At 40.0% G+C, this 107,037-nt stretch overlaps 1 protein-coding gene across 2 annotated transcripts; it reads right to left on the minus strand.

Annotated features, from left to right (window-relative positions):
• Positions 1-37,239: 37,239 nt before the first annotated feature.
• vegfc (vascular endothelial growth factor c) lies at positions 37,240-102,138 on the minus strand. 2 transcript variants are annotated; one of them, XM_037115337.1, is made up of 7 exons: positions 101,700-102,138; positions 81,681-81,924; positions 77,931-78,121; positions 55,676-55,815; positions 50,507-50,649; positions 41,922-42,246; positions 37,240-37,781 (listed from the first exon to the last, which is right to left on the minus strand). In XM_037115337.1, the coding sequence occupies exons 1-7, from the start codon at positions 101,814-101,816 to the stop codon at positions 37,673-37,675; spliced, it is 1,269 nt and encodes a 422-aa protein (XP_036971232.1). In that variant the 5' UTR covers positions 101,817-102,138; the 3' UTR covers positions 37,240-37,672. The 2 variants fall into 2 exon arrangements, with proteins under 2 accessions (XP_036971232.1, XP_036971241.1); XM_037115346.1 differs by lacking the exons at positions 37,240-37,781; positions 41,922-42,246 and adding an exon at positions 51,442-51,521 and having other exon boundaries at positions 50,513-50,649.
• Positions 102,139-107,037: the final 4,899 nt, after the last annotated feature.

Genomic DNA, 107,037 nt, shown 5'->3' on the forward strand with positions numbered 1-107,037 from the left:
TCACCATTGCTTTCAATGAAGATTCACTGTCCACCTTCACCTCCACACATACAGGAAAGTCATCAAATATACAATACCCCAAACAGGTGAAGAGTGGGGTGTCTCTTGATGACAAAATCGGTTTGACACTCTGGCGTTTAAATACAAAGCTGCAGAGGGGATGAACTGTGCGAATCCCTTTTGACATGACATTTGTCCACTGAGATGTCTTGAACTGGTGTCTGTGTTGTCTCTTGCAAGGATATACCGAGTCCTCTGCAGAAACGAAAAAAAGGCATGGCTGCTGTGGCAACTTCTTGATTTAAAAAGATTTTTAAAAAAGAATCCAAATCTTCTGCACTACCTGAAGAGGGTGTGTGATTGTCTGAATTGTCTGATTGACTGAATGTGCTTTGGTCCTCTGGAGGAGGACAAGGAGGACTGAAGGTGGTTCATTTGAAATGGGGTGGGCACTCAAAGTGCTCCTCTAGAGGAGGAGAATGACTGAAAGTGCTTTTGTCAAATGGAAGAGGGGGAGAACCCAAAGTGCTACTGACAACTTTAGGAGGAGGAGAAGGTGGACTGAATGTGCTACTGCCCAGTAGAGGAAGAGAGGAGGACTGAATGTGCTCCTGTCCATTTGAGGAGGAGGAGTGTTACTGCTGTCAAATGGTGGAGGAGGATGAGGAGGAGGAGGAGGACCCAAGGTGCTGCTTTCCACCAGAAGAGGGGGAGGACCCAAAGTGCTGCTGTCAAATGACGGAGGAGAAAGACTCAAGGTGCTGCCGCTATCAAGTGGAGTCTTTCCTGTTAGACTCTTGTTCAGCAAATTACAAGGCCAAAGATTAATATCTTCAGTAAAGCAAATTCTTCAAACGTGGTCATGCATGAGGCTGTCAGTGGTGTCAGTGGTGGCCATTTTAAAAATGTATACATGTACACATGATTCAATTATTTAATAACTAAAGCTACTCCACTGCTGGTATTATCCCTCACAACTGACAAAAATTGGGCAGACGGAGTCATTGGGGAGCTTGTGGTAATAAAGTAACTATCAGAAAAGTAACTCTATGAAAGAAGTATGGAAAGTAAGTAGTGCTTGTGCTTGTTTTTCCATGATTTTGAGACCTAATTTTATATACTTAAAGATTTTTTTTAATCTTTCAAATTTGGCTCAGTGGTCAATGACACACATTTCTGTGGTGTGACAAACTCAACACAAATTTATTTCTGCTTTACACGGACTTTAAACTTCAAAAATACCTAAGTCTCAAAAATGGTGACATGCTGATGTCACCTTAAAGTCCTTCCATTTGTTGGAATGATCAGATGTGACTTGACAATTGCAACGTTCCTTGGGTTCATATTTGTCATATGCTCGGCTCAAGGTAGGCTTACAACTAGATAAATAAAACTTATTTAAGAAAAAGCCTCATTTTTCCCCCATTGACACCCTGTTCCACATTAATAATGTGCTAATATCACGTTTCAAATGGTGGATTGCTGTTAATATAAGACTACTTCATAGGAAGATACTGCAGAACCATATCTCCTTTATTTAGGCCTGAAAATAGATGATGAAACTTATTTTAGAAAAAAATTATTTTCCCATTAACACCCTGTTCCACATAAATAGTTAACATGCTAACGTGCTCTTAAAAAAGTAAATAAACGTAGCTAACTCTGTGATCAATATCATATTATAATCAATCAATTATAATCATACAGGATATCACCCATTGCCAGGATATATTGAGCAATGTGTTTTAACAGCACCTGAAATATGGTCAAATAGGTATAAATATGGGACATTTACTCTTGAATTTCTCCACATTGGTGCAGTAATAATGCTTGATATTAAGTACACTTGCAGTCTTATATGTGTAGAAGTCAGATGTATCACCCATAGCCAGGAATTATTAAGCAATGCGCTTTTACAGTATGTCAAATATATGAAAATATGGAATCTGCAGGTATCAATATGGGACATTTATATTTATTTATAAGAATTTCTCCACACTGGTGCAGTAAAATTGCTTGATATCAAGTATACTTGTAGTCTTCTAGGTGTGAGAAAATATGGAATCTGCAGGTACAGTGCCTTGCAAAAGTATTCACTCCCCTTGGCTTTTTACCTAGTTTGTTAAATTACAGCCTTTAGTTCAGTGTTTTTTTAATCTGAATTTGGTGGATCAGAACACAGTAGTCTAAGTTGGCAAAGTGAAATGAGAAAAATACATACATAAAACTATTTTTTTAGAAATAAAAAAATGAAAATTGGCACCTGCATATGTATTCACCCCCTTTGTTATGAAGCCCATAAAAAGCTCTTGTGCAACCAATTACCTTTGAGAAGTCTCATAATTAGTGAAATGATGTTCACCTGTGTGCAGTCTAAGTGTCACATGATCTGTCAGCACATATACACATCTTTTTCAAAAGGCCCCAGAGGCTGCAACACCTAAGCAAAAGGCACCGCTAATCAAACACTGCCATGAAGACCAAGGAGCTCTCCAAACAAGTAAGGGACAATGTTGTTGAGAAGTACAAGTCAGGGTTAGCTTATTAAAAAATATCCAAATCTTTGATGATACCCAGGAGGACCATCAAATCTATCATAACCAAATGGAAAGAAGATGGCACGACAGCAAACCTGCCAAATGACGGCCGTCCACCAAAACTCATGGACCGGGAGAGGAGAGCATTAATCAGAGAGGCAGCACAGAGACCTAAGGTAACCCTGGAGGAGCTGCAGAGTTCCACAGCAGAGACTGGAGTATCTGTACATAGGACGACAACAAGCCGTACGCACCATAGTGTTGGGCTTCATGGCAGAGTGGCCAGAAGAAAGCCATTACTTTCAGCAAAAAACAAAATGGCACGTTTTTAGTTTTCATAAAAGGCATGTGGGAGACTCCCAAAATGTATGGAGGAAGGTGCTCTGGTCTGATGGGACTAAAATTGAACTTTTCAGCCACCAAAGAAAACGCTATGTCTGGCGCAAACCCAACACATTACATCACCCAAAGAACACCATCCCCATAGTGAAACATGGTGGTGTCAGCATCATGCTGTGGGGATGTTTTTCAGCAGCCGGGACTGGGAAACATGTCAGAGTTGAGGGAAAGACGGATGGTGACGGAAGGGACATTCTTGAGCAAAACCTGCACCACTTTGTGCGTGATTGGAGGCTAGGACAGGGGTTCACCTTCCAGCAGGACAATGACCCCAAACACACTGCTAAAGCTACACTTGAGTGTTGAAGGGGAATCATATAAATGTGTTGGAATGGCCTAGTCAAAGCCCAGACCTCAATCCAATAGAAAATCTGTGGTCAGACCTAAAGATTGCTGTTCACAAGTGCAAACCATACAACTTGAAGGAGTTGTTGCAGTTTTTCAAGGAGGAATGGGCAAAAATCCTCGAGACTTATCCAAAGTGACATGTGTGGTAATGTTTTTACAACATGTCGAATGTCTAAAGAAAAGATGCAAGTTGCAGGTATAAATATGGGACTTTTTATGTTGGCATTTCTCCACATTATTTATATATATATATATATAAAAATTGTTTTTTATTCATCACGGGCGCATGAAACACTTTAATGTAACATTTTATTTTAAAGGTTGGTTCGATATATAGCTTACTTAATGCCTGTATTTAAAAAAAAAAAAAAAACTGAAGTAAATATGCTATTTCTCCACATTTACCATAATGCTGAGAATACAAGTTTTGTCCAAGAGCACGTCATTTTAAATTTAAAAAAAAAAAAAAAAAAACTTTTGAATTCAGTTCAACTTTGTTTTAAATTTGTTTGTCATTACCTTTAATATATTAGCATTCTGTAATGTTTTCAATAATGGTTAATGGTTTTACAGTCATAAAAAGGCTCTGAATGTTTTCCAGTGTCCAGAAGTCAGTAAAGGTAATTACCATATTTTGGCCACTTGATGGCACCAGTGAAACAACAAACTAAAAATACTGCCCTCAAAATTGGCCTTAGATGTTCCAAATTACACACAGGTGTATATGGAAGGCATCTGGTGATGTGGCATAGCGCTTGCATTATTAAGCATGTCCTAGTTATTGTTATTCAAATATGACTTATATTAGATGAGAACAAAAAGATGTTTTTGAGCTATGTGTTTTAGCCATATGCCGAACAAGCGCATTTCCAATGAGTTATTATCTTTCCAATGAAGTATCACACTTGCATTTTGACCTCACAGTTCTTCTTTTATAAGCTTCTCTATTTGGTTATGCAAAGCAGGTAGAAAATTGCTTTTAAAAAGGGTGGGTATTATTAACCAAGATGTTTAGTTTGGCCTGTAGATCACCAAACCGAGCCCAAATTGGGTTATTTGTGCATGTTATGATGGAAAATTGGATACAATTTTGTGCACAAACACAAATACATTTAAATGTGAATGCCAAACCTCAGTCCGGCTAGTGTAATGTAATGTTTTAATCAGGACTGTCAAAGTTAACGCATTAACAACACGATAATGCAACATCCTCTTAACGCAGTTAATTTTTGTGCGATTAAAAAAAAAAAAGAAACGCGCATTGCATGATTTACAGCCATCAATGGTACCTGTAGCCTTGATCCAGAGGGTGGCAGAAGAATAAGAAAAAATGAACGGCAAAAATTCACTTTCACTGCCAGATGGTTCGGTCGATAGGACAAAAGTTACGCACGTACTATAGACATGAAATGACTTATCATTGTAGTACATCGAGTCTTAAATATCATTTTCAAGTCTAACACATGGCAGATTCAGAGAGCCCACCGCCCCCCGCCAAAAGCAGACATCACCATGTTTTTATCCCATAAGGGGATATTTTTTGAGCCTTTTATTATCCTGCATGATTGGAAATGTTGCACAAACATTTTCATAAACCAAGCATATTTGCCTATCCCTAACCCTTTCTTATGTTGTTAAAAGTATTTTAAGAACATGAAAAAATACATAAAAGTACATTTAGAACAGAAAAAAATATGGCAAAAAAAAATTGCGACTAATTTGTGATTAATCGTTGATTAATTAAAGTTGACTATGGACAAAATACGATTAATCACGATTTAAAAAATTAATCGCTTGACAGCCCTAGTTTTAATATGTCCTGATATGTTCGCCAGAAGAGTAATAATTATACCGTGGCAGAGTTTTGACATGTTCTTATGTTGGAAAATAGACTTAAGATAATGGTTGAAAATAGACTAGGAAAAAATATCCTTTCCAATGATTTAGTTTCAACAGTATTCATTATTAATTAGCTCCTGACTGTGTCAACCTGACAATACCGTTTACTTTTAAATTGTTTGAACTCCACTCCACTACCTAAGAAGACTGAATTTAAAATGCCTGTCATCTTTCTTTTTTCCCTTTCAGACATGGCCATAGCTTTCTATCGTTGTTTGGTTAGCTGGAGACATCTTACATCAGTGTGCCATCATGTTTTCAAAGCGTGATCAGGGGGATGGTGATGAAACTGGGAAAAAAAACAAAGAAAAACTACTTGTGTTCCTGTCAAAAATCTCAAAGATTTATCACATGACAGAAGAGAGAGACAAGGAGGGTTGGGGGAAAAGGAGGCCAGATGACTGAGCTTTACTGTGTGTGTGTGTGTGTGTGTGTGTGTGTGTGTGTGTGTGTGTGTGGGCGCACACACGCGTCCACACAGAATTGTGTCTGTGAGTGGGTGGTAATGTGGGGGAACTAAATATTCTTGTGGTTATTCTCCCGTAGGGAAAAGGCAAGTCTATGAAGTATGTAAGCTGCTCAGAGTGTGTGTGTGTGTGTGTGTGTGTGTGTGTGTGTGTGTGTGTGTGTGTGTGTGTGAATCTGTGGATGGGTGGCTGGTGGTTGTGATTGACAAGCCGTGACGAGTTGCTTCTCATTCCCATCTGCACGCTGAGCTTCCAATTCGACAGTGCTCTGGATCAATCAAAACTTCCGGGATGGGAATGTTGAGGAAGCAGGAAAACACGACTCGCTTCCGTGGTTTTACACAAACCTAGACAGACAGAAAGATCGATCCACAAGCCCATCTCCGCTTTTGCTTTTAAACGACCAGACAACTGCTCAGTGCTGAATCTCAAACAGTCGTGAGATGAACTGTAACTTTACCATAACTAAAGTTTGCACTGATAAATGTTGAAGCACAAGAGTCTTGAAACTGTACTTGCAATTGCAAATATCCATTACTTAAAACGAAGTGTGAAGCAGTTGCTTCATAGAACTAAATATAGGGTTAGTTCATTTTAATAGTAATATTGTTGTATCTATTGTATCTGTTTGTTGAAATTTTTTGGCGGCCTAAACATCACAAAACTCTGGTGAAAATGTTTTTATGATTAAACATGATTGGGTGTGGGTGTGGCCAGGGGACTCCATAGGGCCAGGACCTTCTTTGATCTTCATGAAATTTGCAGAACTCATAGGTCAGGGCGATATAGCTCAATTTTTGAGGAATTCTTTGCCCCAACAGTAAGGTGGACATCTTGAGTGGCATGCACCGCTTTTAAGTTTTTCCAACACTGTTTAGAGGACTTCAGGATTTTCACAGACTCACCAAATTTGGCACGTGGGTTCAAACTCGTACTTTAATTTGATACCACAGCTGATTTCAGGTGCGACACAACAGCTTTGTAGTGCTCCCAATGGCTTTTCCCATTTTGTATTTTAAGACGAACTTTTACACATGTCAAGGTTTGCACATTCATCACTAATCATGAACATTGACATCTGCTAGTGTCTGGGCCTTTTAAGTGACAAGATGGCTCCACAGTGCTCCTTGGAAGATTTCAGGCTTGAAGCCCTGCCTCCTACATGCACATACACTTTATCAAAATCAAGCGGTTGATTTCAGCGCTTTGCCATGGAGCAGTAAGTCCTTAGAACTTTAGGTTAAGAAATTATCCCCGGTTCTCTGAAACACGAGTCAGGTTTAACATGCTCCCTGTGCTTGTCCCTTGAAGCTGTTTTCCACTATGGCAGTCTTGACTGGCAGACAGATCACATCCGCTCCCTGGAGAAAGGACCTCCTTCACCTTATAAAAAAGCCGGGTGTAATGTCATCTATTCAGGCAAGGAGGGTGGTCTGGTGAGGTACCTCACTCATGTTTCAGAGAACCGGGGTTAATTTCTTAAACTAAAGTTCTCCATCAACATTTGTTTTGATATCTCATTATGGGATATAAAGACTCCTGTATTGCCAGATCAGCTCCAGGACCAGTCACTAATACACAACCAATTAGACAGGCATATTCGCTGCTGAACCCACGCGCAACACTGTGTGAGACAGTGTGGGTGCAGCAACGTCCAATTTGTAGAATCTAGAGAAAGTGTGAGGCATAGCCCAGCTGGCAGCTGCACATATCTCTTCAATAGAAACACTCTGAAACAGTGCCCATGATGCAGCCATACCACGAGTGGAATCAGCGTGCAGCCCCGCAGGGGGTTGCAACCCTTTGCTATCATAGGTCAAGGTAAGAGCCTCCACAATCCAGTGTGAAAAATGCTGTTTCGTAAGATGCTACCCCAAGTGTGACGTAGCACATGACACAAACAGCTTAATGCATAATGCGCACACCGGGCAGAGGGCATTCAGGCATTCATGCTCCTGTGAGGAGAAAGAGGATAGAACACTGACAGTTCATTAGGGTGGTATGACAGTGCCAGGTTGAAAACCTTGTGCCAAAACACAGGGTTGAGCCTCAGTAAAACCTTAGAGTCCCCCATTAAAAACTGCATTCATGCCAAGTTCACCAACAACGCATGAATGTCACTCACGCAAATGCCAAACCTTTGTCCAGCAGCTCCTGCAAAAATGTCAGAATTACAGGGATGGGGCTCTGGAAGGCTATCACCCCTGTTTTCACACACCAATCCTCCAACGTGCGCCAATTTCTGTCTTATGTGTAGTGTGTCGAGGAGGCTCTGGCACCCTAATTAGTGGCAATGACACTCTGTGGGAGCCCAGTAGTAGGCTGACTCAACCTTTCACAGGCCAGGTCCATAGAGCCGTGCACTCTGGATAAGGATGAAAGATCTCTCCACATGCCTGCGTCAGGAGATCCCTGCAGAGGGGCAGAGGTTAGGGTGTCCGTGCAACAGCTGAGATATCTCCACTAGCCAGTGTTCCCCCGCCAGCGGGGAGCTATCAGGATGAGAGTCAGACCCCTCTCCCATACTGTGGTGAGAATAGGAGTGATCAGCTCTAATGGGGAAAAGCATACAGGAGGAGACAGGGCCACTCATGTGTCAAGTCAACCAACCTCATGGCCTGTGAGGGAGTAAAACAGAGGGCACTGAGCACTCTCTTCTGACGCAAAGAGATCTACCTTCGCTTGGCTGTATTGCTCCCAAGTCTGAGCCACCATCTCACTGTGGAGTTTCCAATCCTTGTAATAAGGGTTGCCCCTGGACAGTAAGTCGTCCCCCAGGTTCAATACTCCTGGTATGTGTGTGGCTCTCAGCGATCAGCGCCTGCTGTCTGTTGATATATGCCACTACCATGGTATTTTTTGTTCTGACCAGAACATGCTGCCCTCTCAAAAAGGGCAGAAAATGTTTCAGAGCCAGTGACACAGCAGTTTATGCGAAACAACTGCATCTATTAGCTCCATGTCATTAGCCTCATAGTATAATTGCCTAAGTCATATTCCATTGGTTTTGGAAAACAAGAAAAAAAACAGTTTTTAGAGAACATATTGATATTCTTTTATTGATATTGTAACAGTACATTCAACCAGATGTGTGATCAAGTATGCAAAAAGAAAAAGACCCATCATCAATTGCCTGACTTAGGCAGAATATGCCATGACTTGGGCATTTTTTCTCGTGCATATAAATGCAAACATCACATGACCAAAGTTGTTTTACTCTCCTAAATATAACCAAGATGTGTAACTTGTCAACCTTAACCAAGATGTTTCTTAATGTCTAACCCTAACCACTGTTTTCCTTTCCCACCCTTAATCGAAGTTCCACTCAGGTGCTGTGCAAACTCATTTTCACACTGTCTATTGATGAGGGAGGTTGTCATAGCGCTGGTGGGCCACTCTTGGTAGTACTGGTTTCATTGCCTGCAAGTCATTGAATTTCCTGAGAGTAACTGGCAATTGGGCAGAGTGAGACCCATTGGAATGGTTCTTCGGGGATGCTGATTCACTGAAAATTTGCTTAAAAATGTCTAAAATTGCCTAAATGCCTTTTTATGGTGGTGTTTCTTAAGTGTAAAAATGTGTTCTGACCAGAAATTAGGTAATATGTTGTTAGTGTTAGCTAGCTACTTCATCATACCTTGTAGCAAAAAATGTTATTTAAAGTTTAAATACACAGTTCGTAATCCCTTTCAGTCCCAAAATGTATAAAATATGAACTCTTGCCAGATGAAAACAAATCAAAGAGAAGCGCTAATGCTTCACTAGTGGACAGTTGAGCCCTCTTGCTCATGCTTTCTGCCATTTTTGTTGTATCATCAAAGAGATGACTAAGGCAGATAGTGTTTTGGGGTTCTAATAAGTGTTGTGATTGGCCAAGGACATAGGCAGACAGGCAAGATGATGCAGCAGTGGTAGAAGAGTTAAGTTAGGCAGATATCACAATTTCGCCAAAAAATGACAATTATCCTATGAGGCTAACGATGTGCCATTTATTATCCTGATGTCTTAAGTGGGTCCCCAGCCCACTCGAGATGCATCTGTAGTAATGACTTTTCTGGCCAGGATCATTCCCATTGTAACTCCTGCCATCAGAAAAGTTGTTAACCAAGGGCACGAAGCCAGGACACACACCATGGGAACTGAGACCTTGCAATGTCTGTGATGCCTCGGGTTTAGATTGAGATTGACCGATGCCAACCACTGCTGAAAATGGCCAATGCTATTAGCCCTTGTAGTCTGAGACATATTTTGAACTTTAATCTTGTCCCTCGGCGAAAAACTGTCAGTATATGATCCCTGAAATCCTAAAAGGCTTTCACCCTCTCCGCTCTGAATGTAGCGAAGTCCAGAGAAACACGGATGAATGGTATGTTCTGAGTTGGGAGCAAATCCCTCTTTCCCCAGCTGACTGTGAAACCTGGGCTGGCTGGATGTGACCTGACTGCTCTGGTGTGATCCTGAATTTGTTCTGGAGATTGGCTAGAAGCCAATCGTTTATGTATGACGCTAAGCGCAATCCGCTGTCTTTGAGGGATGCAATGGCAGCTTTGGTGCATTTTACAAACACACGTGAACCTAATGAAAGGCCAACAGGAGCACCATATCTTCGTATGTTATGCCCTGGAAGGCAAACCAGGGATATTTTTTTGTGCGGGGGATATATAGGGATGTGAAAATATGGATATGAACTAATCGCCTGTGTGCACAAATGATATTAGAGCTGTGTGTGTCAATGTCCTGAACTTGTACTGTCTCATGTATTTATGCAGAGCATGCAGATCCAATATGGGTCTCAACACCCAGTTCAATTTAATGCATGCACGCCACTGTTGAGCACACTCTCCTAGCAGACCTAACAGCAGTCTCGCTGCTTCGCTGGGCTGGGCAGCGGGTTGTGCAGCCATGGCACTCAGTCTGTGTTGTCCAGCAGACAGACTGGCCCACTGCACCATGAGTGGGGTTATGTTTCTCCACTTCACACCCTGCACACATCCCAGTCATCACAAACAACAGACCACTACACATCCACCATCCCGTTACACCTCCCTGCCCTTCCAGTCATAACCTGAAACATGTCAACATCAGCAAGGTCTCACAGTCAACCAGCCCACATGCAGCCCTCCACATGGCACTTTTTAACATCTTTTATCATCAATGACATGATTTAAGAGAACAAACTTGACTGTTTATTTTTAACTGAAAGATGGCTCAGCACTGATGCACCATCTGTTCTCACTGAGACTTCATGGTGCAGGGAGTAGGGATGTTAAGGGGGTTTGTTTCATTTTCTTTTCTTTTACTCTAAAGCACTTTGGGCTGCATTTTTACATGTATAAAAGGTGCTATATAAATAAAGTTGATTTGATTTTGATTTTGATTAATAAAGTTGGCTGCGCCCTTGGTGTTGAACCTGGAGTGGCAGGGCGGGCCTCTTGGTTGCCCTGTGTCACATTGGCAGCAATGGACTTCTTACCACATCCACCCTGAATTTGAGGTGGCTTGCTCTAGACAGCCATCTGGGCTTGGGTCTGGTGTTTGGGGATGCAGTAACCCGGCCAGGTTGCAATTTGGGCAAACATCTGCCAAGGTGCTGCAGGGAAGGAGGCGGCATATTCTTAGTGAGACATGGCACTTCACCTTCCTTTGTCTTTTCCTCACATCTCTCTGCATGGTGTAAACCAAAGGGCTGAATGGGCCTTCCGAGTCCACGGGGACATTGAGGAGCTGAGCTTTCTCCTTCTGAGAGAGACTTGAGAGGTTCAGCCACCTTGGTCTCTCTTGAGCAACCATCAGGGCCACGGTTCTTCAGGGGACTTGTGCAGAAGCAGGCAGAGGTCCATGACCACGCACTCTTCATTCCACAGGGCTTAGGTGGGTCAGGCTGGCATGTCATCCTGCAGTTCAGCCTGGTAGGCAGTAACAGTCAGTGAAGACTGAAAACACTCAACTTTTGATGGGAGAGCAGATGAGGGTTGGTTCCCCCATCATAGGATCTGCTGTCCACAGGCTAGCTTGGCATGCTAGGCTTTCTCTGTGAACCTTAATGGACAGGCATGCACAATGCTCACAAGAAGCAGAGGATGCTAAAGCAGCCACGGCATGTTTCAGCCTGAGGTCGCTGAGTGGCCGCTCCCGACATCTTGTTGCGACACACACACGTCCTTGCTAGCTTGATGCGTTCCATGGTGAGGTAAGGTACAACCTCTGACATTCTGTAAGCTCCATAAAGGATAGAAGTAGCCACTGTTTGGAGACAGTCTAGCTGTTGCTCTCAGATAGCTCTGCAGCTTCAGGTAATGTAACGTTCAGCAACCGAAAGGTTAGCATGCTCTGCGAACTATATTGCTAGTACAGCTACACCTGCTGCCTGAGAGCTTGCCTTTTGGAGCCATAAGAGGTTGAAGACTGAATAGATGACATAACACCCTTTTATACTAACGTGACTTTTATAAGGAGGAGGAAGTCCCTGAAGGAGTCTATGAAGGCAGAGTGTTGTGACGTTAAGTCTGAATCCACTGTGAGGAATAGTTTGCTGCCTGCCACAGTGGAGATGTTGTGGTTCTCAGAAGTGGAAAACTTACCACTGCATCCCGTTTCAGCTGCTCCTCTCATGTGTGCCAACTTCGTGGAAAACCAAACAAGGTTATTCCTCCCAGTTCATGTAATTCCATTCTGGTACTCGGAGAACCTTTTGAGCACATTTTAGCATTATTTTAGATTGTGTGGGTCCGCTTCGTAAGACGAAGTCCGGCCATCAGTGTTTGCTGATGTTGATGTGCACAGCTCACCGTTATCCTGAAGCCACCCCGATATGCACATTGAAAGCGATGGCAGTGGTAAAAGTCCTAGTTCTTTTCCACTTTTGGTTTACCCAAGTACATCAAGACAGATCAGGGATCAAACTTCATGTCCAAACTTTTCACACAGGTAATAGCATCACTGTCCACCACACACAGAAAGGCCAGCACATGCCATCCTCAGCCCCAGGGCACGCTGGAGCGCTGTCATCAGACGCTATAATCGATGCTAAAGAAATACTACCTAGAAAGTGGAAAAGATTTGGATGAGGGTCTGCCTTTCCTGATGTTAGCAGTGAGAGAAAGGGTGCAGGAATCTACTGGTTTCAACCCGGCTGAGTGAGTGTTTGAACATACCATACGCAGTCCTCTTTGGCTGCTCCAGGGGCAGTTTCTGTCCGAGACCGCAAGTCCAGTTACAAATGTGTTAGACTATGTTAGCAGTTTCAGAATGAGGTTGCATAATAACCCTTTGTCACCCTGATAGTTTCCTACAGTATACAGTCATGTCTTCTGGTCTTTGAAACGCACCTGCCACTTTCCAGCAGTTGATGCACCTTGTGTTAACAGAGGTAGAAATTTGTGAAGTCTACCTTGGTGATGCTGTTGCCTACACAGCTACTTGGTCCCAGCACCTGAAAACCCAGAGGAAAATATTTTAGAGGTTAAAGGAGGCCAACCTCACCCTGAATTTGACAAAGTGTGAGTTTGGTAGAGCCACCATCACATACCTTGGGAAGCAAATAGGCCAGGGTCAGGTGTGTCCGGTCAAAAATACAGGCCATAGTTGACTATCTTGTGCCCCGTCAACAATGGCCTGGATTTTTGCATTTTCTGGGTATGGTGGGTTATTACTGCAGTTTCTGCCGTAACTTCGCAAACATGGCTGCTCCCCTCACTAGCCTCACCAGTGAGAAGACCCTTTTCTCCTGGTCCTCTGTTTGCCAGAAAGCCTTTCAATCATGCACAGTGCTGCTCTGCAGTACACCAACATTTAAATTTATGTTTGGAAATATTAACACATTAGATTACTCATTACTGAAAAAGTGGTCAGCTCATAATTATAGTTCATGTGTCTGGCCGGCCCAGGCTGGGCTAGGACTCAATGTGCATGGGCTCAGGTCAGGTCGGATCAGGCTTGATGTTTTGGGCCCGATCTAAGCAACAGAGTTACACGTAAATTTAATATCATATATTAAAGATTGGAGGTTTTTTCCACCCGACAGCGACCATATGCTCCAAACCCCTACAAAACAAGTAGGCTACAGCTATATCTCACTGATAAGTAAGACAAATGACTTATCAGTTAAACTCGTGAACTTACCTGTCTGGCGTACATGCCACCACAGCTCCTGGGTGCTTCCGTTTAAGGTGCTCATGCATGGCTGTAGTGCTGCCATGAAAGGACAGCTGTGTTTCACACAGTTTGCACTTCACATGTTTCGCAGTTTTGTCAAAATGTTAGGCTTAGCTCCACCCTGCAATCAAGCCTATTGGTCACAGCTGACTTGGGCAAAACTGCCTAGTCACGCTCAGTTTCAACAGTTTCACAGCAATTTACCCCAAAAGTAGTGAGACAAGATTAAATATTACAGCTACCCCTTCTCTGCTTCTTTGTTCAAGCTGGTCATCCTGTGTTAGAGCCATGGCAGCAACCCAGACAAAATCTCTATGCTTGCCTGCCCCACAGCCTTTCCATGTAGCAATGAAAGCTTCTCCAAGGCGTTTCTTTGTGCACTCAGTGATATATCTGTCGGCATCGAGTCAGTACCGTCATCAAATCTAAAATCTGGCATCTCTCCCACACACCTGAAACACGGCAATATACAGTTGCATGTTGTCAGCATAACTATGAAAGCTGATGCTGTGCCTCCTGATGACGTCCCCAAGTGGAAGCATGTAAAGATTAAAAAGAGTTGGACCTAAAATTGACTCTTGGGGAACCCCACACTTTATTTTGTGGGATTTTGAGGAATATGTATCCATACTTACAAAGAAGTGGTGATCTGTGAGGTAAGAGACAAACCAGTTGAGAACAGAACCAGAGAGACCGACGATAATCTTCAGTCTATTTAATAAAATGTGATGGTCTACTGTATCGAAGGCAGCGGTTAGATCCAGTAGTACCAAGACTGTGAGTTTATGGTTATCTGAGTTGTACCTGGGGGCAGCTGTAGCTCAGCGGCTGGAGCAGGTCGACTAGTTATAAAGGACGTTCTCAAGCTCCATGTTGCACTTACACTACACAATCAGTGATGCCGGTAACGCCTTACTCTAATCTGACCACTTTTTTCAGTGAGGAGTAATCTAACGCGTAATATTTCCAAACCACTGATAAGATTAAAGTTACTTATTCAAATCACTGTGCGTTACTATTATTTTTGCCATTTTCCTTAGTAAAAAATATACTTTTTTTTCCTTGCATCTCGGGGAGTGACGTCACGTGCGCGAGAAGTCATGTTTTATGCACGAGTACCCTCACACCACGCAGCGGCACAAACACCGTGGAGGGAGGAGAGAGATGCGCCTTTTGTAGCTGGAAGTACCGTCATTATTTTGAGTTATTACAAACACACACACACACACACAAATGCTTGATCAAGTGCCGGCCCGTCCCATCCCAGAGCAGAGAATCTAAAGTCTGGCCGGTGGCGGGGATGAGAGCACCTGTTGTCGGCGGGACGGTCGCAGGCAGGCACATAATGCTGCCGGCACAGATGAGAGCATGCGCTGTCGGCGGGACGGGAGGATGCAAGCTGGGTACAGAGAGGGTCGAATCAACAGACTCTTCAGATATCCAGACTTTACCCAGTGACAGTCGCTGTAACTATCAGGGGTAAAGTGGAAACTGCAGAGACAGGTGTTGGCGGTGATTTTTAACCCTCCATCGTAGCTCCTTTTAACAAAATCGATCCATCGTTTCCTTACATTGTCGTCTTTAGGAAACTTAAATAAGCTAACGGTGTCATTACTCTGCACACTGTGGCATCCAGGAAAGATGCAGCAGTGATGTGGAGGAGACATGACTGTCTAGCTGACTGGTTGACTGGCTAGCTAACTGCAAACTCCATAGCCATAAAGGAGCAAGCTTTGAGCAGTAAAGTTTTCCTCTGGGGTGTGATGTCTGGCATGCCAGCCGTTCTCACAAAGTTAAGTTGCAGCCAGGGGCGTCGCCAGGGATTTGGCCATGAAAAGAAATCTAATTGGGCCCTGGTATAAGACGGCAAAAAAAAATGTATGCTGTTTTATATAAAACTATGCATTTTAATGATATTTTTGACCATCATTCCTATATTTGTGAAAAGAACAATATGACAATTTACTTAGTTACTGCTCACTGTCTCCCCTGTAGTCCTGCATGCAGGTCTAATTTATCTCCACAACTGTAGACTCACAGGTGGTGGCTTTGGATTTGGGGTGTGAAAATACATATATGAGGCTATATGGTCGTTGCGATTTAATCTTCTGATTTCCAGAAAATATAACCATTTCTCTGATTGTACTGAGAGTTATACTGAGTCACACAGTCTGCATGCAGCAGAAATGTTCTCCTCTGTTCCTACTGCAAAGCAGGAATGTGAGAGTCCCAAACTACTGACCAAACACTCTATTGTAGTGATAGCTGAATTTGAACTATATTATATATACACATACATATTCTCTTTTTTATTTCAGAACTGTTTTTAATACATGAAAATCATTCTGAAATAAATATGGATTATAAGCTATTTTTATTTCATAACTCTCTTTTAACCCTCTGAAAATGACATTACTGTCTTCTGAATGCCGTCATAGACTCAGTTTTTAAGATTTATTTAAGCCATAAGCATCATGGAAATCTGAAAATTGAAATAAATCTGCTGACACCAAACATGTCATGCTAGCTTACTGGGAAAGGAGCTAAATATTGCTCCAAATTTGACCTGTTTTTACCGCGAGGTCATCGACCTCAATGTGAAATGATGACTTGTAATAATAACTTTCAGTCACCACTTAATGAGGGATGAGATGAGGACGAGGAACCTGCTGCTGCTCAAACTGAGAAACTAGACTCATGACTGTCTGACTGCCTTCAATCTTTACAGCTGCTGACACTAGCTTTCACTGTTCTTAAACTGTGTTGGCTGTGAACTGTGCTCACCTTTCTTCTGAAAGAAATTTGTGAGGAGTTGCCCTCCCTCTACTTTCTTTCTCTCCCTTTCTGCCTTCTCATTTTGGTTAAGGCTCCCTGATTTTGATTTCTTGGGGAAAGACATGTCTTGATAGGCAGCTGCCACTCCGCTCGTTAAGCTGTTTAAAGAGGCATGTTCATACACCTGCAGCTGCAGGGGTGGACTGAACCATTATTCTGCCAATTTTAAGTTAGTTATGACACTAATTACTTAGAAATTAGAAATAAAGTAAAAACAACATTTTTATTTCAGGCCTTTCGAGGGCCCCCTCCCCCATTGGGGCCCTAGTAATCAGTCTCCCCCCCCCCCCCCCCCCCCCCCCCCCCCCCCCGTTTCACGCCCCTGGTTGCAGCAACTCACTTCACTTCACTATTGCCTCCTGGCCAGGCAGGCAGAGATGATATCCAGGTAAAACAGGTGAAGTAGCAAAAACAGCGATATGACACAAAAAAGATCCTGGTCGCACAGTTAAAGTCACTTGGGATCTTGTTATGACAGGCACAAAACAGATGTTGAACAGATAAAAACACTGACAGCCAAGCTTTTCCTGCCAGTCGCAGCATGCGCATGTGCTCACAAGAGCATAATAAAAAACGTTCCTACTCCACCATCTTCCAGTTATTTCACACATTTTTGTTTACCGCGTAATTCCATATGTGTTCATTCATAGTTTTGATGCCTTCAGTGAGAATCTACAATGTAAATAGTCATGAAATTAAAGAAAAAACATACAGTGAGAAGGTCTGTCCAAACTTTTGACTGGTAGTGTATCTACAAATCTGCTTCCATACAGAAATACTAGTTACCAAATCATACCACTGTAAAGTTTAAATATTTCATCTGACTTACATTGAATTACCACTGCTTACCAGCTTTGAAATGTACAGTAGCTTTAACATTGTAATTAAGCCTACATCACAGTTTTGCTGCTTCCATAAACACAGAAAACACGATGGTATACCGTCTCACACTAAATACCGGTCCATATTTTTGTCACAATCAGTGGTGTAGTGGGGATTTTATAACTTAGCTCAAAAACTTAACTCTTTTACAGGAGGATGATCTGAACAGCTGTTCCAGTCACACTTAAAATGTTTTTTTTTTGTCTTTTCAGTGTAATTTTCAATCTATGAAATCAAACTGTACCATTTTGTTTTTTGCCAAGCTTCTCTCAAGTTTTACTCTTTCAAATAATCAACCATCTACAGAACTTTTCAGTAAGCTATTTTGATACTTCTTCTTCTTCTTCTTCTTCTTCTTCTCATCATCATTATCATTAATTATTAATATTATTACTATATTGTTTAAAGTGAGCCTCTTATCATTTAACAGAAAAATACATCATACAATCAACAACTTTTGCAGCCTTGTCAGTCTGATGGCAAGTTATCACCTTGCTATCATCACTAACATTCTGTTAATAATCAAAGAAGCTCTGAGGCTTTACATTTGTTCTATATGTTATAATACAAGATTTCATCATTGAGCAACAATCAGGCTACATTCATGATTTTGTACAGTCAAACCAACCAAAAACTTCAACCTACATTGATCTCATAAGTTGGAAATCCATCATAGCTATGGAGAACTTTACTCCATGCAGACGGTGCTGCTTGCCTCACACACACACACACACACACACACACACACACACACACACACACACACACACACACACACACACACACACACACAATGTGCTGCTTCTCTCCTCTCTCATATAGGCACTGCCCCTCACATATATGGAGGACTAAAAGTGCCACAATTAAATAAATAAATACACCATTAAATCATTAATTAAATGTGTCATTAATTAATCAAATGTGTCATAATTGATTAAAATTGTAATTAAATGTCATTAATTCATTAAAATATCAATTCATTTGATGTAAAAAATAAAAAATAAATAAATAAATAAATAAATAAATAAATAAATAAATATATATATATATATATATATATATATATATATATATATATATATATATATATATATATATATATATATATATATACATATAAAATTGTTTCACTATTTAATTCATTATTTCATGGTCCTGTGTTGCAGTGCTTCATGAATTTATTTTGTATTTGTATTTTTTGAATTCTGTCAAACTCACCCATCAAGTCAATGGGCAGTTCCTAACATCTGATTGGTTACCCTGCACATCAAGTCAATTGATTCCAGATAATGGACTGCTGCAATCAAACAAAACTTTATCGGCAACTGCTGTGGAAGGCTCGGTCCCCTGCCAGCCCCACTGACAGCGTGCGAGGTGCAGGATGTAGCATCCCTGGCTGAATGATGGTCAGACTCTCTAACTGATGGTCCAAAGTGTTTATTACAGGAACCATGTACACTCTCGAACACACCTTCGAACACCTCATTTCCAAAAAAAAAAAAATCTTGCTAAAAAGACTGATGCTCCCCCGCGTCCCCCGGCCACTACACCCCTGGTCACGATATGAATTTTTAATTACACAATGTTCGGAGCGCTACGCTGTGCTGTGCAACACTGTTTCAGACCGGATTCTTGTCAATGTTGTGCTTCTAAACAGGCATGGTGCGACTGCTAGGCTTTGGTGTTACATTATGGTGAAGATGGCTGGGATAGACATTGCAGTTCATGACTTAATCTGTGGACGTCAAGATGACCAACTGGAAAGCCACTGAGATCAGTCTCTGTAGCTGTCAGCTTGTTGTTGTAGTGGCAAGCTACCAATGGTCACTACTTTCAAATTTAAAGCCCCCGCTAGGAACCCAGTTCTAAACTCCAATGGGGTGTAAAGCTCTTACTTTGAAGACAAATTCGACCTGCTTCCTGTTAGCTATCTGTTGTTTGAGTCAGCTAATGTGAGGTGCTCACACTTCCTTTAATAGCGGGGGTTTAACATCAGCATGTGTTCGACTGATGAGGCGAGAATATGGGCCATGGGTCTATAATTAAGTAAATCTATCTATCTATCTAAGTGTTGCCACATTTCTTACGATGCATGTTGTACGTTACTGTTAACACCTCACTTCGTGCTTCACGTCACATCACATATTTATGCCTACCCCAGTGGCGGCTTTTTGGGAAAGAAGGAATATTAACCCTCCCTTTTGGATAGATAGGTAAAGGGTAAAGGCTGCACTCTGCCACCCTATCTAAAAGGGGCTTGTAATCCCTCTCTAAACCAGTAGAAAAGGCTGTGAACACCTGATTATGCATGAAAAAAAATACCATCATATACAGTGAAACCGTTTTTTTTTTTTTAAAATACCATGATTTTTGGTCATACCGCCCAGCACTACACCACACCATACTTTTATAAACACATTTGGCAATCCTAAATTAGTAAAATATCCCTAAAACATATTCACAGCTTTAATGGCATTTGGATATTCAAAGTAAAAAAAAAAAATGCAGAGGTTAGAATACTTTTGTGCAGCTGGGAGAAATCTGAGGGTTTTTGGACCTTTCAGCTGATGTTTTTTTAGCACTGGCGAGGTGATTAATGATCAGTGTTCTCTGACCCTACCATCCATTTTGGTAAGTCCTCCTATCACTGTAAAGTGTTCCTCTACAAAACCCTCAGCAACCTATTCAGGAGGGAAGCATTTGTGATGACCCTGTTGTCAGGGCTCTAGGCTCTCTGCTTGATGTAATATTGAGGAAAAGCAGGCTTGGAACACATGCTGTTTAGACATTTTATGGGAAAGTATTTTGCAGCTACTTCAGTGATTCTGTGTGACTGCCAATCTTGGGACATTATGTGAATTTAACTTCAGTAAATCCTTCCCATGTAGCACCTAGTCCCTGTAGCTTAAAACAAACAGCAAAAATGGTTTGCAGCTGCTAATTAACCCAGCAGGTCGGATGAAAAAGTGTTAGCAAAAGAAGTGCATTCTGGGATACCACCTGCTGCTTAACAGCAGGTACAGTCCCAGAGGGCTGTGCCCTCCTACAGTGCATTAACTTTCATCAATCTACCATAGGAGAGGTCAATGAAGAGGGTTAGCCAAACAACGCAATGGTCTTGATCTACAAACTGTTAGTCAGATCAGTCAGTCTTGGCAGTGAGTGGATGTGAGTGCTAAATTCTCCAAATTGTGCCAATAACATTATAACATATCACAGAATGCTTTGACCACTAGAATTTGGACAAATGGACAAAACATTCTAAGTCAAGCAGTCAATTAACAATCAGTCAAATTAGGTAACCAAGTATTAGTTTGTCTGCATGGCAATTACTTGAAATAGATGCACCTTTAGAGGTTAGAGGTCAAAAATGTAGTTTTAATTCCTTTAGTATTTTTGGTTGATTTTATGATTAAACTGTGTGTATCCTTAAATAATTCACTAACAAGCTGAATCTGGGACAGGGTGGAGTATTATTACAGGGTATCAATTTATCCAACTCTAATTAGAATTAGATTAGGAATTTATGAGGATTTTATTTGATAAGAAGCTACAGTTCTACATTCATAGTATAATTTACACAAAAGGCAAAGATCCAAATGTACATAGTTACATTCATGAATGTCACCAGTAGCCCAAGTGACTGGTGGGTTTATTGCTACTCCAGAAGGGGACAGACTTTGTTGTGTGCTCTTGGTGAATTTGAGAATGAGGTACATTTTTTTCACTTTGTGTACATGACACAAAAATAAAGGAAATCAAATCAATGAGTTGTGGGGATCAGCCCCCCAGCGAATTGTTCCAAATTATTAATTATTTTCCAATATGAATGTATCATCCTGTGTCTAGTATTCAAACCTTAAATGAGTAATTGCAAATTGGAAATGAAAACTATCTTACTATCAATGGCTGACCTCATGTAACACCTCTGGATCCAAAGATCATTTACTTTTCTGTTTTCATATAGATTCAGATTCACATGAATCAAAAGATCCTGACGGTTAATCCATTTAATTTTGTTTTATAAATGCATCCTGCTCCTCCATCGTAATTTTTTCAAAGTTACCACAAGATGGCAGCATTTAGCTGTTTTTAACAGAATGACAACATTGCTGCATTTGGTGGCAACAGAGCAGAAAAATATGGACCAGTGCCACTGTTACACCTCTGAGGGTACTTGTTCAAATTAAAAGATGGTATTTAGTCACATTTGACAGAGATAAACATCAAGTATAACAGACTACTGGTGTCTTCTGTAAAGACTTTGGAATGACCAGTCACACTCTGTTGGCCACAGTTTTTTGTACAGTGTGTCTAATCTGGAACTATTAAAGTAGTGTCCCAGAGGGGGCCTGGGACATATTCAGACCCATCAAAGTGAATGCTGGTTGATAACAACATAGTACTTTTACATCTTTTTTTAACACTATAGTATATGGTGGCACAACATTTGTGTCTAGAGTTTGTGAGTCATGAGTTGAAAAACATTGAAAATTGACCCAAGTGAACACATGAAAACACAAGGACTCAACATCTCTGAAGCTACATCGGGTCTCAGGTCCAGTGACCAGTGATACTTATTGTGGTTCTGTCATGTCAAGTGTAAGTTTTGACGTAGAACAACACCCTGAGATTTTAGACACTTTACATTTAATGGATTATTGCACGTTATTACAACTTTTATATAGTAGTTTTAAATAGCAGTTTCTATCAATTTTAAGATTGGTATCACAAATCACATCTCTTGCTCTCACCTGACAGAATAACATAACAGGCAGGCTGCAAACAAACCAAAATTCTCCAGTCACTTGGCTGTGAACTGAAATTTCAATGTGATATGCAATTCCCTTTACCTTAACAAGAGTTCACAAGACCTGTCTTTTGGAATAGAGAATGTGCAACACAGAAAAAATCCACAAAGTTGCTGCTTTATGAGAGGTCACAGACTGCATGCTACTTTGTATTATACCTGTGTAACTATAGTTTAACCACAACCTAACTAAATCTAAGCCCTTACACTCGTTAAAATAAGTTATACTATTTGGTTCCCATGAATCAACATCACAGAGAACCTATCATGGTCATTGTACATTGTGAAAATAACAAAACAACAAAAAATGCTCTAAAAAGTGGCGATGTGGAGCAATAGAAAGCCTCCTGATTGGAAACATGAATAACTGGCATGGTTCATCATGGCCCAGGACAGGAAGGCTCTACAGCAGGCGAATAAAACCACAGAACATCACTGGTACCATCCACAGAGCATCAGTGACACCAGTGAAGTGAGATGTCTGCACAGAGCCCAAAGATATTAAAGACAACACCCACTTAGACACAGTCTGTTCACCCAAAGATATAGACGTATCTGCTGCCATCCCACCAGACTACAGAGCTGCTTCTGTCTCCAGGCTGTGAGACTCTTCAATTTATCTTCAACACTCAACCATAAATAGTAATAGTTTGTGTCTTGATTCTTTATTTTATTAGTCTGTGTGTGTGTGTGTGTGTGTGTGTGTGTGTATGTGTGTAAAAACATGTTTTGCTACAACTTTCCCTGGTTGTACTTCACTATTACAGTTGGTTTTGAGTTACAACCTCTTTTTGATCTTCTTAAATGTTGTCCTAAACTGTTTTGTTACAGATAAAAGATGCGTATAGGCTTAGACTAGCCACCATTTAGTTGTTTTTGTTCCCAAAAGTTACTAAGGAAGGCATGCTGGGAAATTTATTTGACCGATGGCCCTGCTTGCCCCCGTTGCAATAATAATGTTGAGACATGCATCAGCAATCAGTGAGATCAGATGAAAATGTAAAAAAATAAAGGAGGCGTTGAAAAGGAGGCTTAGGTGTACGAATACAAAAAATCTAACATTGTTTGTCCGTCATGATCCTCAAGTGGCAAGCAGTGTTAATTTGAGGACCACACAGAAGCGGTAAGACCAACATTTGATTAATTATGGGCTATAGCAGCTTTTAGTTTGGTTCAAATTAGCTTGAGCTTACAAAATGATCCCACTAACACTATTTAATACATATTGATGCATTTTACAAGCTTCCCTCTTCAGTGCCTAATGAACTATGTCCTGGAATACAGACAGAATCACACGTCATTATGAGACCAGCAGCCAGCAAGTACTACAGTGCTGAAGCTAGCGGGCTATGCTACATCATTTCGAGTGTTCATTTTAAAAAGGCTACGTATGAATGAATCCAAATAATGCAATGTTCTTACTGAAACATTCTGCAGGATTGTCTAAATGGCCCTAAAGTCACAATACTTTTTCACATTCATTCATGTGAATGTTACAACAAAAACATACTACTACTACTACTACTACTACTAATAATAATAATAATAATAATAATAATAATAATAATAGTAGTAGTAGTAATAATAATAATAATAATAATAATAATAATAATAATAATAATAATAATAATAATAAATTGTGGTTCATGTTGTTGTCATATTCAGGATTAATGGGATCTTCAATATGAATAGGATTATTTATTTAATGAACAATTACATTTTGAAGGACTGATAATAAAATGACCCATAACTTAGCTATAATATTTAATAATATTTCTGAATGTGTGCTTATACACATTTTCCTTACTTAAGCTGTAATGCTGTATTACACACACAGCACTTTAATAATCAAGATGTCAAATATTTGATAGGACAACCTCCCTGAACCCAGACGCCCCCCTGGACTCCACTGAAATCATTTTACCAATGAGGTGAGAGATGATCTGCCATAAATAAAGGTTCATGTTCATTAAATATTTCATGTCCCATGTTATGGACTGTTTCATTCCCATATTTAGAATAATGTCAGAATAATGTCTGTTTTTCAGGGATTTAATATTAGCCAGACCAACTGTCTGCCAGTGCTGGCGGTGGCTGTGTTTTCATAACCAGGGGAGAGGAGTAGTAATAATTCTGCCTCTCTGTTCACACACACTCTCTCCCTCTCTCTCTCTCTCTCTCTCACACACACACACACACATTTTATAACTGCAGCCACTGAGTGTTTCAAATATGCTACGCGTGAAACATTTTGGCAAATAGGTTTGGCAGAGGTACTTGTTCTAACAAGGTTAGATACACATCACATACTGACATTCTGTTCAAACTCATATTGACACACACATTTAAGCCTCCTTAACTTAAGTATGGATGTAGTGTAGCCTACAGAGGAATGAAAAATGTGTAAATCTGTCTCACCATGGGACAGCATTGCACATTATCCGTCACTCCATATCTGTAAAGCCACTCTGCTTTTTTTTTTTTTTTTGTTTTTTGTTTTTTGCTTTAGTTCCTTTATTTCTGTACAATGATTGTATGGATGTCAAGTTTTTGTAAAAATGCATACACACACAAACTCACACATGCACACATTTATGTTCAAAGGTGTTTTAAATCTCTGCTGCTTTTGTTCACAATTTTTCACAGCTCATACTTGGTTTAATATTACAGACCCACAGGAGACACTCTTATAAGATACATTTTTAAAAAGGATGTGTAGGATGTGTCTTTCCAGAAAAAGTTGAAATACATTTACTCCTGCCAAACACAAATACAAGTAAAGGACATTATACATAATCCTGAAATGATTCTGAAATATATCAAAGCTCTGCCTACTTCATTGTATTAAGTTCAGGAGCTTAACGAAGAAAATGTTAAATCAATATTATTAAGGTTGTGTTGGAGGAGAAAGTCAAGAAGAAGTGACAGTACTGTTTAGTAGAAAAAGGGTGTACATTAACATTATCACAATAAGAATTAAGTGTTGAACTTTGGTATAAGCATAGTAAAAAGATGCGTAATGTCTAATCATTACTGAAATAGATGTATTGGAGGTTAGAAATGTAATGAAGGGAATGTTAAGTCAGTAGAGAAGCTGGGCTGAGTTGAGGCCAAGAGGAAATGTTGCAAGGCTGTTCGGATGGCAAGAGGACAAGAGGAAAGTGTCACACCTCGGTCACAGTCAACCATGGTCAGATCATTACAAAATTGTCAGCTGTCATCAAGGGATTATTAGTCACTGAACGGAGAGATAGCTGGAAAATGTCCAGATAAGGTCATGAACCAAGCCACTGTCTGAAGTAAGAGCGTATATAAACCAGAAGCACGGACTAAAGAGGGTTCTTCCACTCGCTCCAGCCTTGAAGAAACACTGAGACACAATATGTGAGCAGCCAAAACATCGCAGAAAGGACTTCAAGAAATCTTCAGCAGAAACAGACCAAGGAATTAAGACCGCAACAGATTAACCATTTTTGCCAACATGCTGTGGATTACAATTTGGATATTGGAGTACTCTTGTTCACTCTGCTGGCTTGAAGTTTGGGCCTTTGCTGTCCGTGCTCCACAGCTTTGGATTTCCTGCCTGGTGACCTCAGGCAGGCTAGATCAGTGACTTCTTTTAAATCTCTTCTAAAGACTCACTTTTATCGATATGCCTTTTCTTTACTTTGTTTTATTATTAGTTGTATGATTACCTTGTTGAGGATGTGTGATTTTTAATTCCTTTTTTTTTTTTATTCCAATTTTATTTCTTGGTGGTTTTATTATGTTTTCATTTTAACTTTTTTATTTTGTTGTTGTTGTTGTTGCTGTCAGCCAATTGTATTTGGTATGTTTTTTTATTTCTGTTTTTTATTGTTCAGCACCTTGTAACATGCTTTTGAAAGGTGCTATATGAATAAAGTTATTATTGAGTTTTGACTTTGGGGAACTTGAGAGACCTTGGGCTGGGTTGTGATTTGCCTCAACGACTTGGACATTTAGCAGGAAGGGAAAGCCAAGCCATGGAAAAACCTGACCCATCTCAACTACATCTAAGTATTTTAAACAGGGTCTCAGCTCTATTAGATGAATTTGTCATTTACAGTATTGTGATTTTATCAGTAAGGCTTTTTGATAATGATTGATAGTGAAAGAGATTGTATTGCGCTGTATGCTAAAGTCTATGCAATAAAGCCAACATAATATAGTTAAAGTAAAAGTTGTGGATATTGATTTCATGTCTCTCTGATGGAAGTAAAACGTCCCTTAGGGTTGCACAGATCATTCAGAGGAGAGCTGCCATAACGGGCGTGGCTGGAGGCCGTATCTGACTCAAGGGCTATTCATGTCAGGTGTCAAACCAGAGGAAGCAGGGGAGACGTTCTGATTCAGGCAGTTAGAAGCTAGGTGAGTCTCCTCACTGCCAGCTTAAGCAGTCCCTATTTACATCTGAGTTTAAAACAACCTCTTGTAGGTTTAGGGATCTAACCCGTTATAAAGGGGAGCTGGTCCAGTGCCTCCTGGACAGGGACACACTCGGGACCTAACAGTGTGCACATACACAAAGGCTAAGGTTTTTTTTTTCAGATTACCAGTTTATGAAAAATAAATCTGTATTAATAATTTCCAGTGTAAATAAATCAGCAACTAACTTTGAGTCATATTCTCTGCTCAGACTCATATTAAAATAAGAATAAAACCAGTTACTTCATGAATGTATTAAAATAAGATCATGCAAGTGTAATTTTCACTGGGAACACATTGCCACTTCTTTTTGTAATGGCCAATTCAGGGTCACGGTTAAATCTTATAGGGGCAAAAATTTGCTCTCCATCAGCACCTGCAGTTGAAACTGGCTGCTACTTTGATAACTCATCATTTTACGTTACCATTTACGTTAGCCACTTTAGCTAAAATTGTTGTTTAATTACATCCACTGTGTTACAGTCATGTCCAGACAGGTAAACGTGTCAAATATGTGCAGTGATATTTTAGAATTAATCTATGTCTTTCCTGTAATACCATTTTTACCCATTATCAGTCCCTCCAGAAAAACGTGATTATGCGATCGCATAATTCATTGCATATATTTATGCAGGGGCCACATTTTATACATACACCGCACTTTTGCCGCACAAATTGCAGATTTCTGTGCAAAATATGCAGGGCTTGCATGATTTCACAATCCCTGCATTTTCATTGCAAAAAAGTCAAATATATCTTAGCAGAAAGTTGAAAAATGTTGTGTTTACTTCACATGAGAGCAGCCATTTTCCCCTGTTGCCATGGGAATGTTATGAAGTGACGTAATTACTTGACGTGAACATCGTCGAAAAGCTGCAAACCCTGCGATGAAGCCCGCAAATCAGTCTCATTTGTCAACAAAAAAAAATCATACTAGTTTCAAAAACATTACAGTTGTAAGTATATTAGTAGTATGTAAATTTACGTTACAGTAAGAGATTGCACTTTGTGCATTGGAAGCACTTATTTCTGTTATGTCTGTTTTGTATAGCTACCTCTGTAAAACAGGAAGCACACATTTTATTTTATTTTTTATATTTTATTGATTCATTCTTACAGAAGTTAGCATATCCCTTTTGTAAAGCTATATAACTTATTTAACTCATCAATGTTTTGTAAGTCTGAGCCATGTGTCTATTAAGGTCTGGAATAAAACAAGATGAGAACTTGAATAGTCCCAGCACTTTCTGTGATGTAGTATGCTTGCTCATCATAGGAAGTAAGAAATGACTCTTTACATTAAGGTAGTAGCCTAGTGGTGGGTGTTGGGGGAATCACTATTTTTCTCTTTTTCATCAAACTGAAATTTTTGCAAGTTCCTGCAATTTCATTGCATAAAATTGCATAAATATCCTGCATATTCCATCACATTTTTTAAGAAAACGTGCTGCATAATCAAGGATTCTTGCCTGCAACAATCACAAAAAACTCACATTTTTCTGGAAGGACTGCATTATACAGTAACTGTAGCTATGAAGCGATTGAATGCTAACATTATAGGTCAGTGGCCCTCAATAGGTGCTGGCCGCCTATTTGTGGCCCCCAAACTGTTATTCCTTCACCATGTGTTTTGGTTGGGTCGGCACGTGTATACCGGGACTTGTCTCCATGCCAAGGATACACAGAGAAGGTGTTACTGGACCCACTCACTGCTGCTGCTTTTTAACTTTCACTTTCGTTTTTGGAGCAATTCACATGTTTGCGTTTTGCCGGCTGTAGGAGCAAGTTCACTGCTAAAAGAAAAGCGGACAGTGCAAATCGGCAATTCGAGGAAGAATGGACAAAGATTTGCATTCATTCTCCCTCCAACCAGCACCCAAGTGCTTAGTAAGCCAGGAGACTATAGCTGTGATGAAGATTTCCAATTTGAAACAATAACCGCTAAGTAGCATTAGCAAACACTAACACTACTAGCAAAACAGAAAAGACAGTCATTTTCTTCAAAGTGCACATTGCATGTATGCTACTAGCTATAGCTTTGTAGCAAACGCTATTCTGACTTTTTTCTCAGAATTCTGACTTTAATCTCAGAATTCTGACTTCTAAGTCAGAACTCCAAAAAAAATACACATGTGGCCCTAGTCCTCTTCCGTAGATTGTTGAGTCATATTCCTACGTTGTCAAATACTGGCACTGTTGATAGAGCCACCAACCCAAAGCTTATAGCCATTTTAGAAACAAAGAACAGGGAAGCTTGAATTACAAAAGACAGAAGGAGTTAGATGCATTCTTTTCCCAGGATGCCCCTAATCCAATAGATCTTGAAATAGCAAATCATTATTTGCTGCTATATTAATGTTTCAAATTTCATATATGTAACTCTGGACCAAAGTGTTACACAGACAAAACAACCAGCAAATGTCATCATCCCTGTTGCTGGCAGTAATTTGCTCTAAGTGGCTGCCAGTTCTGATTTCAGTGCCAATGTGTGACTCTGGGAATAATTTTGTAAGATCAGTTATCAACTGAAATTTCTACTGTATCTTCATCATTGAGGATTTTTTATGAAATTAGATTGTTATGAAATTAGATCTTTCTGTACCACATTTGTCAGTTTTAGCTTACTGAACAAAATAGTTGTTTTACAATTTTGTTTCACATTACATTTTGGTTGAAATGTACATTATTGAATCAAATCCAGTTTGTTATTCCAAAGTCAGAGATAATTCATTCTACTATTGCCAACGAACCCACTGAACCAATATGTAGATTTTTGCTACATGCATAATATGAAAACAGAATCTAACTGTGAGCATTTCCATCCACATTTTAATAGAGGCCAATCCAATTATGATGAAGCGAGCAAATTATGTACACAAATACACACAATCTATTGTGTTATCTAATCAGCTGACACACCCAGCACCACTGTTTCCCTCCTGTATGGTCTAATTTTCCCTCCCTCCATCTCTCGCTCTGCCTCCCACCTCACATGGACACACACTTGCACACACACAGGTCATAAGTCAGAAAGGGTTTGAATGGCAGGAAGGGAGTGGGATTGTTAATACTGGACTTTACTGTAATATATGGTGTGAACTGCTCTCTGTGCCACCAAGTTTTATCATCACATCTCTCTCTCTCTCTGTCTCTCTCTCTCTGTCTCTCTCTCTGTCTCTCTCTCTCGCTCTCTCTCTCTCACACACACACACACACACACACACACACACACACACACACACACACACACACACACACACACACACACACACATTGTGTGTGCCAACATCTTATCTTTTCATCAACAGACATGGGTAGCTCCACTACCTTCCTTCCCTATTATGGAGGGATTTGTCATGTGCTTACATCCCACCTTTACTTCCTGGAGACTAAAATAAAGACAAACAAAAAGAACAAACTTCATGTATTAAAAAGGAAAAAAATGTATGCAAGTTAAAGCGGTTACAAAGGTAATTCAAATTAGGTAATTCAACAAATGTAGCACTCTTTAGACTTGGAAAGGTAAAACACATCACCCTTTCCTTGCAAGTTGACAAATGGCAGAGGCACATTAAACAAGGTGTTTCAATCGAACAAATGTTCATTCAGCTCAGCAAATGTAAACAGACACCTTTATTGAAAAGGTATACTATGACGGATTTTTAGGGAGGAAGAGAGACAGAGAGACACTCAAACAAAATAAACCATTTCAATAATAACTTATGACCCACTAGAAGTGTGTGGTGTCTCTTGTTTCTTAATTTAGCAGTGTTTGGCACTGGGTTTCTGGGTTAGGGTTAGACTCAGCCAATAACAGGGTTGGACTCTCTGTGGCCCTTTCTGAACATGCACTTTTGGCAATGGGGGGGGGGGGGGGGGGGGGTGTTGATTTGTACTTCAGAACACTACAGCAATAAAACAATCAGAAAATATCGTCATTCTCTGATTCAGCACTTTGTTTTTGCTACATACATATACATACATTGGACACTCACAGTACCGTCAATCAGTCAGTTAGTCGGAGTCGTCTCCCTGCACACTGAGCATGGAGACGATAGGAGGAAGGCGGCTGTGTGAACTGGTAAGCAGTAGGCAATTTGAGGGGGGATGCTGTCCCCCTTGTTAGCAAAAGTACCAAAAAGCCAAGAAAAGATACAGTGTTGGCATGAAACCCACTCTTTTTGGATTTAACATACAGCTGATTCTTCAGCAATGTTTGGAGAACCTTACGTACATGGCATTTGAGGCAGAGTCTGGAGAGTAAATCAAGATGTCATCCAAGTAGATATAGACAAAGTGGTTCAGGAAGTCTCTAAGAATACGATTTATCATGGCCTGGAACACCGCAGGAGCATTGATCAAACCAAACGGCATGACCAGGTACTCATAATGACCACTGGGTGTGGATACGAACCAGGTGATACCCATTTCTCAAGTCCAGTTTGGTAAAAATCTTTGCTTGTTGGGGCTGATCAAAACTGGATGACATGGGTGGCAGAGGATACCGATTTTTAATAGTGATGTCGTTAACTGGCCCATAGTCAATGCAGGGTCTGTAGGGACCCATCTTTTTTCCCCACAAAAGAGAACCCTGCCCCTGCTGGAGATGAAGAGGGGTGAATAAGGCCAGCCTTTAATGAGGACTCAATATATTCTGTCATGGCCTCCCTTTCAGGGCCAGAGATAGAATACAGTCTCCCCCTGGGAATAGGGACCCTGGGGATCAAATCAATGGGGCAATCTTAGGGTCTGTGCGGGGGAAGAGAAGTAGCCATACTTTTGCTGAAAACTTCTCCTAGATCATGGTAACACCCTGGAACTGACTTCAGGTCAGGAAGCTCTGGGTCTGTGTCAGAATGAACAACAGTGTTAAATACAGGTTTCATGTTTAAATCATGACATGACTTCAAACGCTTAGTACAATCCCCAGCCCAGTTCAAATCTTTCCCAGTACTCCAGTCGATGTGTGGGTTGTGCTCTTTTAACAACGGGAAACCCAGACTGAGAGGCTGTTGGTTAGAATGGAACAAGTGATGAATGAATTCATGGTGGTCACCTACAATGACCTCAAGGGGTTCAGTCTTGTGAGTCACTTTGAATATCAAGCTCTCGTCAAGAGCACTGGCCTCTAATGGCTGGGGTTCAGTGTGCAAATAAAGTTTTCGGGCAAAATCCATGAGTCCATGAGGCTCTCATCAGCCACTGAGTCAATTAGTACCCCAAGAGAAATTGTGGTGTTGTGATGTTTTACCTTTATATCCATTAAGGCTCGAGGAGGGAATTCAGGGGAAGAGAAGCGGCTCACCAGTACCCTCCTGTCTACTGGCGAGCCTGCCCTTTTGCTGGGCACATGGGGAGGAGGTGACCTTGCTGCCCACAATAGAAGCGCCGTCCTTCCTGCAGGCGACGACGACTCTCCTCTGTGGACAGTTTGGCTTGTCCCAGCTGCATGGGTTCCTCTTTCTCAGAGGATGTCTTCTGCCAAGAAGCCGGTGGAAGAGGGTGCAGCGAACTCTGCCAAGTGGCCGGAGACAATGCAGCATGGGACTGATGGCGATCGACTGAAGATGATGCCTGATTGCAGTCCCATCTACGCGACTGTGAATGGTTGTCAGTTCTTATAGCTAGAGCTATTAGAGAGTCAAGGGAGGATGGAAGATTAAGAGACAAATCCTGAATCATAGAGAGCCGTAGAATTCCATCCACTGTCGTTGGCTAGGGTCCTAAAGCGGATGGCATAATCACACACTGAATCTGTACCTTGTCTGATGCTACTCAGTGCACAAGCTTTCTCTCGGTCGGATGAGGTCAGAGCAAACACCCCCCTCAGAGCCTCTATGAATTCATCGAGGGAGTCACACAGTGCGTTTACATGACACTTAAGAAAACCAAATTACTAGGTTAGTCCGACTATGATCGGATCTTTAAGATGCATGTTTACACCTTAGTCTGGCTAAAATCTGACCAGATCGGATATCTCATAGTCGAATTAAAGCACCCAGATAATTCGATTAATAGTTGCATTACTCCTGCATGTATACACTCTATCAGATCGGATCAGATTTTTGCGTAATGCGCAGGCGCAAGAGTTTTCCCCAGGGCCATGAGCCGGAAGTAGACAGACGGTGGCGGCGGCGGCATCTTTCCTCCGAAATCACCGCAAGAAAGAGCGCCATTGTGCATCTAGTTTGTGTAATTATCATGTACACCATATACGAAATGTACAAAGATGAAGCTTCGTCTCGCTCTTCGTACGCCATCTTTCTCGAATGCCGAGGCAGCTGGTGACGTAAAGAGGTCAGGCCATATTTCTTCCCCAAAATATGCGATACACACACAAGGCTTTATGAAGTCAAACTGGAGCTGTGTGTGCTAGTATAGAAAGAACAGGCAATGTATTGGTAAAATATAAATCAGCCAAAATTGATGGTATAAAACACATTGTTTCAAAAGAAAGGTCTTAGTCTTGTCTTGGTCTCGATAGCCAAATGTCTTGGCCTAGTCTTGGTCTTGGTACTCTCTGGTCTCGGTAATGTCTTGGTCTTGGTTGGTGCGGTATTGACTACAACACTGACTTTATGATAGAGTCCCATGCACTTAAACTGGAGGACCTGATATTTTGGGGACATGGTCAAAGGAACTTTGAGACATTTTCATAATTTGGAAGGATAAATCCACTGACATGCAAGTAAAAGGTTATTTCTCACCAGAGTAACTTGTTGGGTAACATGCAGTATCTATGTGGATTTGTTGTTTTGTATGGAGTTTTCAGAATCAGCCACACATTTCATATATTTGTGCACTATAACAAGCAAATGATAGGCCTCCTCCGAACAAATGTTGCGACATTCTGACATTTGAGGCTCCGATGGAATCTAATTAGAACCAAATTGTTGTGTGTGTGTGTGTGTGTGTGTGTGTGTGTGTGTGTGTGTGTGTGTGTGTGTGTGTGAGTTTATTATTTAATAGAAACATAATCTTGGTTTATTTTGATGTCTGACTCTGCTGGTGAGATACAAACAACTCAGACAGGCAAAGATACAGGCATTGAAACACACACAAACACACACACACACACACACACACACACACACACACACACACACACACACACATTGGTTGGGTCGACATGAGGGGTGATGGTTCAACAACTAACATTCTACATCTGGAGCGGATTATAAAAGTATCTACCTCTGGAGCACCATGTTCTCTGTACACACATACAGACATACACATACTGACCTCTGTACAGCTGCAAGAAGCTGTCTCTAAGGACCTCACTGTGTGTGTGTGTGTGTGTGTGTGTGTGTGTGTGTGTGTGTGTGCGCGCATGTGCGTGTGTGTAAAACAACTGAAAAAATAATTTATGGAAATTATTTCTAATTGATTATGAATGTGATGAAATGTATGTAAAGAGTGATAGACTGTCAATTAATTTGATACTCTTGACAGTTTATCTCAATCAAAGTAAACTATTTCACCAACGCTCACCCCATCCCCTATTAATCAGAATAGCAGTTCTCGTGACCTGTCCTAGGTCCCGATCAAAGGACTGAGACCCACGCACCATATTATGCACACAGAGATAAACATTATTGATCCTTATCAAAGGCAAAGCCTATGTAGAAAGAAAGGACTGTCAGTAGCTGTATTGGGCTGCTTGTAACCATGGTGCCTCCAGCTGATCAGTGAGAAGAGGGCAAAATCTGCACATATGGATTATGAATCAGAGAGCAAGTTTTACAAAATCCTGCTTGCGGATTATGAAACCTTGCACAGTGTTTATGAATCCATTTCCATGGTTTACAAATGTGTCCCATGGTTGACAAATCAATACCCATGGATTTCCACATCATTTTTTTCTCTGCCATGTTACAGATCATGGTCAAAGCAGCTGAAAGAGTACTACATACTTTGAGCTGATCACATAGAATTGGTGTATGACCATGTGAGTCTCTTCCAATAATTTTGTGTTCTCCACCAACAGGCCCATATCTTCTTTTAAACATTTTTTTGGCCTTTGGCTTTAATTGACAGGATAGCTGAAGACATGACAGGAAACAGGTTGAGAGAGAGAAACTTACTCTGTACATGGGACGCCTGTTCTACCCACTGAGCTAAATGGCACCCCACTTCTCTAGAACTCTATGGGTTAGTGCTGCAGCAGACCATCTGACAGGGCCTGACATGCAATGAAGGCAAACCTAAAGATTGAACATCTTAGTTCAATTTCAAAGTTGATGGATGTTTTCATATTTGCATGATGTAAACCTTCATTTGAACATTTATGTAGCTGCAGGGTGGATGACTCATTCCTGGAGAATGTTCAGGAAGGAAATGAGGAGGAAACAATAATAGAGTCAGTCTTTTGATAACATGTCTTAACGGCTGAACTGTGCAGGATCCTCTGACTGTATGAACACTTAAGTGATTTGAACAAATACTTGTCAGTAGAAAGTGTTCAGTATTTGTAGTGAAAAACGTTCAGACAGATTCAAGAATAGAGCTGTTTTTTTGTTTGTTTGTTTTTATAACAAGGGCTTGTGTCACTGAATGTTTTAACAAATGCTTGCAAATCTTATGTTCCTGACACTGCAGTTAAGCTCAACGTATTCCAAAAGCAGTAGTGTCTTTTTAATGTGCTTGTTCTACTAGTCAGCCACAGGTTTCAGACTATTTACTATGCTATTCTCTCTCTCTCTCTCTCTCTCTCTCTCTCTCTCTCTCTCTCTCTCTCTCTATCAAAAATCAAATCAAAATCAGTTTTGTATTTGCTGTAAAAGATTGAACCCAGAAGGCAAAGACATTCATAAAGAAAACATTCATTTTCTAGTGTCTTAAACCTAAAACCTTCTTTTGTAGAGTGTGGGTGTGTTTCTTCATTGTGAAATTTGGCATTAATCAATAGAAATAATATTTATTTCGATACAAAAACATTTTTTTGTATTTGTAGATACAAACAGTGGTCTTGCACAACAAACTTCATTCAAACTGGACAGAAACTGAGTCAAAGTCACCAGAATAGTCTTGGTTTGCCTTTTCCACAATCAGCTCTGGTTTTAAACCAGATAAATAAAATCCTCAGTTCACAGAATAACGTGAAAATATTCCAGCTTAACATGGCGTTTTCACCAGCTGATGATGGCTGACTGTCCCTCTCCACTTAGCCGCTTCATGACTCTCCTGTCTCCCGCAGCATGTCTTTTGGATTCATTGTCCTGATCAAAGCTGCTGTAAATCACCTCTGTACTGTACTGCCTATCTTCAAACTACTTGGCATCTGTTGCTCTTAGGGGCGGGGTTCAGTCCAGTCTGCTGTCCAGACAAGTTCACTAGTGGTTGGCTGAGTCTGGTCTAGCTGAGTACCACTGACACTGGTATCATCCAGGGTTGCAGTGCATGCAGACTCCCGTCAGCTAATAGGACCACTTAACTCCAAGGCTAATTGAGCTACTTGCTAATGGTAGCAAAAAATATAGCCACAACAAAGAGTTAAAAGTGTGCAGAAGTGAGGGGTTCCTCCTGTAGTTTTGGAGCTAGAATCGAATTCTAGACATTTCTGACAAATAACAGCGTTAAGTTTTAAATATTGGACTATGAACAACTGCATACAGTGATATGATGATATGCACCAAACATCATTTACTTACAAATCAAGCAAATGGAAATGAAATAAGGAAAACCAATGAGTAGTTGAAATTGTCAACCTTTCTTCTTCAGAATGGAAAAGCAGGGATGGATATGAGTGCTTACAATATATTATTAACTGCATATACACAGAGCCTGAAACGTGAGCATAAAGAACAATGTTGCACATGGAACAGTCCAACATTAGGTATTTTACTTTGATGACAGAAAGCAATTTAAACAAACACAATAATAAAATGTGCATGTTTGATTATTTATCACTGTATTGTTTTCTCGTGTTATCGGAAATGACAAAATAATGTAGAAAAGTGATAAGTATAATAAATGAAGATTGGGATTAATGATTCCGTCAGTTTTGTGGGCTAAGAAATTAAACCAACTTCACACATCGAACAGATACACAGCTCTTGTAAGTTCTTATCCACCCAAATCCTGAGCTGATGCTACAGCTGTCTTTATAAATTGAACTTATTGTCTACGTAATGCCATCCAAGTGTAAAACACTTTCATCTTGTTTCTGTTTGACAATTCCTTTCACAAATATGAATAAATTAATATCAATAGAAGGAAAACCTGGGTGTTACTACCACTACATTATTTAATGTAGTCTTCACACTATGAGCAACATAGATTTTGGCATTTATCTTTAGGCCCAGATTCTATCAATAGATTATATATAAATGCACCAGAACAGGAAACTAAGTTAACAATATTATATGTCCAGTATACCCTATTGTATACTTTATTTGACATGATACAAAAATATTGATCACAGTGTATTTTCATAGAAAAAAGATTGAAATTGCAATAAACAGAGGTTTAAAAACATTTAATAAATTATATAATCAATATCTGACATAACAATACCGAGACATAATTAATACAAAAAAGCTCAAATATTTTAAAACAAATTATTTAGACAATATTTTAACAGGTCAAATGTTGCTGCTCTCTCTCACTTTCAGTCCTTCTTTCTGTTTCTGGGCTCCAATCATCTGCTGTCCCAATAAAATGTCCTCAAAGCTGAGTCAGCGCATTTCCCATCTTCAGTTCCCTAGAGGGAACCCATACCTGCATCTTCATCACTAAGGTTTCCCCATGTTCATCAGGGTCCACACACTTAGCCTCCATCACAGCTGAGTGGGATACTCATAGCCAGCAGGTCAACAAGGGATGGCTGATGAATTCTACTTCCTAAGTTTGTTATCTGTTCATTAGCATCATGTTAGCATGTCATTAGCCAGTGGTTAGTCCAGCCGTCTCCAGTGGGATGGTATGCAGCGACACACTTCCTCACTGAATGAGAAACCTGGTTCACACCTTCGCCGCCTCACCTCGCAGGGAGGCCTGAGACAACTGTAGTCAAAGAGACACAAAATGGATTTAGTTTCAAGACTTAAAACATCCTGTCAAATGTGTGTTAGTTAAATTAAGAAGCAAAAGCTGAAATAAAAGTACCACTGAATTAATGAACCGTGTATACAGTTGTGTTCTTATGAAAAAGGATTATTATGGTTAAAAACAATAGGTGGCCATTGCAAAGCTTGGAAAATATTTATACAATGTTGAGTGCAACAAAACAAAAGTTTTGTTATTCAAAGCCAGAAGTCAGACAAAAAATGTAACATTTAAAACTTAATATGTTTCAATATTTTCTTAAATCATCTTCAGTCATCAGCAAAAAACTATGACAAAGTAGGTGCTGCAAGGCATTATTCACCAACAAAAAAGGCCCAGTTTTAACTGGCAATCTGTGTTATCCTAATACATATTACATGTGATTAGGGACAACGATGTAAACAGGAGTTATTTTCACATTGGATCCAGCACTGTGGTGAAAATGCTGCTTTTTTTACAATTAATTTTAATAAGGGGAACATTTTTTGGGCTGCGGTGGTGTGTGCTGCAGGGGACTCCACAAAACAAAAAACACAGCTAGCTGCTGTGGAAAAGTTTAAGCAAACTCAACTTTTGAAGAAATGCAGCCTGACATAATGTTGCGGTGGCCAATCATATTTAGCTGGCAATCAGGAGGCAATGTTATATAGCATGGATATTACCACAGAGGGAACACAATGGATATTTCTCTGTATAGTGATAAGTTTCACTTTCACCTCAGTTCAGCCTTGTGCCCCAGTTTAAGACACAGTAATGATCTGCTGCATCCTGGTTGTACACTGTTGTTGGTGAGGACAAACAGTCACTAGTAGGACAACACAGCAGCTTCATCTTTCGGCTGGTCAATGGAGGGTTGCGAACACATCACACACACGGACCATGGAGTTACACTCCCACACTGCCGTACCAACCTGCGGCCTTACACTGCACCACCAGATCATATGTGAATACAGCCACTCTGGGATGCTTCTGCTTCAAGTGCTCAAGTATGGCTGTTGTACTGCTTACATCATCTGCACTGACACACATGATTGTACGTAAATTCACGTATTTATGTCACCGATCACGTTGACGCATCACACCAGCCCTAAACCAAAGTATTGGAGAACACAACATTTTGACCTAATGACAGTCCTAGATAAAAGGTCATATGATCTTTTTAATCAAATTCCTAAGGGGGTATGAATATCTGTAACACATTTCTTGGCAATTCATCCATCAGTTGTGGTGACATTTCCATAAAAAACACAAATGTTAACCTCAAGGTGGTACTAGAAGTCAAGACAGCAGACACACAGCAGAGCAACATTTACGTTCTCTCGTGTCATGTTTCTGGCCACTTGAAGATTAAAAGTCCAATACACGTATTCAATGTAAAACTTGGTGTGTCTTCTCACTTAACCAGAAATCAGGGTTTCCATAGTAGCACAACTCTAATCCTCTTTCTCAGAGTGAATGATAGAGTGTAGGGATCGATCGATTATCGGGGCCAATCATTTTCAGCATTATCCCCATTATTGGTATCAGTATTCTTTTCTTTTGATTGCTGATAAAATAATGCACAGTCCCTTGTCTGTTAGTGGTGACCACTCTGTGGTCTTAGTGTCCACAAAACTATGTGAGTTCACAAATAATGGTCAATTAGCACTGTATAATCAGATTTTGCAATGCAACAAGTAGCTAAGTTATCGAATAAATGTAGTGATACTTTGTTGCTTAAACTAATTCTGCCGAGCACCAATAGCTTCACCCATAATAGCTTACCAGGAACCTCCCTCGCAAACTCATGGATATAATCAACCCTTTCACATGATGGCATTTGTTTGACTGCACATTTGCTATTTCAGTAGTTTAATGGAAAGCAGTCACCTTGAAACTTAATTTCTAAATCAGTGTTTGGATGTGATTCTTCATGGGTGTTAATGAAAACTAAAGATTGACTTATGGTCCTCTATAGTCTACATCCACCATTTCTAGATGTGGTTCCTGTTATCAGGGGCCTGTAGGTTTTCAGAGGAGCCAAAGTCCACTTGCGACTGAACAAAACTTCAAACACTAACTGCTTTCTAATGGGTTCTAATGGTCAAAGATTAGAAATGTAGATTTCATAGTTGTAAAAACATCACAGTTCTGTTTTGTTCAGAGTCAAGATCTGATCGACCTTCAAATGAGAAGTTGATTAATGGAAATCCAAAAACACGTGAATTCTTTTAGCACAAACAAACTTCATCTACATGACAAAGATTCTTGGACTGCCTGCACAGGGTGTCAATTAGTGGATGACATAATATTTGGTCAGGATTACTTAAAGACACCTATGAATCCAGGATGAAATACACAGAAGAGTTCAAATAGACACACACTTTCATTCAAACACACATGAAGTTACATACACATATGCGCCAGATCCCAGACAAAGATTCCTACTGCTATGTTATACTCATAAATCACTCTCAGAAGGGGTCACAATGGGTCAAAACTGGACGGTATGGATGGATTTCTGTGTGTGTGTTTCCTCCTGTGCCGGGAGAGGAAATGGTTAAGTGACAGCTAGGAGAAGTCATTAGCTCAGTGAGGTCTTGTATTACACACCAGGTTCACGCACATAACCACGATAACCACCTAGCACTGCCTGACTAGTGCTTTCACCAGTGTGTGTGTGTGTGTGTGTGTGTGTGTAATTGTGTTAGAGTGGGGGTTGACTACACTCAACTGATGCAACCTCTGAACCACTTTAATCTAACAAGAGTGGTCAGAGATTGTATCAGTTTTATAGAAATTATTTATGTTGATGAGGTCATTTATTAAACTAACTGGCATTCAGTAGCTAATACTGCTATGCCATTACATTTGGCTTTATATAGCACCTGGCAATTTGATATTTCAAGTACATCTATGAACACTACACTTAATATTACAGCGGGAATCTTTCTTTATCTTTAAATGTTTTTTTCTGCAGATGTTGATTTTCTCTATATGGCCTTGAAATGCCTCTAGTCATAAATATCTGATTTTATTCCCTATGTTATTCCTATAGAAATATATAGGAACCATATCATAGGCCTTTTGAAGACTATATGAATGTAATTGCATTTTTTTAAATCAATGTATCGCTCATCGTGCTACACAGAATATACTCTATAATTAAAACAGTTTTGGATCTTGGCTGTCAAGGTAGATTTAATCAAATAAGTAGTAATGTCATTATCAGTAATAACAATAAGTCCTTATGCTGTCAAGGTCCCTGCTTTTTGCCATCATGGATGGATGGATGGATGGATGGAAAATGGATATGTGGGTAGACAAATGGATGAGTATATGGATGGCTCAGGGGGTAGAACCGTCTTCCAACAATTGCAGAGTCAGAGGCTCGAATACCAGTTGCTGCAGTTTACATTTGGTCCTTATGAAAGACACTGAACCCCAAACTGTTCTAAGTGGCTCTTACATCTGTGTGTGATTTGAATGAATGATTATTGATGAGCAGCTGGCACCTTGCATTACCATGTCAAGTATCCTCAAGTTCATGTTTTTATCAGTTCAGCCCTTTCTGTTTTGTTTTTTATTGTGGTGTCTAACTCTACTCTTTTTCCAAAGCCCCTTGCCTTGTCTGTTCCTCACTACTGTGATTGTCTTATTCAACAGAATCTTCCCATTGTGTTACTTGTATTTCAGTGCTTTAATAATGTAACAGTCAAATGACCACATGAATAAAAATGATAAAGATGGAATTTCCCTGGGTCAATCTTGCACAGCATTTGTAGTAATGGCCTGGCTGTAGTCATGCACTGGATTTCCCCTTCTGATACAAGGGTTTGCATTCTGTTTGGGTCCAAAAGTCCGACTGGATGTTACATATTACATATTATTTCTAACTTAACCATGGAGCCCTTGATCTGCAAAGATGACACCAGAGTGGTAGATACAGCATCATACAGTAGTTTAAGCTCAAGGCAAGTGACCAAGCTGCTGTATTTGATCATTTGAGAGTGAGATCAAGTTATTCAGGATGCTGCTAGGTGGTGAAAACAATTGTCTCTTTGTAGGTTTCAGTTGTATACAGGTTGGTAGATCTGAACCCCCCACATTGCTCCTCACCTGCATGTGGCTTGGTGAAACCTCCTTCCTTTTAAGAAACACTTATTTGGTGACTCGTTACATTCGCAGGAACACTTTGTTTTATTGAGGGGCTGGTGTCTTGGGCATGTTTTGCTACACATGCACTGACAGTTCTCCTTGTTGAAGATGTGGTTCTGTGGGCAGGAGGGAGTAGGCATGATGTTGCAAACACACTGGCAGGTGTTGAGGTCGAGGTGTCGGTTAGAGCCACAGTCTTTAGTGTGAAGCCCATGTTGACACACACACTGGCAGGATTCCACGTCCAGCTCCTTATCTGGTCCACACACATCTGCTGAGAATATGTCTGTAAGATGAAGCGAAAGGGAGACATAAGAAAGGTTTGTCTTTACTGACTTGAGACATAAAGTGTATTGGTAAATTGTGTTACTATTCTTAACTCTCTCATCACAAACTGCCACAGTTTGAACACAGCTCTACAGCAAGTGATTAAAATCAGCATCAGCAACATCAATGAAGTGAGATGTCTGCACAGAGCCAAAAGGATACTAAAAGACAACACCCACCCAGACACATTCTGTTCACCCTGCTGCCATCTGACAAAAGATGTAGAAGTATCTGCTGCCATACCACCTGACTAAAGAGCAGCTTCATTCCCCAGGCAGTGAGACTCATGAACTCATCCTCAATACTCCAACATTGTTTAGTTTTGTGACTTGATCATATCTTAATTAGTCTGTGTTGTTGGATGTAGCCAAGGGAATTACAACAACCATTTCATCATACAATCTGTTGCATGATTAAATGACTCCTTTCTAGTTGAGTTTGCAGTCTCTTTATGTGTGAATCAATTGTATCATAATGAAATCCACAAGAAATGATCAATAAGATGATTTAGGAAAACTAGTGCAATCTAACAGTAGGTTAAACATTTACTAGAATGGAACAAGTTACCAGATTGTAGAGAATAAAAAAGTTATTCCTCTTTCACGAAACAAATGCAGAAATACCTATATAATGGAAAATAATTACCTGATGCCATCTTAGTTTTATTCTATGGATGGTTTTGTACTTTCGATTAAATGTGGTAATTTGAAACATTTATTGATATTATTAATTGCATTCCTATTAATTTGGTTATGTTGAATTAAGACTGTATTAGGATTAAGAATGTTAACATTGTTTTCCACAATTGTATTAATGATTTATTACCTCAACCAAGGATGTTATGTTTTCACCTGTGTTCGTTTCTTGGTTGGTTGTTTTGTCAGCAGGATTACACTAAAACAACTGAATGGTTTTCCATGAAACTTGGCTTTAGGATGACTTTCGGCACAGAATAGACCTCATTAACTTCTGGTACTGATCCACATGAAGGGATGAATCCAGGATTTTTTTTTTTTTCTCATTCTCTTTAACATTGTGAAATTGTGTCTCTCAGGGAATAACAATAAAAATCAGTGGTACTTAGGTGGCTGGTGTCTATGAGTGAGTACTGCCATGATTCTTGTTGTGTTTCTGTGATTTCCTTTTTTTGATTTCCTTAAGTTTTGCTCTCTTATCTCATGTGTTGCATTTCATTATCTCCCATTTTGTGATTTTCCCTCCCTCCTGTGTCTTCAACTTTTTTAGGCTTTAGAATTTAGACTTTTATTTATCCCACATCAAGGAAATTCTCTGGCCACAATAGCAGGTAGACAGACATACAGACATACAGTAGGTATAGGACTTAGAATACTAAAAAATACTAAAAAAAGATTTGAATAAGAGAGAAAAGATAAAATATAGAAAGGATTATACATTATCTGCATTATATGTATAGTAGGCAAAAATGTGCATTATATACATTTAAATAAAGTGTCAGAGTGTTGCCTTGTTGAGGTAGGATGCATAAATAAATACAGTGTTCAAATACAGTGTTTGAAAATAAAAAGATTCTGTATGGATATGAATATGTACAAAAAAAATAGTATTATTGCACAGGACAATTGCACAAGATGGCGGAGGTAGAAGTGGTAAGTAGTGCAAGATACATAGGTGCCTGTGGTGCTACATTAAGGGTTATGGGTGTTGAACAGTCTGACAGCAGATGGAATGAATGTCCTGCAGTAGTGAGCTTCCACAGGCCCAGCAGACCACAGTGTAGAAAATAGCTTATGCTACCACAGAGTCATAGAAGGTTTTTAACAGTGACCTGCACACACCAAAGGACCTCAGTCTCCTAAGCAGATGTAGACAACTTTGGCCCTTTTTGTACAGGACATCTGTGTTGTGTGTCCAGTCCAGTTTGTTATTTATGCGAACATCCAGGTATTTGTACTCCTCCACAATCTCAATGTCCAAACCCTGGATGTTCACCAGTGCATTCTGCGGAGCCTTCCACCTGGAATTGATCACCACCTCCCTTGTCTTGCAGGCATTAATGCACAGGTAGTTCAGTTCACACCAGGCGACAAAGTTGGTGATGACCTTCCCGAACTCCAGATCGTTCCACTCTGTCACACGTGCAACGATGGCTATATTGTTGGAGAACTTCTGGCGGTGGCAGCTGTCAGTGTCTTGTAGCTGTCTTGTATCAGACTTTCTGTTAATGTAACTTGTAAACTGTGATTTGTTGCACCTTTCTGTACACGTGACATATATTGCATATATGTCCCTCCTGGAAGAGGGATCCCTCCTCTGTGGCTCTTCCTGAGGTTTCTTCCATTGTGTTTTTTTGTTTTGTTTTGTTTTTTACCCTGTTAAAAGGTTTTTTTTTTCCATCAACAAGTTTTTCCTCACTCGAATCGAGGGTCTAAAGACAGAGGATGTTGTTCACTGTATAGATTGTAAAGCCCACTGAGGCAATGCGATCGTGATTTTGGGCTATATAAATAAATTGCGATAGCCATCATTGCAGAATGCATGTTCATTGATTTAAGATAAAAAAGATAATTAATACTGTGCAGTTAAGATAAATCGATTTTAAAAAAGAGAAATACATGAAGAAGAGAGATTAACAAGATGAATAAGACTGTATTTAAAAGAAATGCTACTACAACTGCCCTATGCAGGTGAGGAATTTGTGTATGAGTGGATTCTGATGGCAAGCCAGAGCCTAGACTGGTGGATCGTGGAGCGGGACACAGGCCCATACACATGGAGGGTTTCTTTCTTGTCTTGTTTATTATTTTGGGCCCATATTTCACAACTCATACTGTGAAGTGTTTTGTTTTTCTATTAAGTGTTACGCAGCAACATTTTCATAAGGCTTCTGTCATTTCTAAAAAGTAAATGATGACCTATACAAGGCATTGTTTTAAATGTTGGCTATTATTGAAAACTCCACTAAATATCAAACTGTGTGCATGACAGTCGTTTGACGACACTGATAAACTATGAAACTGAGACATTTCCAAATCCATTCCTCAGGGAAAACACAGATGGTTCTCTTTTAGTGCTGGCGGATCATCTTTTAGCTGAGAAACAAGTGGAGAGAGGCAGCAAAGGAAGTTGTGGCTGATGGATGCTCAGACTGTCCCATACACACATACTGTGTGTTTGTGTTTCTACAGATGACCAAACAAAGATAATACAGCTTACTTCTGACAAACTGCAAGCTGTGTCGACTCAAGCATAGCAGCATGTGCATACACAGACTTCTAAAGCAATGTAATGAACTTGGATGGAACTTCACCCCCCCGAGTATGACTGCATTTACGATGACTGAGAATGAAATCTTCATTACACAATTTGGCTTCTCTAAATATAACTAAGGTGTATAACACACTAAAATGACTACTATTGGTGTTTTTCCACCAGCACTTTTGGCTGCACTGAGTTGAACCAAGCCCCCCTTCTACTTGCTTATGTACTTTTTATCTTCTCCCTGAATCTCTTTAGTTTCTCTCATCCTATTTGTTCTTTCATACATCTTCTGTGTTTTACTGTTTCATCATGTTCGCTTTCAGCTGTTTCAGGAGTCGGCTGAAAACACATTCCTCTGATGTTGCTTCATAACAGAAGCTTTTAAATGACCAAATAACAGAGGCATTTTATTGAGAGGAAGTTATAGTAATGAAATGTGTTTACCATCGACTCTTTGATAGTACTACTGGCGATTGAGACAGGCATGTCATTAGTTGAAGACACACCTTCAAGCAGGAAGCCCAGTTGTGATGGAAATACAAAACCCTGCCACGCTGAGCCAAACTGAGTGGAGCTATGCTGGCAGGTGTCAGAATAGTTGAGATCCATTTACTCCTGTCTAATATAAATACCAGTATGTACACACACATGGAGACAGTGTCAGGAAAGTTGGGATTCATACACCCCTGCCAGACACAAATACAAGAAAGGGACAGTATACTTGAACTGATTCTGCAACATATCAAAACTTTGCCTGCTGCATTGTGTTTGCCATAAATTCATTGGAAAGTGTTAAACCATTACATTAAAGGTATGTTGAAATAGGAAGAGGAAATGGCAACAGTGGGTGTTTGTGAAAAAGAGGAAGTGTTATACTCAAGGCTCTGTCTGTCATTCTGTCTTTGATGATCATTGCTTTTTCTGATCATGATCATGCTTTGAGCACGAACACAGACCGTGGCCGAAGTGTGTTAAGATCATTATAAAATCATCAACCGTCACCAAGGGACTATTAGTCATTGAACTGAGAGATGGTGGGAAAATGTCTTAATAAGGACATAAAACCGTGCCCCAGTCCAAAGCAAGAGAGAAGCCTTATAAAATCTTAATCAAGGGGTTATCAACCAGTGAATGGAGAGATGCTGAAAACATATCCAAATAAGGAAACAAAACCAAGTTATTGTCCAACGCAAGAGGGTGTATAACCTGAGGAGCACGGACTAAAGTTCGTTCCTCCACTTGCCCAAGCCTTGAAGAAACACCTGAGACCGAGAATATGAGCAGCCTCAACATCGCAGAAAGGACTTCAAGAAATCTTCAGCAGAAACAGACCAAGGAATTAAGAGCACAACGGATTAACCATTTTGGTCAACATGCTGTGGATTACGATTTGGATATTGGAGTACTTTTGTTCACTCTGCTGGAGTGAAGTTTGGACTTTGAGGAAGTTACGAGACCTTGGCTGGGGTGGTGATTTGCCTCAAGGACTTAGACTTTCAGCAGGAAGGGAAAGGCTAGCCATGGAAAGACCTGACCCTCTCTATCTCACCTAAATTTAAGTATTGCTAACCAGGCCTCAGCTCTTTTAGATTAATTGGTTATTTAAAGTATTGTGATTTATCAATAAGTACTTTTGATAATGATTGATACTAATTGAAATAAGTATTGCACTGTATGCTTTGCCACCTCTTGTAGGTTTAGGGATCCAACCCTTTAAACGGAGAGCTGGTGGAGTACCTCCTGGACAGGGGTAAAGCTTGGGATCTAACAGTAACAGCTTTAGAGCGATGGTTCTCAGAGGGTTGTTGTGGCACCCTGGGGTGCTTTTAGGGTTGTATCTGTTGGTGTTATTTTCAGGTAACCACCATTAAGCAATATTATACAAGGGTTTGCTTTATCATGTCAGTGGCATGGAAGTGATGTGGTCCATAGGCATCTTCAGCTTTTACCATCACAACAAAATCTATCCATCCATTGTCTGTAACCGCTTCATCCCTTTTATGAGGTTGCAGGGGGTTTTGCGGGAGCCAATCCCAGCTGTCTCTGGGCGAGGGCAGGGTACACCCTGGACAAGTCGCCAGCTCATCGCAGGGCACAAAACACAATGAATTCTCAAAATATTTTCATTGAACTAATTGTACAATAAAAAAAGAGCCTTTAATCAATTACCGTATTTTCACGACCATAGGGCGCACCGGGTTATAGGGCGGTTTCAGTTATGGGTGCTTTTTCTGTATTTAACAAATAGATAAGGCGCACTGGACCATAGGGCGCGGGCATGGTAAAACACACCGGTAAAACATGCATGCTAGTGTGTGTATTTAAAAAGGCAGCGGGAGCAAAACTGAGTTTGGTTGTGCTTTATTGAAATCCTGGCTCGGATGGAAAGATGGCACCGTTTCATGAAGCGAAAGCACCAAGACGGACCTCCTTGAAAATGTTCAATTTTCATTTCTTCCGCTAGCGTTACTGCCCTTAGTCGTATGGTGACTGTAGAGACGCTTCTTCCAGCTGTCCTTTGACCGGCAATCCATTGCTCGAGTTGGTCTTCCAACTCGGGCCATCTCGCCTTGTGTCTGTGGAAACTCAGCTGCATCTTCTTGACCTGTCGCAGCTCGTTTTCCATCTTCCTCCACTTGCGAACCATGGATTCATTGATATTGTATTCCCTCGCGGCTGCTCGATTCCCATGTTCCACCGCGTAACTGACAGCTTTCAGTTTAAACTGTGCTTCGTAAGCGTGTCTCTTTGCCATTATCGGGGTTGCCAAAACAATGACGCACATACCGGCACAACGTTCTCATCTAGTCCTCTGTTACGTCCGTCTTACAACAACAACAATAACGCCCACACTTCACACTTCACCCTTCAACGTTCTCATGTAATCCGCCTTACAAAAAAATAACACATTAGGCGCACTGCACTATAGGGCACGCCGCACATTTTGGAGAAAATTTGAGACGTTTAGGTGCGCCTTGTGGTCGTGAAAATACGGTACTTAACAAATTAATGTATGAATCTATACATAAAAATATTGAAATACAAAGTAATTCATCATTTTTTTTAATGGCTTATAAATAGAATTTACAAATGAAATATGAATGGATCACAAGTGTCATGTAAAGGCTAAATGACTAAGCAAATGGAATAGCTAACAGGAAAAGGAAAAACGGCGGGTGAATGGAAATGCAGATACAAAAGGAAATTGCTCTTTTAAATGGCTGATTAAAATGCTTGATTCAATTTGTTAATCCAGCTATTTACCTGTCTTTTTAAACTGCATTTTCAAATAGATAAGAAGAAAAGAAAAGATAAAGATATATTCCATTATTTAATGAATTAATTCATTACTAAGTGGTGTACTTATTGACTGTTTCATGTTGTCTTATTAAATCCTTATTTGAACTATTTATTGATGGATCATATTTAATTTGTAAATTCCATTTATAATTCCGCTTTTCATTGCCCATTAAAATATGAAATTATGAATTACATTTAGTCTATTTATCAATTTGTAAACTAATTTAATAATGCCTATTTGTATAGAATTTGTACAAATAGTTAGCTCAATTACTATTTCTATGACACCAGTGGTATTCCATACAGAGTATCTCCTGGAGTCTATCCCTTACACATCATTTGTTTTGGAACACTTAGACGGAGCAAGTGTGTATTTGTATGTGTGAGTATCTGTGGAATCTGCTACTCTGGGGTCTCCACATTCTTCTGTTTCCCATTTGTTTACACTGGGTCCAGAATGTTATCATAGCCAAACACACACACACCGAGGACCTCACAAACGCGCGCACACACACACACACACACACACACACACACACACACACACACACACACACACACACACACACACACACACAGGCTCTCAACAAACACATTGCAGTTGTAAATACTCCTCAGTGTGCACATGAACATTCTCCTGTCACAAAGATTGCTTTACTAACGGTGTGTTTAGTATGTGTGTGTTCTCGACATGCCTTGGGGACACGTCATCATGCAGCAACAGGCCACACTGATCAGTTGTATTCATTATCAGCGTTGTATAGGTTGATTTGCAATTTTGGCTCACAACAATGTTGTAAGCTGACCGCAAACCACTTGTTTTTTTTTTTTCTGTCAGGTTGGTTTTTACAAGTTAAAACTATTTTCTTTCAAATGTTCTAATTTCAACTAATGACACCAATGATATTTAGGTATTACAATATGCCGTAACTTATACATGGTCTCTCACATACACTTATGACAATGTATTTATAACTTAAATGGCACTCGATAGAGCGCATATCTCTGCCTGGGCCCAACTGTTCCCTTCCATTCAATCTGTCTATGTATTTTTAAACCATTTAAGATCACATCTGTGGTCACATTGTTCACCTTTTTAACAACACATGCCAAAGAAACTACAAAAAAATAATGTATTTGTATTTTTATATCAAAATCCAGTCATGTCTTCTTCCTATAAAACGAAATGTCACATATGCTTATGTAAGCTCGTGCCAGCTCATTTCAACTAATAATATCATGCCATCCACTCATCAATCAAGTGTCTTTATGCGTTGAGGGAGTGGCACACAGCTCAGATTTCAGATCAGAAAAGCTGGAAGACTTTACAGCAGCTGATTTTATTACATTAAATGCTGTCTACATCATTAATTACATCTATTTAGGTTCAACATTAGGCATTAAAAACACGGAATATTCACATAACCACAGACAGCTTCCAATAGCCCTGCATTGTACCCTGCTTCTTACTATAGCCTTGACATTCTAGGCAGTGGAAGCCTATTTCCCTTGCCATTAGACCTACTGTATGCCTGTCAGCAGCCGTTGTTGTTGATTTTCTTCCTCTTTTGAAATTGTTTCTAAGTTACTGCAGGAAAAATAAGCACATCCAGATTCCACTACAATGTTTTGTTCTGAAACAGAATGACAAAAAAAATGTATGTCTGTGTGCAAATTACCAAGGTGCTGTTGGGAGGGTCTTGGAGGGTGCAGTGGTGGAGGAGGGGAGTTGAGGTGCACATTAGCGGTCATGCTGAAACACCGACACTGCCTGCTGCTCCAAGTCTGGCCAGGAGGACACGTTCTGTTGGCTACTGGACACCTTCAACAGAGACAGAAAGAGGAGGATTTAGGCACATGAGACAATACTTAGTTCACTCTAACAGTCACACAAGTGGTTTTGTGACTTTACGCCATCAAAAATCACACATCCTTCACACTTAAGTTTATTAGTTTTTATTTATTGTACTTGGTTAATACGTGATTCTAATTGGTTGCAAGGTGTCAATTACCTCATGATAAATGGACACCTATTGAAGTACTGTTTGTGTACTGCTTTAAATGAATGTACTATTGCCAGTATCTAATCTGAATTATCAATAACGTGAGATGTGAGATGGTAATGATTGTTCCAGGTTTTAATTAAACCATCAGATGATGACAAGGACACATCCAAGAATAATACAAATATTTTCTTTCTCTTTTTTTTCATTGTCCATTAATTCCTGATTACGGACAACTAATTTTAGTATTTTAGCATTATCCTTTACCATTGATGTTGTGGAAACTTAAAATATATTGTAACTCTAGAATTCCATTGGATGCATGTTCGTTGCAGAACAGCTCTGATACAGTGTTGCCCTGTCGTCCTGCAACCCCTGCCGGCTGCATTCTGAGTCCGCCACGGTGCAGCACTGCCGGACAGCTGGAGTCATGAGACCAAGGAGTTCCCGCAATAATTATATAGTCACTCGCAGCAGCAGTTAAATGTATGTGTTATAAACACAACAAGAAGTGCTCCTAACTGAATGATTGGAAGAAGAGCTTGGATTTGTCTCTTTTTTGTCATTTTTGTGCTGGCACTGACATAGAGTGTTTTATTTTGAAAATTAACCTGAATTGTTGAGTTGCTCCAGTATCCCGCAGAAATAGAAGCCGTGCGTTTCTGCTCCAGAATGGTCCGGACTGCCGGAGCTGCAAATGGGCAATGTGGCGGAGTCAGTGGAAGCAAACACATAGACTATAGAGAAACCTATCTGCTCTGCTGCCGTGGGAGAGCCATAGCAGATCCGTGGCAGAGTGGAGCCGGACCAAACATGGATCTGGTGGAATTTCGGGGTGGAGGCTAAATCACAAGCTTCCAGGACTTCCTGCCAGCATATTATAGCTATTTAACAAGCATTGATTTGTAATGCTTTTATTACAACCTCAATTATTTTCCAAGCTCTCAATGAAACAATCCAGCAGAGTAGTAAGCAAATAACTGCATTAAACAGACATGGGCATGCTTACTTGGCTACATGCATGACCAGCATCCATGCAGCACTGTGTTGGACCTTATTTGGCTATGTCGACCACACGTTCAGCTACTAGTTTGAACCCTTTTTATCTTTAACAAACTAATAAATGTTGAGTTGTCAATCAAAATTGACCTGCAACAACAGATGTTGGGGGCAGCAGAAAGGAATTGTGAAGACAACAGTGACTTGTCATTACCTTTAAATTCGATCTGTTATACAGTGTTTTAATATGAATGCAATGAAATTCCCCACAGTTAGCAGTTAGCCTGTTAAACTGTTGTTATACTGCTACTTGAAATCATCGTTCAGCAGGCTTTAGATGCCTCTGGATCTAGATGCACAGTTTTTTCCTTCTTAGGATAATAGAATTGAGCAATTGTTATCGTTATTGGTCAGAAGTGTGTGTGGGAACTGATAAGGACCTGCAAAATCTTTTGCATCCTCTGCATAGGCCAAAGAGCACCATTATTATCTATAATGCTTAAAAAAGCTAACTTTTTTATTTATCGTACAGAACAAACCTTACAATGAATGGCTGAGATACAACACACTAGTATATGGAAAAAGTAAAAAAAAAAAAAAAGAAAAAAAAAAAGAAAAGCCGTTCTTACCCTTCGTCAAAAAGATAAAATGCATAACACCCCCTTACAATTTCCTGTGCAGCCAAAGAGAGCCAACATACAACCCCAAAAAGGTTTGCAAAACCCATTACCTCCAGAGCCACTATGTAGAGCTATTGCTCATTAATACAGACCTAACAAATACTGTCAAAAAAATTCTGATTATCTTTTAGAGTGAAAACAAACTCCAGGCTGATGTTAAAATTACCCCAGAAACCAGATACTTTGTTTGGATACCCACAAACTGCCAAGAAAAACATACTTCCTCTGCAAATGTCACACACACACACACACACACACACACACACACACACACACACACACACACAGTCATTATATAAAACACCACAATGCAATGTGAAAATGGTCTGGCTTAAATGCAATATTTAACTGTTGACTTGGACTCCTAGACAGACAGAAGGTGGCGTGTTAACAGACAGACAAATTGTTTGAAGTTGAAAGAGTCTGGACATGAAGAGACACAGTGTGGTTTCAATTAGAGCTGCAGAGACACACACACTCATGTGGGGCTGAAAGGAAAAAGAGAAGAAAGTGAAAGAAAAAGATGGAGAGTGGACAGGACAAAGAGAGGGGGACTTGGAAAAAGGGCTGGTGTGCTTTTCTCACTTCACCTAATGTGAAACATACGTATGCTTCATGCGTACGTGTGTGTGTGTGTGTGTGTGTGTGTGTGTGTGTGTGTGTGTGTGTGTGTGTGTGTGTGTGTGTGTTCTTACATGGTGGGTGATTTGTAGGTGTGAAAATCTTTACAAACCGTTTCCCTTTCCAGTAATAATCTGACAGGTTGTGTTTAATGCCACTGCTCTATGCGTGCATGTGTGTGTGTGTGTGTGTGTGTGTGTGTGTGTGTGTGTGTGTGTGTGCATTGTCGAAATACTTATGATTTTTCCTTTAATTAACAGAACATCAGTCATTTTATGGCAGATCATCATATCACACATCATACAGGTTACATTCCAATGATCTATATTTAATACATGCCCACACACGGAGACACTCAGCCTTCATTGACTAACCTTCACGTAAATCCTTGGTTTAGATTTATTGTGAAGGTCGATGGCAAATACAGCATGAGTGCACATTCCATATTGAAAAGTTCATCACTCTTCAGTATTGTACCCCATCCAAACAGACAGACACACACACACGCACACAAACCCAAACACTGGGGGTTCCTCTAGCAACGAGTACTTGGAATTCATCTGGACCAGAATCTTGTCTTTCATCATACTGCCCATTCACCTGATGTGAAAAAGGAATGCGACTGAAAGAAATTATACAATGGAGATACTTCTCATTCAGGGTACATTTTGTCTACTTCAAAAATTGACTCTACATTAATTTAAAACCATAAACCTATGTTTAAGTGAACCTGTAACTGCTAATACACAACCGCTGCCTTTCGACAATACGGCTGCATCGCTGAGTCGCTGCCTCAAATCTGTAAACAAAGATGTCATTGTCCATCGGGATGTTTCACTGTAGACATTGTCATATGCCAATTCAGCAGACATCACACAACCCTTGTGGCTGTAAAAATGAAAATGAAAAGGTCAGTGGATTTACACTAAAAGATTAGGCTATTCTTAGTCTATTCATACCTTGAAAACGTCTCCCTTCACAACCTTCACTGATTTAAAACCACACTGACAAACTGCAGCTCTCAATTAAAGTCTAGGTAATGGCTAGATTCTAAAAATTGTTGTGGATGACCAATTCTGTGTAAGAATCGGGTTTAATACATACAGTGTATTTTTGGCACCGCACTTACTAAAAAACAGGAGTCCAAAATATTTGAATGTCTTCACTTGGAACAGAAACTCACTGACATCTATCTTTGTTAAGGGTGTCCCAATTTTGATTGTAAGTCGGATATTGTCAAAATAATGTCACAAAAAAGTTGCGATAAGTTCAACTTTTGGAAAAACACAGCCCAACCTCATGTTACGGTGGCAAATCACATAAGCTGGCGATCAGACTAAGACCAAAGCCACACTGGAGTGTGAAGTAATGTGTCATGTGTAATCACTCAGTTTGGCTTTGTGCACCAGATCTCTGGATACCGACAGCTGACTATAGGACAGGTATGTTTAACCAGCTGTGGCAGAGACATGACCAGAGATCATAAACAGAGTGGAATGGGTCAGTAGCAGAACATGTTCTCTCGCATGGATAAATACTACAAAGGGAAAACAAAAGACATTCCTGTGTAGTGTTAAGTTTCACTTTCACTTCGGTTCAGTCTTGTGCACTACCTTAAAACACACAGTAATGACAGCAATGACTTTACTGTTATGTTTAAACTGCAGATCAAGACACACAATCACTATTAAGTTCAGCATGCTAGTAGCAGAATAACATAGCTTTGACTGTCAGCAAACTGATCAGCAGGGGTTCCCAACACATCACACACACGGACCATGAAGTGACACTCCCACAGTGCCACACCACCCTGTGGCATTTAGTTGCACCACCCTCTGCTTGCTATGTGTGCCTACAGGAAACACAACAAAATACAGCAGGACATTTCCGCAGGATGCATAGACAGACAGACAGATATTTATGTCACCACATATTGGATGAATTTATTGAGTGTACACTGCAGTTACAACAAAGAGTCACTAGATGGCAGGTATCCTCTATGACTTCTCTTCTTATGTTAACAGTTACCATATTGACTGGTGAAACAAGTTATTGTTATTGACAATAAGGCCTCAGTGTGTGGCGCATTGCAAAGTAAGAATGGAGATTATATCACTCATGACACCATGTAGACTATCTTTTGAATTAAGAGCAAATAAATTGTATACCATATCATAAAATCAATGATCCTAGACTACACTAGTCTAAAAATGGCTTAGCCATCAGTGCTTATAGAAGAAAAACACACCATAAAAGATAGAGAATAGAATAGAATAGAATAGAATAGAATAGAATAGAATAGAATAGAACCATGATCGAATTGAGGATTTGGAGAATTGTGCCATCCCTAATCTTTATATTAACAGTAACTGATTGGTTTGCTTGCATCTGTTTTTGAAAATGATCTTCAAAGGACACAAGAGAAAAAAATACATTATGAACCACTTCCACTGTGTGTGCGTGTGTGTGTGTGTGTGTGTGTGTGTGTGTGTGTGTGTGTGTGTGCGCACGCGTGTGATGCAATGTAGTGAGTTACAGTGCTTACTCAGACAGGGCTCTCCTGATGATGCTGTGAACCTGCTTGTAGACGTCCAGTTTGGACAGACAGCTGCAATGGGTGTGATTGGCCACACTGATGGTCACTGGCTTGGTGCCTTGGGTGATCGGCACTGTTATCTCAAAGAGCTTCAAAAAAAGCAGAACAGAGAAGAGTCAGACAGAGGCAAGGTGAATCAAGGCCAGATCTAATGAGCATAGAAAAGAGCCCTGTGCACCCATGCAAATGACTGCAGAGGCAGTTATAAATGGGGGGTAAATAATAATTATAAAATACATTTTTACAGGTGGTCCTTGTTTCCTTTGATTTATGATGTTGCATTTGGTAAAATGTCAACGTGTTTACATTTGACAATAATGTCCCATATGCCAAACTGGGTAGAGATGTTGTCTTTAGGGTTCAACATGGCTGCATAAAGTTCCAGTAATCCACTGTATCCACTAATAAGTGTTACCCACAGAGCGACCCCCTTCAACTCTCACTGGTCCCTGGGTCCTTGTTTGATGCTTTAAAATGAGGACGACTAAATCATCAAGGCAGTTTGACATGCCTCATGATGCTCTTGATACGCGTTCTGCCATTTAAAACAATAGATGGGCTTCAAACCACGAGTGTCAAATGCTTTCAGTGCATCAGTGCAAAAATGCCATAGTCTAACCACAAGTACTTTTTGATGGCAATATAGCCTGTGACACACCAATCAAACATTGTTTTGCAGTAATTAAAAGTGACTGCCTACAGCAGACTGACCAAACAAATCAGTTGACTAAACTTCTACCACACTCACTTACAAACAAGACTCAAATGACTTTGAATGTCTTCACTTGAGACAGAAACTTAATCCCATTCACACTGAAGGAGAGCACTCCAACTTCTATTGTAATTTGGAGACACAACTTATAGTATTGTGTGAAAAAGTACAAAGACTCACAAAAAATATTGGACATATAGTAAGAAAATATAGAGTACACATTGGTTATTAAGAAGATGGTTTAAGGGAGACCATCTTTGTTGAGAGCTGGAAAATTATTACAGATATGGTATGATATAAATGCACCAGAGCAGCACTACAGACTGTTGGACAAGGTTGCACTGCACCACTTTTAAAGCATCAAGATAGTAATGTTGCTGTATAGCTGTGTTGATGAAGGTTCTCCGTCATCCAGGTCATGTAAATTCTGAGTGCTGTATTGTAGGTAAATGGACCTGTTTCAGTTTCGTGAAGACGTTTCACCTCTCATCCAAGAGGCTTCCTCAGCTCTAAATTACTGGAGGGGAGTTGCAGGCTTTTAAACCTTGTGTTGGACTGTCCTTACACAGTTGTTAAGGACACGTGTGAGCTCTAAGTTTCAGAGTCGTTATGGCTCCTTGTGGGTCGTTGACCCAACTGGTCTTCATGGATATTAGATATTAGGGTTAGGTGAGCCCAGGTGTGGATGCTTGTTGAGCTGTCTGAGGAGAGAACTCAGTACAGCATTGTAGGTGGTAATAATATTAGTAATGTCTTACGCCATCTCTTCTGTTCTAAGACGGTTGTTCTATTTTGACATAGATTGATTCCTTTACTCCTCTTTCACACCACCTGTCTTCTCTGGCCAAGATGTTTACATTGTTGAGTCTTGACATGAGGGGTTGGCTCTCCTGTGTTGTGCCATTCATTTATGTTTTGTCTCTCCAACGTACAAATCTGTGCAGTCCTGGCTGCATTGAACAGCATAAATGACATTACTTTGTTTATGCCCGGGTGTTTTGTCCTTAAGATGGAGATTCTGCCTTAGCATGTGGTAGGTTTAAAGTGAACCGGAATATGTTGTTTATGAAAGATCGTCCTGAGTTTCTTGGATGTTCCCACAAAGTAGAGAATGACGATATTATGTTTTTTCATCTCTTCATCTCTGTCTGCTCTGGATCTTTTTAGGGGTTTGAAAAAGCTCCAGTTTGGGTAACCACAGGCTTTAAGTGCCTGATGTGCTTCTGTTCCTTCTCCTCCCCCTCTGTTTTTGTGGGCAGGGTGTCAGCCTGGTGGTGTAGAGTGCTGACGACCCCCAGCTTATGCTCCAGTGGGTGATGATAGTCGAACAGTAAGTCTTGATTTCTGTGTGTAGATTTTCTGTACACTTCAATGTTGAGGTTTCTGTCTTCTTCAATGTGTACTGCACAGTCAAGAAGGGCAGACTGCGTCCTCTGACATTTTCCCGTGTGAACTTGATGATACTGTCAACTGCATTTGTATGTTGGGTGAATGTTTGCACTTCCCTTGTTCTGAGTTTGACCCAGGTGTTGTCCACATACCTGAACCAGTGGTACAGTTGTGCTGACAAATAATTTATGCCAATACTACAATATGAAATTAAATTAAGAAATATTGATTGGTCACCAACTGCTACTGTGTTCAGTGCAATAGGGATGATGTTTTTTTGTATGCCTACCAATCTATGATGCCAACCCAGACGTTACCATTGCTGATTCACCATGGTTCCATCAGCAAAGCTTTAATGGAATTCTTTTTCTGGATTGACAAAGAAAACAAATTCTATGGCCAACAAATTCTTAATGTCAAACATATTTTCTCTTTAAACGTGAAGGTACAATGTGATTGTACGGTGGCCCTGAAGTGCAAAACACAACGGCAAATGAGAAAACACAACGGCAAAACAGAAAACACAACAACAAAACAGAAAACTCAACAACAAAACAGAAAACACAATGAACAACATTTTGATGCAGGACATGGATATGATGATGTTTGATGTTTTATGATGTTTTACCTATTTCAGCCATAAGCGGTCATATTGACCTGCTTCTTTGTGAATTTACTTGTAAGTTAATAATTATATAGTTGTATTATATTGCCTGGTTGGCACCATGGGCAAACAAAAACGGGAGTTGCCCCTCTGTGATACAGCGAGCGGAGCTGTTGAACACTAAGGTGATGAAGTGATATAACAACACTTTTCTGGAGGAGAGCAGACGGTACCTGTTTTGTCTCTCGCTCTGCCACCCTCATTTTTAACTCTACAGAAATAAAAAAGACATCACAGAGTTCAGCAATGTCTCCTGTGACTCAATATATAAATATTTTGCCGATAACATTACATTGTTTCCCAAAATTGCAGGAGTTTGGGAGGCAATTTCCCATTAATTTTTAAGCGGACATTTTCAACAGTGACTGTACTACTGCTCCAGCATATATGCAGCCAGAGGAACTGTTCACTTGTTTTAGCGCTTTCAGCCCTCTTACTTTTCAACTTTTCTGCCTTTTCTGCAAATTCTTGACCATTCAACCTTGCTAATGCATACAAACCTCTGTTTAACAGTCTGTAGGGTCAAACAGTGTACTCCTCTGATCATTTGTTCTTTATGTAGATTGCAGCAAGTCCTTCTGATTTCAGCATACATTGTTTAATACCAGCAGGAGGAGAAGCCCAGCAAATTATAAAGGAAAAACTTCCTCAGTGGAAGGTGTTGCACGAAGAAGCCCCAAGACACATGAGACGCAGTGCGCATCTCAATAATCATGTGCCTCATTTTGAAAGAACAGCTGGACTGTCTTCTCCTTTAAGTGGACAGGCTTTCTCCACCAGAGGGCAGTGCTGCCTTGCTAATGGATACAAATCTCTGTTCAACAGTCTGTAGGGCCACACAGTGCACTCCTCTCATTATTTGTTCTTTATGTAGATTGCAGGGAGTTCTTCTGACTTCAACATACACTGTTTAATACCGGCAGGAAGAGCAGCCCACCAAATTATAAAGGAAAAACTTCCTCAATGGAAGGTGTTGCGTAGACAAGCCTGACGGCAGCATGCATTGACAGTAGCATCCCCCGACGCGTGTGGACTGCGAGGGCCCGTTCATCACTGCTTGCAGCTTTAATTATTTTTCTATTGATATCATTGTTAACCTCTACGCACCCACCCGCCCGCCGGCGGGCGATTGCAGATAACTGACTGTTTTTTACAGTGCGCAGTGACGTATCTCGCTTCAACTTTCATCATTACGGACATACTATACGTCGTTGGAAAGGGTAGAATCTCAGCAATTCATTCATCCAGTTGATTTTGCAGAAATCATGAGCACTAAACCATAAATCATTTATATTTACCAGCATGGTAAACGTGAGATACAAGAAACGCACGGCGACTCCCTACCTTTGACGCGGCCATAAAGCCGTAATATGTGTCCGATCCTCAATTATTTATATTCCAGTTGTCCGTAAGAATCCACTGATCAAAAGCATCAAAATGGTTTTTCATAAAATTATTCCAGGTTGTGAATATCGTCCTGTAAAGTCCATTTGTTTACCGTCTACCGACTTTGTTTGTCAAATAAAATCCAGACTTCGCCGGCCGTATGTTTATTTTCTCTAGTTCCTGTATTGTGTTGTTGGGTGTGCTTGTTTTCGCCACTTTGCTGGCTACAAAACAAAAGTGTCCCCATCTTTTTCCGTTCAGTTTTCACCCCAGCACAGCCCGTGAAGTACATGGAGCGCTCCTTGTTTAAAGGGCCAATCGGCTTTGTTTACTGTTATTTGCCGCCTTAGTACAGGGATAGCGTTTTGGCTATCAACATGTCAATCACTCAGGCTTCTAGCCAATTATTTTACCTTTCCAACGATGGTAGGCGTGCCCAGGTCCGTTTTGTACGAGCTGAGGAATATCGCTGCGTCTGGCAGCTAGCGGGCTAACTTTGCGCAGCAGACGCACTCGCAGCGGACATTTAAATTTTAATGGACGGCAGTTTTCACAGTTTACAATGGCGAAATCCACAAAAAACACTAAATATGTCCGAGAAGAAGACCTGGAATGGATCATGGCATCATCTGATGAAACTGTAGACAGTGAGTAGGACTCTGAGAGAGAGGAGATGTTTGCTAAGGGCCTCGACGACATCTTAGATCGGTGAGTACCGTTATCATTGATGATGTTTGATTTATTTATTTAGCCATGAGTGAAATTTGAATGAAAGTTAGTGGGAAGGGGTTCTTATGCTTACAGTGAACAGTCCAGTATACATTAGCATTTCATAAATGACGCTAAATGTTTAGGGCCCCAGGGGCTAATTAGCCTAGCTAGCTAGCCTCAACTACTCAACCAAAGCTAGGTAATCCTTGTAATTCTGTTCTATGATGTAATTCTCTTTGAGCCTCTAATTCCTTTTTATTTAGATTTTTTTTTTTTATCAAGCTTGTAAACAAATTGAATTAGATCTTTTTCACTGACCAGACACTGGGAGTATTCCCCCAATTCAGTTATTCTGTTTATGTACGGTTACTTTCCTGATGTTTTTGTGTAATATGTAATATCATATATCTGTGTTTATTTATTTCCTATGTAAATAGCACCCTATTGAATTGCATTTATATATTTTTTCATTTTTCATTATATTTGGTAACATTTGTGCATTGCATTGTGTTTTGTAGGTCACAGTCTGAAGACAGTGACGTGGATTGGGAGCCTGAAAGCGAGGCAGTCAGTCGCCCAACCCCCTCTCCTGCTGAAGGCGGTCATCAGAAGTGCCAACGATCCTCCTCTGCATCCACCAGTGCTACCTCCCCCGCTGCGCACATACAGTATTAGTATATTGAAAGATAATAAAAGCCTTGTTTGAAATTCACTTCAGTATGTCATTTTTGTATAACGCTTACTATTCTGTAGTGTCTTGTCGCATGACAATATCTCAATATGGCCACCTAGAAGTGTGTGGAAACCCCTCCGACCACCCATCAAATGAATGTGTGAAAACATTATGTTTTGAATCATGGAGGAAGGCTTTATAGTCACCAAAATGCTTCAGTAATGTTTCCAGTGTCACAGAAGTGAGAAAAAGCATTTGGCACAATTTGGCCATTTGGAGACGTTTTGGAGAGGTTTGTGGACGCCAGTGACACCACAAACTAAAAACTCCATAACTCCAATAAGGTTAGGCCTAGAAGTCTAAAATTTCATCCAGGTGTAGTTGACAAGATGTAGAAGGTATGTGGTATATTGCCATATGCCTTACCTAAAGCACATCTGAGTTATTGTTATTCAAAAATGACCTATTTTTTTCGAAGAAAAAAAAATGTTTTAGAGCCATGTTTGAACTGATGTCATTTAGGTTGTGTGTATGGTACATGCTGGGTAAGCACACATACATCCATCTGGGACTTGTAGTTGTTGTGTTATAAGCTTTTCCATTTGGGTATGCTAATTAGGCGAAAATTACCAACAAAGGTGGGTGCGAAGGGGTTAAAATAAAATGTTTCATGATCAAATAAGTTACTTTTAATTTTAAGAGTTTTCTCTAGTCAAATCTTGAGTAAATATATGCAATAATTACAGTTTACTATGTGCGACGATATGAATATTAATAAATGTATAATTAAACTTGTTAAATGTACATTTTGGTGTTATTTCATTTTTGAAAAAAATTATGACACAATGAATTCATTCATAACTCAGTTGGGTATTTACATGAGAGATTATAGAGTTTAAAATCTAGCGGTCAAAATGACCCCTTACGGCTGTTCTAGTCGTGTTGGAATTCTGGCTCTTCTAGTGCTAGCGCAGTACCATTATAATTACTGTGTGTGTGTGTGTGTGTGTGTGTGTGTGTGTGTGGTGTGAGAGAGAGAGAAATAATCCTCATCAACAAGATGCATTTTGCTTATGGAAAGACATAAATATTGAAATGCCACAAAACAATACTGAGAGTGAGAGAGAGCGAGAGAGAGAGAGAGAGAGAGAGAGAGGTGATAGCGGAGCCAAGAGTCAGCAACTGGATGTTGCACCCACAGTCAGCATTATTAGTAGGTGTATAGGCAAACAAACAAACAAACAACCACAACGACCATTATTCATTGTATTATTACATTTGCGGGAAGTTATTACTGTAAAGATTTTCTCTTCCCCACAAACCTAACAAATACCTGCAAACGTAATAGTTAGTACATTTGTGGGAAATCGTGCGTTACGTTTGTCGTAGGCAGTGGCTCTTACATTTGTGGAAAATATGTTACATTTGTGGGTTTACATTAAATGCTGCATACTTTTATTTCGTTTGTTGTTTATTACACTTGCGGACATTATTACATTGGCGGGCGTTACACACGTGTTCACCGTATGCGGACTCATGTTTACGTTGTGAATTATCAACAGCATATCCAGTATCATGTCATATCCACGTCCTGCATCAGAACGTTCTTTAATAGCAGCACGTACATGGTCACTAGCGGCACTCTTGTTTTTGAAAACATGTAAACCATGTCCGGTTTAAAGAGCAGACCAGTCCAATCAGCGATGATTCATGTCGGCTGAGGGTACCTACCTTTTCTGTTTTGTTAATGCATTGTGTTTTCTGATTTGTTGTTGTGTTTTGTTGTTGCGTTTTCTGATTTGCCATTGTGTTTTGCACATCAGGGTCACCGTATGATTGGCACTTCCAATTCTAATTTTAAACCCATCCCTCTTGTTATAGGAGGACAACTTTATCAAAGCCCAATTACATTTAGTTATTACACGGCTCTTCTCAATGCTTCACTTCACTTGAATGGGCTTTCCCAACGTTCGATGGTCAATTATTTTCGTATAATTGGCCGTTGCTAAGCATATTTGAGAGTCATCGAGGAAAGTGGCCTTTTTGCCTCTGATTCACATATTTTGTAGCACTCTGTACTCTTAAATCTTTGCTCCACAAGTAGTCTGGTCACTTGTTACCCCAACATATTTGGTCGCTTAGTGACGTAAGCTGATCTGTAGCCTACTTCATATCAGACAAAACGTACACCTAGGCCACTAGTATGGTTGAGTTTCACATTAACTTCAATATCTTTGGAAAATACACTGATTTCAACTCTTGGCAAAAGGCTGAGTTGTCGTCACTGGTTGAGAAAAGAAAAAGAGAGGAAAGCGGCAAAGAGAAAGAAGCGAAACAGCACAAAGTTTTAAGTCAGTAACTATTTTACAACTGATTGCATGCTGTTTTTTTTCCAGCAGGGCTACCAGTGTGTGGGTGGTGGTGAATGTGAAAGGAGGATGGAAAATTTGGTGGTGGGGCAAAATGTAGGTTTCTTTGTAATCTGTAAAGTAATCTGTAACAATGCAATTTCGTAAACAGCACTATAAAAATAAATCTTGACTGATTAATTGATGCTATATTATTGTGTACTACTTTCTCGTGCTTTGGAAAGTCATGTGTGCCTGCCTGGGTTCCCTGCCAGCACCCTCAGATTAGCTGTTGTCGGAGGCTTTGGCCCCAGGAAGTAAACAGTGGCCGGCGGCACTAACCTGAACATACGGGTATTGGAGTGCCCTATTACTAACGTGTCGTGTTTAATCCTGTCGGGGTGGGGGAGATTCGCGTGCCAACAGGACTAACAGTAGGGCTAGCAAAGGTTGAAAGTTGAAACCCGCTTCACAACCGGAATGTAGCCTACCCTTGTGAGGCTTCCCATGCCGCCAAGCGAGACAGAGACAAACTCCGCAGCAGCGCCGATGGGACTATGCTACTACTAGCAGTTGCTGACAGGCATGTTAACAACTAACAAGTCTGTGGCTAAAACTATCTGGAGTGCCTGTGGTATCTAATGTGATGCTAACCGAGAGAAGCTGCTACTGACTGTATGCACAGCGCAAGAGACAGAGAGACACGGCTCTGTTGCCAGAAGAGCTGTAGACTGTAATTTCTCTGAGCAGCATTTATGGGAATAAATTACAACATGATATATTTGAATAAACTTTTCTTTTTTTTGTTTGATTTTCGGAATGAAGGGGGGTCAGTTTGATGAGGCAAATTTGGGGGGGCATTGCCCCCACGTACCCATGCCTAGAACTGGGCCAGTTTCACAATATATTTTATGATAATGTATAGTGATTAATTATTCTAAGCAACCGTCATCATATGCATTGAAATGTATAACTAATGGAAAAAATACATGCACATACGGACCTTTTTCAATGTTGCCCTTCTAAACAGGAATGGTCCGACTGCGAGGCACAGTGAGGGTAAACAGTAGTGCTCTGGAGTTACGTTAAGGTGAAGATGGCCAGAATAGAAATTGCAGTTCATGACTTCATCCACGGATGTCAAGATGAGCAACTGGAAAGCCACTGAGATGCGGGAGATGCTAGCTCTTCTCGGTCTCTGTAGCTGTCAGCTGCTTGTTGTTGTAGCGGCAAGCTACTAACGGTCGCTAGTTTCAAATTAAAAGCCCCCCTCCAGGAACTCAGTTCTAAACTCTAATGGTGTGCAATGTAAAGCTCTTATTTTGAAGACAAATTTGACCTGCTTCCTGTTAGCTGTCTGTTTGCTTGAGGCAGCTAACGCGAGGCGCTACGCTGCACAATTCTTTTAATAGCGGGGGTTTAACATAGCGTGTGTTTGACTGAAGAGGCGAGAATATTGGCCACGGGTCTATAATTAAGTAAATCTCTCAAGTGTCACCACATTTCTTCCAATGCATATGTTGTACGTCACTCTTCACGCCCAACTTCGTGCTTCACGTCACATCACATGTTTATGCCTACGCCAGTGGTGGCTTTTATTGTTTTTGGTTGTTTTGTTTATTTATTTTGGATATTTAAAATGTCTTCTTCACATTCCAATTCCAATGTTAAAGATTCTTTAAAAATAAAAGTTTATTGATCTTTGAAAGGTTGTATTTGCATTATTATGCCATTATCATTATATAGTTGAAAAATGGTCTCAAACAACAATATTATTGTTTATCGCAATAATTTCTGATAATTTATCATCTAGCAAAATGTGTTATCGTGACAGGCCTAACTGTGATAGGGTTAGACTCTGCTGCTGTGATGAGATCTATTACCGGTATCTGTTCTGAAAAGTTCAATCACTTGGCATGGACATCCTTCGCCAGTTGGGGTGAATATTTAGAATCTAAACAAATATCTACAAACATTCTCCAACATAGACAGTCGGACATGGCACGCCAAACAAACATCTGTTTGTTGGTTGTTTGATTGGTGAGCAAAAGAAACTACCAACAGAATTAAACTCGACTCTGACTTGGGCGATACCTTACGTTCCACAGTGATAGATCCTACATGTCAAAGTATCCTTGAACAATATACTGAAGTTTTTCTGATGAACAGGGTGGCACCTTGCATGGCAGCCTCTGCCATCAGTGTGTGAATGTGACAAGGTTGTTGTTGAGGGCCTGTGCCACTGCAGTGAGCAGCCTGTATACATGGGATGCCTGCTCTACCAACTGAGGTAACGGGTGCCCTGGGATGACTTATTTTTGTTGGCAAACCCTGAAGTTAGCATTGCCTTGGTTCCTTCTACAGAAAGTCAATGGGATTTTTATGTGATTTTGGAATATTGTACGAAACAAACTCTATGGTTAAAACAAGTTTATGATACTTACATACATTTTGTTTAGCAATTTAATCTTAACAGTTGAACACCTCTTTCATGAATTTTGAAGCATGAATGACAATGCTAATGTTAGGCTATTAACAGGCTTCATCATCACATGAGTTAAACATCACCACCACTAAGCATCTTACTACACAAACATTATACAGGTGTTCTATAAACTGATCAATGTACACGTTGTAAAGTTAGAGTTGGAATAGTTTATCACTTAAGTGGGCTTGTATAGACGGACTAGTGAGTATATGAGTCTCTGTGTTCACTGTAATGACATTTACTGTCCCTGACAACCTCTGTAGTCTCATCAAGACACTTCTTTTGCCGCTACCGTTTTTTGTACATTATATGGGCTCTTTGTCTTTCAGCTTATATTACAATTCGTCTGCTCTCTAGTGGCCACAAATTTACTGATAACCTTCTACTCTTTACAATTTTTACCGCATGTGTCGAAAGTGAGTATATTCTAAATTCACTTCACAAGAGTGGCATTGCTCACCTCATGTGGCCTAGCCTTCAGATTCAGTCACTAAAGTTCACAAGAAGCCAATATCTCCCTCAAGCACCTTTCAGCTTGGAGTTCAACATGAAGCTTGAAAACACTGCATTCTTTAGAGAGAATGTGAAGGATTGCCACTTGAAGAACAAAAAGAGTATCAAGTAGCTGGCCTTCGGTTTTCACATGGTACTCATGAAGATACTTACACTAGACTATTGCACAGAAGCCCTGAGAGCCACCTCATTCTTTCAGTCACAGAGATGAACAGCATGAATAGAAATTAATTAGTTTGAATGACGCCTTTTCAAGATCTTAAAACAGCTTAAACTGTTTCTCTGCCTATAGTCCTAATTGGGATATTATTTAAGCTGACCACAGTCTTTATGTCCTGATAAATGGTCACCATGGTTACAGAACACAAGCAGAGAGCTCTTTGAGATCAATGTGACTACTATTGTGCTCACCTGCACACATTTCTTAAATTTGTATTGATTTCTTGTAAAAATCTTAAATCTTATACAGTTTCAAAAAATAAAATGAAGGCCCTGATATTACAATAGACTATCTCCCAGCACAGGATAGAACCCCTCCATACTGCTCCAGTGTCTCTTAAACAAAACACAAACTGCAGTATTGCTGTTGTTTTGTCCTCTACAGCCCAGCACAGGTGAGGAAACAATTGCAAACCTAAGCTTAAGTGAAATATTATGGAAACCGGTTGATCCTTGAGGAGTCATTAGCCTGTTGTAGCAACAAATTGTAATAACATACTGCATGGCACAGGAATAAGGGGTTGATTACAAAACTTTCCAGTGACATCATGGTACATTTTTAGTTTAGTTTTAGTTTAGTTCCAAAAAAATGGCATGGATGGATGGATGGATGGACGTGTTCACCATGTGATGTATCCGTGAAACAATGTCCATCATCTGCATTCTGTCATTGTGGAAAATGGTCCATCTGCTTGGTGCATGATCTGGGATTTTGAGGTGGAGCTAGGTCTCTGTAAAGATGTGGCCACAACAGTCTCTGATTTCCTGTTGCTGGGTCAGTCCCAATTCATATTGCCACCAGATATTATTCAGGAGTGGGCTGGGTAGTGGAGGAGTCTTAGGTCAAAGCGGGGTTAGCTTAGCTCTTAGACCTGCTTTTTTCCTCTCTTTCTACAGCAGATGCACCAAAAGCTCTTGGTCACATTGGTTTATTTGTTGGTTTTGTTACCTTCCTAGTCAGATTTGTTATTATGTAATGTTTAAAGTTGAAATGTAAGCTTAGGGTCCTAAAAGTGCCCAAAATGGAAAGCTCACTGAAATTCAAGTTTTGGTCTGATAAAAGAAATGGTTGGAAAACTATCAAAAACATAAGGATTTATAATTTAGGGGTCATTAATATACTGAGCCAATTTATTTGCCATCTGGCCATTAGTGGTTCATATAACTTGCCATGGACAGCGCCATTGGAAAGAAGAGCAGCTTTTATGGCATAAGTGAGACATTGAAGGTAACATGCATGACATTGCAGGTGCTGAACTAGATATTTAAACAGAAAACCACCAAACAGACATAAGGGCTTAAAAACACTTAGCGTCAGTCAAATACTAAATTACATAGTTTAGCATAACGTTTTGCTAACTGTTGAAACCTCTCAACACCTGCCAGCTGCTTAAAGACACTGCCAAAACTAATCAGCAAAATGAAACGTTGTATTGGGAAAGACGAAACAAAACACAGACTGTTGGTAGAGCCAGCCACATTTGACTCCTCACCTTCAATACGTCAACTTTGACACAAATTGTTTGCAAATTATTAGAATTCAGAACTGTTGAGTGTCTATCTAGTCTGGCACACAAAACGATTTATGATGCAGCCTATGTTAATCTCCAAACTCTGGCCAGAGGTCCAAGACTGCAGCCAGCAAAAGCAGTTAGGAAAAGGTAGTGGAGTAAAGTAATGTCTCTAATGACTGTGGCTCAGCACCCTGTCTTGTCAACACTGCCAGTAAAAAAACTCTGCACTTCAACATCATTCTCCCTTCTTCTGACCTCAGCTAAAGGGTGACATCCTTTCTGAAGATTATCTGATTCTGCAGTCCAAGAACCACTGAAACACTGTTGCCCAATATTGAAAATATATGTGTAGACAATACATCAGTACAAATGCTACTTCACTCCTCAACAACGATCTTAGTGAAGCGGTGTAAGCATCTACCTGATACACTTTATTTATTTTCATTTTTATAACAGACTCAGCTAAAATACATGATGAAATCAACATGGTAGTCACATTACTGACCTGCTCTACGGTTGCTGCTTTACAGTTTTCTAGTGTTAGCATGAACATTATGTAAAGTCATAGCAAGTGCGCATGGTCTAGTGATGCATGTATACTCACACTCACACATATGACTGTACACACAAACATGCTTTTGCACATGCAGGTCTACAAAAACACATACACAGCCAAACATTCAGCCACATGCAGGCCATAGCACACTTCCTGCTCTGACTGAAGCAGATCATGGAACAAAAGAGCTATCAGCCCAGACTGTCACTGCCAGTTCATTAAGCTAACCCTGATAGGAAATGAATAAAGCAGCTGAGCTGAAACAATAGGCTGTAACACACTATACACCAGTCCATTAATAACAGCTCCCTGGAAATGAACTTACCAGATGAAAGAATTCACCCTCTGTTTAAGTTGCAGCTGAGTGGTGACAGAGGGGAACATCAATAAGACATTATATCACATGGAGCTGGTAGCTGACATGACTGTGTGGTGTAACTGTAAAAATATAATATTACCATAATTCAAAGAAAGCTCTTAAAAAACAAAGGTTAGCATAACACCAGAGGAACAGACAACTGCTGCTCTTTGCTCGGTATCCTTGGCTGTCATGTCTAGCTGCAGTTAGCTAGTTTGCTTTGTTAGCCGTGATGCTTAGTGTCCCTATTAGTGAATAAGAAAGAAACTTGAATCCAGAATGTGTATGGTCATAGCTTGATTCACTTTTTCGTTAGTTTTAAAAATGATCACATTTGACATGACATTTTTTTGCGTACTTTTAAGAGTGCTGTGGCTTTCTGCTGCCTCAAGATAGCATTCTGTCATCAGAGTGTCTGACCACGCCTCACTTTAAGACCAACCCGTCCAGAGCACACAGGTGTGAGCAGGTACATTTGTTTTTTACGCATCATGGGCACTGGGCGTGAAAATGACAACTGTGTAGGTCTGAAACAAGTAGTGACACGTGATCAAACCACAAACCTTCTGATAGTTGAAAGAAAATTTAAGAAAAAACAAATTTGTAAACTTGTTTAAAGGGGATGAAAGTCCAGAGTGTTTTTTGCCATGCTTACAATGTATCATAATTGTATTACATGTATGGAATCCCACCCTGTATTCAAGTGTGCCACAGGTGCACCTTGGGAGTGTCAAGTGAGCTTAGCCATGAAATGTCATGGAATGATCATGAATTCATCAACTTAAATTGTTTCTGTTACGTTATCATGCACATAGCTGTTTTTGAAAGGACTCTTTAATGTTATAGAGGAATGTCCTCACTGTGTAGTGATATTTTGCACTCAGCTCTTCAGCCAGCTGCAGGAATACGTCATACTGGGTGATCTTCTCCCTCAGAGAATGTTTATATAAAACATGATATGCACTGATAACTTCAACATCCAAAGATTTCTGAAAAACACTGCGCCGGGTCAACAGCAAGCAGCAGCAGCAGCAGCACTTACTGTACAGCAGAGTAAACACAGTATCTCATCCAAGATATTAACACCAAACTAATGCCCACATGTCTCAGCTATTCTATGTGAGACATCATCAGCTTCTGTTTAGGAGTTTATGCTCAACTGAGTGATGGTTTTCACAACAGTGGTGTTAAATCATGAAGCAAATCTTTGTTTATGTGCCCTGGGTGGCAAGTCTCTCATGCTTTGCCCATTGCGCTGAAAAGGACACCATCTTAATTTTTTTTTTTTTTTTTGGAATTTTGTAAATATATTTCTTACTTTGGACACTGGGTTTACACATAAGTCAGATGACTTGGATCTAAAGCATTTGAACTGGGAATCAACCCAACAACACTTTCTCATAAAGTTTTGCTGCCTAGACAACAAGTTGCTTGTGCTTATTAACCGGCTAATTTATTTTCCAGTATTGTATTCACTAACCATGAGTGCCTGCCTGAATATGAGTTGGAAAAAATAAATCTTTAATGCATAACAGAGTATGGACATCACTTAGTGGTTTGAATATGTTCCAAACATTACCACACATTTAACTATTCCTGGCCTCTTTGGATATCTGTTTGACAGATTAAAGGTAATGACATACACAAGTGCATTCATGACCCATAATTTGGAAATCCAGAATAAAAAAAATGTTTGCGGTTCATGGGAGGGGCTATCATTTCAAATGGATGTTCATCATAGAAATATGTTGTTACAGTCTGCCCTGTCCCTTATTCTTGTCCTACACTTCTTTTACAATGCAAATTTAAATTGTTGTTTGCTAAATTTGTGCATAAGTTTTTGAAATTTACAAAGTTATATGTAACTATTTATATTATATGTAGGCAATGCCTCAGGCTCAGGCCTCCCTCAGCTCTTTCCTGCCTGCTCAACATTCAGCAGTCTCCTCCTCGTTTTGACTCACAAAACAAAAAAACGACTCCACTACACACTGAACACACTACACCAAACACTGTATAACACACTAACTATACACTCCAAACACGCTAAATATCACAAATCTCTCAAATCTCAAAACTCGCTGTCGCTTCTTCTTCTTCTTCTTATAGGATTTCGGCAGTGTAGACGCTGTTGAGCATATTACTGCCCTCCACAGGTCAGAACTCGCTGTCTCTGTCACTGTCACTGCTGCTGTCAATCTTCTGCTGTTGCCCCTTCCACAACTTCCCCTGTTCCCCAGCAACCAAATCACATGATTGTCCATATAATTTTGTGATTGGTTGGTGTGGTGCCTTTTTCCACCAATAGGAACATGTTTTCTTGCTTGCAAACACTTCCTGCTTGCGGACAATTTTGTGAAAAAAGCCAGTTTTTACCATTTCTTCCTGCACCAGACACACAGCAAACGTGACAGTAGTGTTCGCAAAAAAGCATGGCAGACATTATTTACCGTAAGTCCGGTTTTGGACGTGCTGTCCTGGAGGTGGGCCATGGGGCTGGGCTAGCAGCTAGCTACACACGAACATCCACAGATTCCCATTCCAGTGTGTTGTCCTTGCGTATCCAGTTCTCCTCATACCCGAACAGACTTGGTCCGGACTCGTTTGGTTTCATTAACCTACAACAGTCAGTTTAGATGCCCAGAACAGGACCGAACCACCGGTAAAAAAAAAATGGTTCAGCTTGCGCCTCTGCAGGTATAAATCTGCTTGTTTCTTAAGGTATGTCATGGAAGCGAGCTCTGCAGTGATTGGCTCTGGTGCAAACGTGGCCATGGTGGCTACGGCTGACAATGCTAGCAGAATTTGTAAAGCATTTATGAAATAATTTATTAACAGTATCATTGTCCAAACAAATCCGACATTGCACACCCTTAAACCAAGCAGCAGCCATGTTGAAAACCTCAGGTCAGTCTGATCTTGATCTGCAGAGATATCTACGACACACACACACAGACACACACACACAGATTCCTTGCTTTTATAGAGAGATAAAATGTAAAAAATGAATAAATAAATAAATAATAATAATAATAATAATAATAATAATAATAATCAAATGTTCTCAAAACATTTGCTTATTTTTTTTTTACTTTCATTTTGCCAGGAACAGTGCCATCCTGCTTTTTCACAAAACTAAACCCACTTGCTTTGTACTGATCAGTCAAGCAGATCCACTGTGTAGAGTGTCCTCAATGGTTTTCTTGTTACATAGCCAGTATATTCAAATCTCAAAATTAAATACTATGTGACTTATCGTTACAGTGACACATAAAGCAACTTCAAGGGCCAGTTCAAACAAGCTCAGTCAATCATAATCATCAGTGAGTTATGGTCACATATTGAACAGGGCAGCAGGAAGAGCCACTCACTGAGAGGGAAAACTCAGCTTGACCACAGACACACACACACGCGCACACACGCGCGCACACACACACAAACACACACACACACACACAAACACACACACACATGAACACACGCACACACACACACACACACAGTAGTCCTCTGGTCAGACCAATTAATAATCACCGCATGCCAGCAAGTCATTCTCTTTAACCATAATTGTACTCTGGAGACCAGTAGACACACATGCAGTGTTGGGCAAGTTATGTTCAAAATGCAATATATTACACATTACTGGTTACCTTCATGTTAAAGCTATACATTACATTACAATATTAATGTCTGTGTAGAGTAATATATTACTTATTACACTACTTTTTAGTTACTTTCCACAAAATGCGCAAATAACCTCTATAGAACAATTAAATAGCCACGCTCATTTAAATTAAAAAAAAAAACAGGGACAAGCAGCCAGGCAAAGAATCAGTCTGATATATTATGAGATACGAATAAATGTATTGTAGGCTTATTCATATGAAATAAAATACACCCATACCTCCTATAATGTAGCCTATAACGACATGACAAGACAAAAATCCCTTTTACTATGCCTTTTCATTTTAAAGAATGTCAATTAAAGCGAGCTTGGAGAATCAGGCTTCATCATTAGACCTACAAAATACAGCTAATTTCAGTCACAGAGAGACTGAACAAAGAATTCATGGTCATGCTGGTGTGGATGGATACTTAAAAAACAATAGACGCTTCACTTCAGTCGGTAACGCAAATTGCAACGTGTCACATGGCATAACTAATATATTACTAAAATATGATTAGTAGTTCGTTATATCACTATGTTAGCACTAAAAGTAATACATTACTGTGCAGCGTTACTTTTGTAACACATTACCCTCAACCCTGCACACACACATATTAGTGAAAGATGTGTGTGAATTTAAACAGCTGTTCATCCTAGTCAGTGCCCTTACATGCACTGATGTCACCAGTTCACTCTGAGAAACCAGGTAACAGATAACCAGAGAGTGTCAGACAGGAGGACATGCAGACAGACAGAACATGGTCTCACATGTATATGTGTCTGTTTTTACAAGACAGTGAGAGTCGTGGTCAGTTCAGTGTGTCAGTGATGTCTAGAGGCTAATTTGTGTTCTATAGAAATGTCATTTTAAATATGCAGATGTATGACTCGTTTATATGACAGCTAAGACATTAGCTTATTGGGAAGAGAGTAGGTAGGTAGTTACTTCAGTACATTTAAACACACTGATGGTGGCAGCAAACACATACATAAGATTCCCATGAAAATGCAGAACAGATGGTTGTCATTACCAGAGGACTAATATAAACTACATATATGGTCAAAATTTCCATTTGTCCAACTCTTAACCATAAATGATAGTAGGGGTGTTGCACTACATGTATTTGTCCTGAAACATCACAGATGTTACAGTTCAGTGCATGCAGTCATATGAAAAATATGTGTGACTGTCACACTATGGCCAGAGCATATGTCAGTGGGGTGAGTGTTACCATTCTGATCCACAATTCAACCAAGTAGGGGCAGTAATGCACCAAAAAGCTATTCCAGCCACTATTAAACAACAAGAAGAAACAAAAAGAAAAAAAGATAAAAACATACATGCATACATGGCTGCCATCTTGCAGGCCATCCCAGTGCTCTGAGTAGTCTTTTGGCAGCTGACATGCCCTCTTAGTTACTGATTGGATGCTGCAGCGTCACAACATGACCAGAGGTACATACCAGAGTGAAGACAGATAATAGATTAAACTCGAGTGTGTCACCATCATGTTGTATATTTAGTTTGTTTTCTGGTTCACCAGCCAGTTAAAATGTGTCAGCCTGACTGGAGGAGAGCAAAAGAACCACAAACAACTTTCTTCATTCACCGGAAACATTTTTCTTCCCATGGTCTGTTTTAAACACATGAGGCTGACCATACCTGAGCGTCATATGTTATATAATTTCAGTTTCCCGGAAACATTTAGTCAAAACATAGCTTCCAGTGTCCAGATGACACCATAATCACATTCTGGGTTATTAATTGATGATCTCACATTCAGAATATCACTGAATACAGAGGCAATAATAAATAAAGGTGCACTTTGAACTTTCCGGTTGTAGGTTCATAAAAAAATATCAAGAAGAAGTTTAATGTGTAAAAGAGAAGCTTTGTTTACATTAAATGGATAATCAAGATATCAGCAAGAGCGTCATTTCTGACATATCCTATGAGTGATAAAACTGCGAGAATGAAACAGGAACTGATTTCAAACCACAAAACTATAGATGTAAGAGTTTCTCCAGATGTTTGCCTTTGAAAAAAATAAAGCAATCATCGAACAGAACTGTTTGTTGTCTGCTTCATAGATATTTGAAGAGGTATAAAGGAAAGGATTGGTTAAAATGTAGGACACAGAGAGCAGCTAAATCGGACTAAAAGTTTTTTATGTAGGAGTCTTTTCTTAAAAGTAATTCACAAAGCCGCTGAGACCTACTTTTAGTTATGAAAACACTGAACTCCTAAACTAGAAGTAACTCTCTGTTGTTATAGATAACGTCATTTTATAAGGACGCACTTAGAAGCGCTGACAATGGTGATTGGTTGTTGAGTGACAGGGCAGCTCACTGAAAAGTCATTTAGGCTATGCAATGCATGAAGTGAAAATAAGGAAGTTGCCTACAAGCCCATGACAAAAAGATATTGGATGAAGAATTGTATTTATGAGGAGAACTAAGTGCCCCCCCCCCCCAACAAAAACGCTTTGGACAAAAATGACAAATTAGAAGATTGCAATGAAAAACGTGAATTGCCAATAAAAGCGGTATTTGCTCGAAAAGCTGCATCAAACCACTCTCCATTAAAATTCGGGAATCGTGTGTTGATCCAGGCCACAACAACATCCAGTATATTGTTACATGCGTCAAAGACAATTTGCGCATAGATGGAATGCAACTTTTTCCGATTGACAAAAGCATGGGACTACTATAACCTGGGGACATCCAGTAATTTGTAATAATTGCGGCAGTCGCCTGTGATCTTAATCCCGTGCGAATCTGCCATGTCTATAATTTGTAAAGTAAAAATTCCACCGCAAATTACCTACCTTATTTCACCAAACACAGAGGTCATTTGATAATATTAGTCCCATGCCAATTGTCATCTCTGTGATTTGGGGTCGTTTTTGTTTTTCTTAAGGTTTTTTGTGTTTTCCACACCTTTTTCTGCCTTTTTCCTGGTCGAGAATAATGGAGGCTGCGTTGGGAATTATAAATCAAAGTTTTGACAGCATTTTGGGTGCAAATTCAGGAGGCTCATCAGAAGAGCGAAATCTCGAAAGATGATTAGATGGATTACATGCATGGCAGCATTCGGTAAGGAATATTTTTCCATCTTTCAACAGGCTCATATTAAAAATATCCATATCTAACCGTTGTGCTGCTCAACCAAGGGCTCCAGTGCTATCGACCCGGGGGATAATGTCAGTAAAGTCGATTTAAAACACAGACTTCACTTATCACGAAACACAGACGTGGTGGGATGACTTCTAAATCACTTGAGGTCTCCAGGTAATAATAGTCCTTTGCGAAGATCTGCATTTCACTGCAGCCAAATACCGGAGTGTTGCCAAACATTTTAACTCCGGTGTTATTGGATTGTTTCGGTTGGTTGGGGACGTTGTTGCGTCCCTCACCAAGTCAACCATAACTTCAGTCCCTTTGCAGTCCATCCGACATCGTTTTAATAATTCCCTGTCATTTAGCGTCTCCAAATCACTCGGCTGTGACTTGGTCTTAGCGAGTTAGGAGTCCTCTGGACTACTTCTAAGGTCTCCCAGACTTAGGTGCTATTTTTAGGCCTAAAATATTTTGTGAATAACGCTTATTTTTCAAAAATTACGAGTCCTAAAGTTACGACTGACTAATTCGCCTGTTAGGAGCTACTTTTAGCCTTAAGATTCTTTGTGAATACGGGCCTTGATCTTTATTTCAAGCCATCTGAGAATCAAGTTCATCACAGCCTAATTTCCAAGTGTAGGTCTAAGCTATATTCACTATTACTTCTTCAATCAATTAAATGTTTGAACTGATTACACTTAAACTGCAGGCATACGTTTGATGTTTCAGTTCATTTGACACAGGTAGGCCTATATCCATGGACACTGCAGGAAATGTGTGGATCGGGCAGTCCAGGTCATAAAACTAAACATTACGATTATTATCAGATGGGCTGCTGGCGAGTGAAATAATACATGTCATTAATGAGGAAAACATCACATTACCTGCATTGAAAGGAATGACACACGTGCATCTCTCAGTTAACAGAGCTGTGTGCAATCAAGCACGCTGCACATCAGTTTAACTATATTGATTACTTAAATTTCTCCACAAGTTTTAGTTCTGTGTTATAATTTAAATATATACAAATAATGGCATTCTTGGCATAAAATGATCTGTCATCTTTACAGCTGCTGAAGCCGACTGACAGCTGATAAGAAATCAGCAGACATGGACGTCGCCTCACATGATGCTGCAGTGGAAAGGACCTCTCATTTGTTTTAAAACAGATTTCCCCAGTCCTCTTCCCTCCAGTGGTTTCCTCCAAGAAGGCAAGTGAGGGAATTGTGGAACCAATTTAGGTGAAATGAGAATAACCCACTGTGTACATTACATTTCCCTTATTTGTCATTTCCTCACTCCTCAGAACATCACTGGTACCATCTACAGACGTGACGTGACGTGAGACAGAGGCCAAATATACAAAAAGACAACACCCACCTAGACACAGTGTAAAATAAAAATCCTTTGTCATAGAATGACCCTCGAACCTCAAAGTTAAACACATGTGGACATAGTCATGTCATGACTTCAGGCAGAATGTGGTTTGCACTGCATTCACTGCAGGGTTTAACACAATGATGCATCCAAATGTCCAACAATGAAATTTGGGACTAAACTTGCTGAGTGGTGTGCTGGGCAAGGCATGCGACTTTGCTCACTGCAGCAAAAAATGCAATGTTGTGGTACAAACCTTTGGAAACAAAGGATTTCAGACTGTGGTGGTGCTGATGTCACATTTCGGTATTTAACAACCCTTTAGTGACTAAGAAAGAGTTAATCCAAAACAAATGGCTCCAATGTGAGAACAGGAGTAAAATGATATCCCCTTTCTATAAGTTCATTATATGTAATACATATTATATACACTTATAATACACCTCATAAAATAAACTATGTATGCAATATATAAAAAAATAACATGAGGAGAAATGGAATATGCTTACAGTTTTGCTGAGGTAACCTGTGGAGATATTTCTGCATTGTTTGTCTTCAGAGTGGCAGCACCCTCCACATCTGTAGACCGACACACATGGTGGTTTATAGAAGATGTTGGTAGGAGCCCCGAATTCCCTGCCCACATCGACACACACTTCCCTGGGCATGCACTGAGTCTTCCTCCATTCCACCTCTATACCTGCATACACACAGGAAGTAAGACCAACACCACAGCTGTGAACAGATCTTTTTTCTCAGCCGCTATACACATGTTTGGCAATGCATAAAGGCAAAGGGGCAAACATATATGATGTATAAATGTTATCAATGTTCAATGTTCAGATGTGATCTACCATGACTGATGACAGTATAGTGTGCTAAATTGATTCATATACCTTTTCATGTACTGCCCGCATGTATTTGTATGCACAAATATAGCAAACTACACCCTCTGAGCACACTCGGTACAGAAAATATGGTTACATGGTGAGCAGGGCTAAATAGGGCAAAAACTGGGCCAAGAGTCAACCTTTGTCAGCAATCTCAATGATCTCAATTCTAACAATGATTTAGCAAATTAGTAAAGACAATAGTTGTTTATAAGCAGAGTGAAATAATCTTCTTGTCTTGTAATTGAATGTCAGCTGCCAGTCAAGGACTTCTTCATGCATGCAGCTGAAGAGCTCTGTTAAGGAAAATGTGACAAACAAAAGCAAAGTAGACTTATACCACCAAAAGTAGCAAGTAAATGTGCGTAAACCCTCTAAATATAGGCAATTGACTCCTTTACTAGTGTCAGCATATAAGTTTGCCTTTCTGTATTTTATTCCATGTGTGTCACATTCTGCATCACAAACATGCAGGAAAAACAGGGAACATTAGAAAGCAGCAGATCAGACTACATCCAGAAGATGTTGAACTCTTGAACAACAGCCCTCTCATTAAGACACATAATGCTTTTCTTCCACCTGAGAGGGCTGTTGTGCCTTCATCAAAGCCAATCAGAACTGGAGCGATAAACGACCATGAATACTGAATACTTGTACTATCATTTGACCCAGAAGTGATTGTCTATTGTACACATTCACATTCCAGTAACTTATCCAACTAACTGGAGGGGAGTCACAGGGAGTTAAGGACACGTGTGAGCTCTGAGTTTCACAGTCGTTAGGACCACTTGTGGGTTGTTGACCTAACTGGCATTCATAGGTTAGAGCCAGGTGAGAACAGGTGTGAAGGGTTGTTAAGCTGTCTGCAGAGGGAACTCAGTATTGCATCGTAGGTGGGTGCTAAGTAATGTTGTATGTCACCTCCTCTGTTCAAAGGCACTTGTTCCAGTTTGACATAGATGGATTCTTTTACTCTTCTTTCAATCTATCTGTCTTCTCTGGCCAAGATGTTAAATTGCTGTCCTCAAAGAAATGGTTTGTCTCCTTCAGATGAATACCAATCAGGCATAACATTATGACCACTGAGAGGTGAAGTGAATAACACTGATTATCTCTTCATCATGGCACTTGTTAGTGGGTGGGAGATATGAGGCAGCAAGTGAATATGCTGTCCCCAAAGTTGATGTGTTACAAGCAGGAAAAATGGGCAAGTGTAAGGATTTGAGCGAGTTTGACAAGGGCCACATTGTGATGGCTAGATGACTGGGTCAGAACATCTCCAGAACTGCAGCTCTTGTGGGGCGTTCCTGGTCTACAGTGGTCAGTGTCTATCAAAAGTGGTCCAAGGAAGGGAAGGAACAGTGGTGAACGGCTGTCAGGGTCATAGGCGGCCAAGGCTCACTGATGCATGTGGGGAGCAAAGGCTGGCCCGCATGGTCCGATCTAACAGATGAGCTACTGTTGCTCAAATTTCTGAAGAAGTTAATGTTGGTTCTGATAGAAAGGTGTCAGAACACACAGTGCATCGCAGTTTGTTGCGTATGGGGATGCATAACCGCAGACCAGTCCGGGTGCCCATGCTGACCCCTGTCCACCGCAGAGAGCACCAACAATGGACATGTGAGCGTCAGAACTGGACCACAGAACAACGGAAGAGGTGGCCTGGTCTGATGAATCACATTTTCTTTTACATCACATGGATTGCCAGGTGTGTGTGCGTCGCTTACCTGGGGGACACATGGTACCAGGATGCACCAAGTGAAGAGGGCAAGCCGGCAGAGGCAGTGTGATGCTTGGGGAAATGTTCTGCAGCTATTCATGTGGATCTATTCATGTACCAACTACCTAAGCACTGCTGCAGGACATGCACATCCTTTCATGGAAACTTTATTTCTTGATGGCTGTGGCCTCTTTCAGCAGGATAATGCAAAGTGCCACAAAGCAAAAATGGTTCAGGAATGGTTTTAGGACTACAACAACGAGTTTGACGTGTTGGGTTGGCCTCCAAATTCTCCAGATCTCAATCCAATTGAGCATCTGTGGGATGCGTTGGACAAACAAGTCCGATCCATGGAGGCCCCACCTGACAATTTACCGGACTTAAAGGATCTGCTGCTAGCATCTTGGTACTAGATACCACTGTATACCTTCAAGGGTCTAGTGGAGTCCATGCCTTAACGGGTCAGGGCTGTTTTGGCAGCAAAAGGGGGACCAACACAATATTAGGTAGGTGGTCATAATGTTATGCCTGTAGGTGGTAAAAGTGGACAGCAGAGTCTTGACCTGAGGAAATAGCCTCCTGTGTTGTGCCATTTGTTTATGGAGAGATTGTTTTGTCTCTCCAGTGTACAAATCTGTGCAGTCCTGGCCACACTGAACAGCATAAAGTGCATTACTCTGTTTATTCTCTTTGATCATTTCCTCATATTCACAATTCACTATTTAATGTGTTTGTGTCTGATTTCAAACGACTCATTATTTGATATATAATAATTTGTCTCAAGATAACACATATCCCAGTGACACTAAAAAAACTGTTTTAAAAGCAGAATGATTCTTTACCCAAAACTGGCCCTTAAAAATTGCATTTTCAACAGCCCCAGGCACAATCTGTGTGTCTGTCTGCCCAACCCAGACTAAAATGTTGGTAGTAAACATTGCTGATGCCACTGATACCTCATACATGTGTACGTGCTGCTAGGACTAGGACGGTTAAAGCAGTAACCTCAGTGCCAAACTGCACTTCAACATTTGTGTGTTTGTGTTTCCACTGAATATCTTTAAGGAGACCTTGAGACATCTCTTGTCCTTTTCGTGGCAAACAAACTATTTTAATCCAAAACATGATCTTTTCCTCACCGTCACCAAGTGTTGTTTGTACCTAAGCCTAACCAGAAAAAAAGCAAGGTGTTACATCATAAACAAGTTTCAGGTTTGCAGAAACTTACATTGATAACATTTCCGCCAATTTGGTGACCTTTCTCAGTATATAGCTGCTCTATATCTACAGCTAATCACTGGTATTATATCATACTTGTACTAGCACTTTGAGTCAGGCGGATAATTGAAGACCATGAAAATTATGTTAAATGAGCAAAAGATGGTTAGTACGGAAAAAAAACAGTAGAAGCTTGATGTGAATTAACAAGATTATGTGGTGCATATCATTCTCTGAGTTTGAGGAAAGTTAACTGCAGTCACTCCAAGTAAAGCTCAACACCGCTGTCCAGTTTCATTTCCATAGTCATCAAAGCCTTGTGAAGCTCTGGTGCAGAAACCCTTAAAACATTTTTGAAACCAAAGTAAACATCTACATCTCAAAGAAAAAAGAACATGAAAAAATAATTTTAAAACCAAGTGGAAACATACTTTTCAGCACATCCAAGTTGAGATAGGCAGCAGCAAACATTTGCTCCTCTGTATCAGCCTGTGGCCGCAGTCGGCGAGGCTTTGGCAACTGAGAGAGCCTGGAGGCTGAGGAGGCAGCGGCAGCAGAGAGTTTAGATTTGCATTTCAGAGCTGCCCAGTATGAAGGATAGATGAGACTCATCAGTTCATCAACACTAGAGGCTGAACGCAACTTCTGCTCCATGCCTGGCTTTAGTGGCGAGTCCTGAAAGAAACAAGAGACATGTTCACTGAAAATACTGCTGTTACTTAGTCACCAGTAGTCTCATGATTTTAAGGAATTACAGTTTTTACCCATTGCTTGAACATTATAGACACATGCTCAAACCAAAGTAATCTAACTTGAAGCTATTGTTACGATACCTTAAACAAAAGCGCTGCTTTGCACTTTAGTTACAATTCTGTAACACACTTGCTCCTTTCTGCAACACACTTGCTCCTGCACACTACACACTATTTCTTACATAACACACTTAGTTAAAAAAATGAAATCTCAGGGTACTATTCAAAGTACAACACACATTGGTCAATTGAACATACAGACACACACCTGAAAATACTTACTTACAAAACTGAACACCCATCAGCCAGCTACAAAAAGGCCTCAGTTACAGTTTTTGTCCTTTGCTTGAACACGTTTTGCAAAACTTGGCTCATTGTGTCAAAACCTGACACACAAGCAAATAAGACACAACACTGGGAAATAAACCATTCACATCTATGTCAAATTAAAACTCTACTATCAAAACCTAACAATCCTCTGTCAAAATATCACTCTGATGACAAAATGACCACTTGCATCATATGAATACACTTTCAGATCAGCAGCAACACACTAGTCTACTTTATATAAAACACTGCAGTCTTTTGTTTTCACTGTTTTTATTCAGTTCCACAGAAGCCACATTTTCACAACAACCAAAAAATGAAATACTCAATTCAAAATCATTACATTACAGTAGTGTATTTTACAGTGTTTTTTAAGGCATCCAGTCTGACAGGAATTAGAACAAACACGGGTTTCTTCCACTGACAGCTGCTGATGGTGTTCTCTTTAGGTGAATTACCAACACATGTTAATAGGTTAAATATACAGACACCGTGTTCATGTTTTTTTTTAGTTTGTGAACACTGACTCAGTCTCTTCATGACAGTAACATCTACATATTACTCTGTTAATGATGCACACACATTCTGCTCATTCGCACAGTTGGTTATATTAGGGCTAGGAAATTAATTTGAAGTGTGTGTGTGTGTGTGTGTGTGTGTGTGTGTGTGTGTGTGTGTGTGTGTGTGTGTGTGTGTGCGTGCATGCGTGCGTGTGTGTGTGTGTGTGTGTGTTACAAGTGTGAGGGACAGAAAGACAGTGTGATCTGACAGACAGATGTTCAGAGTGGACTCAGGTTGACTTCAGTAAATATGGAGCTACGATTGTTCAGAAAATAGGTACTGGATTTCTTTGAGAGCCGAGCTGAGTCCCTGAGGTTTGCCGAGTGTAATGCCACTGAGGTTAGCCCTGAAGTTAACTGGCTTCAGCCCTGGTGCTGTGCGAGTCTCTCCTGTGCTCACAGACCACAGTCTGGATGGAGATTCTGTTACACAAGCATTTGATATAATACTGTCACGCTGAACTCAGTAACAAATTACTGACAGAATTAAATATTATCAGCTATACAATAAGTAGCTTGTATATATCCTGATGATACCTTTATTATTCTACCTGTTATTAATTTTGATCAATCATAGTGAATATAACACACCACAAACATTTAGGTCTAAAGTCAAGTTAGCCACTTGTTTATTATAAACAAATGGACAGAATCAGAAAAATGTTAAAGAAGCAGTGGATTTTGAACCAGACCACAATGTTTTCCTAAACCTCACCAAGTAGTTTTGATGCCTAAACATACTTAAGGTCCAGAACATGTGTCTAGTATGTAAGTACTGTTAGTGAAAAGGTCATGTTGTTTTGGGAGAAGGCATACATTGGATACGTGCTGTTGTTTGGCTTGACCCTGGTAGGGCTGTGTGTGTTCAGCACTTGAATCATGGCTTACCCACTGCTACTAGATGCTTTGTTATACAGGGTCTCAAGCAGTTTGATGAGATGGATTAATGGCTGCTCACCCATTTCAGATTGCTAATAATACTGCTTATGGATTTGTGCAATAACCTGGAGCCTCAGTGAAGGAGAAACACAAATCCTGTGCCTTCACACCTCCATGTCCTCAGTTTTGGCCACAGGATCATTATTTCAGAGAGAGATAAGAGACAGGTCAGGCTTTTCACAGTCCTCTTTGAGCTGTGTGCTTCTGAGAGTACTGAAAGTGATTAATATAATCATGCCCCAGTACATATCATTCCTAGACGCTGCTGACCAGCAGGTAGAGATCAAGAGCACTATTTTTGCTGTAGCTGCAAATATCATTGGTGCTGTATGTGGCACGCATATAGGGATCAAAGCACCCTCTCCAGATCCATTCCCATTCCTCAAGCAAAAGCTGTATCACTCCGTTAGTGTCCAAATAATATCAAATGCAAACCGCCACCCTCTGAATGTTGTGGCCCATTGGCCAGGGAGAGCACATAACTCCTGATGGAGGGTAGAACCATGGGAAAGCATCCGGCTGAAGGAGCTGCTGGAGATGGGTGGCTGATGAGTAGATGATTTGTGATTCTAAAACCCACCACCCTGTTAAAATTCTATAAAACTCAATTTTATAAAATATGTTACATAGGTTACGCCCTCACTCCATGGCTGACGACCCCTTCAGCAAACCCCCAGACCAGACAGGAGCGCTCTTACAACCACTGGCATGAGCGCACCTGCTCCTTGGTAGGGTGCACAATTGAGCTGAAGGCCGGGTGGATGTGGCCCTATACTGTGTTTCTGATGTTCGTGTAACACTACTGCTGATGCTGTGGAAGATCAAGTGTTTATGTTTTGTTTTGTTTTTTAACAATACCTCGAGGTCACCTCCAGCATCTTGCCATTCCCTCTGCCAGTGTCAGCTATTTGGCACAACACCTGCCCTTATATATTACCTATGCTAATTACAAAATGCCTACACGCCTCCAATTCGCGATCAAGTAAGATTCAAAGAATGTTTGGTTTGGTGCATGTGGAGTTGACTTCTCTTAATTTTTCTCTTGACAAAAACAGAAAATATGAGGGACATTTAAGAAAATGTTGCTGCATTAGGCCCATTGTTTACATTTGGGTCTATATGGTTAGTATGTGAATGTTATCTCACTTCCTGTCTTTCAGTAGTATTAGATATAACACCAACATCCAGGAGAAATATGATTGTTCTCTGCAAGCAAGGCCGTCACACACACACACACACACCCAGAGTAAAGCCGTCTATTGTATTTTAGAGCCTGTGAAAGTAGGTTTACAGCAAATGAAGAGATAACAAAAGCAACACTCCATTTCCTACCAGAAACAATGGGTTTATGTGTTTTTCTACATGCATATGCACAGATTTTTACTCATGTATGTCTTTGTGTGTGTGCGTGCTTGCTTGCGTGCGTGCGTGTGTGCATGTCTGTGTGTATTTGTTTTTCTGTATGTGTCCTGTCTCAGTTTCCCCTGATTCTGTATGTTTCAGCTTGTGTTTGGAGTAGTATTTTTACACACAAATAAGCACACATACACACTGTCCCTTGACATGGGAAAAAGCTTCTCTTCCATCACATCAACTCAAAGAAGCTGAAACAAACAATTGAGAATGCAGCAGCTCTGAATAGGATCCTGCTGTCACCTGACTGGAATGACCACATTCACCATTTTGGTCCTTCCTGCTATTGATGTTTCCTGGATGTTTCAAGGTCTTAAGGTTTGTAACTCTTCTTGAAAGTCAACACTGCTGAGAGCACCAATCAGATTATTTTGAAATAGTTGGCAGTACATTAAAGCCACACTATTGATGGCATTACAAGTTTTTTGGCTGCTGACTTTAAGCTGTGCTAAATTACTGCAATTTTCAAAAGCATGGTGCAAGTTTTTAGATCGATGTCCAAATGTAGATGCAGGGTTGATTTGATTTGAACTGATTTCAGTAAACCATGAAAATCTACTTTCCAAAGACTCTAATTTCACAGTCACCTATCACAGAAAACAAGGCATAACATTCACTCATATGTTATATAATAGTAGTGGGATATTTCAGCCAACAGGGACCATATTGAAAATGTCTATGATGCTATAACAGTGCTTAGTTCACTAAGTTGATGTAGAACCTAAATTTGGCCCAAATGTAGGTTGTTAGATGTTGGAAATAGTTTTTCTTCACATGGTAAGTCTGAATATCTAAAACCGTTTCAATTAGGGGCCGACCAATATCCTTTTTTCGAGGGCCAATACTGATTATTAGTAATCCAGGTTACCAAAAACTAATAATTAGAACTGATACACATTTACAGGCTAAATTAAAATCGTATTCTCATAGTTCAGAATAGTCAGTGATGGAATTTAACAACAATTTACTTATGTACTGTACTTTAATGCCCAATTTTGAGGTGCTTGCCTCAGTATTTCCATTTTCTGCTATTTAATATTTTCACTCCACTCTATCTATTTGATAACTTTAGCTATGGCCAGACCAATAATCCGCAATCCACACTGGCCTAAGCATCACAGAATCTTTGTGCAAATAGTTATTGTTTTTTTTTAAGCAAAAATGTGTTAAACAAGTAGCACACTTCTGTCTGAAATAAGGGAATATGGTAGAGACAGACAGACAGTGTGTGTTTGAGTGAGTGTGAGGTTCACTGTAACATTATAGAGATGAAGGTAGCAGAATAGTGTGTGGAGAGTGAATAAATGCTACAGCTTGTTAAGACCCAAGCCAAGTCGAGTCTTGCTTGGAGTTAGAAATGGAATTTGTGACAACTTCAACCCAGGCTCACTCAAGGTTGACCGACCTTTAAGGTGGACCTGCTTTTCATATTTGAGTGACCAACACCTTCTTTGCCACATTTCTTATTAAATACACTCATGTCACATAACGTTTATATATTCTGGGCCCGTATTCACAAAGACTTTTATCCTAATGTTAGGAGTACTCCTAAATCAGACTAAAAGTTATGACTTTTAGTTATGAAAACACTGAACTCCTAAACTGTAAGTAACTCTCTGTTGCTGTGGATGACGTCATTTTATAAGGACGCACTTAGAAGCGCTGACAATGGTGATTGGTTGTTGAGTGACAGGGCAGCCCATTGAAAAGTCATTTAGGCTACGCCAATGCATGAAGTGAAAATAAGGAAGTTGCCTACAAGCCCATGACAAAAAGATATTGGATGAAGAACTGTATTTATGAGGAGAACTAAGTGCCCCCCCCCCCCCAAACAAAAACGCTTTGGACAAAAATGACAAATTAGAATATTGCGATGAAACACGTGAATAGCCAATAAAAGCTGCTTGAAAAGAATTTGCTTGAAAAGCTGCTTCAAACCACTGTCCAAATCTGTGGTTGGCTGGTTGGTTGGTTGGTTGGTTGGTTGGTTGTTAGTCGGTTAGTTTATCAACAGGTTTAGACCAAATCCGCTCAAACAGATTTCCATCAAATGTATAGGGATGATGAGTTTTAGTCCAGAAAAGTTATATTCTGGTGCTGATCAGGATAAGGGGACAGATCCAGGAAAATATATATTATATATATAGATAGATAGATAGATAGATAGATAGATAGATAGATAGATAGATATGTATATATATTACTTGTAATGTAATTTATTGAAGACAATGGATTAGGTTTAGACGTATGCACATCCTAGTTTCTCATGTGACATGTGGTCTAACAAAGTCAACAATGAACTTTCATGCTCATATCTTGAGGTGTTTCCTTTCTCCTTCCTCGGTCTCTGACATTTTGAGGATTAATGACTGACAGCATCACATAACAAGAAGGAAAATGTTATACTGGTTCACTCATATCAAGGAAGGGGTGCTTATTTTTCACAAGACAACTGCACTTGTTTGTACAAATACAAAAATGTTATGAAGTGTTATGAATTGTTCAACAGTGTTTTCCAAAGAGGAGGCCAAGCCAGTGAAACATTGCTAGAAGAAAAGCACAGATGGTAAAACACTCAGGCGCAGCAGACACGGAAAAGACCTGTCAGAAAGTCAAACACACAAATCCAACTTGTTTCTCAAGACATTATACAAACCATTGCACACTGTAATAGATATACGTAATGCTAATATGCAGTTCACAGCCATCTATGATTGTGTTCACTGTTGTTGTGACATTAACTTGGGTTCATTTGAGACACTATTAAATTGCATAGATCTGAAATAAAACTTAAGTTTATTTGGCATATCATTTTACATTATGCATTACGTTTCCCAAGGCAGATGGGTGAACTGCTCCCTTAAAAGTAGTTTTTCAGCCACAGATGAGTCTTGATTTAAAACCTGGTCATCTGATGAACTATTCTAAGATGAACTAGTTCAGACCACAATGTCCCTACTGGTCCATGGTTTCATGTTGGTGACCTTACAATAATATATTTTCAATAGGACCAGTATAAAACCTCTTGTGTTTATGTCCAAATGACACAACCATTTTAATCTTTTTAGAATCTTCCCCCGTCACAAAGCTCTAGCTAGTTGACAGCTTCTCCGACCAGTACAAAATTGCTGTCAAAACTGGACAGTGATTGAGTGATCTGAACCTAAGCCACATGTGCAGCTTTGGAATTTGTGGCCTTCATGATTAAAATTTTGCAGGTGCCTATAATCTAAAAAGGCATTGCTAATATCTAATTTAGTACACTTTTTTAGTACACTAACCCTAACCCTAACGGTGCCAATTAGCTGAAATGTAAACAAATATAGGCTGGATATAAAAGTTGTGGCTTCAGCTGTCCATAGCAACATTGTACAGTACATCCTGAATGCATCCCCAACGCATGGTAACTAATGCTGAGGTCCAAAACCAAAGCATGACTCAGTTTTGCCAAGCTGGAGGTTGCTCTGACAATCTATGAAAGACGTTGCGGGCAAAAGTCCCCTTAATGCATTCACACATAGGCAAGTCTTCACACATGTGCCTCCGCACACAAGTTGAGGTATGGGATTACACTAGATACCCACATAAACACACACACACACACACACACACACACACACACACACACACACACACACACACACACACACACACGTATGCCATGGCTATGCTGTCAGTTTTAATCACATTTCAATTTTAACTGCCTATTGATTTAGACCTTTTTTTGAGTTGTAGAATCTGAGTGTGAAACCAGCTGCTCATATGACTCACAAAGAGAAAACATCTGCGAGTCTTTACAGAACCAGAAAAAATACCATTGGCAATTTATAATATTGCAGAGACCAAGGTGTATTTTGGGAAACACCCAGAGACAATCGAGAATTACAGGGATGTGAAACATAAGTTTCAAGGATTGAAAAAGAACCCATGTGTAATTTGCATCATTGCAGCAGCAAGGATTGAGTATTTGCAGTAATATCAGAAAACTGACTGGACCATTCTTAGAAATTTCTGGATTATAAAATGCATCCCAATGCAGACATGGAAGATCTGGCATTGATGCAGAAATGCAGCATAATCAAAAGTCTACAGTTTATGGTGATAGCTGATAGCCTAATGTCCACCTTCAATCAACATTTCTTATGCAGGAGGTTTGTCAGAGCGAGGCAGAGATTATCTAAGAGTGATAATCCAAAAAAACCACCAAGCATTTTTTAAAAGGGACATCTCAGGGCACATGTCAGATTTATCGCTGACCATGACTTGCCATTTTCACCTGAAGCTAACGTCTGCAGCCATAAACAATGACTGTTACAAGACCAGCTAATCAGATAATATTTGGGGAGGCACTGTCAACTTTACCATCCAACTCTGAGAGAGGTGTGTGCAGCAGAGTCAATAAATGCCTAATCTTCAAGCTGCCATGTGAAAACTATTATAATCAATTACAACAAACGTGTAAGGCGCTGCACATGGATGAATGTTTTGTTTTTGTAATGTTTATGTATTGAAAAGATGTAGCTTTTATTTTATTGACTTCTGTAGTCTGGTTATTGGAAGGACTTTCTGCATAAAAGGGGGAATTTAAAGGGTGAAAAGTAGCCATGTGCAGTAATATAGATCATTGAGGATGCCAGACACTGAAATAAAATGCAAAGCATCCAGAATCGTTTGCATTCAAATTGTTGCTAGCTGATTTGTAATCAAAATGTGAGGCCAGTGAAGCTTTACACCTTTAACCACTACAGTCCAACCATTCATTGCCAAAGACACGTTACGTCCCAAATGAATCCAATAATCTAGTTATTCTTAAAATCAGATCTCTAGAGAAAAAAAAATAAGCTTTCTAAAAGCTGTGATATTCCCTGACAGTACCAGAGAGACACTGAGGAGGGTCAACCTAACTAAAACAACACACTTACAGCCTACCCGACCTGCTGTTTTTGAACAACAAAGAAAGTATGTTGAAAACTCAAATGAAGCCAAGAAACTGAACAGGGCTATAGCATAAAAATCTACATTGTTATCCCCTCAATGTTGTGTTGTTTCCCTGTGGTACTGAAGTATCAATATTTTCTAAGGTATTGTGTCAACGTTAGAGATTCCAGTAATGTGACACTGTAATTCACGATAAGTTTATCAAAGCTGAAACCACCAGCAATTATTAAGAATTGTATGACAACACTCATTAATACCATTCCGGACCAAAACTGCTTAAGTGGATAATGATGATGAGTCTAACTCCATGAAACTGTGAGACAGAGCAATGTCACCAATTGATGTGACTAAAATTATACAGAAAGTCTTATAAAGTCTACAAAAGTCATATAAGTGATAACTAAGCGCTCCAAGGCTCAACAGTCCCCTTTTGTACTCACTCATAGATATGCCACCTAAATACGCCAGCTTTTTTTTTCATTAACTGAATGTATTATTCCCTGAGAGATTCATGAAAATGTTTCTGTAATATTAAAGGAAGTGAGAACAAATTCATGAATTCTTCCACTGGATCTGAAACCAAAAGTTAATGGGGTCTATTCTGGCCAAGGACCATCCTCCATCCAGGTTAAATGGAGCTCTGTTCAAGTTTTGTATAAGCCTAATGACAAACCAACCAACGGATGCATAACGTCTTATGTGGTGATAATAAAATTAATGAGATGGGGTACTGCAGTTCTTATTGGGGATGTCCCGATCCGATCTGCAGGATCGTTATGGGCTGATATGGGAATTTTTCCACTGATCGGGATCGGCAATTTTGAACATGGACCCATTTTTATGTCAGAGCGCAATTTGTGGCAGAACTCAGACATGCTCGTGCTCAAACCTGTGGATAAAATGTCTGCAGTGTGGAAATTACTTAAATTAGACCGTTTCCCGAGGGGGTAACAAAAGAGCTGCATTTAATACTACAAATTTGATAAAAAATATCCTCGAGACAGCGACATGGCCAAAAATATTACAGAGAAGGTAAATTAATCAATCACTCTGGATAACCAGCTCATCTGGGATCAGATGCCTTCCATTTTCGAGTTACAACGTGCCAGTATGCGCACTAGTTTCGTGGGTCTTATACAGCAGAACATGTAAATCAGGCAATCAAGGAGATGCTCAACACGTGTGAAATAGACAAGCAACGCATCCACGTCATTTTACCTGACAACGTATGGATATGAAAATAGCAGTGGGTGATATGGAGGTACCAAGCATGGGCTGCGTCTCACACACTTCAGCTCAGGACATCCCTATTTTGAATAGAAACACTGCCTCATGGCTTGTAAATTCTGAAAAGCCTCACTTCATTATGCATTCTATTCTCACTGACCCTCTGTCACCCTACATTCACTCCCATTCACCCCCCCCCCACACACACCTCCCATTCAGACACACAAATCCTAAAACGCATTGTGTCAACTGGTTAGGTCTGCATGTCAGTCTTTGGAAAGTCCAACACCAACTGGTTAACCTTCAGATGTTAAAAAAACTCTGAATGAATCCTCACATCTTTTAAGTTCACAGAGCAACAAAAGTTTAAAAGCCATGCATTAACACTGGTCAGTCGAAATTAGCCACAGAGAACTCAATCACAAAGAGGTGCATATCATCTTTAAATAATATCTCATTCGACTTCTTATATATAAAAGGCCATGGTGGGTTTAATATCTCTATAAAAGCAAGGAATCTCTGTCTGTTTGTGTGTGTGTGTGTGAGTGTGTGTGTTCCTCAAATATCTCTGCAGATCAGGATCAGACTGACCTGAGAGTTTCAACATGGCTGCTGCTTGGTTCAAGGGTGTGAGACGTCAGATTTGTTTGGACTGCAATGATACCGTTAAAATTATTTCATGAATGCTTTACAAATTCTGCAAGCATTGTCACCGGAGCCACCACAGTCACATGCGCACCAGAGCCAATCACTGCAGAGCCCACTTCCACGCCATACGCTAAGAAACGAGCAGATTCATACCTGCAGCGGCGCGAGCTGGACCGGGATTTTGCCGGCGGTTCGGTCGTGTTCTGTGCATCTAAACTGACTGTTGTGGATTAATGAGACTAAACGAGTCCGGACCGAGTCTGTTCCAGTCTGAGGAGATCCGGAGTTGCACAGATTCCGGAGTCGACAGACGCACCAGGAAAGGGTAAATAATGTCCGCCACACTTTTTCGCGAACATTGCCGTCACGTTTGCTTTGTGTCTGGTGCAGGAAGAAACGGTAAAAATGGGCTTTTGTCACGAAAGTGTCCAAGTAGCAAGTTTGGTTGCTGAGGAACAGGAAGTTGTGGGAGGGACGGAGGCCGATGAATGACAGACAACGACGGTCGGTGTAGACAGCGATAGAGACAGTGACATTGAGAGTTGAGAGATTTGTGACGTTTAGCATGTTTGGAGTGTATAGTTAGTGTGTTATGTAGTGTGTTTAGTGTGTAGTGGAGTCGTTTTTTTTGTTTAATGAATGTTAATATAGTATGTCAAAATAAAAAAAATAACTGTACAGTCACACATGTGAGGTTATGCTGAAAATAATGACACCAAGTAAATAGTTTTTAAGGTGAAATATAATGGCAAAATCAAAAACAGACAAAAACGGCCAATTATAGCCTGGAGTATCGGATTTCAGAACAAATCTAAATATCCCTGACGTCCCACCTTCAAACACAGCCTCATTTGGCCATCCATGAAAAAGCTACTTAACCTCCCACTTTTCTATAGGAATACATGCTTCCTACGGGCACTGCACTAGTTGAAACAAACTAAACAGCATTTGGGTAAGGTATTGGTTGACATTTGGTGAGAGGTCTCATCTCCATATTGTTAATGTCTGCTTCTACATGAGCCTAGGTTTAGTCTGAAGTTGGAGCACTAAAGCTATATCCCCAATGCAGCACAGAGCTGTGTTTGAACATTCTGTGTTTTATACTTTGACGTAGAAACATGGCCATTTGCATAGATTGAAGGTAAGGCTAATGCAGATGCTCATCCTTTAACTGTCACACTGAATATTAAACATCAGCATACTTGTCTAGAAACCATTAATTCCAGTTACACATGGAGAGCACAGTAACGTCTTGTATTCAATGTGCTGTTTATTTGTTAATGTGTTAATATCACCTTTTGAACCAGAAACTACAAGGTGCCACACAAACGCTCAATACTAACACACAGCACCTACTTCTATTTGAATCTAGAAAAACATTCAGCATTTTTTAGATTTTTAGACAGTTAACAAGGTTGTCATTTGAAACTAATGAAACGTATGTAAACTCTCAGGCATAGCAGTGGACTGTGCTGGACTGTCCACAGAGAAATCACAGAAAATTCCTTGGAAATGATAGTTAATTACAAACCACATTCTTTTGTAGACTCCAGGGGGTTGTGAAATATGGGCGAGAGATACAGACAGAGAAGGAGAGAGAAGGAGTGAAACACTGAGTGAATAAATAGAAACTTAGAGATTATGTGGTGACTGGGTCAGGAAAAAGGCTAAAAAAAAAAAAAAAAAAAAAGAAGACAAAGGCATTGATATTGTTCTATTCTTAGTCATCTTCATCATGATGAAGAAAGAGTTATGGAGCAACCACAGCCCATAAAGGGTGAGAGAGAGACATTGAGACAGACTCCTGGAGACAGAGAGGGAGATACTGGTGTTATAGCGAGAATTTCACCATATCCATTCGTCTATTTCAGAGTTCAGGGCATCAACAAATTGCATGAAGGTTGGAAACTTTCTTTCTTGCTACAGAGCCCTGCTAGGACCCATCCTCACTTCAAGGCCACTGTCAGACCAAATCAGGAATTTGGATTGATACCTAAACTTAATAATCTTCGGTAAATGTGTGTTATCATTATCAAGGACACAGCAAAGTAACTACACTATCACAGGTTTTAGTTCAAATCATAGGAGCTACTACAGCGTGGTCAGCCTGGTACTCTGCATTTAAGCCATCCCAAGGGAGCAGCGACAGCAAACAAACCTGGGGACCAACTGCAGAACTTGACAAAGAAAGGCGCTGGTCCTTCTTGCTGCAAGGCAACAGTACTAACCCCTGCTCTACAGAGCTGGCTCATGTGATGGGATGAGTATATGATGTGTGTGTTAGGACTATGGGGTCATGCAGCAACACTACAAACCTTGTTAAGTATCTGAGATTCAATCAATACAGAATATAATGAAGTTATCCAGTAGTTGTCTGAGGAGGATGAGAAGAAAGGTGCTGCTAAGACCAGACAGACTTCAATCACTGAGTCCTTTGGCACTGGCAGGTATAATCCAGGTACAGAGAGAGAGGGGAGCTTTGGCTGATGACAAGCACTGGCCTCGGCACACAGAAAGATGTCTGTCTAGGCTTCAATTCATGAGTTGATGTTCAAAATGGAGTTCCCATTCTTAAAAGTGCAGAATAATGTTTCATCAAGCTCGTGTACAAACTATCAGCATTGTATGGGCATCAGCGACAATTAAACAGCCTGGGTTTGGTGTTAGGAAGGAAAAGAAATTTAGTGGTATTGCACATCACTACTAGCCCCTTTCACGCAGAGAAGCCACATTATCGACACAATGGTGGTTTGCCAGTTGTCTTCCCACAGAACGAAGCTTCTCCACCTTAAAGACAAACCGCTGTGTAATTCACACAGAAAGCCAGCCCTGCAGCTCCTAAAGAGGCATGACGGTACACGTCATGATGATGACATTGGTGTGTTTTCAAGGTGCTCTGGTACTAGGTTTCCTCCTGTCAATCTAAACCCGCAGACAGTTTATAATCATATGGATGCTGTTATAATGTGTTGTGATTGAGATCCTGACCCACCAAACATCCTGGAAAGTGTTAAAGTTACATTTTTCACTCTAAATTATATAACTACAGTAGGACGGGCAGGAGGGCAGAAATATCTCCATGTATAGCTGCAGTATTGTTTTCCTCATATAAGTTGCCAAAGACAGTTAGACTTATTACGTTTCTTTTGTTTGGTCATTCAACGTTGCTTTGTAGGACATTTCTCTAGTTGAGTGAAGGACCTGTGTAGGAATCAGACTGTCAGAATGACAATATGCACAGCCAGTTTACCCATTCATAGCTTGTTGAACTACAATCGGATATAATAAATCTATATTTGCAAAGGAAACATGCTGCAGCTTATATATTCACTTGTAATATTTGTTCCCACTGCTGGACTGTGAGTTGACCTTTTACAACCAGGGCAAACGGGGACAGAGCTTGGGGTGAATGGTTAGGTGTACAAAACATTTGACACCAAAGGTCATGGTTTGTGTTCTGTCTTCTGCTTCAAGTTACAACTCAGTATTTCAATGTTTAACCAAGCACAACCTTTTTCTGACCCTCATCATATGATTTGAGTTACCTAAACATAACCATAACTGAAAATGAATGAACAGTAAAACCATCGAGCCAGTCCTCCTCCACCTTCTCCAAAACACATAAGAGAAGCAGAAAGTAGCGAGCAACCATATTTAAAAGATGTGATGCAAAGTACAAAAGCATCAACACAAGTGCTGTTCATAAATTCCAGTATTGTCTATTCTATTCACAGCATACTGCGTATGTTTATCCTTACGTTTGCATAGCTGTAGATTTGTCTGCATTGTTAGCTAGCTACAGTGTTGGAGAGCAATGGCAAATCCTGAGTATGTATGACATAGTGCAGCAGTGTGAACACCTGATTGGTTGCAGAGGTGTTGGATGGAAACATGTAACAGTCATGATCAGGTGCGTAACACTGATCAAACCAAATTCAAACTTGGGGTGAAAGCTCCAACACTGTCTCAAAAAATGCCTGACCTGCAGAAGTGGCCAATAACAACAAATATGACTAAATTAAGATTGAAGTACTTTCTTGTGTTCGTCTAAACTATTGGCATTCACTGTATTTGTTATGTGTGGTAAAATGTATCCCATCTGGGTGGAAATCATTTCCGTAAAGTAGTATTATTACCCACTAACACTGTTATTCTTAAATATTATTTGGTGCAGGACTGTTAGGTTGGTACGTCTTACTCTCAGAAAAACCCAAAGAAGATCCGGAGCAGATCCTATGAGTCAAAATGAAAACTGTATTTGGAAAGCCAATGAAAATGATAACCTGAAAAAGTCATGAAGACAAATAGCACTGAACAGCGTTCACCAGTGATGCAGACTCCAGATGAAGCCAAATGTAGTGAGTCGGGTGAGTCATGGATTTCCTAGACTGACTCTGAAATTCATTTAAGTGTGTTTGTTGATGTGTTACAGACAGTAGCGCCTATCCTCATCAGAACAGGAGCATAGGCTCTTTAGACTTTATATTGATAGTTTTTTAATCAGCTTCAACTGATTTATTCAGGATAATGCATTACATATAGAGACCAAGAGTAGCACTAATTCATTTTGCAATAAATATACATATTATATACATGTGCATTATGTACAATATCCAAAAAATAATTCTGATTGCAAGTAGTCATTTTGCCCCACTGATAATAACTGTCAAATGTCAAGTCTAACTGATCAGTAGCTGAGGAAATATTTTAACTCTGAACATACTATTGTATAGATGAATGGACTGGCTGACTAGAGCCTAACTGTGAAAACGTGTAATAATAATCAATCATACTCACCATAGCACAGCTCTGATTGGGGCTTTATGCTGTCTAGAACTACCAGGATAGGTTGACAAGGGATTAATATGATTATGACAGACAACCATTCCTACAGGTAATTTAGAGTCACCAATCAAGGGCTGCAGAAGTAATCAAATATAAAAATCACTATTATCAATTAAATGAATTATCCCCAATTATTCAATATTTTGATACAAACATAAAATCAAGTGACTATGAGTAATGAGAAAGCTGTCAAAGGCTGGAAAATGAACTGTAGTGGTGAGTCCAAGACGTTACCATTAACCCTTGGAGACAGTCATGTACACCAAATAATCACTGTTCAACTTGCTGTACTGCCAGATATTTCCCTCAGTAGTTGGTGAAGTCTGTTCACTGGATACATAGAATTTCCTAGTGTGTAATTAATATAATTTGTTAATATGTAGCAATAATACCCTTAATAGCCAGTGACAGCATTACAAGATGGGAAATGATAAACATACACCCAAACATGACTGGCTGGAAAGATGTCACGTGAGATGGAAGATCCATATTTTGCTTTTCCTGTCATGAATTTCATTGAAATAAGATAATGTAGCTATAAAACCAACAACTAACAAGCGTCACAAAATAGTCAAACTATTATACATAATGGCAATTTTGACATTATCAATCGTAGACTGTACAGAGGGCAAAATTATTGTAGAATAAATCTGGCAACGCTGACCAGTGATGTTTGGTGGCCATGTGTCTGTCAGCAAAATTCCATGTCTTTCCCCTAACAGTTCAGTTTCTTAAGTATCAAAATCATTGCGTCTTTTTATTACTTTATTTCTTCTTTGTCACAAAATTGCTACCTACATTACCCACAATGCAACTGGATTGTCAGCAGAGTTTAGCCAGAGATTTGGGTGTGTTATGCTAGTTGTAGCTCATGTAGCTATAATGTACCCTTCAACCAAAACTGATGGTGACTGAGAACATTTATCAGACTTCACAGCTCCCTCTGGAGGCACAAAGGTTAAACTTTCTTTTACATGTGCAGTCATGTGTCACAGTTGGACACTTAGGTCAGAATCGGTGGTGCAGTGTTTCGGTGCAGGTTTGTGTGGCAGTGTCACTCCATGGTCCGTATGTATGTGTTTGTTGATCAGTTTGCTGAAAGGCAAAGCTGCTATGTTGTTATGCTACTAGCATGCTAGGATGAGGCAGATATTTACTGTGCTTCTTGAACTGGGGTACAGGACCAAACACAGTGACCACTAGTGGAATATCACGCTACACGGAGAAATGTCCGTTGTGGCCCCCTGAAGCCTTCAGCCATGCTAGCTAACATGCCCTGCTACTGACCTGATAGATTAGGTATAACGGTCCTACAGTGATTGTCGTGATTTTTTTTATAAACTGGTGCACAAAGCCAAACTGAGTGAATGCACATGACACACTACATTACCCTCTGCTTTGGTTTCAGTCGTTCCTGCTGCCAGTCTGATAACCATCTTAAGTGTCTGGCCACTGAAACTTGGCATCGCAAAATTTTAGTCGTCAAGTTTTTTTTGTTACACCGTCGCAGCCAAAATGGACTATCTTCACTGAAATTAATGGGAAAATGTGCATTTCCCTCACATCACCTGCTCTGATGGCAATCCAGTCCAAGGCCTGTAAACAAATTCGATCTATTAATTTAATTAATTTATTGTTCCTTTAAAACTTGTCTGTTTGAATGTGGACAATACAAATAGAATCTGTATTCAAACAATTAAAGTAAACTAAAGCCACAAATGGAGTAAAAAGGGATATTAAGCCTGCATACTTAATCAAAAAAGGCCTTGAGAAGGCTAGAGATGACTTGGTCTTCAAACCAAAATCTTTCCAGCAGTAAGCTTATCAAAACCGACTGAACCACTCAAGTAAGTGAATCAAGCGTGGAAAGCAGATTAAATGCTTGTTTAAAAAAACCTAATTCCTACCATACCGCGTTATCTCCAGCATGCTGATGTAAGAATACTCAACTGTTTTTTAAATCCTTAAGACAACTGAAAACTCTGTGAGGTTTTCAGCTGACAGGGGAGATGAGTCAGTCTCAGTTGTTTCTCGCATTCCTCAGAATAAATGAGGACTTTAAAGGTAGAGGACAGGAGTTGAGAGAAAAAACTCATCATTCCAATTAAGAGTCTGCTATGATCAAATGGCTGCATGTTACTGCTTAGCACTTAGGCCCCCCCCCCCCCCACACACACACACACACACACACACACACTCACACACACACACTTGACCCCTGTGACACCTATCTTCATTGGCTCCTTTCTCTGGCTGATTTGAAAACACTCCGTTCTAATCCTCCCCCCTGGAAAATGTTCACTGCTCTCTCTCATTGCTTCCCTTCCTCTCTCTGCCACGTTCTTTAGCAGTTTGTTCAATTCAATCTGCTGCGCTGGCATCACATTAAAGAAAAGTATGTTTCAATGGTGCATCAATCCAACTCTTATTATTCAACTCGACAGACGGATAATCACCTTATAACAAAAGCCAGTAAATATCAATGTTACCTTCTGTGTGTAAAACAATCAAAAGCTACTTCATATTGTGACAGACAGAATCAGTGTTTGTGTATCTCTTTCTGTCCCTGACCTCTCACATCCTGAGGCTCAGCAGAAAAGCCTCAGGCTAAACCTTTAATGATATCCTGTGCACCAGAACAGAAGATTACAATCAGTTAGGAAAATACACTCAAAGAGATCTGGCTTTGGCTTCTCATTGGGAGCACCGACTGTTACTAACGGGCCTTTTGTTTCTGCCTGTGTAAAGCCACAAACACACGCACACACACGTACACACTCACAAACACACTTGGGAAATGTAACTTGGAAAGTGTATTAATATAAAACAGTGTGAGGGGGAGAAAGTGCAGGCACTTGGGGGTGAGTTTTTCTTCTTTTTTTCTGGCCACGTTTGAACAGATTTGTGGCATTTTGTTACTTGAACATTTCCAAAGAATGTACCACTTTTTCAGGGCATTCTCGGTAGAGCCCAACTTATATATCAGTTGACTGATACTTTCACAGTTTTTTTGGTATGGGTGTGTGTGTTGCCTGATTTGTCCCCAAACCTTTGATTCACAGAACACTGCTGTTTCAATGCACTGATGTCATTCTGGACAATAAAGTTTAACTTTAATCCGTCAGATATCCTGCCTACATTACGGGGTTTATTTTTCGTAATTTGATGGCTCATTTCAAAATATGTGTGTACTGGCCGATGTAGCGATATCAGATTTTTTTTCTCTCTAATATCAGTAGCCATGTGCCCCAGAAATGGGTAAATAATTTTTTCAGGGGACAAGGGGGCATGTTCTGCTTCTAAAATGTACATAATTCAGAGTAAAGCACACAAATTTAACAATTTTATACATGTAACACCTTGAAGACACATAGAAAATGACAGTAGCTGAAGAGTTCACCAAATGATGACACAAGTTTGTGTCTATGATCTGATCTAGGGCAACAAAAACAATCATTCCAGTGAAAGCAGCTCATTATGATTCATATTTATGTTCATTGTTAGGTGATGACCTCTATTGGCTGTACTGATAATTAGGGCAGCAAAGGAGGAAGTCAGATGAAGCAGTACGAATAGCGATATAGTGAGAGGGACCGGGATGGATGTTTGGGTCAAACAAACTCAGGACCTTCACTCAGGAGAGCACTGTTCATGTACAGTGTCAAACCAAAAGTCAACAGTGAGTTATTTAAACTTACTAACAGTTAGGTATCTTAAGGTAAATTATATCACTTAAATTGCATATATAACGTAGGTATGTTTGTAACTGATGTTAATCATTTAAGCCAAACCACAACTCAGAGCATACAACAAAGGTCCAGAGTGCCCGTCACTGGTACGCTGCAACAGTCATGTTGTTTTAGGAATGGTGATACAGGTTTTTGGGAGTCACTGGCAATTGACCTATTGAGCTGTTGTTGTAGGAGTGAGGATGTGTTGTCTTGCTTTCATCAAATAAAGGAGTAAACCAGTGATTTCAGTGCATTATTATCAAGCAATGGCACTGAGGAGAGAAAGTTTAAACAAGAATGGTCCAAATAGAAAAAGACATTGTGACACTAACCCCTTGTATGACTCAAGCTTCTAAAGTGCTGGATCCTACAGTTCCCATAATGCAACAAGAAGTCGTCATTTGCACACTTTCCTTCTTCTTTGCTTCTCTCAAAGCCCACACCTCCAGTGTGTGCTGCACACTTTGTATGGATAGTGAAACAGGTAGAGGAGAACTGAACGTTTAATGAATTAGCGCTGGATTTCAGACAGTTTAGACCAGGTTTAAGTGGAAAGGCTAATGCCAGGCAGTTGATAAATTCTTTATGGCCTTTAACTAAATTACTGGAGCAACAATGTTTGTTATAGATGCTCTGACCAAACTTTCCTACATCAACTCAGCTGACACACCTGTTGAGGCTGGCAGAAATCCTTATGAAGTGGTTCCACTGTGCAGTGTCTATCCTCAGATTCACCTCCCTGTTTTTTTTTGGATGATATGTTAAAATGTTCCCTTCACTTATAGCTGCAGACGCCCTCAAATAACATGGTCAAATAAGAAGGAAATCAAATTACTCATTTTTCTTCTGTGATGTCCCCCCTCCATCCACATCTTTACTTTTGACTTAAATGTGTCAAGTTGGATCATCTCAAGATTAAATGAGTGAGTGAAAGAAAGAAAGAAAGAAAGAAAGAAAGAAAGAAAGAAAGAAAGAAAGAAAGAAAGAAAGAAAGAAAGAAAGAAAGAAAGAGGGTTGACTGTGGTTGCTTCACTCCATGCAAGTTCCGCTTATTATTTCCTTTAACTTACCGGCTCGTCCATCTGCTCCTGCTCGTAGTAATCATAATAGTCGTTGTGGCTGAAGTCGCTGGCGAGGTTGGCGTAGAGGAGGTATGCCAGGAGAACAGATATTCCCAGAAGGTGCATGCTTACAAAGTTCTCAAGTGATTATGATCCAAGAAGCATAAAAAGAGACATTTAAAAAGCCCTCCTGAGTGTGCGCTCCCCTCTCCCTCTGATAACACTCTTTCATTTGCGCTCTCTCTCTCTCTTCTCTCTCTCTCTCTCTCTCTCTCTCTCTGTCTCTCTCTCTCTCTCTCTCTGTGTCTATCTGTCTGTCGGCCTGCCTGTCTGTCTGTCTGGGTCCAGCGGCTGCTTATTCCACAGAGGGAGTGCTGCAGCATGTGTATGAGCCCCGCTGTGAATAAAAGCCCGGTCATATGGAAGCAGAGATCCGGTGGGTCGGTGGAGTCAGTCGCGTCAACGTGAGGACCGTTAAGAAGCAACAATAACAGGAAAACGGGCGATCTGCCTTCAAAATAAAAGCGCGCACCTGGCCACTTGGAGGTGGATGAAGGACCCGACATTTTCTTCTGACCTCTGTCGTCAACTGATGGCATTGCCTCCTTATCTGTCTCTTCACAGCTGCTCAAGAATGTCCCGTCATCTAAATATCGTAAATTAATTATTTTTTACGTTATCATGGGCTTAAATCTGAGGGTCATGAGCCAAGGAGTAAAATCCAAACACTCTTGTTTACAGAAAATAAGTACCATTAATATTTTGAGCTGGTGAAATGATTCAAATCATTTCACAGCCTTCAGTCTATCATCTTTTGTGTGCAAAATGAAAACTGAAAAAGAAATGTGCACATGTAAAATATAGTTTTGAAGCTGTTTAAATGCATTGTGCACATGTGTAAAGAAGATGTGTTGCCTAAGAAGTATTCTGTGTAATTAATCTATGCAGAATATCCTCAACAGTGAGGTTTCTCAAAGTCGCTCTCAAATTTCTGTGTGTGTGTGATAAACAACCAGCTGATGGAATTATAAGACATGTGATGTATTTTACATAAGCTTACAGTACTGTCAAACCTGAATACAGGTTGTCGCTGCTCAGGCGAGATAAGTGTTTTTATTTAGAGGTCTGAGCGGAAGTGTAAGTGTCACCTGATTTTTATTAGCTTCACTCTGATCTTCTCTTTCACATGGGAGTCGGAGAATTAAGTTGAGTAAACGAGCAGTGGTCAGGCAGACAACTAGGCACATATACATATATATGTATATATATATATATATATATATATATATATATATATATATATATATATATATATATATATATATATATATATATATATATATATATATATATATATATATATATATATGGACGTGGAGGGAAAAAAAGCCCCAAAATGGTGACAACCCAGTGTTAACATAGATTTGTCAATTTTCCACCAGGGTCACTTTACTTTATTTTGGTTTCATGTACCTCTATAATACTTCTGACAGTGTGCAGCAGACAGCAATACTTCTGCCACTGGGAACAATAGAAGTTTATCTAATCTTATCTTACACCTTTTACATGAAAGTGCATTCAGATGTACAGAAAAAAAGTGTGATGAAAACAGACGCAAGACCATTTTTTTCAAAAAATAAATGTCAGTCCTTTTATTCTGTCAGTTCACCTCATGACGTTTTTTGCATTTTCTTGTTTTGATGAAAATGTCAGGGATCATTATTGCTGAATTTCACTGCAGCTGATTACATTTTCATCACAGTGGACTGAGTCAGAAGAGATTTTCTGGGATTTGCTCATATTCCTGATGTGTTGAGGTGCGTGTTGAGGTGAGCCCAGTCTACAGTGTGAGCAGGTTCAGCTGTAATAACTTGGCATGGAGAGAAGTGAGACAGAGCGACAGAGTTATTGAACTCTGGGCTGCAGGCTGAAACTCTGATGTATACACACACACACACACACACACACATTAGTGAAGTAGAAAGGTTAAACTATGCAGGGGGTCTCCCCATCTCAAGACTGTTATACTGAGGAAGGAGTGTGAGTGTGTTTGTGCGTGTGTGTGTGCATGTGCAAGGGGCTGCTCTGCAGTTATTTGAGGGATATGAAATCCTTTAGTGTGGCCAGCATTCCAGAGTATTACAAGACACACACACACATGCAGACACAACACATACACACATACAGACTAACAGTAACAGCCTGAATGGACACTTTCCTTGGGATATATTCAGTTTATATTAAACTGATAGAGGTAACAGAAACTAGTAAGCTGAGATCTTTCAGAGAAACTGATTTATTTTGTGTATCAAGACAATTTATGACCGAAACATGTGATTGTTTGCATGCGTGCATGCGTGCATGCGTGCGTGCGTGCGTGCGTGCGTGCGTGTGTGTGTGTGTGTGTGTGTGTGTGTCCCATGCTCCTCATTAGACTGAAACAGAGATTACTCCTTGGCTTTGCATTGTTTTGACTTGCCTGTGCCTGACAGGTCAAGGGTCAATACAAGGATTGTAGAACAGGCTCAGCGTTTGGGGATCACATATCATCATTTTTCATTCACTTCACGTGATGGAGCTTTTGACTGTACTCAGTCCGAAACTTAAGGACGTACAAACATATTACCCCTCAGAATGAATCACTTACATTTAACACAAGTCCAATTAGTCAGCTTGTGCAACCTGCTCCTACTGCCTCCTCTGCCACCTCAGCTGAAGCCTATCACTTGTATTTGTCATGTTTTGTCAATAAGATCAGTAGTACTATATTAGATCCAACATTGTTAGTGTATTTTTATAAAGGTCTTACCTGTGTTTGGCCCTGCTGTTCTCACAGTAATCATAAAGCCTGGCATCAATCCATCCAACTTTCCAAACCATTACAAAATTACCAATTACAAACAGTTATTTTTTTTATCAATTAAATCTGGACACCACTAGGAAATTTCCTAAAACCCCTGAGCAGATAATACACCAATAAAAACAAAAATAGGTGGATACTTCCTGAGAACTCCAACCAGGAGTATCAAACCAGGAGCCCTGTTGGCTCCAGTTCAGTCTGGTCCTGGGATCAGCTCTAGTGTAGGTTTGAGGTCGCCGCCCTCTTGACAAGTAGTAGTGGTATGAAGCTGCTCTACTTGTGTCCAGAGAACGCACAGAAGTCACTCTGAAGGCCAATCAACATAGAACACATGTTTTGATGATTTTTGATGTTCGTCAGTGACCTGATTAATGAAAAATATATGTCTGTATTTGATCAAATAGGTCAGTCTGTTGAGACTCAAGTGTCACCTCCCACTCTGCATTTTCTTCACATTATTTAGAGCTCCCCGGGCACTGTGCTGATAACAGTTCAGAAGCCACAGGCGGCTTACCTCAGGTTATCAACTGAATGAACGCCTCCATAGTCCTTCAGTGCCACTGTCAACCCACTTCCCACTTAGCACATTGAAGCACACCTCTGACAATTTGGGACTGGATATATGCCATTTTCTGTCGGATTTGTAGTTGGTGGAGAAATTCATAGCGCCACAGTCTGTATTGAGCATTAAGAGTAGCCGACATACTGTCTTGCCATGCATCTAAACAGAGCATAAATCTAACCTGGTTTTGGGTCATGACTTATTATGTGACTGCAGTCCCACTCTACCAGTGATTCTGGACAAGACCTTAAAATTTGCCATATTTGTGTGTACTCAGTCACCCATTCCAACTGTGGGAATTTTTATTCTACCGGAACTGAACAACAATGGGCAGGGTGGTATGCGTGTGTGTGCGTGTGTGTGTGTGTGTGTGTGTGTGTGTGTGTGTGTGTGTGTGTGTGTGTGTGTGTGTGTGCGTGTGTGTGTGTCAGCTATGTGAAAAATGTGTGAGCTGGAAAAGACTTTTAGCCGGATATACTTCACGTTGTGTTTTGAAGGTCTTGATGTGAGTCTCAATCATGGCTCAAGAGCAGAAGTCATTGCAGAATGTATCAATCTATCCATCCATCATCTAAACCTGTTTGTCCTGTGCAAGGTTGCTGTAGTGATATAAATGGAAACAAACCGCTGCCAGGATGTGAAAAACAAACAACAACACACATTAAATTCTCTTAAATTCTATTTATGGTTATAAATACAAAGTCCTGAAAAGTGCAACATACAGGACACAATATGACTTCACCTGCAGAAACTAATGCAAACAAATACAACATCAGTTTGACAGATACTACAGTTTAGAATCTCATCATTATCATTTACAGGACTTTTGTGTAGTAATTTTTTAGATGGTTGTTCTAGTTTGAATGATGGTATAACTAACTATAGAGACTGAGATTTATAGAGGAAATAAGAGTAAGTAGCTAAAAGGAACACACAAAAAGTCATACTGACCACAAACGGAGGCCCTGGGATCCCAAACTGATTCATAATAATTTTATTTACACACTTAATATGCGATCAACCTTGCGTAAAAAAGGGGTGTAGATAACATCTTTTGAAATCGTTTCAGGATCTCAGCTTCTGGAGACTTGATTTACGCTCGACAAGCCAAATGGAGCTATTTTATGCTATTTTTTGGTTGTTTTACCCCCAGCTACTTAAGTTGTTTAGGAGAATGCTGCGAGGTAGGTATGCTGTGAAGCTCCACAAATGTTTTGTGGACTACGAAACCTCACCTGAGTTTCCATAGGCAGTGTCATTAAGCAGCACATCTGTGTGTATCTGTTCAGGAAATACAAAGATAGCAATAAATGGAAAGAGGAGACGTTTGTGTTGGTCCATCAAATGCTAAAACTAAAACCAATCATTGTTTAGTAACTCACTATAAACCCTAACATAGATTCTCTTTCTCTTTTTTATGCAAAATACGTCCATGAAAAATTTTGCATTCATTTGACTTCTTGAATATCAGATTTACACTGGATCAAAGCATTGATTATTGGAATTTATGATGCACAAGGTACCAAACATTAGATACTATTTACTATTTTTAGTTGTTAGACTCAATCATTTTTCACAAAAACACTGGTGGAAATACAGATTCCTTTTGATACGTGTTTATAGAAATTAATGCACTTAATAACAAGATTGACTCAAACAAGAATGAACTACAAAATAGATTTATTAACCCCTTGTATTGAGAAATTATGATAAATGTAGCTCCATGGTGATGAGATCTGATGCTCGACAGGGATTATATGTATGGCTGTGCTCTGATAAACTCGAGACATCTGTTCTTTTTTTAGGTGTCTCAACCACATACACAAACACACACACGCACACAAAATTGAATCGCAATGCATTAAAAATGCAATACATGAAATATTCCAGCAATGTAACAGCAGTTCAAACGAATTGTCACCATT

The sequence above is a fragment of the Acanthopagrus latus genome, chromosome 1 (assembly GCF_904848185.1).
Source record: "Acanthopagrus latus isolate v.2019 chromosome 1, fAcaLat1.1, whole genome shotgun sequence".
NCBI lineage: Eukaryota > Metazoa > Chordata > Actinopteri > Spariformes > Sparidae > Acanthopagrus > Acanthopagrus latus.

Coding starts and splice junctions, on each gene's coding strand:
- vegfc (XM_037115337.1), bottom strand. CDS start 101,816: ATGCACCTTCTGGGAATATCTGTTCTCCTGGCATACCTCCTCTACGCC. Junction 81,925..101,699: donor AGGAGCAGATGGACGAGCCG/GTAAGTTAAAGG, acceptor TGTTTCTTTCAG/GACTCGCCACTAAAGCCAGG. Junction 42,247..50,506: donor ACCCTCCCAACAGCACCTTG/GTAATTTGCACA, acceptor TTCATCTTACAG/ACATATTCTCAGCAGATGTG.